The 144,179-nt window shown below is 43.1% G+C and overlaps 1 protein-coding gene across 1 annotated transcript; it reads right to left on the reverse strand.

Annotated features, from left to right (window-relative positions):
* Nucleotides 1-18,734: 18,734 nt before the first annotated feature.
* On the reverse strand, nt 18,735-116,678 carry epha8 (eph receptor A8). The gene is made up of 19 exons (XM_056436813.1): nt 116,591-116,678; nt 93,204-93,268; nt 76,988-77,041; nt 73,690-73,833; nt 72,535-72,684; nt 68,853-69,168; nt 43,097-43,252; nt 42,009-42,428; nt 36,286-36,378; nt 29,680-29,812; nt 28,106-28,173; nt 27,720-27,845; nt 27,014-27,199; nt 26,787-26,848; nt 25,890-26,099; nt 21,640-21,789; nt 21,361-21,551; nt 20,353-20,511; nt 18,735-19,204 (listed from the first exon to the last, which is right to left on the reverse strand). The coding sequence occupies exons 1-19, from the start codon at nt 116,676-116,678 to the stop codon at nt 19,090-19,092; spliced, it is 2,886 nt and encodes a 961-aa protein (XP_056292788.1). The 3' UTR covers nt 18,735-19,089.
* Nucleotides 116,679-144,179: the final 27,501 nt, after the last annotated feature.

The following is a 144,179-nucleotide window of genomic DNA, read 5'->3' on the forward strand; positions in this document are numbered from 1 at the left end:
CAACATTAAGCGGCTCAGGTGAACTTTCAGGGACCAAAGGGCTGTTTGAATGAAGGCCGGGAGGTTTGAAGGATATTGTGTAATTTAGCGACACAATGGTCACTCAAATATCTGATGAAAGATGATTTAAAAGATTTTTGAAGCTAATCTTTTTTATTAAAATGTTATGATTCTATAAGGCAAACATTTCCATAATTAAATTCACATGAAGGCCGTGATATGTGTAATAAAATACTTATTAAACTACAGCAAGTTTCGTCTTTTAAGCTTTTGGGGTATTCTCGAGACGTACAGTAATTATAATGCTGGGAACGACCAATTTGGAAATAAAGGGCTTATTACTAACACTGTCTGCCCATCTTAAATCGTTGCGAACCTTGTAGTCCAGAAGAGGTTTGTGTTAGTGGAATAAAGATGAGAGCTTTGATCAGCGTCAGATAATGTTGCGTTTTGGAGGTGTGTAACAGACCCAGAGCTCAAAAAGAAACCAAAAAAAACATCAACGATTTTGAAAGCACTTTCTTGCCACTTTTCGGTGCGTACGTCCGACCTGGTCTCATTGGAAGGACATTCTGCGCTCCATTATAACGAAAATATATTGTAGGCTTTTGGCGTGTCAATTTTCTTGGAAGTTTTTCCTGATCCGATGTGAGGTCCTGGGACAGGGACGTCGTATGTGTACATATTTTAAAGCCCTCTGTGGCAAATTTGTAATTTGTGATATTGGGCTATACAAAATAAACTGAATTGAATTGAATATTTCTGATTGCGGAAACTAAAATATGAATGCAAATGTCCGACAAGATGAATTTTCCTGTGAAATAGTCCATAGATTGTATTTAAGAAGTGGTGTAGACCATAAACTCATATTACAATGTTTACTGAGGTTATAAATCATAATTTTCTAATAGACTTTCATACAATACAACTTTTTTACAACTGGATAAGTCGCCCCCTGCTGGTCAGTACAGAGAATGCATGTTTTAACTTGCCGCCTTGTGATGTTGCGTGAACTCGCGACAAAGCGGGGAAACCAGTTGCCAGATACTGCGACACTTTATGTGACACTTCTGAGCTTTTCTTTAATTTGTGTGCATTCATGTTATGGTTATGTTTCTACCTACCCTGGCACACAGCTCCCCTCTTCCCTTCAGTTCTTGCCCCTCCCACTTCCTGTCATTTCCCCTGAACTTTTTCCTTTCGCTCCGTTTTCCGCGACTCGGCTCCTATCTCCTCGCCGCCAACCGCGTTCGTCATCACATCCCCTTTGGCTGCGTCGCCAGCGAGAAGACTCTATCATCATCGTTATCACCGCCTTCATTTCCAGAGCCTTATCTTCCTAAATAAAGTGTGTGTTTTTTGTCTCTTTGTGCTGACATCCTCAGGCTGCGCTTGAACGCGGCTTACTTCTATCTCGCTCCACTTTGCGTTAAAATGAACTGGAAATGTTTTGGGGGCGCAGGCGGGAAGGGGGGCGGGGGGAGCACTCGCGGAGCTTGCATCAGCTCGGTGCAAGCTAATAGGGGTATCAGCAGTTGCCTGCAACGGGGGAACATCAAAGCGAGCAATTCCCTCTGAACACAGAATCTGAGTGCACGCAGAGGGCAAAAAAAAAAAAAAAAAGACACACACACGCGCTCAGGCATGCACACTCATACACACAGACTCATGCACAGACGGGTGCATACAGCGGGCATGGGGGAAAGAGTAGCGTCTTGTTTTCACACAGTATTTCCATATATGTTAATAGCATTCTTGTTATTCTGCAGAAACAGCCGGTGGTGTAATGAAGTGATGAGCTGTCCTGGCCGCGGGGAAGAGGACAGACAGGGTTAGAAAACACCACAGTGTGTAAAGTTTTTCTAAATTTTTTTTTTTTCAGGCGATTTTGGATACAGAAATGTAAACACACACACACACACATTCGCGTGGGCGATTGATTTCCCGCCATTGTCCGCTTTGGCGTTGATATGATTACAACTTAACAGTGACGTGTTTGATGTGGCGCACGTTGAGGTGGATCATTGATGTTTCTGTCCAACACCACATGATTAGCCTACCCCGTGAACAGCTCCATTTGATGGAGGGAAGACAAAAAAAACAATAAGCTTTATGGGAACTGGGTCATGAAATATTGAGACATTCAAACAATCATACTCCAAAGCCAGATGAAAGTAGTTTTGATTTGGAACAAGCGCTGCTTTCGACCGGCTAAACTGACGCAAATCGGAGCAATCGCCGCTCCTTTATCTGCACTCCGCCGCGGCGAACGCATCGGGGCCCGATCAAAGCGCTGTAATCATATTTGGCGAAGGAGCCCTTTTTATTGTTTTTTTCCCCCCCCGTCTGTTGTCGTATAATTTCATTTGCTCGGCGAGTGGCCACGGACTGCTGCTCGTTATCGTCTGAATAATTCATAATGAATTGTGTGTCATTCCTGCTTGGTTATCATCAACTCTAATGCGGAACGTGTGTATTGAAAATATCCAGTTTAATGATGTTTTAAACACTTCTGCTCGTGGTGACCCAGTCTTATCTTTATTTGAACATAAAGAGTTTAACTCAGGGTTGTTCAAACACAGCCAAACCATTTAAGGCTGTTTTGATACATTTTCTTTGATACTGTAGCAGTGATTTTATATAACTGCAAATACCTCCTGCACAAGAGGCCAATATTTGATCTAAGGAGCCTCAGTCAGTAAAATGTGGTTATGAATCAACGGATCATCCCATTCCGGCTGCGCTGAATGTCTGATTTGGACATAGAATGCCTTCCAATAAATCCTGATAAATGACCTGTTCTTTATGAATAATACTGTTTACTAAAATAGCTTGCCGTGTAGACTAAGTTGCACTATCCACCACGGAGCAGCGCACAGGCCTCAGAAACCCAACAACATACGACTACCGTTTCAAAACCGAGGATTACATTTATTAATCAGAGCACTCGCATAAGAACGTATCGCTAAATACGTTTTGACAATATGAAGGGTTTTCATAATCAGCAACAGCTAAGTGACAGGAATCTTGATTGTTTTTACGATTGTAACTGACTACATTTAAAAGAAGAAACACATGATGTGATAATAAGTCGACTCTCGACACAAATATACCAATCAGATTTGACTGTAATACTCAATATAGAGGAGTTCAATGGTAAATGGAATGCACTTGTGTAGCCCCTTTTCTAGTCTTCGGACCACCCAAAGCGCTTTAACACTACATGTCATCATTCACCCATTCATACAGGTGCCACCTGCCCATCAGGACCATCTAACTATTCTTGACGAGTGTCCAGTCCCTAAGAGCCATTCAGTCTCCAGAATTATTAATTTGATTGTGCCATGGCGATCTATTGGACCAAGTTGGAGAAAGTCTTCTTCAGTCTACGTGAATTGTTGCTGACAGACGAGAAGGAGGCGCTGAAGGATTCTAAAGTTTCGTCTGGCGAAACTCTGCTTATGGTTCTCAACACATTTTTAAATTGTTTGCTACTATAGACTGTATAATCGACTGTGTGTGTGTGAGCGGAGACACGATGTATACAATTGCATTGTGCTGCTATTGTTTTCTTATTTTATGATTAACTGTAGCCAATCTGTTGTGCACCGACAGATATGCTAGAGAGGTTCAGGTCATTTATGTTCGCTTTCTCTCATTCCAGGCTTCCTGATTGTTTTCACCTGTCATCACACCTGTCTCCTATGCTCATCAGTGTCAGCCCCGCCCCTGATTGGTCCCACCTGTGTCTTGTTACCATGTGCTTAAATTCCCCTGTCTCCCAGTGTTCCTTGTCAGTTCGTCTGGTCTTTTGCCATGATCAGGTCGGGTTATGTTGTGCTCTTGAAAAGTTTTTGATCCCTCACTACGTGAGCGCTTTCATTTTGTTCACTGCAGAACCGAAAAATAAAGTACTTACAAATACTTTATCTCTGTCTCCCGGGTCGTGCAATTGGGTCCTACTTCCTAAGTGTCTGAGATCGTAACAGAACGAACTGACCACATTATGGACCCAGCCGACCCAAGAACGCTTCACGCCGCTCTGTCGGTACAGGGCGTGACGATTTTTCATCACGAGGAAAAACTGGACAAAGTCAGCCGGGAAATACAAGAGCTGAGAGGACGCCAGGCCGGGGTTCAGGAAGAATTATCTACACAGATGCAACAACTGGTTGCCCAAATGAATAATTTTTCACTCATCAACAGACTGCTCCTCCGGTGACGTCATCCACAGCTGAGAATTTGCCTGTCAATACTCCAGCTGACGACCCAGGTCAGGCTGTTTCCTCCCGTTACGGCTGGCTCTTCCGGAGAGATTTTCCGGAGACTCTTCGAATTGCAGAGCCTTTCTGGTACAGTGTGATCTGCATTTTCAACACAACCCAGCAGCTTTTTTATCTGAGCATGGTAAAGTGGCGTTTATTGTGTCTCATTTAACGGGAAGAGCTGCAGCCTGGGCTACTGCAGAATGGTCTAGAGACACCGAACTATGTTACTCATTGGCCGATTTCATAGAGACTATGAGGCGCATTTTGACCACTCATCGCCTGCTACGGAGGCCAGCAGAAGACTGTTTCAAATCGTCAGCTCAACCGTCAGGTGGTTGATTATGCCATCGAGTTTCGTACAGCAGCAGCGGACAGCGGATGGAATGTTCCGGCTCTTCGTGACGCCTTCATGACAGGACTTTCGGAACCGATAAAGGACCAGCTGGCTCCACTGGAGACACCCGGGATCTGGAATCCTCATCGCTGTGGCCATCCGGATCGATAACCGTCTTCGAAAGAGAGAGGGCGTCGTCGCAACCGAGATGTTATTCCCAGCTTCCAGAATTCGCCTCGGAGGGTCGCGCCGCCAGCGGAGGATTTCCAGCTCATGTTACCGGACCATCTGAGGACTACACTTCCGAATGACTCCGGTGAACCCATGCAGCTTGGAAGAACCAGGCTTTCTCTGGAGGAGAGGCAGCGCCGTCTACGGGAGGGTTGCTGTTTCTACTGCGGCCAGCCGGGTCATCAACTCGCTTCATGCCCGGGAAAAGATCGTGCTCACCAGTCAAAAGGAGGCGCTGGTGAGCAAGTTTCCAGACTTCCCTCCTCGACCTGTTACTCAGGTAGACATTTGTATTAACAATCAGACCATTGACCAGGGTGTGTTAATAGACTCAGGGGCTGACGAAAGCCTTATAGACTGGGGCCTAGTCAAACAGCTAAAAATAAAAACTGTCCGCTATCTCATCCTGTTAGTGCCAGTGCCTTAGACGGCCGCTTGTTGTTCACAGTTACCCATTGCACTGAGCCCATACAGATTACTATAAATAAGGACCATACCGAGAGCATGCAATTTCATATTTTTGAGTCGACTCAGCACCCGATTATTTTGGGGTTTCCTTGGTTGAAGATCCACAATCCTCACATAGACTGGCCTTCAGGAAAGTTAAGGAATGGGGAGAGGATTGTAAGGGCAGGTGTAAACTTTCGCAACCTGTTAATGCACCAACAGACTCTAGTAGGATCATTATAGATCACCCTGACTATCCTGATCTACACAAGGTACCTTCCTGTTACCATGATTTAAAGAAGCGTTTAACAAGTCTAAAGCCTTGTCGCTACCTCCTCACCGAGATTTTGACTGTCCCATTGATCTCTTACCGGAGCCCCCATTCCCAAGGGAGACTTTACTCGATTTCGAGACCTGAGAGAACAGCAATGGATGAATACATCTCCTCTTCACTCAAATCAGGGATTATCCGTCCTTCATCGTCTCCAGGCGGAGCGGATTCTTTGTGGGAAAGAAAGACGGGTCTCTGAGACCTTGCATAGACTACAGTCCACTAAATGACATTACGGTGAAGAACCGCTATCCTCTGCCACTCATGTCATCTGCTTTTGAACTGCTTCAACGGCCAAGATATTCACCAAGTTGGATTTAAGAAATGCATATCACTTGGTTAGAATAAAACAAGGGATGAGTGGAAGACTGGATTCAACACTCAGAATGGTCACTATGAGTACTTGGTAATGCCTTTTGGACTGTGCAATGCACCGCTGTTTTCAAGCTTTTGTGAATGAGGTTTTGGGAATTCTTGAATATTTCAGTGTTTGTGTATCTGGATGACATATTGATTTTCTCCCCAGACGCTAAATCTCATGTTAACCATGTCCGCCAAGTTTTGCAGAAACTACTGGATAATCAGCTATATGTCAAGGCAGAGAAGTGCGAGTTCCACACAGAAGAGGTGTCTTTCTTAGGATACATAGTCTCACCTAATCATATCCAAATGGATCCTGCGAAAGTCAGTGCAGTATCCCAGTGGCCCACACCAGACTCCAGGAAAAAGGTTCAGCAGTTCCTAGGATTTGCTAACTTCTATAGGAAGTTTATTAGGAATTTCAGTGCTGTTGCTGCTCCTCTGCATGTTCTGACTTCTCCTAAGGTTCCCTTCAAGTGGACCCCCCAGGCGGATCTTGCTTTCAAATTTCTCAGAGATAGATTCACATCAGCTCCCATACTCACCATTCCAGATCCCCAGCGCCAGTTTATGGTCGAGGTGGATGCTTCCAATGAGGGAATTGGAGGAGTACTGTCTCAACGTTCTGCAGAAGACAACAAGATGCATCCATGTGCTTACCTGTCGCGGAAGTTGACAACGGCAGAGCGGAATTATGACGTGGGAAACAAGGAATTGTTAGCTGTAAAAGCTGCCCTCGAGGAATGGAGACACTGGCTGGAGGGTGCAGAGCAACCGTCTTTAGTCTGGACAGATCACAAGAATCTAGAATATATAAGAAAGGCTAAGCGTCTCAACTCCCGTCAGGCCAGGTGGACACTTTTCTTTAGTAGATTCAACTTCACACTCTCTTTTGTCCCGGGTCTCAGAATCAAAAACCCGATGCTTTGTCTCGTCTTTACGATCCCGAACCACTTGCGGTAGAGCCCAAGACCATCCTTCCACTTAACCGGGTGATCGGAGCCTTTTCCTGGCAAGTGGAGTCAGACGTTAAAGAGGCAAATGTCATGAATCCAGCGCCTAGCGAGTGTCCCAACAATCTGCTGTTTGTTCCTGAGGCTCTTCACTCCAAGGTCATCCACTGGGCTCACTCATCTGTGCTTTCGTGCCATCCGGGAGTAGCAAGAACAATGTTCAGGATTCAACAACGTTTCTGGTGGCCATCCATGAAGAAAAATGTGGCCGAGTATGTAGCGGCTTGTCCGGTGTGTGCGTGTAATAAGACCTCATCTCAAGTTAAGATGGGCTTGCTCCAGCCGCTGCCGATTCCCCATCGTCCTTGGTCACACATTTCGATGGATTTTGTGACAGGATTTCCCTCATCCAGAGGCAAGACTACGGTTCTAACAGTGGTTGATCGATTTTCAATAATGGCTCACTTCATCCCATTGACCAAGCTTCCCTCTGCCAAAGTCACCGCAGAGGTCATGATGAATCACGTATTCAGGATCCATGGATTCCCTAATGACATTGTTTCCGACAGGGGTCCACAATTCATTTCCGCCTTCTGGAAAGAGTTTTGTCGACTCATAGGTGCCACCGTCAGCCTGTCATCAGGATATCACCCTCAGTCAAATGGACAGTCGGAGCGTCTGAACCAAGAACTAGAGACTACGCTACGTTGTCTCGTCTCCCGGAACCAGACCACCTGGCGTGACCACCTCACATGGGTCGAGGTTGCCCACAATACCCTTCCTACGGCCACAGGTCTCTCTCCATTCCATTGTGTCAATGGTTTCCAGCCTCCACTTTTCCCTAACAACGAGGAAGAGGTGATGTTTCCATCGGCACATGCCATGATCAGACGTTGTCGCAGAGTTTGGGCTGGTGCTCGCCAGTCTCTTCTCCAGTTCAGCTCGGATGAAGGCTGTTGCGGACGTTCATCGCAGGGTCGCTCCTCCTACAGTCCAGGCCAAAAGGTTTGGCTCTCTACCAAAGACTTACCACTCCATGTCGCCTCAAAGAAACTGGCTCCGAGATTTGTGGGTCCGTTTCCAGTGTCCAGAGTCATCAACCCGGCGTCGACGCTTGCAACTCCCAGGACCTTGAGAGTGCACCCAACGTTTCACGTTAGTAGAATCAAGCCGGTGTGTGAGAGCACACTTGTTCCCGCCCCCTCCACCGCCCCAGTTCTTTGAAGTGGGTGACGTTTACAAGGTCCGTAAGCTACTGGAGGTCTGTAATAGGGAGGGCAAGCAATTCCTGGTAGACTGGAAGGGTTACGGTCCTGAGGCTAGAAGCTGGATAGCTGCTTCATTTATCGTAGACAAGACTCTTATCCACGACTTTTACAATCAGCCTGGGCCATCAGGAGTTGGCCCTAGAGGGGGGGGTACTGTTGTGCACCGACAGATATGCTAGAGAGGTTCAGGTCATTTATGTTCGCTTTCTCTCATTCCAGGCTTCCTGATTGTTTTCACCTGTCATCACACCTGTCTCCTATGCTCATCAGTGTCAGCCCCGCCCCTGATTGGTCCCACCTGTGTCTTGTTACCATGTGCTTAAATTCCCCTGTCTCCCAGTGTTCCTTGTCAGTTCGTCTGGTCTTTTGCCATGATCAGGTCGGGTTATGTTGTGCTCTTGAAAAGTTTTTGATCCCTCACTACGTGAGCGCTTTCATTTTGTTCACTGCAGAACCGAAAAATAAAGTACTTACAAATACTTTATCTCTGTCTCCCGGGTCGTGCAATTGGGTCCTACTTCCTAAGTGTCTGAGATCGTAACACAATCTCACCTGCCGTCCACCTCATTCTGATGAAAATCTGTCTCTGAACAGCTTCCGGGCCCTTCCTGCACTCATCTCTCCATCCACCGTCTCATCCAAATATAGTTTTGTGCCATTGATTTCCCACGTTGCATTGTAAATTACTGTAATCATAGCCCACGGTTTTGTTCGCCAACTGTGTTTTCTCTGCATTTACTCAGTTTTTCATGTGCTCCTTTCTGGCTGCCAAGACTAAATGAGCTGTGAGTTTGAGAGAATTGTGTCAGGTTTATGGAGATTTCCATATTGCTAAAGTGTGTTACAAACTTTAAGGAATACTTCAACCCAAGTAATAGTAAAAAAGAACAGATGATGTCCACATTGGTGACAACAAGATTCTATATTAGGCTTTTTGCAGGTCATACTTGGGACCAAGTGTGGAACGCATAAGGTAACGAGGTAGGTCTTTTAAATACATATTTTGTATAATATCATTAATAACTTCTGGGGCCTCATTTCCTCACTCATGTCCTATCTAAACATAAGTTTTAAAGAAAGTAAAAATCTGATCTTCTTATTACAGTTGCAACTCCTATCCAATCTCAGACTTCCTATCGTATCTTAACTTAATAAATCATAACCAGAACTGTTAATTTAATTCTTCGGCACTCGTCCTGTCATGCATGTACCTATGTTTACAATGTAACGGGAGGTCACTTTGGATGGACAAGCCATAATAAGTTCCCCTTAGAAAAAAAATTGGTTTGTGTACGACCACTGGCAGAGCCCCATGCCTCCTTAGGCCTCTGCACAGCCGGACGTAGCACTTCCATAAATTAGGACGATTCAGTAATATCTACATTTCTATCCTAAGATAGACCGTAATGCTGAAACAGGTTTCTGTAACACCACAAATCCTAAATTACATCCTAAAGAGAGATAAGACAGGAGCTCAGACTGAGGAAGTTTCTGTAATGAGGCCCCAGGTGAATACAGTAACTGCGGCTCCGTCTGAGCTGATTTGGACGTATGTTCAAGATGTCACCCAGAGGTCCAGGTGAATTGAGAGGAGCCCTTCTGAACAAGCTGGCAGAATATTCCAGCCGACCTGGGAACGCCTCAGGATCCCACAGGAAGAGCTGGAGGCTGTGGGACGTCTGGACCACACTGATGAGGCTGCAGCCACCGCCAGCTGGAGGAAAGCATAGACGCACGGCTGAATAAGTGGAAGGGCGGCGGGATCGGTTGTTTACGCAGCCGTTAGCTCTGCTGTGGTCCACCTACTTGTGAGGGAAATGATCTGCAGGGCTCTCAAGTGTCACGCATTGAGCGTGAGACTCACGCATTTCGGTCTTAAGTCACGCACTCCCGCCACACATCGTATTTCTCACGCTGAAAAAAACTCTCGGCTATTTAATGTTTTAATGTGCCGCAGCGCGCAAACATGACCTGGCCGCGCTGCCCTCACCGTGGAGGAATCAAGCGCTCCCTGGAGTTCTGCTGTGAGGAGCCACTTATCACCCAATCAAAAAAAAAGAAATGGGCTACACAATAGCCAATCAGAAAAAAACCCGTATCTGTTGTATCTGGGTAAAATTTAATCCAGCAACCAATGAAAATAAAGCATCCTGGAATTGCACGCGACTGACTGATATCAGAAAATGTCGTTCTGCGTGGGGGGGGGGGGGGCTGCTGATGGAAATGTCACTCTTGCCTGTCTTCAACACTTGAGAGCCCTGGATCTGTTTGTGTTCACCAGCTAGTGGCTAACTTAGTCCATCAGGTGCTCAGCAGGTGGCACACAGTGGGTTAATCAGAGCTACTTTGGCTGAAAGCCACGAGACTGAACCGTAACAGCGAAGTTGAGTGGCGTAACAGCCAAAGCAATGTGGCTGAACGACACTTGGAGTTAGGCCCTGGAGCTATACTTGGTTATCTCTGCGAAGGCAGCGTCATGCTAATAAATCAATTAAATCTCCTCATCATTTGCAACATTTTTTAAATTGAAATGTTCAAATGAGTGCAGCTTTAATTTCTGCATCAATGTAGCTTCTAATAAGCGAGCAATTCCCTAAATCGCCAAACTCTGAGTACTCTTGCTAAAACTTATTTGATGAGTGCAGAGCACAGCTTCTCCTTTATGACTTGAGCGCAGCCCCAAACAACTCAACAGACTTCCTCTCCCCCTTTAAAAAAAAAAGTGTACTTATTTAGAAATGGGGCTCGTATCTCTGGGACTGTCAAGAGTTTACACCCGTGTTAGCGATTCGGTTTCTTCTGTTTTACTGATCATCCAAATTGACTGGGGTGCTTCAAAGCCCAATTTAGGCTGATATCGTTCAAGCAAAGCAAATACAGTGCATCAACAACATGATAACAGATGAATGGATGGACAGAAGTCAATACTTATATAATCTCTCAGGGACCAAGAAGGCATCATGGTTGTCATATTTAATGATCCACTAGGAGCTGACTGCAATAGGACACCCGTGTGGTGTTTATCCAGTGAGAGAAATACTGTCCGGCAGCAGAGTCGGATTAAAATCCTTATGCCAACATAATGACTTAATGCGACTCGTTCTGTACAAACACATGAATAATTGCACTTTAAATCTGTTACCATGCGACGAACATTTACACGGCGATTATTATTCATTCTTCGGCACACATGCGTTGTTTGGTAAACACATGCGCTGACACTTGGAGCTGCGAAAAGCCGGAGTGAAGAGCCAGCAGATTCTTTAATCTTCTGTGTTGACCTGAACCGCTGCCACCTGCCTGTGATACAGCAACACAGTCGAGTCTCAAGTTTACGTAGCTTCGGAATACATACATTTATATTTATTTTGTCAGATGTGTATACCTCATGAATTATGTATGACCTATTTACAGAGCAGCACCATTAAGTCATGAATATATGCTGAGTATAATAATGCAAAATTGTGCATCAAAAACATAGTTATATTCACTGTATGCTGCGACAGTCTCTCAGCTTCTCTTAATAGGTGGAATTCAATTACTATTATTATCATACTATCATTGTTGTCATTATTCTTGCTATTATTATCATCCTATCATTGTTATCATTAGTCTTGCTATTATTATCATACTATCATTGTTATCATTAGTCTTGCTATTATTATCATACTATCATTGTTGTCATTATTCTTACTATTCTTATCATATTACCATTATTGTCAGTATTTCTATTATTCTTATTATAATTTGTATCTTTGTAGTTATTATTCTTATTATTAAAATATGTATGTCTATTTTTCGACATACTGTGTGCACAATTCGGCTGCAATGTATACAGTATATATATACATATATAAACAACTATATATATGAAAAATTGCTGTTGAGTCCGCACAACTCGAGGATATTTAGATTTCAACTGAAGGATTTTAACTTTTTTGTGGGTTCATACATTTCTTCTTTGTGTTCAAATATTATGCAATAATAATGCATTGAATAATATAAAGCAACGGTTTTTAATTTTGAGAGACAGATTTCCTTAGACAGACACAACTTTTCAGGCTAGTATTCAAATTCCTCACCTTCCCCTGACCTTATTTTAAAAGAAAGAAAAGTGTGTGGCGCTCCATAATGAGAGCACACAGCTTTCCCCTCACAGCGTGAATGTGTCCGTCTTCTACAGACTGTCAAATGTTGAACTGCAAAACAGATTTATTTAGACTCACAGAGACTACTTAATGTCCGTTTAACATTTGGCTGCACTTAAATACTATATTTTCCTCCAAAAGCAACGTGTATGTATCACTAGAACGATGTTTCCTGTCATTGTTCCTACAAAAACCCGATGAGAAACCTGGTAATACACGACTAAGAAACACTTTCTCCTGGAGGGTTCTGGTTTTTCTCATCGACAGAAGGCCTCTATCTCTCTGAAGTGTACAGCTTCCATGTTACTGCTTGTTGTTGTTGAAAGTGCGAGTTGGCTTTAGGCTTATTCAAAAGTTTGATATTGCAGAAAAATGCAAAAATACTCGCCTGCAAATATTATACCTCAAGGGCTTGTATTTTGAAAGGTGAGTACAGAAAGCGTGGATCTGTTCAGCGCTGGTTTTGTCAAGGTTGAAAAGACTCATAGAGTTTGCTGTCGTGGTTCGGACTACGGAGTCTCCTCGTTGGCGCAACGCGACCTGTTCTCTTGGCTGATTGATCCCTTTAATTGCACCTTTTTTTTGCCACCTAGTATTCGTGTTCTGTCTTCACGACAAAAAAAGAAATATTGATTTACCCGAAAAAATGCCTTATTTTAATCAAATTACACTGATTAATTTGTAGGCCTTTTTCTAATTCTACAAAGTGTTTTTGGTGGAACAGCATAACATAACTAAAACCACCAACAGTTGCAGGCAGAGTGAGCAGTCAAGGCTCAGCTCCCACCGATTGTTTACCGGATGAAATATGCTGGTGGAAGTACAACCCTGCGAGCTCTGCACATGCACTCTTTCCAAGGTTGTTCACAAAGTCTCCATTATGGCCGTGCAAAGATTTACACAGATATGAAAGCTTGTTAATGATTTTTTATTGTTGCTACTTTCACGACTGAAGCGAACTTGACAATAAATGGCGGAGCGTTTTAAATCCATCTGCATTGTCTGGCCGCTCCCTCGTGACGCGGACCTGCTGCTGGGCGATAAGAAAAACGCCGAAGCCGCTCTTGTCGTGACGGCCTTTGTGTCTCCGTCCACGGAACATCCGGGGAAGGGAGGGGTGTTGTGTGTTGGGTGACACGCCACCGCTCTCAGAGAAGTCAATCGGGGGACAGCGAAGATGGTCGTTAGTGATGGGCGGGTCGTCACCGTGGGGACGGGGCCGCCGGCTGATAATTGGGCGTGGGACTCGGTGGCAACAAAGCAACGCGGCCTTCATAATGAGATTAATGATGTTGTGTTTGGTCTTGTTTCACCAAGGAGAGGATTATCTCTCAACAGCCCTCCTAAGGTGAAGGAAAGGACAATTACTCACTCCCACATTCATCAGGCCCATTCCCTATTCAGGCTGAGCTCCAAATGATGTTTCAGAGCTGGGTCAGGACTCATTCCCACAGAAGAAGAAAAAAAGAAGCAATTTACTCAACCTCAGCAATGAGCATTAAGGAAGTCAAAGTCAATTGTTTTCAACCCGAGCGTTGCAAAGTTCACATTAACTCCTGATCAAACACCTCAGGGTGAATATAAATATGCTTCTTGTATGTGACCGACCCGGTTAACGACGGTTCGCCGTTTGTCAGAGATGAGCTCCCGGATGAATTTTCTGGAGCTGATGTGCCCTCTGAGCACCCGGAAAATATTTATCACAAGTGCTCTTCGGGCCACGCGAGGTGATTGCTTAAATGGCGCCCGGATCTATCTGTCAGACGCATGCTTGTGTTTGTCAAGATGGATCCGTGAGAAAAATCCCACGCAAAGGGAGGCCGATGCAGTTAATTTGAGACTCTCATACGGACGTTTTTTATTCACAGCCAACTTCTGGGCATGGTTGCAGTTTCTAAGGCCCTGACACGGTTTGGGGCCGTCGGCGAGCGCCTGTTGCGCTAGTTTTTTGCGTCGTATTCCGCACCATTCAGTAACCACTAACTTACCCGATAGTCTTGTAGTCCCTCTCCTTTGTTCCGTTTTTAGAAAGTACCGAGCTCATAGAGACAAAAATTTGTCTTGCGTTTCTAAATCTCACTTGACGTTGATGGGCTAAAATCTTCCGCTCAAGTTGAAATGTTTATTCGCCTGCCTGGCACACATTTTCATGCATTTGCGACGAAACAATTAAAGAGAAGAAAGAAGAATTCAAGATTGCGACGCGAAAGCACTCAACAAGAGGTTCCATAACGGCAGTCCACAAACTAATTGGCGGCGTCCCGACGACTGCGTTTACTTGTTATATACAGTCTTCGGTCAGAACATACCGAAGACTTTCTGTACCAGCTTGTGGTAATCAGCTGCCTGCAGTGATAATTATAGCGTGTATTGCAGAACAGAAAAACAATGAGCGAGGTGAAACAGTAAATGTCTGCGTGCTGCTGTGGGGAACTTGAGCTGGATGTTAATTCTCAGTGGGTCTCTCAGGGTGAGCGACACCTTTCACATTACAATAATTTAAACCATTGTTGATGTCAAAATATGACAGTGCAGATTTTTAACATAAAACTAATATCATTTTTGTTTTCTGTCAACAACCACAGCTCTCATGAGGTTTAGAGTGTGCACATATAAATAAAAGCAAGCGGAGCTGAAATCAGCTCTCTGTTGTGTCAGAAATAGTCGTGAAATCACAGTTGCAGTCACACAAAGACAAACGTTCCTTTATTGTGTATTTATGGACAGTTTGCACATTTATGGTTTATCATTAGCAACAAGGATGATTCATCAACTGCAAGAAAACCTCTCAAGAGTTGCATTTTTTGGAAAAAACAAATGAGCATGAATAAATAATGACATGTGAATAAATCCAGTAGTTGATTTCTTCTCCCAGTGACTGAACTTGCTGTATACTTTATAAATCAATTCATCTAGCAAAAACATATCCTAACTTTATAAAATATTGGATTTCGGTTCAAGTCCAGCGTCTCCAAAAGCACCCGAAAGAAAAAAGTAAATCTTTTGAAACCAGTCGTGAAATGCCCCTTATAATACATGACCAAGAAACATCATGATGTTCTTCTCTCATAAAAACTGACATCAATCATCTAGAGGAAATCCTACGGAGGTGCACAAGAAAAATACATTCTCTTGATGGCACGGAGAGAGAGAGGGGGGGGGGGGGTATAAATCAGGGCTGATTATGTACTTTAGAGAGGTTTAGATACAAACATTCTACTTGCATGTTCTTCCTAACCTTTTCATCAACACTGAAGCATAACAGCGTGATCACATTTATTCAGAAGTAACACTTTATTTTACAGTCTGTGTAGCTTTTGTGTACTATATCCACCGCATTCATACAAAGAAAAATGTGTACTCTGGGGTAAAGAATGATTGCACTGAATGGTATTCGTGCTGACGTTGACAAATTTATGTCCCATTTAATTAATTTTAAATGCCAAGAGAACAAGAGGGCTTCCAGGTGTAGCACACCTACCCAGCAAAATATTTTTCCGGATAAGTTCAAACAACAACAACAACGCCTTAATGCGTGTCTAATTTTGGTCGAAAGCCAAAAAGATGTACATTATACCTATGTTGGGTTAATATTTAAGGAATTATTCATAATTAGTATTTAAGGGACATTTGAAGGACATATAAAAATGTTGCACACACTTTTGCAAGTTTGGCAACCATGAGCCACTTTAGAATACAGTTTGATACAAATTCATGAATTACTGTCGAATTGTACCGACCAAGCCAGTGCTTAGTGGCCGAGTTAGCAGGTTTAGCACTGAAACCAAATTCCGCTAACGGATATTTTGCCGAGCCTTCTTTTACTGATAACTCTTCCTCAAAACACATCTGACTGATTTTATATTTCAGCAGCGCCTAAGTAACATAAAAAAACATGCTAAGCTAATTAGCTTTTCTCCCTGTTGTACACCTAGCTTACACACTAGATAATGAAGTAGTTAGCTTGAGTTACCATCTAGTTTCCAGTTAGCATTAATACCACGGATGTATAAAGAGATACAAGAAGAGATACTTCCGTGTCTGTCATATTTTCCAGATATAATTACATTGGCAATGGAGGTCTGTACATTTTAACTTTCCAGTCCAAACACTATTAGCCCTTATTTAAATCATTAGGTCCTAAAATGTGTTAACTGTTCTGATCCACTGTTCTTTCCTTTGACATAATGAACTGCGCCCGACTGCTCATAGGACATATCAAATATATTTGCTGTAGTTTGTCACTTTTATTATCTTATAATACATCCATGGGTTGCAAGCCATAAAGCCTCTTCTGTGGATGTATTAACATCTCTCTTCCAAACAACCGGCTGTTGGCTAGTAGCTAATGGCACTGGGAGCACACCATGGACATCATTAAACGTAGTATTGCCGAAACGCGGGGCAAAGGCACAGGGCACAACCTCGTATCATACATATGGACACAATTTTTTGTTTGGTTTATTGTTCCTATCCTGATATGTTGTCATGCATGTGAGCGAGGTAGGGTCAAAAGTAGTGAGCTTAGCATTATGGGCTCCATGGATGCGGAAGATCCAGGTCATTTAATACCCGGATTTCATTTAATAATATATATTTAGTATGAACTTAATTTGTTCAACTGCAACTTTCTTAGGGATGAACGGGGTCCTGACTCCAACGCTGTAGCCTGTCTCTTTATACGTCCATGTTTAATACCAGCTACATTGGCTGAAAACAATAACATTAAATGGAATTGATGTTAACATTTACTATCAACATTTCAAGTACATTTTCAATATATACGGGATCTTCCAAATTCATTTAAAAAATGCCGTTAAGCTGCACGAAGACGGTGAGCAAATAAAGCATGTAGACTGACACCTTGAGAAGTACATTATATCATGTAATATATTATAGATTCATTTGAAATAGACTTTAGAACATTTGAAATAGATATATATATATATTTTTAGTAGTTTCAAATATATTTGAACTAGATCAACAATAGGATTGAAAGATTTTGACAAACTTATCTTAACTGAGGGTCCACCCACGAGCTGCTTCTGACTTCAGCCACATCTCCCGATCTTCACCAGCACACGGAAATATGTGTGTACTGGCCTCCATGTTTTTTGTGAAAAAATGGAGGCCAGTATGCTAAGTGATAGTAAGTGAACCTTTGGTTATAGGTTCTAAATTCAGAATTCAGAGCATATCTCACGCCACGGCTTAGCGGGCGGCTAGCAGCTAACAAATCCAACAGCGGCTACAGTGCTGACAGAGCTAGCGCCGTTAGCGTGATGGGGAAACAAAGGGTGGACGATACGCTTCCGCGGCAAAACCAGTGGAGCGCAGTGCAGCAAGACGACCATTGGATAGTCAGCGTGGCACAACAGAGAATCCCATGCACTTCAAAGGCACGTGGGCCGGTTATGTAAACAAAGCAAAGAAAAGTTTGGATTGCAATGCTCGCACACAGAAGGAGAGCGACTTAATCCTCTGCTCTGGTTTGCTGTTATATTAATGCTCTGAATCCCATATAGAGGACCTGTGTAAAGATTAATTTCTGAAACTATTATTTCCAAAGTCGAGAAAAAACTTTTAAAATGCACTATAAAAAAAAGAAAAACATTTGCTTTCAATTGAAATCTAATGTAAAATATATTTTCTATTTGGTTTCATTTTGAATTGAGAGGTATCAAAAACAAATCCCCAAATATACTGAAAATGCATCAGAAGTAGCATTATCATGAAATTGAAGTTATTTTAATTTAAATATATTTTCTCTTGTCAGTGAAGAAAGTTGGGAAATAAATCTCATGAACGAGCAACTTACTACACTGTTATATATATATATATATATCTTTTTCTTGGGATTTATAGTTTAGTAGTCATTATTATTATATTTATGTACTATTTCCAATTTGTACATCGTGGACTGAGAGGAGTTTTGTGACAACTGCAAAGCCTCCACAACACAGAGGGATTGTAGAATAAAGTGCACTGTAACTGAATCACACACATCATCCGAGTACAGCGAGTTGTGCGCCGCGCAGCTTCATACTGGCCAGAGGTGCTCTGGGGCTCCTTCTGGGGGTCATTCATCCAGGTTAGACGGCGGAGAAATGTGCCTCTTGTTGGTATTAATATCCTGGGGTGAAATAGGTCTTCTCCGAAGATGGAGACGATCTGGCAACTTCGGTGAGCGCTATCTCACTTCTCCACTTTTCCGCTCCTCGAGCCTCATTCTGGGCCTCAAAGCGCCTCATGCATGAACTGCAGGAGAGGCGGTGAGTGTGTCATCAGGATATTTGAACCCCCCCAACCCACCCAACCCACCCTCTACATCACTCCATGTACTATCATCTGGTTCAATAAATCATATTTCTCTGATAAATTCCGGACTGATAAATTATGCTCTCTCCGGTGGCGATACAATTTCAAATAATTTGTGGTGATTAAGGCAGTCTTTCCATTTGTAAGCGAGACGTTTAAACTCAGAAAATGGGTTTGGATAGGGAAAAAGAAAAAAAGAAAAAAATGAAAGGTCGGACTTGTCCCAAAGAAGTCATGTGTTTGACTCGCTCCACAGTTAAAACCTTTCACATTTTGTTCTTCACTCTCTTCGGGAGAAAAAGTCTTATAAAGTTCCCGCACATCTTCCTCTCCCGTTCATCGGATCATCTTGAATTCCACGGAGTCCTTCTAGACCTTGTAGCAGCCTGGGTTTCTAGATTTGAAGCAGAGAGAAACCTTGCCGTTGTGAGTTATACGTGCACGGACGGCACACTCTTGTTGAGGACCTGCCCCCTCATCAGCTGGACGTTGGTCATGATCTTCTTCTGGTGGCCCATCAGTGTCACGCCGAGCCGCTGGATATCCCTGCACGACACACACAAACACACAAATCTGAGTTGTAGTGATCCGTGGCGGCCAAGTGAATTGAACAGAGAACAAGAAGAAGAAAAAAGAATGATATGATATTATGTTAATGTTGCGATGCAGCTGCTCGAGCAACATCAACTTGAAGGAGCAGTGTGAAGGATTTACTGGAAGCTAGTGGTGAGTTTGCAGATTGCAACGAACTGAATATTCCATCCCCCCCAGTTCAGACTGCACCGAGTATTTACGGTAAAATGTTTTAAAATCCTCATCTCTAGGCCACCAGAAAGTGCCTGATGTCTCCGCCTCTTTGAGTGCACTCGCTATGCCAGGGGATGTAAATCCTCAGGTGCCTCAGAACACTGCGTGAGCGTCGTTGGCCGTCACCTAATCTGAATACTATGAAACAGGAACTGTTCTGACAGTAACTTGACACAGATAAATAAAAGTAGGATGCACTGAGAGACATTTCACCTTTTTCTCCTTTATTTTTCTAAACAGTTTTTCACTTGTTTGTGGCCAGCACACATTATCATTTAGTTTGATAAGACTCATTTCACTTGAACATTAAAGGAGGGATGAGGATAGTTGTGAAAGACAGATCTGTCACGACGGGATTAGGGTGGACCCAAATGCACGACTCAGGAGACAGATAATTCAAATAAAGATTCTTTAATGAAAGCGTCGTCAAGATCGGAACAGACAGAATAATCAAACTCTGGAACGCTCGTGGGTTTGGTCAGAAAAATACAAGACAATCTGGCAGAGGAGAAGTGGAAGTGAGGGAGCTAAATAGTGAGGGACTAATGAGGGGATGGGCTGCAGGTGAGAAGGGCGTGAGGACCAGGTGAAGGGAATGAGGGACTAACGAGGGAGTGATCAGAGGCAGGTGAGGGGAGTTGGATTGACGAGATGGGAAGCAGGATCTGGAATGACATGACAGTTAGTGACAGGATGAAAACAACTACGACAAAAAGGAAGGCGTGGAACTAAACTGTTACAAGATCTAAGGCTGATTGAAATAGAAACAAGTTTACAAATTAACCTGAGGGTTTATCTTGCTTGTGACTGGAGCTCAATGGAAGACGCTCGTGAGACGGAACCACGGAGGTTGTGCCTAATCGCCCTCCGTTACTCTCAGCACTCACCCTTGGTTCATGCTTATGACGTGTCCCAGTGTTTGGTAACCGCCTGCCTTAAAGTGGTCCTTGTAGCGGCTCATCTTTATGGTGTCCAGCCAGTCGTTTACTGAGTTACAGCTGCTGAAGTCGGAGATAGCTCTGTCCATCAGCGGAGGACTGTTTAAACTGCGGAACACAGAGAGGGATAGAGAGAGAGAGACGGATGGATATAGATGGAAGAGGAAGATTAATGGGAAGACAAACAGATTAGTTAGAGGGAGTGGGAAAATGAGAAAAATAAGCAAAAAGTGAGCAAGAGGCAGAGCGACCGCGAGGGAAAAGGAGAGGGGGTGCTTTCGAAATGCGCTCGTAGCTGAGGCAGAAAATCAATAGCGGTTAAAATGATAGAGAAGAGATGGTGGCTGCGGTTGCAGGATGGCTGCTTCGGGTAGATTTATTCAGAGAGGAATCCTGAACATTGCCCCGGCGCTTCCTTTTCCTGAAGCCGACGCACAGCGCCGCGCACCACTGGCTCCGTGTGGACCCTGGGGCCCGAACTGAGCAATTTATGCAGGTTTGTCTTTGGCCCTGGGTGTCCTCTCAAATGTGCTCCCCGATTTGCCGCCGGTCGATGTCAATATCAATATCACAGCCAGGCTATGAGGCACTGAGTCTAACAGGAACGAGCTTATTGGGAAGAATCTGCCCGGAGAACTTTTGGGCTGCAAATTCATCCCACCGCGCTCGCGTTCGAACACAGCGGAACGAGATTGAATTTGCCCCGGCTCCCACACCAGGACGGCTACTTAGCAGCCTAACAGCCCCGTCCACCAGACATCGTCCGGCGGATCATCTTCTCAGCTGCACGCAGTTGGCGTCCCGCTTTGACTTTTGCGGCTTAATCCGCTCAGCACGCAAATCAATATTTTAATAAATGTGGGTGAGAAACCGTCCGGCCAAATTGAATCAAAAATACTCCTCGGCATGTGACATGATGGGGGAAAAAAACATGGATCTATTCAGCGGCCCGCCCACCTGCAGAGCATGTTCATGGACTTCAGGTTCTCCGGGTTGCGGATTAGCTTGTCGAGAACGGTGACTATCTGGCAGAAGCGCGGCCTCTCGCTGCGGTCCTTCTGCCAGCAGTCCAGCATGAGCGTGTGCATGGGACCGGGGCAGCCCAAGGGAGCGGGCAGCCTGTAGCCCTCCTCCACGGATTTGATCACCTGCAGAAAAAGAAAGAAACATATGCACGAGGCTACAGTGGCTGCCGCGGCGATACGGTGAGCGGGCTAGTGAACAAACAGCGCTCACGTCTCTGTTGGTGAGGTTCCAGTACGGTCGCTCTCCGTAGGACATCACCTCCCACATGACCACGCCGTAGCTCCACACATCACTGGATGAGGAGAACTTCCTGTAGGTGATGGCCTCGGGGGCTGTCCAGCGGATTGGAATTTTCCCGCCCTGCTGGGAGAATAACGACGATTGACCATTGGTGTTTCAGGCCTTCTTTAGTTCATGTATCCACCTCATGATGGCAGAATAAAGGGGTTAGTTTGGCTGTGTTTGATATTATTTCTTCCCATTGTCAATATATCCCATAAAAATACCAAAGCCATCAAAGAATGTAGTATTTAGATCAAAGGGATTGATATTTTAGAATAAAGAAAAAAATATATATATAAAAAAATGTTAATGTTATTAACTGATTCCTCCATTATTGTCCAAAAACTATAAATAAAAATAATTAAATGAACAACAATGTTGCACTAGTTTATGTGCCATGTGTATTCATCCACATATGAAAATAGTACCTGGCCATTTTAAGTTATTTTTCAGTTTTGAGGGAAGTTACTAAAAACTACAGATCCTAGCGGTCAATAAAAATAACTGAGCCTTTAAAAGAAATTAAAAATGTAGGTCTAATGTCTACAAGGGGACTTGGAGCTTGTGTTGTTGATTTTGGTCTTGCACTGAGATTTGTTGACAGTAAGTAACATATGGATCAATGCTGGCCTTTAAATCAACATGGATGGTGAACAATACAATTCTTCAGCCTCAACATTTACCAGGGAGTGTAGACAACACATCTGTTCAAATACAGCTGGGGGGTGGTCAAAAACACATTACAGAAATGGGATATGTGTGTATACAATAGTCTCTGTTGAATCAAGTCAATACAGTGGATCCTAACTTGAAGGTCAGACTAATGTATATGTTCATATTAACAGTGGATCAAATGACTGTGTAATATGAACCCACGGAAAACTATCACTTCATAAGCTCATTATTTTTGGTTTAATAGACTGTTGTCCCTTTAAAAAAAATTGCTAAAAGGAAGACTTTCTAAAACTGCAAAAAAAGTATTAAAATGTAAGCAGCATTATCATCAATACCAAATATTTTCAGATTTTTAACCCTTAACATGTTTGTATTGTACTATACCACTGTTACCACACAAATGTAATTATTTTGTGTACATTTAATGTTGGAAGGATTTTTTTTTTACACAGTGAAGTTATTGGCATGATATTCCTGTGATTAGAAACAACAATAATGTTAATGTCTTGCATCAAACACTGCTAGTGTTCCTAAATACAGCAAATATGCTTCCAATAGTGGAAACCCAACCAGTAGTATGCATTTATGACGGGGCAAAAATGAGAAAATGGCTAAATATGCTCGGAAATAGTAATATTATAAGGCAGAGCTCTAGATTGGAAAGCCTAATATAATTGAACGCTCAATATTGTGCTGTCATGAACGTGGGATCAAACATAATTTTTTGTTTCTTTTGAGGTCGTCCTGTTACCACAATGTACCCGGTTTGTCGAAGTGTCCTTGAGCAAGACACTGAACCCTAGTTGCTCCCCGGGCGCTTCACTGCAGCCCACTGTTCCTTAATAACTAAGGATGGGTCAAATGCAGAGAAGAATTTCCCCACAGGCATAATTAAAAGTGTACATTTCTTTTTTTCTTTCTTTCATTGTGCTTTTAATAGGTTTCAATGGGGACATTGTTGTCCTGACTACACGGTTTATTATAGACCTATTATAGGAGCTTGGGCTTAATTTTTTTAATTAGAAAAAGGAAAACCCTTTTCAAAATGTATGCCACATGCACACCGCCAAAATGATTGTTCACAGAAAAAGCCAAGCATAACCCTATTGACACACGGGTTAAGTTAAAGTGGTACTACCACAGTCTTAACATGACCATTCACAAGTAAAGTTACATAAGTAGACATTATCGCTTTATTACTACTGCCTTAATCTGTAAACGGCATTTATATGTTACAGTTAGTGAAAACGGCTCATTTTAGCTCCTTTTTTTTTTAGCTACAAAGTACCTACAGCAGTCAACGACTGGACTAAATGATCCTCTGAAATGAGGTGACATTGGAGTAAAAGGTAGCATCAAATGAAAATTCGGAAGTTCGAGCTGAAATCTGAAGCTGAAGTTAAAAGAGGTGGTGAAATGATAAACAGGGCACGTGTTGCGGGGCCGAGACGAGAATAGAATCTGCAAATGTTAGCAAGTATGTGAACTACTTACACTATACTCTTGATATAAAAGTGACACTTAATTAGGTTGACGGATGGACGCGTCGCTTCTGAAACAAACAAAGCGCTCCCAGGTGGGTTATTTTAAACATCCGACGGTTGCTCTCAAAACGCAGCCCATTACACAAAGACACACACCTGACGTCCTGCTAAACCACAGAAACCCGCAACGCGACTGGAGTCCCGGAGCCTTCACTCGGGCTCTCGGCACTCGCAGCGTCTTCAAAGTGACTTTGCTGCCAGGTTACATACAATAGGCGGCTTTTCATTCACTTCCGGACGGTAACGAGAAGCGTGTTTATCAACAGCCATCATCAGCCATTAATTTTCCAGATAACACTATAGCGTCTGTAATATCATCATTAACAACCCTTTCCCCCCACAGCAGCATGTCTCTGAGTGATGCCGCATGTAATCACCTCGCGTCCTGTAATCTGATTGCCGTGCTTCAACAGACTGTAACAGACAAATGTGTCAAATGCTGATTTCCATCTGCTGAGAGCTGATAGCGTCAGACACTGGAAGGAGCTTGGCTTTATTTTATTTCACAGTTAAGACTTAATACACCTTGTGCTCACCGGGCTGGAGGGTTGTTATTGGACTGCTCTCTGCTGGAGCACTTACAGAGATGGTTTTACTTTTCTCTCAGTTTCATTGGACTTTGATTGTGTTTGTGTTCCTTTTGTCTCCAACTTTAACTCTCGTCTTGATGCTTCTTTCTTGGCCAGATTTGAGTGGTACTGCCCTCTTGAATATATATATTTTTTAAGAATGATAAATAAGATACAGTTAAAACTGCTAAAGTGCAGTTGGAACTCAATTTATACATAAAAGGCAGCACTGAGCACTAGTTGGTTGATTTCTTCTGTGGCTCTGAAGGAACTTTGGTAAATACCTGAGATGTACGGAAGCCCTGAGCAGTAAGTCAGAAAAAAAAGAAATCTAGTGATTCATTTTCTTATTTATTTATTTATAATTTTTTTCTCACCTCAGCTGAAACTGAACTGTGCTGAAAAGTTACCGTTTAGATTTCTTTTTTAAATACAGTTTATGTACCCTTTGTCATCAATGTTAATAAAGTAATTATGTTGTGGCTAACATAGGGAGGACTGACATGTCATGTTATTAAAAAACGGATGAAATCATTAGGGTTAAATGCTTTTTTTATTACTTTGGGTGACCAGAGCCCACTATAATAGAAGTGTTTCCACGGGCAGAGAAGTTCCAGTTTGTGTCCCTTTCAATTGGAGAACAGACTGCACAATACCAGACGGGTGTGGCAGAAATAACCTAAGTTTAGGTATCTTAATCAGGCGGCTAGCCTCGATTCTAAAAAGCGAGGCTAATGCGGAGGTGCCTTAAACTTGCATTCTCTCCTGTGACCAGCAGGGGTGACTGCTGTGGTTACAAAAAAAGTGGTTGTATGAAAGTCCATGAAAAAATGACTCAGTAAACATTGTGACTATGAGTTTATGGTCTCAGTCTCTAGTTTCAAATCTTCTTAGTATGATGATTATTTAGTAAATGATGGTCCATTTAGAGTCAAGTAGACCATAAAGCAGGCCACCACGTCCACTTATTATATATTTTATCTGGAGAGAAAAAAGTCAGATGGGTTTTCTATTGGTTGCTGTAGGTTGTATTAAGAGATATGTAGGATTCAAGTTTTTTGGAGATTTCACCCGTCTGGATATATCAGCCTCTGCTGCTTTACATTTTTTAAAACCCTTTTCAATGTCTCTTGGGAGTCCCCCAAAGAAAGTGCATTACTAAATCGCTGAAGCACCCGTGAAGAATCTGTAATAGTCTTCCTTGCTGCCTGGAACTCACTTATTATTTACATTTGCATAATACTTTAACTGTAATGTTGACATTTAACGTTAAAACGACCTAAGTGGAATAGTTTATGCATATTTTAAACTGTGGTTGCCGATTCCTTTACAGAGCTGTGTGAGTGTGTGTTTGCGCTGCATCAATGCTTGCCTCAATGTGAAAACTCACACTGGTGGTGTATGCAGCGTCGGGGTCGTCCTCCAACACCCGCGACAGGCCGAAGTCAGACACCTTACACACCAGGTTGCTATTGACCAAGATGTTGCGGGCAGCCAGGTCCCTGTGGATGTAGCCCAGGTCAGACAGGTAGGTCATGCCGGCCGCGATACCGCGCAGCAAACCGACCAGCTGGATGATGGTGAACTGGCCATCGTGCCTCTGCGGGTAGAGTGAAGGGAAAAAGAGAAAGATTGGGAGGGAGGAGGTAGGGAGACAGAGTTTTAATGTCAGATCACACAAAAAACATACCGGTAGAGCAGCAGAACAGATGAGGAGCGTGATGATAGAAGAGATTTTAATCAAGATAGAGAGGGGAGTACAGATAAGAGGAGAACACATGACAGGGATTTGCTTTTTAAGTTTTAATCCACGGTATCTTCATATGAGCATATTCTAGAGCTGTTTGACATTGTCGATTTAACACAATGTTAAATGAACTCGTATCTCGTTGATGAGAAAACTTTCACATTTGCTGTCCTAAACTAATGGCGCCTGGCAACAATGATTATCTGATAAATAGCAAGTGATGTGAAGTGAAGTGTCGTTGCTCTCCAGTGAAAACCATCTATTGCCGAATTCATTCTCCCTGGCGTGTTGAGAACAAAATTCACCAACACTTATAAAACATTTTGGAATTCCATTAGAAACAAATCCGCTAAGCTTGAATTAGAGCTTTATAAAGGTAGCGTAGAAGTCGTGATACATTGTTTTCACTAGACGCTGAACAGTTATAGCTTTCATAGCTGAACAGTGAAGGAAATGATTGCCACTTACTCAATAACAGAGAACTTTAGACTGGAGACAAAATGAAAAGCAAAACGGAACCTTTACTGCTTCAATACCGACCCTGAGGAAGGAATCCATAGAGCCGTTCTCCATGTACTCGGTGATGATCATCGCCGGTTTGCCTGAGGGAACAAATGGGAACCTTTAAGACTCCTTCCTATGTTCAACCAACCCGGTCTCATTCCCCCGGTCCTCAGTTACCGACACAGTCATAACTATCACATCATAGTCAATAATCCTAAAAAACACGATACTAACACTACTATATAGTTTTAGCTGTTGCATACTCTGGGTCACCACTCCCTCCAGGTGAATGACGTTGGGGTGGTCGAACTGGGCCATGATGGATGCCTCTGCCAGGAAGTCCCTCTTCTGCTTCTCCGTATATCCCGCCTTCAGGGTCTTCAGGGCCACTGGGATGTCTCGCTTCCCCGGGAGCCTCATGCGTCCATAGCACACCTCCCCAAACTCCCCTAAACACAAGAAAGTATTCCAGAAACAAAAACGATACCCATCCCTACATTTGACATTTAAGAAATAATTGTAAATGTGCCTTAAGTAAATTTGCTGTTAGATAAGAGAAATCCACGTCCATATGTTCAAAAGTAGACGTAGGCTAATCCTCCATCAGCCTTTCTCATTAATTCTTATCTCAGAAGAACCTATAAAGTGTGATTGCTTATTTGTCTTCTTCTAGTCTACACTTCTCTTCATGTCTGCAGGAGTTACATCCAGCAGCCCAGTGCAGTGTGGAGCCGACACAGAGTTAGTATTCCCTGCCCGTCTGAGGAGCTCTGATTGACAGCCCCACGCAACGCTCTGATTCCGCTCTGCCATTCTCCTCTCCGCTGCACACGGCAGCCTTTACACTGACCAATGATTTTAAGTTAGCCCCGGCCAATGATTCACACTCTGTGTGAGTGTGTGAGTTGTGTGTGTGTGTGTGTGTGTGTGCGTGCGCAAACACAGGTTTCACGTTTTTTATTCTTTTACCTGAGCCAATGATTTTCTCTATTTTGATCCTGGAAGCTTCAATTTCTCGGGCAAACTCGTGGACCGCCTGGCAGGGGTCCTCGTAAGTGTGCGGGTCGATGTAGAATCTTGCTTCGGGGAATGACACTAAAATAAACAACATTAGCATTCGGTCACATATCAGAGAACGAGAGTGTGCTGGTGTGTGTGTGCGAGGGAAGACTTGATGAAGGAGAAGAGCTGGCTCACAGAAAGAAGCAGGAGAGAGAGAGAGAGAATAAATAAATAAATAAAAAGCAGGTGATCCTGTGTTGAAAATGTTTTGCTTGAAGGATGAACTTGATTACATGCAGTCTAATCAATACGTGCGCTCAGTTGTTATAATTAGGGAGTTGGGCCACACATACCATGACCGTTCTGGTAGTGCATCTTCTCCTCATCAGAGTCCTGAAAGGCTTTACTGTAGCCACAGTGTCTATACAAACCACACAGACACAGACACACAGACAGACCGACACACACACACACACAAACATAGTGGGATGAATACAGGACAGTAATGAAACATTTGTACCATCAAACTTGGGATATAATGAATAAATCAATAGTTGTTCATAAATAATTATTAACTTCAACAGAGCTATTCATCACTTAGTGAAACTTATTAATGCATAAGGAGCAACCGGTCAACACGTTCTCCCTTAATTAAGGTGGAACCGAGCCTTCTAATCATTATCATCATGGGGGTTCCCTTTTCACAATAACAGACTGTTTCTGTGCGTACACTTCCATGTTTACAAGTTAAAATGATTAACATCAAATATTCATGCCACGAAGGAACAGCGGACAGATCTCAGGAGGGCGTTGAGGAGAATAAATGCCTCGTTCACACATATGGTTGGTGTTGAGGAAGCCGCAAGCTACAGAAATACAGTTTTTAACTTTGCGTTGCAAAAGAGTAAGTTACACTACAAGCCATTAAAAAAATAGCTTCATTGACATCAGGTATTTGCCATGAATTTGCTACATGTATACAAATGTATCCTATTTATATTTTTCTGAAGAAAATGTAAATGTTATCTATGTCGGAGGGAGACGTAATAACGTCTCTGTGCTTCAAATTCCAAGCACTGTTGGCCATGTCTTTGCTGTTGAGCTAACCGCTAATGGGCCAACATAGCTAACGGAGCTTACAGAACAAAATCCAGGCAGGACTTTCTTAAAAAGCTAAATTTATAATAATTACCCATGTGCTTCTGAAGGGATAGTGTGTATTTTTGGAGCTATGGGCCGTAATAAATTGTCCCTACTGGTTTCTGCCACACATAATTGAGCTCATTCATTAAAAATGTGCATTTTAAACATTAAACTACAGCATCAGTGACGCTTTCCTTTTCGGATCCTCCATCTTAGTTTCACTGAAAACTTTGGACTTTGCAGTCATGATTTTTGCCTGGATAACACATTTAAATCCTCTGACATATTCCTTCCCCTTTCAAACAGAATGGAAATTAAAAAACGTAACATAAGTAAAAATTAATTAAGGGCATTGGAATTAATTATGCAATGCAGCATTCCAGAGATGGAAGTTGAAAACATCAAAAAAGGGAGGATGGGTGGGGTTGACGGGATAAGTGGGAGCATTTGGCTTGCAAGTTACTGGACATGAATCAACATATTTATATACACTACAAGGTGGAAATTTCAATTTTGGAAATTAGATAAACAAGTCATTGAGAGGACAGGGAGGGTTGAGAGAAGGTAAAGCAAATTAACATGACAAGGGAGTGTTTTAGCATCTAAGACCTAGCCACAGGTTTAACGCAGATTACAACCTCACTGTAACTTTAACTTTGCAGCCAGTACTTCATGTGGAGGGAGCAGGGAGACACACAGTGAACACAGGGGGGATTTTTGATCACAAGCAAACATTTTACACAAAGAGATACGGTAGAGTAGTATAAGAAACTGTTCCACACACAGCAGCGATGGGTAGTGTGGTAAAGTGTAGCCTTGCCGTTTCCTGCAGATGATGATGGCCAGAAAAGTGACCAGGCCGGACACCAGGGCCATGCAGATCCAGGTGATGGTCATAGTGTTGTAGCGCAGAGGAGCTAGAAACACACACGCAGACACGCTCCGCGTTAGCTTAGTTTGCACCGACGCACACGGCGTCAAACACAGGCCGAGTGTTCGTGGTCAACTGCAGCTCCAAAGAGCTAAGTCTTCTCTAATTACCTCTTGTATGCATTGCCGTAACTTTCTACGTGGCACCAAGAGAATATTCAGCGAATGTTGTTCATCTATTTTGAAAGTGTTAATGTTGTCCCCGACTTGCAAGTGATTAAGCTTCTAATGCAAGTTATATACACGGGATTCAGAGCATCAATATGTCAGCAAATAAATCTGCCAACTAAAGATATAGTGGAGTAATTTTCAACCCGTGACGCCCACCGTCCGGTTCCCGTTGTTGCCGTAGTTAGCACAGTTAGCTGCTAGCATGCCGGATCAGCAAAAAGATATGCTCTGAACTCCTGGGTCAATGCCTTGCCCTAATCTATCGTCTCTGCCTCAACCAGCTACGCAGGTGGGTCTTGTCATGAAGAGCAGTGGGAGTTGTAACTACGCGGTGTGTCTGGATGAGAAGGCAGAGATCGCCAAAACAGCTCAGGTAAATTCTCGAGGAGTGTTCCGTCAAACTTTTACGCTTATCTTCCAAGCAGATACATTTTATGGGAAAAGTGAAAGATTTAGCCTGCTATTGGGGAGAGAGCAAACAAAAGAGGATTATGGAAAATCAGTAGGTTCCATCCTCCGGGGACCCTGAACAGCTGTACACAATTCCACAGCAATAAATGCAAGAGATATTTCATTCTGGATCATAGACTTTGCCATCCCTAGAGTCTTGAGATAAACATGGTTAAAGGGTCAACACAGGTAAGACTGAACTACATGGAACGGAGACCAGAATAATAATCTGGTTTTCATGAACTTTAGGACTTGATTGATGACTCAGCATGTGTGGTAGCCGGGGTGCGCGTACAGTCCTCTTGTTTTCAGAGTCAGTATCTAGAGGAGCAGAGTCTGGGTCCAGTGAGCAGCAGAATGAAGGGAGACTATTAGTCAGAGAAACAGCACTGGGACTCCAACCAGGCAGGAGGTTTAGCTTTGCAGACCTAGAGTCTGCTCCGCAGGTGCTCTGCCAAATCCCCTATTAGGAAAGAGATATGTTCACCAAAAAGTTCTCTCAATGAGTCCTAACTTTCAGTGTTGTACTGGCCTCAGGTGGACAGACTCATGAAGACTTGTGTACATCTGTGCTTCAAATTCCAAGCACTGTTGGCCATGTCTTTGCTGTTGAGCTAACCGCTAATGGGCCAACATAGTGTTGTGCACCGACAGATATGCTAGAGAGGTTCATGTCATTTATGTTCGCTTTCTCTCATTCCAGGCTTCCTGATTGTTTTCACCTGTCATCACACCTGTCTCCTATGCTCATCAGTGTCAGCCCCGCCCCTGATTGGTCCCACCTGTGTCTTGTTACCATGTGCTTAAATTCCCCTGTCTCCCAGTGTTCCTTGTCAGTTTTCTGGTCTTTTGCCATGATCAGGTCGGGTTATGTTGTGCTCTTGAAAGTTTTGATCCCTCACTACGTGAGCGCTTTCATTTTGTTCACTGCAGAACCGAAAAATAAAGTACTTACAAATACTTTATCTCTGTCTCCCGGTCGGCAATTGGGTCCTACTTCCTAAGTGTCTGAGATCGTAACAGAACGAACTGACCACATTATGGACCCAGCCGACCAAGAACGCTTCACGCCGCTCTGTCGGTACAGGGCGTGACGATTTTTCATCACGAGGAAAAACTGGACAAAGTCAGCCGGAAATACAAGAGCTGAGAGGACGCCAGGCCCGGTTCAGGAAGAATTATCTACACAGATGCAACAACTGGTTGCCCAAATGAATAATTTTTCACTCATCAACAGACTGCTCCTCCGGTGAGCGTCATCCACAGCTGAGAATTTGCCTGTCAATACTCCAGCTGACGACCCAGGTCAGGCTGTTTCCTCCCGATACGGCTGGCTCTTCCGGAGAGATTTTCCGGAGACTCTTCGAATTGCAGAGCCTTTCTGGTACAGTGTGATCTGCATTTTCAACACAACCAGCAGCTTTTTATCTGAGCATGGTAAACGGGTTTATTGTGTCTCATTTAACGGAAGAGCTGCAGCCTGGGCTACTGCAGAATGGTCTAGAGACACCGAACTATGTTACTCATTGGCCGATTTCATAGAGACTATGAGGCGATTTTGACCACTCATCGCCTGCTACGGAGGCCAGCAGAAGACTGTTTCAAATCGTCAGCTCAACCGCAGGTGGTTGATTATGCCATCGAGTTTCGTACAGCAGCAGCGGACAGCGGATGGAATGTTCCGCTCTTCGTGACGCCTTCATGACAGGACTTTCGAACCGATAAAGGACCAGCTGGCTCCACTGGAGACACCCGGGATCTGGAATCCTCATCGCTGTGGCCATCCGGATCGATAACCGTCTTCGAAAGAGAGAGGAGCGCCGACGCAACCGAGATGTTATTCCCAGCTTCCAGAATTCGCCTCGGAGGGTCGCGCCGCCAGCGGAGGATTTCCAGCTCATGTTACCGGACCATCAGAGGACTACACTTCCGAATGACTCCGGTGAACCCATGCAGCTTGGAAGAACCAGGCTTTCTGGAGGAGAGGCAGCGCCGTCTCACGGAGGGTTGCTGTTTCTACTGCGGCCAGCCGGGTCATCAACTCGCTTCATGCCCGGAAAGATCGTGCTCACCAGTCAAAAGGAGGCGCTGGTGAGCAAGTTTCCGCAGACTTCCTCCTCGACCTGTTACTCAGGTAGACATTTGTATTAACAATCAGACCATTGACCAGGGTGTGTTAATAGACTCAGGGCTGACGAAAGCCTTATAGACTGGGGCCTAGTCAAACAGCTAAAAATAAAACTGTCCCGCTATCTCATCCTGTTAGTGCCAGTGCCTTAGACGGCCGCTTGTTGTTCACAGTTACCCATTGCACTGAGCCCATACGGATTACTATAAATAAGGACCATACCGAGAGCATGCAATTTCATATTTTTGAGTCGACTCAGCACCCGATTATTTTGGGGTTTCCTTGGCTGAAGATCCACAATCCTCACATAGACTGGCCTTCAGGAAAGTTAAGGAATGGGGAGAGGATTGTAAGGGCAGGTGTAAACTTCGCAACCTGTTAATGCACCAACAGACTCTAGTAGGATCATTATAGATCACCCTGACTATCCTGATCTACACAAGGTACCTTCCTGTTACCATGATTTAAAAGAAGCGTTTAACAAGTCTAAAGCCTTGTCGCTACCTCCTCACCGAGATTTTGACTGTCCCATTGATCTCTTACCGGAGCCCCCATTCCCAAGGGGAGACTTTACTCGATTTCGAGACCTGAGAGAACAGCAATGGATGAATACATCTCCTCTTCACTCAAATCAGGGATTATCCGTCCTTCATCGACTCCAGCCGGAGCGGATTCTTTTGTGGGAAAGAAAGACGGGTCTCTGAGACCTTGCATAGACTACAGTCCACTAAATGACATTACGGTGAAGAACTGCTATCTCACATCATGTCATCTGCTTTTGAACTGCTTCAACTGCTGAAGATATTCACCAAGTTGATTTATGAAATGCATATCACTTGGTTAGAATAAAATGTAAGGGGATGAGGAAGACTGGATCACACTCAGAATGGTCACTATGAGTACTTGGTAATGCTTTTGACTGTGCAATGCACCGCTGTTTTTCAAGCTTTTTGTGAATGAGGTTTGCGGGAATTTTGTCATTTCAGTGTTTCAGTATCTGGATGATATACTCGATTTTCTCCCAGACGCAACTCATGTTAACTATGTCCACAAGTTTTGGTAGAACTACGGATAATCAGGCTATATGTCAAGGCAGAGAAGGCAGTTCCACACAGAAGAGGTGTCTTCTTAGGATACATGTCCTACCCAATCATATCCAAATGATCCTGCGAAAGTCAGCAGTATCCCAGTGGGCTCACACCAGACTCCAGGAAAAAGGTTCAGCAGTTCCTAGGATTTGCTAACTTCTATAGGAAGTTTATTAGGAATTTCAGTCTGTTGCTGCCCTCTGCATGTTCTGACTTCTCCTATGTCCCTTCAAGTGGACCTCCCAGGCGGATCTTGCTTTCAAACTTCTGAGATAGATTCACATCAGCTCCCATACTCACCATTCCAGATCCCCAGCGCCATTTATGGTCGAGGTGGATGCTTCCCAATGAGGGAATTGGAGGAGTACTCGTCTCAACGTTTCTGCAGAAGACAACAAGATGCATCCATGTGCTTACCCATCGCGGAAGTTGACAACGCAGAGCGAATTATGACGCGGGAAACAAGGAATTGTTAGCTGTAAAAGCGTCTTCGAGGAATGGAGACACTGGCGAGGCAGAGTAAACTGTTTTTAGTCTGGACAGATCACAAGAATCTAGAATATATAAGAAAGGCTAAGTTGCCTCAACTCCCCGCCAGCCAGGTGGACACTTTTCTTTAGTAGATTCAACTTCACTCTTTTCGCCCCGGTCTCAGAATCAAAACCCGATGCTTTGTCTGCTTTTACGATCCCGGAACCACTCTTAGAGCCCAAGACCATCCTTCCACTTAACCGGGTGATCGGAGCTCTTTCTGGCAAGTGAGTCAGACGCAAGAGGCAAATGTCAGAATCCAGCGCCTACAGTGTCCCAACAATCGCTGTTTAATCTGAGGCTCTTCACCTGCTGTCCACTGGCTCACCTATCTGTGCTTTCGTGCCATCCGGAGTAGTAAGAATAATGTTCAGGATTCAACAACGTTTGCACATCCAGAAGAAAAAATGTGGTCAGTATGTAGCGGTTACCCGGTGTGCATGTATGTAATCATCCAAGTTAAGATGGCTTGTTCAGCCAGCTGCCGATTCCCCATCGCCCTGGTCACACATTTCGATGGATTTGTGACAGGATTTCATCCAGAGGCAAGACTACGGTTCTATGAAAAGGATCGATTTCAAAGATGGCTCACTATCCCATTGACCAAGCTTCCTCTCAAAAGTCACCGCAGAGAGTGTCACATGATCACATTCAGATCCATGGATTCTATCGATATTGTTTCCGGAAGAACTGCACCATTTCGTCGGAAAGAGTTTTGTTTAATTACAGGTGCCACCGCCGTCGGTCATCAGATACCCCAGTCAAATGGATAAATGTTTTGCCTGAACCAAGAACTAGAGACTACGTTGTCTCGCCTCCGAACTGACCACCTGAGTGACCACCAAGGTCGGTGCGCCACAATACCCTTCCTACGGGCGCCGCAGGTCTCCATCCATTGTGTCAATGGTTTGCTTCCACTTTTTCCCTAACAACGAGGTAGGATAACCCAGATCGGCATGCCATGATCAGACGCTATCGCAGAGTTTGGGCTGGTGCTCGCCAACTTCTTCCGAAGTTCAGCCTGGCAGCTGCTGCGGACGCCCGAGGGTCGCCCTCTCACAGTCCGGTGGCCAAAAGGTTTGCCTTCACCAAAGACTTACTCACCCATGTCGCCTGCAAATCCGTCTTAGATTTGGTCCGCCTAGCATCCAGAGTCATCAACTCAAGGCCGCTTGCAACTCCTGTGACCTGAGAGGCACCCACGCTTCAATGCTAGTAAAATCAAGCCGTGTGTGAGAGCAATACTTGTTCCTCGCTTCTCCAAGCCCCTCCACTTCCCAGTTCTTGAAGGGGTGACGCGACAAGGTCCGTAGTTACTGGAGGTCCTGCACAGGGGAGGGCAAGCACCCTTGCAGACTGAAGGGTTACGGCCTGAGGTTAGAAGCTGGATAGCTGCTTTCCATTTATCGTGAGACAAGACTCTTTATTCATTGACTTTACATCAGCCTGGGCTATCAGGAGTTGGCCCTAGAGGGGTACTGTTGTGCACCGACAGATATGCTAGAGAGGTTCATGTCATTTATGTTCGCTTTCTCTCATTCCAGGCTTCCTGATTGTTTTCACCTGTCATCACACCTGTCTCCTATGCTCATCAGTGTCAGTCCCGCCCCTGATTGGTCCCACCTGTGTCTTGTTACCATGTGCCTAAATTCCCTGTCTCCCAGTGTTCCTTGTCAGTTCGTCTGGTCTTTTGCCATGATCAGGTCGGGTTATGTTGGGCTCTTGAAAAGTTTTTGATCCCTCACTACGTGAGCGCTTTCATTTTGTTCACTGCAGAACCGAAAAATAAAGTACTTACAAATACTTTATCTCTGTCTCCCGGGTCGTGCAATTGGGTCCTACTTCCTAAGTGTCTGAGATCGTAACACATAGCTAACGGAGCTTACAGAACAAAATCCAGGCAGGACTTTCTTAAAAAGCTAAATTTATAATAATTACCCATGTGCTTCTGAAGGGATAGTGTGTATTTTTGGAGCTATGGGCCGTAATAAATTGTCCCTACTGGTTTCTGCCACACATAATTGAGCTCATTCATTAAAAATGTGCATTTTAAACATTAAACTACAGGGTTTAGGTATTTGAAGATGTCAACCGGTCCCCTTTGGGCAGTCGGGTTCGTGCCACAGCAGCATCACGCTGTTCTGGCTGGTGTTCTCCTGCCGGATCGCCATCACTTCGGAGGGGGCTGCGCAAGAAACAGGAGAGATTACTGCTTTGTCAATTCAAGATGGGGTTTGTCGGTGACCATGTTTATAATGAGGCAATGACATTACCCTGCAGTTAAGCCATGTTTATATCATGTGATTGGCGTGTGGTTTTAGCCCGAGCAAATCCTTGAGGATAAATGATCAGCCCGTCCGACAAGTCACGAACATGAAATATACGACAATTCAATTCAGTTTATTTGTATAGCCCAATTTCACAAATTACTAATTTGTCTCGGAGTGCTTTACAATCTGTACACATAGACATCCCTGTCCCAAAACCTCACATCGGATCAGGAAAAACTCCCAAATAACCCTTCAGGGGGAAAAAAGGGAAGACACTTTCAGGAGAGCAACAGAGGAGGATCCCTCTCCAGGATGGACAGGTGCAATAGATGTAATGTGTACAGAAGGACAGATTTAGAGTTAAAATACATTCAATGAAGATGACAGAGTGTATGAATAGTTCATAGTAGGCATATTCCACGATGGAAACCTCCACGATCCATCAGGCAGATGGAGGTAAGTCTCAACAGTGGGCGGAGTCTCAACAGGGCAGTGGCATACTCCAGCAGTGTGAAAACACTGGTTGCAAGAGGGCCGGAAATAAATTGATCAACATTTTTCATCTTTCAAAAGTTGAACAAACGTCAATGCAGTGTGTCAAGCAAACCAAGGACCGGTTTTTTTGTGGCGATTACTGCAACATTAATCAAAAATCTAAAGTTGATGTAACTTTTTTGTGTTGCGCAGAAGTGTCAAGAGTTGGACATTAGTACCGTTTGCTGACAGTGGCAACTACTCCTGCTAGTCCTTACAGAAACAAAGTGTGTGTGCCCAAACCGTATTTTTCATTATCAGCATAAAAATGTCGTCGAGGCAGCACATTTCTTCCAAAGATTGTTATTTTGTCACTTCTGCTAAATTTGACATTAAGTGTGAGACGAGAGGCACGAGGAGAAGAGAAAATGTGTGATAAAAGGCCACGGCTGGATAAAAAATAAAAAAATGATGTGACTGCAACTGAGCAACCAACATGCCCCAAGGGCCATTTCTGTAATAGTTTAACATGAGACCTATTGAAAGGTGAATATGTGTATTAACAACGCCACGGAGTGGAAAAACAAACGGCCCTGTGACCATGGATACGCCCACTTCACCAGTATGAAACCCTGGGACGGCAACCTTCGACACAACCGAAGCAGCCCTGAAACATCCACTCATCTTGGCCGAGCTTCAGCTCTACTTGACCGTGAAGAAGTGTCCAGCAGACGGGCACGTGACAACTTTCCTCCGCAAAGACTTGGCTGAGTTGATCAAGGTCATGATTTATGTGGGTAGGTGACCTCATTGATGTGTAGACCATTTTAATGAGGAACATGTGAAGTCTTCAAGTTTTCCTTCTGCATTACAGTTACGAAAAAACACACTATATGATACATTTTGCGTTTAAGATTGTTTTGACAGAGTGTGCTTCGACTCTATCAAGAGAGAGGTCTTCCGAGACATCACGACACCACAGCTAACCACACCTGATGTCGAAGCATCTCCAACCCTAGGACGTTGACGTCGAGTCAAAGAAAATCTTTACTAAATGATGTCCAGGATGTTAGCAGCACAGCGAGAGTCTAGAGCAGCGAAAATGAAATATCGTCGGAAGAGTGCGGGAGAAGAGCCGCCCTCCAATATGCAACGGTGAGGCAGATGGCGGAATCCTTTTGTCATGTTCAAGACACCCAGACAGGTGCATGAGGTTAATTAAATGTCTTGTTCAGATGTTTCTGTGGAACAAACATCTGGCGGGAGGTGTTCCTGCTGGTAGGAATAACTGGAATAAGGCTTTACAAAAAAAGCAAGTCGTCCGTTGAGCGTCGTGCTTTAAGCAGTGTGTTGGTGTTCAGCAGTTAGTAACGAGCCAATCGCAGACATGAACTTTTCACATAATTAATTGTAGTGCTTTTTCTACAAGTTGCTCTGCTTTTTTAGTCGAGCTTTTTCTAATCCAAATCATATTTGTGAGAGTGGATCTTTGTCCCATTGAAATGGAAGAGCTTTTGAGAGTGCACACCATGATATGTAAGTTCACGGTACAAAAGGCTAAAAAAGGGATTCAAAGAAGATGTATTTCTGTTGTAGGAGTCCAATTATGGAATAATGTTGAAATGGATGTAAGAATGGTGAACTCCTTTTTGGTTTTCAAAGGAATTATTTATAAAACAATTCTTGAGTTATAAATGTAATTAAAAACGTATTAATATGGAAGATGTATGTGGTAGTATATATAAATATATTTTGTTTATTGTTGTTTTTGTTGTTTTATTTTCTTCTATTTTCTGATTTATTTTGATTTCAATTTAGGATAGGAATTTATAAGCATTTTTTTGCTTCTACCTATACATTTTCAGTCTTTCTCTTTTGTATATTATATAGGATAATATTGTATTGTATTTGATTTGATTGACTGAATAAAAAAATACAAACAAATACAAACAATATCCACTATATGTTGAAGTAATGATATATCAATATATTTTTCTTTTTCAAGGTTACGAAGTTACACACAAGGTTTTTAGACGTCATTGTGCGATAGTTAGTTATAGGCGATGTCATTCTCCAACAATTTGAGGCCCTTCCCTTCTGTGGGAGCAGAGTTCCTCCTTCCCTTCGATACAAATGAGGCTGGAAATCTTCTTGTGTGGTTACCTTTGTGCCGTTTTGTCCCGTGGACAGGCTTCTGTGGCGAGAGGCTTTTCTGGGAACAAGGATGTGGAGACTTGCCACATGCAGGAGGACACAGAGGCGTTTGTGTGATGTTTGTCATTCTACACCAGGGGGGGAGGTTACCAAAGTTCCTCTTCACAAAAGAGCTCCTGATTTATGCTCCAGCCACCATGTCCACCTCAAGAGAGGAAGAAGCTGGAGTCTGATGCCCAGTGCTGGAAGAGAGAGAGGCTACATGGGGATTTCCTAGAGGACTCATGCAAGAAAAAGGAAAGAAAGGTCTGTTTGGGGAAGAAGCCGAGGGCAAGGCTGGCGGTCGGATGGTAAAGCTCATAACAAAGTCCAGCACTCTGAGGGGCCGCAGTGAGGAGAAGTTAGCCCAGCTCAAGAAACATTGAGGAGGAGATTACGACCAAGGGAGAAGAACTCAGATTCATGTTTCTTAGTTCACACACACACACACAAAGTTCTCTGAAATCATCACGTTCATGTTGAATGTGAATAAATTTATTTACTTTGCACGTAAATCTGGGAGTCCTACTTTCGTTCACATCCTCGCCCGTAAAATACGTCTTACATTGCGTTAATAACGGTCTCGAAAAGGTCTTACTGTAAAACATTTTTTACTTTAACTTGCAGAAACCTGCAGAAACCCTGGATCAGATAGAACGGTTGGATGGAAGTTATTCGTGGAGAGACGTTTTCAATGATTCCCAATCATTTGTGGAGCTTTGGGAATTGCCATCAATGTTTGCAACGTTCTTTCTGAACGTTGACGTGCAGAAAGAACTGTGAAGAATAATAACTCAAAACCTACTGATTGTATACACTTGCTGTTTTTTTTTTAATGATTGTAACAGTAAATAAATACCTACCGACTTTTCAGGAACAGTGTTCTTCCTTAATATCATCGTCTTCTGCCTGATGTTTTCACTTTTACACTTTAGCTTCTATCTCTGTCTATTTTTTTGGAGGTGGGGGTGCTCAACAATTTGGTGGAGAACAAACTGCATGATGCACAGCAATTATTTGAAAGCATTTTTTTCAAATTACTAATCAATGTGGCTTGGTTGGGTTGGTGGAAGAAAATGTTCCCCATCTCAGAACATTACATGACTTTAGTAGCTATGCCCAGCTGCTCCAACAGCTGTAATCCTATTATCTTGAAAATACAATTGTTACGATAGCAGATCCTGTCTTTGGATTCCTTTTTCATTGAACAATGTGTTTGGCGTGCCTTGGACATCACAATACTTTTCGAGTTATTGGAAATGTTTGGCTCAAACAAGTACATACAATCAATACAATCCTAAGCACAATGGCTCCTTAATGCACGGGCTGGCAAGGAAAACATTGTTTTTGAAAGGCTAAACGCCAACAAATATGGATTGAAGCCAAATGTGTTGTTAGATACAAACATTGTGAATATCAATTTGCAACTGTGCAGAAATAGCTGGTTTTAGAGGCCCTTCCTTCCCTTCACAATATGTCACGGCTAGATGAATTCAGCACCGTCCATCAGTGGACAGCGACAAATAGTAAACAGAGTGCCCTCATGATCAGTAAACACAACATAAAAACACATCAATATCAGACAAAATGTCAGCAATAAGTCAAGACCAAGCTAAGTGATCACAATATGCAACAACAACATTAATTCAGCACCCCCTGGCAGTGGACAGCGACACATTTACTGATCGGGAGGACGCGCCGTTTACTATTTGTCGCTGTCCACTGACAGAGGGTGCTGGATTAATGTGACCGTGGCGTATTTGTGAAGGGGGGGAAGGGCCTCCAAGACGTCAGGGCCTGAAGTGATATTCTGGCTTTATTGTTGCATATTATGGAGCTGGATGTCGTTGTTTTGTCTTTGAAATGCCTGCGATAAACACAGTTTTTAAGTTGTGTAGCATGAACATAAACTACTGCGTGCGTGCTTGCCAACTGAGATGTAAGGTAGTAGAAGCAGGTGGGCGGTTCTTGTGTCTCCGATGGAATAGAATCCTGCCAAGGGCCACTGAATAACGTATGTACGCACTTGACAAGTGAAACACAACATTTAATAACTTTTGAAGTAGATAATGGCAAACTTATTTGCCATATGCTTTTTTTTTCTTTTTTAACACCCAGCAGTTATGGAGCACTATAATTAATCATTTGGAGTTTTGTTTCTGGCCACCTCGTGAATGTATAATATTCACTCTCTTTTTTTGGTTTCCACCAGCTCCTGAGGAAAATATAATGGCTCTTTAGCTGCTAAATGCTCCACATAATCACCAGCTGGCCTCTAAAATAAACCCTCTGAGGCTAATTCGTAATTTCTGATATTGGGCAATTTAAAATAAACTGAATTTAATCGAATAAATGTGGATGTCTTTTGTCTGGTGCTGAAAACTGCAGCGGCTGTATTTCCTGGAACAGCGGAAACAATAACATCACCGAGTTTCAGTGGCTACACACTTAACCCTCCTGTTGCCTTAGGGTCAATTTGACCCCATTACATTTTTAATCCTCCTGTTACCTTTATATTTCCTGACATATTTTACCCTTGGGGTTAATTTGACCCCAGCAATTAAAACCTCCAGAAAATTATTAGAATTAATATTGTTTTCCAAGTTTAAGTGTGAGGTACTTTATGTTTGTTTGTTGACTACCTAAATAGCCCTTTAAATATATAAAAAAGTTGATATTTCTTATATGTTTGACACAGTGAAAAACAGCCTGGGGTCAAATTGACCCGAAAGAACACCGACATTAAACATTGAATGGGGTCAAATTGACCATAAGGTAACAGGAGGGTTCGTGAAGCGTCGTTCGGTTCCATAGAGGCCGGTGTGTGCCATGAGCTCAAGCCTCCAAGATGAGAAACTGCCACTGTTCCGAACCCTACCTGCCTGGTTCGTTGTGATGTTGACCAAGGCGTAAGGCGACGGCTCGTTGCTCAGGTGCGTCACCGCGTTCATGGCCAGGAGACGGAAGGAGTAGTTGGTGTGAGCCACCAGGTTGAGCACCGTCACCCAGGGCTCCGTCAACCCCGTCTGGTGGGGAACAAATCGAACCGCTGCCGTGCCCAAGCGCTCCACCAGCCCTCCGATCCCGGCGCTCATCCCTCCGCCTGCCTTCCCGCCACCGACGGTACCCGGGGGGGACGCACAGTCCTGGCAGGGCCTCCCTTCCCCTAAGCATTTCTGACACAACACGCTGTACTTCAGGTCGCTGCGCCCTCCGGTATCCAGAGGGCGCTCCCACTCTAAATTCACTGACGTCCCATTGACAGAGGAGATGACGTTGACCGGAGCTGTTGGAGGGCCTGGAGAAAAGAAAGAGGGAAGGATGAGTTCATTCAAATGCTAAAAAATACATACACTACCGTTCAAAAGTTTGGGTTCACCCACCCAGACAATTTCGTGTTTAAAATGAAAACGTACACTTTTATTTATCAAGTGATTTGCAAAATGAATAGAAAATATAGTCAAGACATTGACAAGGTTAGAAATAATGATTTTTATTTGAAATATCAATTTTGTTCTTCAAACGTCAAGCTCAAAGGAAAGCTAGTTTTATAGCTTCTCTAACCAGCATAACTGTTTTCAGCTGTGCTAACTTAAAAAGGATTTTCAAGGATTTTCTAACCCTCCGTCTTCTAAGGCGATAACACAATGTACCATAAGAACACTGGAGACAGGCCTCCACACACCTATGTAGATATTTCATTAAAAACCAGACATTTCCACCTAGAATAGTCATTTACCACCATTAACAATGTATAGAGTGTATTTCTGATTCATTTAATGTTATCTTCATTGGATAAAATAGTGCTTTACTTTGACAAATAAGGACATTTCTTCGTGACCCCAAACTTTTGAACGGTAGTGTACGTTTGATTTTTAAAGCATTCAGTAGTAGCTGCGAGTGTGTGCGTTTTGGTCTTTGCCCGTGTGAACAGGTGGTCTCGTGCTCTGTGTGTTTTGTGCTTACGGGAGCAAGAAGCCGCCGCCGGGTCGTCTGCTGCTCGGTAGTAGTTGGAGTCGCAGGGGCACGAGAGGGCGGCCCGGGTCTCCGAGTGGCTGTGTTGAGGACATTTACCGCACAGGCCGTTGCCCGCCACCGGCTTATAGAATCCCACCTCACAGGCTGCAGAGAGAGAGAGAGAAAGAGAAAGAGAGAGAGAACAAATAGAGTAAATAGAGAGCTCTGCAAGGAAGGGCTTCGCACTCCCATAATCACTGTGTGGCAAGAAAGGCGCCAATCACAGGGCCCTGTCACAGGAAGCTGTGCTGAGCAACTTTTTCACAACTGTGTCATCTATTCCAAAGTTATCATTTTAAGGACACCCCCCTCTCCCCCCTCCCCCCCCTCGCCCAATCTATGTATAATTACAGGCCTTGTAACCGTAGAGACCGCGGAGCAGGGGAGATGAAAGTCGTTTTTTTCGTTCTGCTCAGATTTGGGCTGAAAAGGCTTTGCACTGTTGATACTCCCGGTGAGACCCCCCCCCCCCCCTTTCCAGACCGTGTTTCGACCTTATTCAGCTCCTCTGATACATATTCACTTTTAACTCTGCACTGATTAATAATGGAGGGGCCGCTCTGATAAATATATTCTCTTTCCAGGCGGTTAATAGGCTTCTGCCTTGGTAAATGGGGCAGCGGTAAAAGCTCGCACAGGCTCAGAAAGCAGCAGCAGCAGACGCCGGCAGCGCTCACGTTGGCGCTTCCTAATTTATGCTCCCCCAGAATGCTGAGTGTTAGTTTGCAGTGTCTTCCGAACCTTTCTCTTGTTAAAGTTCACAGAGGGACATTGTAGGTGCTTAGACTTCAAAAGGTGCTTGAAAGAACCATGAAATTGGATAACCAACATGAGTGAAATTATAACAAAGCGACTCGTTAAAAATTTATTCTGGGCTTCTGACGGGAGACATTTTTGCATGGATCCGTTTTAATAGGAACAAAACCGTTCTCGATGCTTGATGAGAAAACACATGGACAAATTCACCATGGCTGAGCGGAGAAAACACACACACACACACACACACACACACACACACACACACACACACTGGATGTGTTATACAACCATGTGATTAGATTTCTGATGATATCATGCGTTATGGTGTTTAATTATATCGGCCGAGTTTTTCACAGCCATTTAATTTGAAGCTAATTGTTCATAACATTTTTGGCTTTATAATCTCGGTGCAAAGAAAGCAACGACTACGGCCATTTGGACATCCGTTACGCGTATTTCACCGATGTTAGGGCCCCCAGGCGAGCGCGGTTTTGATTTACTTTTCAATATTTTTCGAAATGGGAATGTTGGTATCGGCAATGGCAGAAGAAGTACTAAAAAATATGTCTGAATTAAAACTATCAATGCAGGACTTTCTCCCAAGAAAGAGAGGTATTGTCAACACAATGTACTTTAATTTACTCAATGTCTGTTCAGCGTGGAGCTTTCACTTTAAATATGATGCTGGATAATTAAATAGAAAATGTATTCTATCTTAATTATCTGAAACATAACCAGTGACATTTCTTTGTCAGGTACATTTATTTTCTTCTGAAATTGAAGTCACAGTTCTTAGTAGGTGAGTCGCATATGTGTTAAGTAATACGGGGGTCATTTGTAAATGAGTTAGAATTGTAACATCATTTAATCATTTTTATATCCTAATAGTTGGTTAAGTTTGTCCCTGGTGGGTTCTCATACAAAAAGTTATCTGCATGCTGTAACACCGAGCCTGCATGCTGCCCTCTCCGAGCTCTCTTTATGCAGAATGAAGATTTGACAGACATATATATTGAAATGGAAAAGAAAAGGGAGAAAAATAAAACAATGTGGATGAATAAAACCGACAATTGTTTGCCTCCAAAAATGTAAATAAACCCAGCAAACAAGACTTTCTTTTTTATGAGATGCTGTGGGTGGGGCGGGGGGGGGGGGGGGAATAGCCTTCTGTGCAAACTGAGGCAAGCCAAATTCATAATAGTGACCCTGAAATGTAATTTTTTCAATATTTCTTTTCTTTTACAGAAAGACAAGTGAGCGCTGGACCGCCATCACTATTCTTACGTGGACAGGGTCGCCATGGAAAAGCTCAATGTCTCAGCACGATCCTAATTAATTAAGACAGAAAAAAACATCCCAAGCGGCAGCTTTCTCTGTGCTTCACGCCTCTCCTGACTTCCTGTGGTCAAAGAGCCCTGCAGCAGCTTTTGTTTGTGACAAATAGGAGTCAAAACAAGCTGACAGATATAAAACCGCATTGATGGGCTGAGACCGTGTGTGAAGATTCTGTTCCCTCTTTCATCAGCTACTGCGTTCAACTGCTCTGCAAACGCCATTTTATACACAACAATATTCAGTATATATTGACATGACCCCATCATGGTTCAGGTTCCATGTAAATAATTATTTTACCCATTTAGAAATGTGTTTTTTTCTTCTTAAGTAAGCTCTTTATTTTATATGGGTCGATCCTTAAAGGCTGTTTACATATTCGGCTGTTGATGTTCAAAAACATTTAATTTTGACTTTTCATCTGAGATCACATGCTCTGTTGTTTCAGACGAATGATTATTTATTTTTTTATATTTCAATGAGAGAACAAAGTCCCTCCGTATCCTGATTATATGTTCATAACATCTGACGTAGTATAAAGACTGAGGACAACCGTTAGAAAGAGAGGATGGAGAACGCTTTTTCTGTTTCCCGTGTGAAACAACATTAACTTCCTTTTTTGTTGTTGTTATTTCACGTAAGACACATACAAAAAAAACGAAATCTTTGATTGAGCCTAACCAAGTACTTTTGTAAACTTAACCAAGCAAACCTAAAAGTTAAATGTATGTGTGTTTCCTGGAAATACAGAAGACACAAAAAGACACTGTCCTGCTTGCAGAACATTATTTACCAGTTTACAGTTTAATTCTGAGCTCAGGTAGAAAAACAAAAAAACTCTGGAGTTTATTCATAAACATCATGTTGACATGTTTACGAACCAAAAGGGACCTGCGGCGTTTGTAGTCACATTTGAGCTACGACACTTCAAATTCATTCTAAAAAAAGGTAGATTCAGAGGCCTGACAGCGCTAGATGTTTATCCTGGGACGTCAACAGCAAGTCGACATGCTGAATGCAAGTAGCCACGGTCTTAATGGAAAGCTCCCTCCATGCAATACAACCCCTGATGCACTGTTGACAGCGTTAGCTCTCGTGTCGGCACAATAAACAGAAAGAAATATAACGTGTTCCTTTTTCTGATATTTTTCTGACATCAACATTAACCCCATTGCTAGCCTCGTATCACGCAAATATATTATCTTTAATGTATCACATACAGTATTTATAGAAGCTTGTTTGCAGGTAAAGTCATATATGAATACACAGTGTGTGTGTGTGTAACTTTTTAAAAGCTGAATAACATGTATTTTGTGTAACCGTGGTTTCTTATTTTTCGACAATGTAGAAATTGTCAAAATATCAAACATGGAATTATTATGATGAGGCTAAAGTAAATTTCCCTTCCCCGCTTAATTATTCATCATCACTGTCTTCAAAACTTCATCGGGACTTTGACACGTTATCCGAAAGGTGGCGGAGAAAATGGAAAACCTTGTGTGGCAGCTGTCTCCAATTTGGCCTCGGCTGCTGGTGATTGGCAATCAGTCAGCAGCCGAGGCCGCCCTCATAAAAGCTCTCAGGTGAGAGTGGAGCAGGGGAGTGAGCAGAGGTTTTGCGGGCTGCTGTGTGTTGTGTGGTACAAATAAAATATGATACCGAACGGAACCTCGTCGTTGTGGTCTGGTAATCCTTGGTGCTTTTGGGGGAAACCCACGGGTGATGGCCCGAGAGCCGTCACACCTTGCAAAACAAATATGACCCCAAATCAGAGCTGCAGATTGATACCAGGGGTGCTCAGTACGTCGATCGCGATCTACCAATCGATCGCGATAGATCATTTTGACTTGGTCATTTTATAAGTAGCTCGCATGCTGAAAAAGTGTGAGCACCCCTGCTATAGACTGCATATAAGAAGTGGGCGTCGTCATCGACTCGTCAATCACTGGTTTTTACCGTCGCAATCTTGGATTACGGCCATCGTCATGACGTTTTTTTACGAGCGTTAAACGGAGGTTAGCATATTTAGAATACGGAGGAGTGACGTAGAGACGGCGTATATGTCTCTGGTAGCTGCTAGTCAGACTGCTGTCAATCACAGTAATCCCGCCTTAAAGCATACTCTGCTGTATAGTCTATTTGAAACTAAAGGGACCATCATTTACTCAAATGAACATCATGCTGTATTGAAGAAGACTTGACACTAGAGATTGAGACAATAAACTCATGTTTATGACTGCGGGACAGTGGTGAGCAGGATCGGCATTTCGATCCCCGTCTCCACTAGATCATGTCGATGAGTCCTTGGGCAAGACACTTAACCCCAAATTTGCTCCCGTCGTTGTGCCTATGGTGTTTGAATGTTAGTTACAGCCGATGTGCAGGTGGAACCGTCGCCCCTCCCATCAGTGTGTGAATGTGAAAACGCTTTGAGAGGTCGGAAGACGAGAAAAGCGCTTTACAAGTACAGGTTAATTTACAATGTTTACTGAGGGATGAATCAAGAGAGAATAGTCAATAGTTGCCCCCTGATGGTCAGTAGAGAGAATACAAGCTTTAAGACACTTCCGCATTGCAAATTTCCAATCCGTCCATCCATTATCCATACCGCTTATCCTCATTAGGGTTGCGGAGCGCTGGAGCCGTACCCATCTGACATTGGGCGAAGGCAGGGGACACCCTGTACAGGTCGCCAGTGCAAATTTCCAATATTAAGCATCTTTGAGAACTATGAAAAGTGCTATAGAAATTGTATGTATTATTAAGTACATTTTACTTCCTTTTTAAGTTTATGTGTTTGACAAAATATTGCAAGTAATTTGCAGTATTTGACAAATCTATACAAGGCAGATCTGCACAGGATTGGGGATTAAGATCACAGACAACCTCAGCAATTATGTCAAATTATTAGAGGTCCTGAGTTAATACTAATCCTGTGTGAATAGGCAGGCAGCAAAACGTCAACCACATAATGAAGATGTTAAAAAAAGGACCCAGACTGGTATTTGCAGAGAGAGACTAATTTAGGGGGAGTGAGAACATGTGATCAGGAGGTCGGGTCGACTGCAGGGTTAATGAGGGTGAAACTAATCAGTATTTGGGCAAGCTATCAAAAGTGCCGACAAAAAGACATGAAGGCAGGAATTGAAGTGATATAAAACAAGAGGAGAGGTGAGTAACAAAATAAAACCGGAAACAATGACAGGAGAACCAAAGAATAACGGCAGTTTCTATTTCTATTCCAAATTGTACTTCTAGATGTTTTCAGATTCTGGGAAACCCTGTTTTCTAATCCAGTGACGGCTGAACATGATTTGAATGAAATTGATTTCTACTTTTAAATTCGACAGTCTTTGTACAAAATCAATTAGGTTTTTTCTTTTGGCTTCCATAAATGATTATAAATGAGTGCAACAGAAAATCTCAGTGGTGCAGTGGGGGAGATATTTTCCTATTTTTCATTTCCACTTGAAGATTGTTTAATCCCAATGAGAACATTATTAATTGAAAACCTGCAATTGGGGAAAAAAATAATTTGATGCCGATTATTTTCACATGTCTGGATGGCATCTTAAAATGGCCCTTTTTATTATTCTTTTCTTTATAATGCCAGATGATTATTTAGTATTGTATCTGCAGCTCCTCGTGCTAAATCTTTTGGCATCTACTACTGCCAACCAATTGTGAAATAAGTGTAAATGTGAGCGACATTAAGTAGCAGGAATATTGAGCCTTTAATTGATTTGCGTGACCTTCCACTGGCGCGCTCTCCTGTCACTGTCTGGGCCCCAACTAACAGGAGACATAAACTATTTTATGTTGGCAATATTTACCCCGGACTGTTTTCTCTCTCCCACCCTCTTTATCCCGTTAATCCCTCCATCCCTGGATGCTTTTTTTCTTTTCCTTTTGTGAAGTCCTGGCGTTGAGACGCCGGTCACGATAAACATCGGAGCGGCTCGTTCATCAAGGGGAGAGGCAGACGGAGCGATTTGGAAGCCCCTGACAGATTCACCGGGAGTTCTACACACACATGCAACGGGTTATGATGATGCACACGCCGCGTGTGTGAAGCAGTAACCGCATGCACACAACATGAATTTATCAGCACGCAGGTGAATCCTCAAAGGCAAGGGGGGAAGGCGGTCTGTGTCGAGACCAGCGGTGATAACCTTTCACTTCACTTCTGATGCTCGCTCGGTGCTCTGGATGGAGGGAAATATTAAGATGTGATTTAAAATGCATCATCACCATCATCGTCAGTGGAAGATGAGTAAAGAGGCCGACCCCTGCAAGAAGCAAAGTGATCAATGGGAACAGGGCAGCTAATGGCTCCTGGGCGGTTACCTAACAAGTTAAACTGTCGACGAAGAACTGTCTTCATGTTACATATTTTATAATATGTCCTCAAAAGCAATGTCTGTAGCATTGAATGTCAATACAACGCATCATTATTGGAGACATTTAGAAAAATTAAAGGACAGATGATCAGGATCTATACTTTCATCCACGAGAGGGAAGCTGTCTTCTTGCTTTAAGGCACAAAACAGGAAGTGAGCGCTTTCCTTCCAGCACAAACTAAACCGAAGCTTTGAAAGTGCTCGGATTACCGCATTGGCTCTGTTAGGCCCTACAGTACAGTAACCTTGTCATGATCTTCTGGGAGGGAGTAGAAAGAGAGCTTGTAAACTCGCATTATCTCCATCCCGACCGGCAGGGGGCGACTCGTCCGGTGGCAAAAATAAGTCAGATTGTATAGATGTGAAAATGACTCGCTTGATTTATTCCCTTAGTAAACATTGCAAACACGAGTTCATGGTCTCAAGCTTTAGTTTCAAGTCTTCTTTAATACAGCATGATGTTCATTTAGTATATATATATTATTATTATTATATTCTTGTGTGTTTGGTTTATTGGTGCTGCTACTGTTTCGACAAATTTCCCCTTGGGGATTAATAAAGTATATATCTATCTATCATTAAGTTTTAGGTTTTGGCTTCAGCAGGGATATTGCTTTTTAAGTCTGGAAAATATGCATGTGGTGTGTTCTCAGCAATTGAGTGCTATTAATTAATTTTTAAACCACTTTTTTTGAGACCTTGAGTTGCTGTGTCTACAAAACCCCTGCATCTCTGTGTCACTAATATTAACACGGTAAGGTCCTTGGACCGTGACAAAACTTGTTTCCTAATATTAGAGATGGACTTCTCTGCATGAGTCTACCTCAGTCTCCCCTCCTCTTCTCAGCTCTTTATTTTTCCATCCCACTGTCCATCTTTTTACTCTTTTTACTGGCTATACTAGCCCATTGCACAGACTGTACTATTTATATCACTTTGCACACTGTAATATCTGTATACACCCTACTCCCTGTGAACATGTTCTCCCTATGTGTATTGTTTTTCTACTGTGATTCTACTGTGATTTGTGTATGTATGCTTGTGAGTTAAGTTAAGTGTATAAGCTACTGGATGACCTAAATTTCCCTCGGGATTAATAAAGTATCCATCTATCTATCTATTATGAATCATACTTTAGTGTAGGTGTTTGATTTTACTGTACGATAATGTTCATGAAACTGGTGAGCAGAGGACTTTTCAGACAAGTGATGTAGAAAAAGAGAAAGTCGCACCGGTTGAGGGAAAGTGTTTGCAGAATCTGTAAGTTGGTAAACGAGCGTGTTTTCCCGTGTGTGTTCACGTGTGCCGTTTGCATGTTGCCCCGGCGTGTCAGCACCTGTCAATGTCGTGCGCTCGCTACAGGAGAATTTGCATTACAATGAATCTTAATAGTGGCGTGCTGCGTTGTGTGCTGACCTTGATTTATTCCCTGTATAAGTGGGTAAATAAATACGTTGGAGAATAATATTTAAAAAAGAGGGCCAGGGGGTCACATCATAGTCCCAGGCATGCGGAGACTGAGGGGTGGTGGGGGCGGGTCTTCGGTGCAACCTGGGTTTGGCTGGTGGAAGCAGTGCTAGCTCTGAGCACACTCTGCTTCAAGACAATCTAGAAATCCCCAATGAAAAGGAAAACTGTGAATACATTTCTTCATTAAAATAAATCAAATAATAATGAAACTCTTTAATGGGGTTGTGGTTGTTGAAAAGTTCCCGTTCTTCGTGGATTCAAGGCAACACGCGGTGAGTAATTAAATAAAAATACACATTGTTCTATGTTACATTTCATATGTATGCATTTCCTCACCAGCTGCCATTAGCTTGTGTCAGCGATGATAAGCCCCACCCATGGGTCCGTCCCAATCTGTGACTGGACAGTGGACTTTTTTTCATGTTGGCGTTGACGATGCTGCTCTATTTTATAAACGAAAACAAACTGATGACCGGTTTTCTAAAGTTTATGAAAGGATTGTGGTCACAGTCAATAAAACAACGTTGGTGCAATGAGGTGCAGATGAGTCCAGGGGGGACATAAATCCTGAGGATAGTGGCTCTGTAATAATTATGCAAAACAGTGCATGTGATATTTTGTATTTTAATTTTGTCTGTGTGGAACCGGAAAAAAGAATAGGTGAGACCAGTGGCAAAGTACGAGATAATAGAATTATATCTTGAGACAGGACTCAAGATTAGACTTGAGAACCACAAACCTGCATGTCAAACACAACAGAGACACTATCTGAAGTTCTTTGTCTGTCCATGGTGGCTATTTCAGCTGCAGTATGTCACCAATTCTTCCTGGAAAAACAACTAAACTGGGATATTAGGACAGCAAGTGACACAAATGTTTTCTTTAAACATATCCGTCAACGAGAGCAGATTTAAAAGTTCTGTGTGCTTCGGGAACACATCAAGTCCCGATGTCCCAGACCTCGCAAAGAATCGAGCGCGCTCCGAAAGCCGGCAGCAAAGCGAGCCGACGCCTCCTATTCCGGTTCCCCGGGGAGTGCCGTGAAGCCACTAACGAGCCGCCTAAGCTGTCTGAGTGATGGATGAACGTGTCGGCAAGATCAACTGTGGAAGTGGGACACTCGCCATCCACATCGTCTCCAACGCTACATCGCAAAATCCAGATACTAACAGCTGGATTGCCTGCACTGCCTCAGCCCACTTTACACTCTCGACAAACGTGTGGCTTTTTAATTGTGGTGATCAATGACCGTGGGGGTAGAATGGATGGGACTTGTTAAGGATCCTATAAGGAGGATAAGCTGATAGATGATTGCAGTGACTTTCTATGTTGTCCTCTGAGCCCAACAAAAATAAGCTCAAAGCTCATTTTTTATGTTCTTTCTATATAAATAAACAAAACGTATCAGCAGAGAATATGACACATTTATTAAATGGTAAAGTGGGAACAAGACCAACCACTGAAATAAAAGCCACAGTAGGCTGCCTCACGGCAAAGAACAAACTGAAACTGAAAGAAAATCTACTGGGGAAAAATGGCAAATTTTAAACCGTTAGAATGAAAGAGCATTTGTTTGTTTCCACAGTCAACCTGGGTTTCCCCTGGCAATATAATCACAGCACATTTTAAAACCATCTGACCTTACTGAGAGATTCTGTTGCCTTCTCAGTATTTCTCTACATAAAGTCCAACTGCCTATAGTAAAATATATGTGTTAAAGTTAAGCCTAATTGTCAATAAAGGGGCACCGAGGTGTAAAGTTAAATAAATGTTGCTTACGTTTACAAGTCAATGACAGACAGCGTTTCTGATCAAGCATGTTGAAGAATAAGCACTGCAGCATTTGAAAGGATTAACAATGTTGAGGTTTGCAGGGACTTTTTAAACCGTTCATTGTGCTAATGTTACGGCTTACTAGCTACTATGCGAACAGGCACAATTCCATTAGCTGGTCACTTTCAATTCAGTTAAAAGTCTGAGACTATTTGTGTTGCGTCACTAATAGAATGGTGGCATTACCTACAGCTACACTCATCTCTTTTTGTTTTTACATTGACAATGGATTCATTAGTCTAACAGGCCACGTACCACACTCCTTCAAGGTGGCTGTTATTAAGAATAAGAATATACACTTTTATTAATCCCCAAGGGGAAATTAGTTCTCTGCATTTAACCCATCCTTAGTTATTAAGAAGAAGCCCACTCTGGATCCAGAGGTGTTGGCTAACTACAGACCGATCTCTAACCTCCCCTTCCTCTCCAAGATCCTTGAGAAAGTGGTCGCAAATCAGTTGTGCGACTTTCTACATCATAATAGTTTATTTGAGAAATTTCAATCAGGATTTAGAAAACACCACAGCACCGAGACGGCACTGGTGAAAATTACAAATGACCTAATGGCAGCAGATAAAGGACTCCTCTCTGTACTGGTCTTGTTAGACCTTAGTGCTGCATTCGACACCATTGACCATGACATCCTATTACAGAGACTGGAGCAGTCGATTGGCATTTCAGGCACGGCACTAATTTGGTTTAAATCCTATTTATCAGATCGATCTCAATTTGTATTTGTAAACGATGACGCCTCGATAACCACCAACGTTAATCACGGAGTTCCACAAGGTTCTGTGCTTGGACCAATTTTATTTACCTTATACATGCTTCCTTTGGGCAATATTATCAGGAAACACTCCATAAACTTTCATTGTTATGCAGATGATACTCAACTATATTTATCGATAAAACCAGAGGAGAGCAACCAACTCTGTAAAATTCAAGCATGTCTTAAAGACATAAAACATGGATGACCTGCAACTTCTTGATGTTAAACTCAGACAAAACCGAAGTAATTTTAATCGGCCCTGAGCACCTCAGAGATCAATTATCTGGTGATGTGGATTCTGTAGATGGCATTGCCCTGGCATCCAACACCACTGTAAAGAATCTTGGCGTTATCTTTGATCGGGACTTGTCCTTTAACTCCCACGTAAAGCAAATCTCAAGGACTGCATTCTTTCATCTACGTAATATTTCAAAAATCAGGCACATCTTGTCTCAAAAAGATGCAGAAAGATTGGTTCACGTTCGTTACTTCGAGACTGGATTACTGAAACTCCTTATTATCAGGCTGCTCTAATAAATCTCTTAGGTCCCTCCAGTTGATCCAGAATGCTGCAGCTCGTGTTCTCACTAAAACTAAGAAAAGAGATCACATCACTCCTGCACTAGCTGCTCTGCACTGGCTCCCAGTAAAATCAAGAATCACTTTTAAAATTCTTCTCTTAACCTACAAAGTCTTGATTGGTGATGCTCCATCATATCTTAAGGAGCTTGTAGTACCATATTGCCCCACTAGAGAGCTACGCTCACTAAATGCGGGACTACTTGTAGTTCCTAGAGTCTTAAAAAGTAGAATGGGAGCCAGAGCCTTTAGTTATCAAGCTCCTCTTTATGTAACCAGCTTCCAATTTCAGTCCGGGAGGCAGTCACAGTCACGTCGTATAAGAGTAGACTTAACACCTTCCTCTTAGACAGAGCTTATAGTTATGGCTGAATCAGGTTTGCCCTGGTCCAGCCCCTTGATATGCTGCTATAGGCTTATAGCTGCCGGGGACGTTTTAGGATGCACTGAGTACCTATCTCCTCTTTTTCTCTCCTTAAGGATGAATTTTCATCTCTCAATCACACGTTACTAACTCTGCTTTCTCCCCGGAGTCCTTTTGACTTCACGTCTCATGGGGTCATCGGACCCTATGAGACGACATAGATCCTATCTGCCTGATGGATCGTCTGGGTCGTGGAATTCCTGCTCATGACTACGCCACTGTCCTGTTGAGACTCCGCCCACTGTTGAGACTCCGCCTCCTCCTCCCCACCGCCATCTGCCTGATGGATCGTGGAGGTCTCCATCGTGGAATATGCCTACTATGAACTATTCATACACTGTCATATTCATTGAATGTATTTTAACTCTAAATCTGTCCTTCTGTACACATTACATCTATTGCATCTGTCCATCCTGGAGAGGGATCCTCCTCTGTTGCTCTCCTCCAGGTTTCTTCCCTTTTTTCCCCCCTGAAGGGTTATTTGGGAGTTTTTCCTGGTCCGATGTGAGGTTTTGGGGCAGGGATGTCTATGTGTACAGATTGTAAAGCACTCCGAGACAAATTTGTAATTTGTGAAATTGGGCTATACAAATAAACTGAATTGAATTGAATTGAAATTAGCACACCATGTGCATCCCGCAGCTCTATGAGACACGTTAGCACCTTTTAGCGAATCGCCTTGGTTTTACTGCCAGGAATGGTATCCTCTTATGTTTATTTTCACCTATTAGCAGCAAAACGCTGTTGTCGCAGAAAGCCAAGCTCACTCTATTTTCCCTGCCCAGCACCAAAGCCTGGGCAAAGCTAACGGCTAGCTAGCTACAATTATGTCAGGAGTTGTTTGAGAGCAAAACTAAACTAAATAGGGGAGTTAATGTGTGACTAATATTTATCAGGTGGACAGACGCACAACTCAAAGTAAAAGTAAATTGTATGTCTGCTCGAAGTCTATATAAGCCTGTGTTTGCTATCACGTTCGCTAAATCAACTAAGATGAAGTCAATGGCGTGTTTATCAGAATCAGAATTGTATTTATTGCCAAGTAGGTTTACACCTACCTGGAATTTGTTCTGGTGTATAGGTGCATACAGTGAACATAAAACATACAAACACAATAAGTACTACAATACAAAAAGCAGGGCAGGAGTGCAAAAGTGCATGTGCAATGTTCAGTGTGCAAAGTAGTGTGTGCATAACACAGGCTTGAGGTGTGGGGGCGGGATAAGTGACCACGTCATGTGGGGGTCCGGGCCTTGTTCATGAGGCCAACGGCAGCCGGGAAGAAGCTGGTTTTGTGGCGTGAGGTTTTGGTCCTGATGGACCGCAGCCTCCTGCCGGAGGGAAGGACCTCAAAGAGTTTGTGACCCGGGTGGGAGGGATCGGCCACAATCTTACCCGCCCGCCTCAGGGTCCTAGAGGCGAACAGGTCCTGTAGAGATGGCAGATTGCAGCCAATCACCTTCTCGGCAGAACGGATGACACGCTGCAGTCTGCCTTTGTCACTGGCAGTGGCAGCAGCGTACCAGATGGTGATGCAGGAGGAGAGGATGGACTCCATGATGCTGGTGTAGAAGTGCACCATCATTGTCTTTGGCAGGTTGAACTTCTTCAGCTGCCGCAGAAAGTACATCCTCTGTTGAGCTCTTTTGGTGAGGGAGCTGATGTTCAGCTCCCACTCGAGGTCCTGGGAGATGATGGTGCCCAGGAAGCGGAAGGACTCTGCAGTGTCGACTGGGGAGTCCCTCAGGGTGATGGGGGTGGGTGGGGCTGGGTTCCTTCTGAAGTCTACGACCATCTCCACTGTCTTCAGAGCATTTAGCTCCAGGTTGTTCTGCCCACACCAGGTCACCCGATGATCAATCTCCCACCTGTAAGCGGACTCGTCCCCCCCAGAGATGAGCCCAATGAGGGTGGTGTCGTCCGCGTATGTTTTGCACTGCCCCCAAGTGGCTTACAACTATCAATGAATGCAGTTTTAATGCATATGAGTGTAAAATGTGATGCTTTAAAATGAATATGTGTACAACGAAAAGAGAAAAAGTCCAACAAATATAATGTTCAACCATTTTGCTTATTTATGCTTTGAAAATTAATTAGTTCACATCTGTATGCTGTGTAGAAAAAACATGCAATTCGAGCTGGACTTTAACAGTTGTGGAATATACTTTTTTTATGCACAGTACATGTGAACGAGTTTTCTTTTCATTTGTGCGTAACTCGGAGGAATCTGTACCATGAATTCATTATAACTGATTTGTCTCTAGCTGTCAGTTTTCTGAAGAACGCTGACAGAGAGACAAAGACAAATAGCACGTATGGCGTCAGTATCTCCAGTCCATATGCATTCCTTGCCTCTCCTTTCCTCCATGTTGGCCTCCCTGCTGGGTTCAAATCAATTCCATCAATGAAGCCGTCACAAAGGAAACATTACTGCAGTGTTTTCCCTGTGAAAAACGCCTGGTAATTACAAATCAAACGAGACAAATACATCCCGGGTAATGAGCGTTAAACGGATGTTAATTATCCGATTGAACGGCTGTCACCATTAAACTGTGTCTGATGGAGGCAGCGGATGGGGTCTGGGGCGTGGGATGGCGGGGGGTCGAGGGGAAGGGTAGCTATAAAAAAAAAACCGGCGGGCACACTGAAAGGCGCATTAGCGGCGGATTGTGGAGATCAGAGTGAAGCGCGTGTGTCGGAAATGGAAGCGAGAGGGGAAAGGCGTGGGGAGAGGCAGCGGGGGTGGGGGAGGCTGAACTTTATCCTTTTTTTCGCCAACATTAGTGATTGCTGCGGTGCATCGGAGGGGAAATTAATCAACTGTTTTTTTCAGGATCTTTAGATTATATATACATTTGAAAAGGACAAAGTGTGCAGGGGGGCGGTTCCTCAGAGGCAGGAGTCCCGTTGTGCTAATATGGTCACAGCCGGGGTCTCCAGTCACAACATATCTGTCTCAGAAGGATGGGGAAAAAACAAGAAAAGAAAAGAAGAAGAAGAAACGGCACTTAACATTCACAACAAGGTGCAAGTCATCTCGGATTCATCAAGCAGCTCGCATAACGAGGTGGGAGTCCACATTCGGATTAGGGAAGGACAGACGGAACAACTTTGAAACTCCGATCCAGAAGAAAAGAGAAAAAAAAGAAGCTCAATCTGAGCTTTTCAACAACACCCTCAATGTTCTGATTAACCTGTGATATCTGTAATTGAGAAGGTTTTTCACTGCTCTGGGTCTTTTGTTTGTTTGTTGAGGTCAGAAGGAGGAATGACTTCTGCAACACCCGAAACTACTGTGGTGATTTTACTCAATCTTTTCATTTCTAACCCCCATGCCAGCTCAGAGACAAACTCTGTGTCCCGGAATAAGACGTCATCGCTGCGATGTGAATAATGCAGTAATAAACTCCATGTTTCGCTTTCCAATAGCTATTGACAGATTGCAGGAAGAAATGTTCAGAAGAGGAATTCATAGTTTGATAAAAAAAAGAAAGTGCTACAATTCCCTCAAAACCTAAACATGTGTGAATAGTATAGTACAGTGAAACAAAAAAAAAGTTTTTTTCAAGTGTCCTTCCAACATTGGATTAATGGATGACCAACTGTGCCAAGTGGAAACGAAAGAAAGAAATGCATTAACTGCAATGATGAGGGGAGGATACAGCAGCAACAAACCCCTATTATTCCAGTTGATGTTATTCTTTAAGGGCAAGTGGGGTCTATTAATGGCATATATTATTAGTGTATAATTACTCGTGTATGATCATCTGAAAGTAAGAATCTTTGACTTTTCGTTACCTAAGATCAAGCTTTTTGGCAAGTATTGTCAATGGAACCTGATAAATGTTCCTCACACAGCTCCAGTCGAAGAAACCTGTTAAAAACAAGTTGTTCCATTCATTAGGATGAACACACACAGTCCCACATACATCGCTCTGCTGCTGTAAATACTCCCCAGAGCACCAAATGTGCAAATGAATACACGTCTGAGAATACTGCCAAACGAATACGCCACTTGTTAAAGTGCACTCTTGTTAAAGTGATGTTAGAGATGAAGCGGTGGTTTAGACGGCACTCTGCTTTATGGTCTACGTGACTCTAAATGGACCATAATGTACTCAATCAACATCATGCTGTATTGAAGAAGACTTGAAACTAGATATTAAGACCATACACTCTCATGTTTACAATGTTTACTGAGGTAATAAATCAAGAGAGGTTACATAGACTTCTATACAATCAGACTTATTTATGTAACCAGAGGAGTCGCCCCTGCTGGCCAGTAGAGAGAATGCACGTCGTAGAACACGGTCGAGTCACACTGGTTGGCTCCGATAACCTGCGTCTATCGTTTCCAAGATGAAGCATTTAATTTGATACAACTGACATCTTACCACATTGCATTAGAGCCCACTCTAGTCAAATGACATCAAACAAACTTTCAGTATTTCTATAGTCTCAGTTTGATTTATCCAAGGAATCGTCTGACGTTGACGGAAGAGGGAATTTCAGTCCCCCTGCTGACGATGTCGCCACTTGTTCCCCCCTATTTTTAAATGCTAACATCATTGCAATTCATCACACACACACACACACACGCATATACATTCAAGCATCCATACAAACTGCTTTCCCTTCAGTGGAGGCCTGGAGGAGGGAGAAGTAAATGACAGCGCCCCGTGCACACATCACTTTAACTCGACAAGAAGTCGGGGCAGGAAATCATTTGAAGAAGTCCCGCAGTCCCCTCAGACGGAGGCTGCCAGCCTCCCAGTGATCCGCTATCATGTTGCCTGTCTCTTTACTGTCAGCGCTAATAGCTCCTAGACACCGGACTGGGACACGGGTGGCTACCGCGGGGCCAAGGGTGGCACATACTCAATCAAGAGTTTGCCCGGCGGCTCTCTCGGGCCGCCGCCCATGTGCATGTTTTTTTTTTTTTACTCCTAAATTAAGCATTCGTATGAGGCTGAACATAAGAGGATTTGTGTGTCTTTGCGCGGCTGGTGACGTGGGCGTGCATGTACGCGTGCGTGTCGGCAAAGTTGCTTTGTGTACCGACGTGTAGCCCGTTGCACCTGCTGTGGAGATAGGGCCTCGGCCAATCACAACAAAGATTGGGGGGAGGTTTGAGTGACACAACAGTGCTCTGTCTGCCTGAGATATGATTCATTCTCTTATCGCTCGCTCTCGCTCTCCCTTGCGCTCACACACACACACACACACACACACACACACACTCCCTTCACGGTCTCCTCTCCTCTGCACCTCTCTTTGCTTCCCTTCCTCCCTCTCCTTTCTTCTCACCTCCCTTCCGCCTTTCTTATTCTCACCTCCTTTCCGCCTCTCTTTTCCTCTCCCCTTTCCTCCTCTCCTCTCCTCTGCACACTGACCAATCAAAACCCCTCGGCCGTCCACCAATGAGGACCGTCCGGACACACAGAAAGACTAATTAGTCTTGGCACAGCAACAACAAAATGCCACCGCACACACTCTTAACAAACAGATGTACACCGCTTATACATTTAACGACACTCGCGCATTTAGACACACACACACACATTTCCGCATTAACACGCATGTTTTCCGACGCACAGCTTGAGGCCGTCGTACTTTTGGAACGTTCGGATCCCCGCATCCGATGATGAGATCAACGTCGCTCCGTGGATGATAACCGCTCGTGTGTGTGTGTTTGTGTCCGCGCAGAGTTAACTGCAGCAAAGTGGAATATCCTAATTAGGCTTATTGAGACGTTTCCATTACCAATTAGTCGGGCCCTGCAGCTGACTGCGCTGTGTCCCGCGTGATGCGTGAAAAGAAATAATCATTCCAGCTCATTTAAAGACTCGTGGGTGGTGTTTTTCTCCATGGTCTTGGCCGTCGCTTGTGTCGCTTATGATTACATTGTTTTGATTGCTGAGATCTGGGAACACGGCAGTCGAACGCAGCCAGACACGGAAAAAACTCCCTTTGGAGAAATGACTCGATTGGAGACTTCTTACTGACCGTGTTTACATGCATTCGAATAACTGGCTTAGTCGGACTGAAATCGAATTATCCGTTTCATGTAAACACCTTTGTTCGACTGTGCGGTCCAACTACGATCCGATTAACACCTCCGGATAACTCGATCCGATCCGGTTGATAATTCGACTATCGCGGCATGTAACGGTGAATTGGATTAGGAACTGGACTTTGCGTCTTTGCGCATGCTTGAGATCCCGCCGCCCTCCTCCCCCCTCCCTCCCATGTCGTGACCCGGAAGTCGAAAGAGACGATAAGTTGTCACTGCCGGGAGCCTGGCCGGCAGAAAACAAACAAACAACGCCAATAGCGCCATTTGCATTCGCTGTACTCCTATTAACATCATGCAAGAATAGCAGAGGGATGTAGCTTCGCCTTGCTCTCTGTTCGCCATCTTTCTCGAAATGTTGTTGTTGTTGTTGGTTGTTGTTGGTAGTGGTGAAGAGGTCAAGCGGAAATGGCTGTATCACCACGAGTTGTAATGAAAACAGCGCCGCCTATCGTATCGGATATGACATGCTTTCGGCCAATGATTCGAATTACTCACTGCCATGTATATTGGGATAACAGCAGATCCCCCAAAAGATAGCATAGTCCGACTAAAGCAAGATTCGAATTATACCATCATGTAAACGCTAAGTCAGCAGTTGAGTAGAACCTGACTTTTCTTTTCACCATTCTTCTATTTCTTTTTTTTTAGCTCGCTATTAGCAGGGAGATTTTAACTTTTTATGTTTTCCCAACAAAGCTCTGACTGGTCAAATGTCTCTCCAATCGAAGTAGCCGGCCGGGGCACAAATCCACACTTGAGCCCGGGATCTCATTCCCAGGACGTCAAACGGCAACGTTTTTGTCGCCGTCTGTGTCCTGACGGGTCAAACCAACACAGGACTTTCACCCAGTGTCGACTACGCATTTGAAGCTATTTAACAAATGTAGTTATGTGAAACTTAACCACACACCATGTCAGTTAACTTCCTAAACCTAAGTCACACGGAGGGGTGGGTTTACTCAGTCCCTTTAAAAAGTTAAAATTAGAAAAAATTTGACCTATAAAAGGTATTTAATAATTATTACATAATACATGCTAATCCTATTAATGGCTCCAGTTCCTGGCCTGTTGGTTTGTGAGTACTCAGTTTGCTTTTATATTATTTCCCCAAAATATTTAGTCTAAAAAAAAAAAAAGAAGAAGCATATTCAAAATGTCTGTCTATTAGACTGCGTGTGCTTTAATTCCCATCCAGATTGCTCTCCAGCGAGGTACAGCAATCCCAGATGTTCAGAGTTATAAACAACAACAAATATGGTGACCAAAAACAAAACTAGAAAAAAAACCATTTCCCTTCAGAGAAAATAAAACACCACCTCCCTGACAGTTAAAATGACGTAGCTACAAATGGTTGTGTGTGAGTGTGTTTGAATGTGTGTGTGTGTGTGTGCCAAGCAGCTTCCCGCCCGGAGGCCTCGTGAGCGTGGGTGTGTTTCTGGAGCCTCCGTGTCATTTGCCTCCAAACAGTAACAATGTTGTTGATCAGCAGTTGTTGACAAACTGCGAGGAGGACGGAACTAATTTGATCACATTCCCCCATCTCCCACCCCCGGGAGACCGCCTCAATCTGAGCTCCTTAAATACGTTCTCGATAGCAGGCCCCGCCACAAGTTGATTCTGACAGCAATTATGAATATCGTGTTCCTCTCAAGTGGCTCTGAGCTGGGGAATAATGAAGTTCTCACCATCATCTGTTCCCCCAAATCACTTAACTGCGTCTTCATTAGGAACTTTGCAGCCTTGAGGAAGTCGGAGTGGGTTTTCGGATGAAAGACGGCATCAGCACACGCCGGAGAATCACATTTATTAGCTTAATTTCCACCCTGAACTCCGTAACTGAGATTACTTGTGTTCTAAAAACAGCTGTCTGAACATGTCGCTTTACATCGTGTTGACTGATGGTGGACGTGCCATGGGCTCGTTTACGGTTCTACTCCCAGTGTTTACATGCAATCTGACAATTCAACAGCTTCCAGGGTTTTTACTCTCAGCTCGATGACGTCCAAAATTATTTTCACGCTTACATCGACAGTTCTCCTGCTTTCAGCTGCTACTGCGCACCTGTAAGTGGAACTACTTTAAAGTATTGACATACAAACTGACAATTAAACTGCCTATTGGGGTTTTAACTTGAAAGTGGGCTACGAGCTCCGACTCCCCTTTCACCTCAAGTCCTTTTAACGCTAACACTTAAACTGACACTTCAAATGCTCCTTCAGTGCTCCGAACTTAATCGACAAGTGCTTCCATTTTGTTAGTCATCACTACAATTCCAAATGTTTCAGATGGTCACATTGGGAAAGTGAAACAGGCAGTGTATAAAAAACGTCCCTACAACTAGTTTAGGTTCAGGCACAAAGAACACAATCCTTTGTTTAGGTTGAGGTGGTTAAAATATGTATACGTGTGTGATGTTACTTAAGTTTAGTCTGCTACGTAGCTTACATTTTGTCCAGCTGTTTTGATACATACGGAGCATTTTTAGCTGTTTCCAAGTGTTCAAAAGTAATTTATTTATATTAAAGGCATTGTACTGGTGAGACCTCGTTTTCCCACAGCTGACTGTCAGCAGTTTTCACCTGTGTAGACCTTAGGGACCCCCGGGCCAATGAGGATTCTTCACCTTGTCACACATGGCCATCACAGCTCTGTCTCTGGAGTTTAAATGACCTGTGTGTGTGTGTGTGTGTGTGTGTGTGTGTGTACATCATCATATACTTGAAGTAGTAAAATACCAAAATTGAGAAGCAATGACAGCAGAGAGGAGTTGCTGACAGAAGATTGAAAGGACAAAGCCCTCAGCTCCTCTGTGTGTGTGTGTGTGTGGTGAAATATAAATATATAAAAGAAGAATATTAAATCCTCCTTGTCGCCTGCTGCCGTCTTCCTCTGATATTTCTCCAAGGTGCCACGTTGACAGATAACGATCACATTATGTGTCGGGAGTGTCGCACCTTCTTCTCGTCCCCCCGCCCCCCCCCCCCCTCCCATCCCTCGTTGGACTTTCGTTTCATAATCTCTGTCTCTTTGATTTTTATTCCTTTAGTTTCTCTCCTTTACTCGTGCTGCTTTTCTTTCCATTTCTTCCTCCTCCATCTCTTTCCTGCACCTGTTTTTGCCTCCCTCTGGGAGGAGAGTTTGACAGTTTAACATTTCTTAAAATATTAAAAACAGTCCAAAAGCAAGAAATAGAATACAGGAGATTCAAAGAGGACTCTGAGGTTTAAAAAAAAAAAAAAAAAAAGTTCCAACAAAATTAGCGGGAATTAAAAACAGCCTCTCTTTGGGTACTTTCAACACTACGTAACACGTGTTAAGTCATTGTTTACTTTGGGTTTCACACAGGTAATAAACAGGTCTCCTGGGTGAAGGTCTTGTTGTTGTTTTTCAACACAACAGTTCACACCATGGCACATTCATTAGATTATTTTCAGATTTTTACCCATCTATGCCATTTCATGATTCAATCTATATCCATCATGGAAAAATATTCGTACTAATGTTTTGACCACTTTAGCTATATTGTCCAGACCTAACTCATTGCTATTTAAAAGTGTTATAAATTAGTATGGTGCTTACAATAATCCCTTGACATTCAAATGTTATCAAAGACTGAAATAAGCTTTCTATTGTGCTATTGGCTCTTACTGATGTACCAATTTCCCAAATGTCATTGTTTGCACCGGTGATGATTTTATCTTTACAAAAGAGATAAAACAAATCCAAAAGCCCAAATAATCTATGATGATAAACATGTGGAACTGTCAAACAAGAGCAGTAAGAGATAGGGGGAAAAAAAAAAATCCTGCATAGTAAGCTGAATTAAACTAGTTTAATATAAATCAGCCTTTCAAATGGACTTTTATCAGCTCCACATGATAATGCACAGTCAATGATTGAATTAGTTTGACCCGATACCTTTTTGGTTTTCTAGAGTCTGGAAAACTGGACAATTTTCTGGTTCAAACATTTTATAATATTTGAGCTGAAACAGGCCAAACAAATAATAATTTCATGCACTAGTCAGTTTGTAAATGTACGTATGTATTTTGCTTCAATAACATGCCAAATACACATCTGTGTTTATTTTACTTTGTCTATTTGCATATAATTATCCGAAATTCCACAAAAGCTACCAATACATAAGGCCACATTTTCAGAATTAAACTGAAAACTTATAATACCAAAAATAATTGTCTTAATGTAAGTTTCATGTTGATATCTATTATTTAAAATGTAATGTTACAAAACAATTCTTTAAAGCCCAGTTTTCTCTCAATTAGTATTTTGCTCAGCCAGAAATCTCTTTACACTCAATTTTTTTATTTTACCGAGGGGTTTGTTCAGATATCACTCAAAGAGCGGGAAGACATCAAAATCATCTTGGGTTTGAATATTTTACTCTGCATCATAAAAATTCAGTAAAGATGTGATCCAGAATATATAAGTGATACTATAGGACTTCAAGGGGAACATAAAAGGGGGGAGACTGTTCTTATTTTAGACGGAAGACTTCCAGGAAGCGCTTCTCTTTCCCAGTAGCTGGATTGTTTGATTTCCTACCAACTTAACCATAAACCATGAAAGTAGCAGGAGGCCCGGTGCAGTTAGACAGGCTGTGGTCCATTGACCGGGCAGAGGAGTGAACCAACCCACATGTGTGAGTAGTACGCAGAGTGTGTGTGTGTGTGTGTGTGTCAGGGTCGGGTGGGCCCGTCTAAGCTGAGTAGATGTGACCAGACTAAGTGTGTGTGTCTCATATCAGTGTGTCCTCGATCGCTCTCACTGTATGGGGCACTTTAGCCCATTCTTTGCTGGCACAGGGAGGCACACACACACACACACACACACACACACACACACACAGACTACAGTACGCACTTGCACACATGTATGAACAACACACACAGACTCACACGCAATGTTTTGACGTAGATCCAAGTGGACGAGGGGGTCCAGTCAACCGCTCTCCCTCCCTTCTTTCCTCTCTTTTTTCGTCTTCTTCTTTTCTTTCATCGCCTCCCTCGCTGTGACATTTTCATCGGCATGTCACGCAACCCCACACACGCAACCCCTCGCACAAGCACGCACACACACACGGACACCATGTCGTGCTCTCAGCCGGATTCCTGCACCTTTGTCAGGGGAGAACCACTTAAGCACGCTCGCATACACACACATATTCACGCACGTTTATGAAAACTCTCTCTCTCTCTCTCTCGATGTGCTCACATACTTTGCCACTTAAGCCGCCTTCCTTTCACCATCTCGTGCCCCCTGCCCCACCCCTTTCCTCCACGGCGTCTCGTCTGGTCTCGTGTGTGCGTGACTGCGGCTGGCTTTGGCGAGAGAGGGTGGGGGGGGGGCGTCGAATTAGCACGGCGACCCAGTTTTGGCGCCAGAGGGAGACGAGACGTCAGCGCAGGAGATATAGAGGAGCTCCTTCCTCTCTCTCTCTCTCGCTCTCGCTCCGGCTGCCGTGGTGTTACGGCGAATGGAGTACCGGGCTGAGGATCACTCGATAACGCCAGTGAATTCTATTTGCAGACGCCTTTATGCTTTACACACTTACAGTTAAAAAAGAACAGCGGATAGTGTGTTGCATTCATATCCTCGTTGATAAAATCTGTTATATACAAAACGTGACCTCAGGTGCTTTTCTTTTTGTACCTTCCAACCTTTCTCTTTTCTCGGCTTTCTTTAAGAGATGTGTTTTGCATTTTCTGTGCCGATGATAATTGCCCGCAACTAATTATAGAACGTCTGTAAGTGGCTCTCTGAACTGGACGTGCACACACACAGACACACACACACACACGCAATACTTCCCACGCTATTAAACACATTTAGACAAGGAGCTCTCGCTGTATCAAATAAAGAGGCCGCTGGCCTCACATTGGTTTAGAAGGCACAACAGCAGTTTGTGTGTGTGTGTGTGTAGGTAGAGGGGAGAGGGGACGCGAGCTAACCGGGTTGCGTGTCTCGTTTGGCTGACAAACTGCTTTTAGCGTTTAATTATCCACCACTCTGTGATTAATAGGTTTTAATCACTGTAACCCGTGGCAACCTGAAAATAGTGCAGGTCTTCCAAAGGAGGTCAACCGATCAACCCCCCCCCCCTCCCGCGGAAGATAATAATAAATAAAAAAACACCAAAAAAACATGCGAAAAAAATAATCAAGAATCTTTGCGTCTGAAGCGTCTCGCTTTTCATTCCTCGCCGGCGTCTGAACGAGAGCAGAAACCTTCAACTCAGACGGACTCTTGGCCGTTTTCTCAGTATTTACCTGCTCGACCTCGGGAAAAAAAGCTTTTGACCAGACCGTGAACCTTTCACAGGATCCACAGCCAGGACTTCAAACAGACTTTTAGATTCACCGGAAGAAGAAAAGAAAAAAAAAGGTTATAACCTTTTGAAACTCATGTGTCTCTTTCTTCTTTTTGTTTTACATTCTAGAGACTTTTTCTCAATGCTTACGGAATTTCTTCCAGGCAGTTTTTTTTTTTCTAAATAGAAGATTTGAAAGGAATTCATCAAACGAGCCAAAAGGAAGTCTTTTATTTTTCATCAGAAAATCTAAATCCATGAATTTGATGCCTTGGGTCGAAGGAAAAGTCGGATTCAGTGTTGCTCTTTGCTTGGTAAGTGTTCACAGGTGTAAATATGAAGCTATATGGACCGGCGGGTACCTCCCTCACCGGACAGCTTTTTAGTGCGACTCCGTTTTAAGTGTAAAGAATAAAACTCATTATTAGGAGAAGCACAGCTCTCTGACCAGGTACGGGGACATAAACACACAACAGTAATGGGCCCCATGAGCCGTTATGGCCTGTTTTAGTGTTCTCGTTTTCTATCATAGACACTTAGCCTCCTCACATTACTACATTACATTTCATTTAGCTGACGCTTTTATCCAAAGCGACTTATATTCATACACCGTAGACACGGCTACAGGGAGCAATTCAGGGTTAAGTGACTTGCTCAAGGACACATCGACTATAGGGCTGGGATTGAACCGCCAACCCCCTGATTGAAAGACCACTGACCCACAGTCGGCCCATATTATAAATATATCAAATCCTGTTATATGCAAGTATACTATATAAAACTCAGATTTCTGATTTGGTTGGGAAAGCTGGGACTAAGTTCGGAAGGATCTCTCGGAGTCTGGTTCTGTTGACCGGAGGTTTTACATGGTTACTGTCACTACGTTACATTTCAGTTGGGAACTTCCAAAATACACGGACTATACACCTCACACCTGTTTTTAAGACCTTTTCACTTTTGATAGATGAGGAAAAAAAATCCCCTCATTATGATTATTGTTATATAATTCATTCATCACGTCGTTGATAGTTTTTCACAAGCAGCACGTGGTTTAGCTTTTGAATTCAAGCTTAAATCACGTGTTCTTTAACACCATCCTGCCTTTTCAAGTCTTTTGTGCATTTCTTTCACACAAAAAACACACCAGCGGTGATTCATTTTGACATAGCGTTATAAATATGTCTACCCCTAACCCGAGCGAGTGCCGCAGTTTTGGAACTGAGTCTGATTTTTTTTTAAACTAAACTAATTTAAATTGCCCCCCCAAAAAAATTATTTCTTTATTTTAATTTGTTTAAATATATATATTTTAGCAGCATAACTTTATTGATAATTTTATACAGGGACTAAATGTTTAGTTTCAATTTTAGAACTACAGTTTTTGCGGCTCATATATCCCACGACATTTGCTGCGGTGGAAATGTAAAAAAATTAGACGAGAATGACTCGGGTTTGGCAAATATTCATGATGAGTGCACGGATAAAATCGTTTGGGGTAACACAAAACTAATAATAGTTTCTCTTAATCAATGTTCAACACAGCCCAACAACTATACTATAACTATAACACATTATTCATGACACAGACTAAAAGGTTTACATACATTCAAAAAAAAATAAAAACACAGGCAAATTAAATGACCTAACCAAAATGACAACCCAGATCCCCAACGTGTTTGGGTTTGGGCCCCAACTGGGTTCAAGTCAGAAAATCAAGCCCCAGGAGTTAACTCACCCACGCAGGAGTCTCTGTGTTCCTCGAATCCGGCGCAGCACACGCATCTCCCGATGGGCACCAGCCACTCTCCCTCCGCGCTGCAGTACATCTTGGGCGTGTCCCTCTCCTCCGCGTGGTCCACGCACTGACCCCTGACCTCCACCAGGGAGGACGAGTCAGCACCCGTCACCGCATCGGCGAACACCGCCAGGTTGCGGCTCACGCCCGCGCAGCGCTTGTAGTACACGCGCACGGAGGTGAGGGCAATGCAGGCGCCGATGTCCTGGAAGGCCAGGTAGAAGCCCCGTCGGCTGAGGGGGCCCACGCCTCGCACCTGGGGAGGGGAGGAGCAGGGCTTGAGACGGCCGGTCACCATGAGAGGGTTAACGATCTGTTTTTTACATCGACGGCACATACAAAATAGGATATATAGTTAACAAAAGTGCTCGTGTCTGGCCTAGTTTAGGGGGTTACTGTGGCTGAAAACAGCATCAGGAAGGATGTGTTCAAATAATAATAACACAGAACAGTCTTTTTATTGACGAGAATAAAAGAAGGCAGTACAACCACATTGTCAATTTATGTTTTGAGGGGAACGTATTCCACGATTACAGTGACTTGACGTATAACAAAAACACCTCTAAACCCAGAACGAGATTAGTATTATTATATATAATAGAGATTATTCATTTTATAATTATCATTATTCTGAGGTCAGAGTGGATGGACGGGTCGAACAAACATGAGGCAGACATTCGTGTCCCGCGGGAAATTGTCGTTAAATAATTGCCGCCATGTATTTAGCTTAAGTGACAGAATACTTATTTCAAAATGGGGAAATGTGAGAAATGTGAGAAAAGAAAGACAAACATTTCCTGTGAATTAACCAAACGTGCTTTTAATAATTTTATATATTTTTTTATTTAATTTGTTTAATTTTGTAAGAGCTCACAATGCACTACGAGAAGACAAGACTTCCTTTTGAGGAGTTGTCATGCAAAAAGTGGTGGTGTAACGGACCGCTGTTGATCCGGGATCAGTACGGATCTCCCCTCGCGGTTCGGCACGCATGTATACCGTGGATTAATTACAGTTCACGTTAATCATCACAGTGTAAAATATAGTTTTATTGATGATCGTTCTCTGCCAATTTTCAGTATAATTGGAGACCAGAACATCATTAATGCTTCCTAGTCCTCGATTTCTGGTAGTGTTCCAAAATAAAAAACAATCTGTGATTAAATTGACAGAAGAGCGAGGCTACATTATTATTATTATTACGATGTGTTCCGATTCTGTTCAGTGAACATTAAAAAAAGGTACATTCTAACATTATCATGATGTTTTCAAATGTAATCTCGTAAAATGTAGTGTTGGTGATGAAGTTGAATAAATCAAGTTGTTTGAAGGAGGTGTTTTCACAGCAACATAAATAGATTTTACATTGATATTATTATTACAACCTATGTTCAATAACTCTGAGCTGCTTAGAATACTGCATAAGAACTACTAATGACAAGATTTGTTTTAATCATTAAAAATACAATCTTTAATTTCCTTATCATTTAAGTAATGTTTCTTTATGAAGGAAAAACACTATAAATTACTACAAATTAATAGGACGACTTTCTTAATGTTTGATGTATTACAGATTTCAGAGTGGTTGAAATTATTTTCGAAAAATCTGGAGCCCTGGCGACCAGCCGCCATAATCAAACAACAGTATGGATTATCAATGATCGTCTTTTGAGCTGATACATGATCAGATTAGAAACAGTGAGTTTTGATCCATAAGCAAAGAGCGTTCCACTACCCTAAAGCACAAGGCAATATCGCTTAAGAATTTGTGCCGTATAACTAAATCTACTCTGAGTTCTATACACAGGATACATATGAAACCTCGGTGTAATTTTGCCTCACTTACTCGACAAACTTAGTTTGGAAAGTTCTCCCTGGAAGGTTTCATCCTAAGAGCTCAAACAGTGGTTTCTGCAGTGGTTTCCCGACAGAAAAGGGTGGAAGCAGTGTGAGCGCAGCCCTAATTCAATCTCTGGCCTGGTGTTTGGTGTTGTGCCTTGGCAGCAGTCATTAATCATCTGCTTCGCCTTGCAACAGGAATCTGGAAACCATGGATGTTTTTACATTTTTATTCGCTTGTTTTTCCATCTCATATCACAGTTGATTATCTTGTTAACTCCCGGGAAGTGATTCAAAATATTGTTTCAAAAGTTTGTTGTGAAAGCCTATGAAAATGTAAGGACTTTTTTTTTTTAAGCAGTAGAACTAGTCTTGTTGTTTCTAATGAACTTTTAAAAACTCTCTTTCACTCTTTATTTTCCCTCCACTGTTCTGTTCCCCCCCCCACCCAGGCTTTTGGTTCACCACTGTACACCATGGTGTTTAGGGGAAATTAAGCTCTCTGAGCTAACGAGCTCGCTAATGGTCATTAGCTCTTCAGCTTAGCTTGGTTTAATCAAAAAGACATATTGCTACCATGGTCTCCTGTCTCACCATTCCTTATTTGGGAAGCAGTTATTACTTCAACTGAGGAGGGAATGGTGTAAAAAAGCTATTAAGCTACGTCAGCGTCCTCCATTTTGATCTTTCCGCTTCACGGTCCCATCGCGGGTCAGATCGGTCTGAATTGTATGCTGTTCATCAAGAACACAAATGTGCTTGTTCACCAAAATTGGAAATTTTTCTTGATACAACAATAATGTTCGTCCTATTACTCCAAAATGTCAATGAGCTGCTTTGTTTGAGGAATCGAAATGATTTTTTTTACCGTGAAGCTTGATTTCCCGAGGTCCCGAAACATCAACACTGTGTGCTAATTAAACAGCTAATTATGAGTTTTGCCGATCTTTCTGTGCCACTATGGTTTTTTGTGTTGCTTTTCATATTGTGAACAATAGGGATTCAATATATGTTGTATCACCACAATCAACCGTTCGGAGGGAAAGAAAAATAAAAAAGAATGAAAGATCAATTTAAATATTGAATGTCAGACAAGCTAAATGTCAGCGAAACTACATGAGAAATTATATAGAATGTAAAATAACTGTTCAAAATCAACAACCCTTCAGAAGGAACCAATTAGCCTGGGCTTGAGTACCACAGCTAGAACAGACTGCGTGTTGTTTTTGGTCTTTTCCTGAGGTCTGTTGACTTTTATATTTGTTCTACAGTTAGGTTCAGGAATCATAAAAGATTAAAAAGTCAATGGCAACGCCCCTGTACCAACAAACCCCCAACATAATTGTAGTATTTGTGTTTCCACTCGCTAACTCAGGATAAATGTGTTGCAAATGTAAAGTCGGTGTTCGATGAATTATTCCACGTCTTTCAGATCCTCATGTTTGCAACAATGTAAGGTGCCAATAAAAGAGTAAAGCTCCCCTGTTTGGTTTCGAATTTGTAGCTTTTATCAATATCAAAGTATTTCCCACGATACCAAGCTGAGCCCTGCTGTTTGTTTTCTTTTTAGACATCCTAAGAACGGAGCACAACACAGCCTGAGTGATGAGACTGGAAGAGGTTGTCCAGGTCTGTGGATGTTCCCAGCTGGTCTTGTATCCTAGCAAGGTGTGTGTTAGAATTTGGAATAAACGTATGATCCAGAAAGTGAGATGTATGGTTCACAAAGCCTTGACCGGCATGTACCGGTTGTATCGATCGATATCCGTGTTGTTGCTCATACCTCGGTGTTGAGTTTGAGTCTGCGGACCCCCAGGTCCACCCCGGTGAAGCTCTCGTCAGCAGCGATGGTGTCAATCTTAATGAACTGGTTCTCCCGTACGGCCGAGCCCACAGCTCTGTCGGACTCATAGTAGTACAGGTTGAAGGTTTCCTGTTGAATAAATAAGGTAGTAACACAATGAGTAATACATTAATACTCATTACATTATAAAGACAAGTGTAGATACAACCAAGAAGCTTTAGATGGACTGAAAACAACTATTGTAAAGGTGGAAACAATGTTTCCATTCGCAAAAAGGTCTGTCAGGTCTATATTTGGGAATTAAAATGAGTTCAAAACTAGAGTTGGTCCCATACCAATATAAGTATCAGGAATGGCCTCTGAACTGTTATATAATGTTATATTGTAAACAATTAATCCGTGTTGAAATCGGCAGGAGTGCTAACGTTAGCTAAATTACAAATGGGGGAAAGTAAATGACATTATCATAATGTGTCCAATTGATCTTTTAAAATGTAGTTATTTGGCGGGAAGCTTGAACCGCAGTTGTTGGATGCTTGAACCGACACAAACAGAACTTTGTCCCGCGTTGCATTTTTTATTTTTTTATTTGTTCAGTTTATTTACACCAAAAATAATGACTGAATCAAATGTTTAAAAATATTTTCTGGATATTTCTGGGGACGGCTCCAGGTTTCAAAAGCCTCCTTGGTTTTGGTACCACTGAGCTCTGGCAACCAAAAGCAGTTGTTGGATGTTGATGTTTTTACAGCAATTTAAAATAGATATTATGTCCTGTTTAACACTAGCTCTAGCAGCTTATAATTCATCATTAAACTACTGATGCCAAGATTTGTTTAATTCATAGCAAATATTTAGATAAAAATACAATAACTTATTAGTTTTCATTTTTTATTTTTATGCAAAAAAGACATTTACAATTTTTGACTGTTTACACTGAATTGAAAAAGAAAAAGAATAAATAATAACATTATTGTCAGTTTTTTACTCGCCATTAATTGAAATTAAAATGGGGGAGCTACAACTATGGGGATACTATCTACCAGACACAGACATTGATTATTTGGAACCATTGCTATTTTCACATTTAAGCAAAATGTCAATAGTCCTAATAGTGCCCCATCTGAGTGTTACCTTGCAAGTTCCCAGTACTCCAGGCATGCTGTTGCAGTCTCTGAGGGTGAACTTGACCTCGATGTAGATCCTTCTGGCTCCGTCTCGGGGAAGCCAGCCCGTCCTCAGCCAGTTATTCTGGCTCGGGCTCATCACGTTACAGACCTGATTCGGAAGAAAGTGTTGTAATCAGCATCTTCAGCAGCAGTATACACAGATAATACAAAAGAGCATTATAGTCTTTAAATGGTTTTGTGTTTCTTCATTATTGTTGGGATTATGAAAGATGTAATTTGTCCACACTCCTGTGTGGTGCTGTATTTGTTTGGGAGAGCAGAGCACAGCCCAGCTCTTCACAAAGCCCAGTTGCCAATGAAAAATGTTGGGATTGTATATTTTATATATTTTTTGCCAACCACGTATAGTGAATGTGGACGTTTATGTAGGACGATTAATGGATGGGTCAAACAAACACAGGACTTTTCCTTGTTTAGGTCTAAATACATTTTTGTATGCTTTTTTTCATTCTGAAGATTTGATTTCCAAGAAATTCACGAGCACATATCTGGATAACACAATATTTAAAGTGGCATTTTCGTGATAGAATAGACTAATTAATGGGTGACAATGGAATTAATCTACTGTGGACAGCCCTAACTTTCACCCAGGAGGCCGCTGTTACTGTAAAACCAATCGTAAATGTTGAATTTACGCTTGTTATTCAACGTTGTTACACTCTTTAAATAACGCCAAGTTACCTTTTTATGGTTGTTAGGGTTCATATGTTACATTGTTGTGTCATTAGAATTATCGTGTTAATTTAACACAAACCATTATTTTTTTTCTAACTCTGACCAAATATATAATTAAAATATATACTTGTTTTAAAGTATCTGTTTGTGATATTAGTGCACCGTGTTTATTGTTCGGATTATATTTTTATTTTATGTCTATGCATTTTTTAATGTATTTTGTCAGTGGTTCTCAAACTGTGGGGCTCGCCCCTCTAGTGGGGCGCCAGGATAAATGTAGATTTTTTTTATTCCAAGACATTTATTGAGAACTTCATATATTACAAAGGACACGGACATAAAACTAAGTCATTAATAATTAAAGAGTGAAATGCTTGTACTTTAGTGTAAATGTTTAAGTTAAGGTGTTAATAGGTCACGCATGACGGATAAATTCCAGGGATGCCAAGAATCTCGTGAGTTTGGCTTTCCTGCTGTTGCCCTTCAAAACAAGAGCTCAACATTGAGCATTAATTTGACAGTGGCTGCATCAAGCCTGCAACCCTGCTTTAAAAATAGGTGTAGAGAAAATCTAATTGCAGCGTTTGATAATGATAAAACGTGATGACTCGCGCATATCTGCACTCATTTTGTTTTGCAAAGGTTGAACATTATTGTTTTGCATTGTCTTCAGTGCAAAACAGGTTAATTGCAACCAAAATAAGCTATTTTTGTCAAATATTAGTTATTTTTTGCACATATAGAACTGTATTTGTTTTCTAATAAAGAGATTAAAAACATGTTAGTCTGATGGAGCAATCTGGTTTAATGGAAAGTGATTGCAAAATATTAGGAGTCACAAAAAGTTGTTATTTCAATACAAATTCAGCATGGACCATTTTGTTACAATTGTGTGCGCATATTTCTTCCTCTGAGTGGGGCGCGACAGAAAAAGTTTGAGAACTGCTGCCTTAACGTAAGCAATTGTTTAACAAGTCATCCACGTGGCATTGTGCGTTTTTGCAACACTGACACAAGGCTGATATGAAAAATATCTTTTCTTTGCAGAAATGTACAATGCCAACATTTTTTCTGCCTACTGGGTTTCTTCACAAGGGCTAATATATATTCAGGTGAGGGCGCCTGAGCTGACATGAAGATGTACCTCCACTCCGAGTGGTAGACTGGTAGAAAAGTGTTACTCTCAAACCCTAAAGTGCTTACATCATTTTTTTTTCTTTGTGTGTGACTCAACCAACTTTTAAATACACTTCTTATTCATCACACAATATTGTGTCTCCCCCAGAGCTTTATTGGAGAACACTTTGAAATTACATTTAGATCCTCATGTCGGGAAATACAAATTGTAGACTCAGGCTGCGAGAAAATATTATTTTCATTATCAATTGATTTGCGGAATAATAACCCAGTTGATCATTTGGTCTATACACCGCGGTCATAATGCACAGGCTCATGGGGGCTGAGGCCGGGGGATATAATAGGGCCCTCGAGGCTCAGGGGAAAAGTATCAAATTAACCGGGAGAGACATTGTGCTCTAGGCCCGACCGTACCAACCTAATTCAAGACTTTACTGATTGACCCGTGACTAATATTCATATTTTTGCAACACTTGTGGGTGGACAGAAGGATGCATGCAGCTGTTTTGGGAAAAAATGGTGTGCTCCCTTTAATTGAAGCCGTTAAGACTAATTTGCACTTCAACTTATTATTATCGGCCTACAGGGAGGTGGCCCGTAGGCTACCTTTGCCTATAATGTTGATACAAGTTATATTTGATGCATTAGTGTGTGCTGTTGTTCGTTCAGGTCGGACCGGCAACAGTGGAGTTGTGCTTTGGGGAACAAGGGAGGGCTTTGAAAAAGTCGTAGCTCCGGGGGCCCATGGTACTTTAATGAGGCCTTGGTTTATATGTCAGAATAGATTTTAAAGTCAAATAAATGTCCATTACAATTTCTAAGAGCTCAAGGTGAAGTCTTTAAATTACTTATGATGTTCAGTCAACAGTCCAACTGTCAAAGGCATTACATTTACTACTCTGCGAAAATCAGCAAACCTTTGAAAGGCTAAAACTACAGAATTGTATCAAAAGAATCTTGCTATCATCTAAAAACCAATAAGACAATATAAGTTAACACAAAGCTCTGAATAAGCAATTGTCAGAGACTATTATTTGTATCCAGTCAAAATGTCCTCGGATTTAGTTTGAGGACTTGGACTCGTGCCCTGGCCACCATATGTGATATCATATTAATGAGTTGAGGATTGTTCTGTGTGTGCAAACCAACCCACCTTCTCAAAGCAAGCAAACGTCAGACATACCGATATACGACCTTCAAAAATGACTAATTTATCTTAACCTTTGTTCACCAGCAAGAATTGTTGCATAATCTTTATTTTGTATAATTTAATGAAAAGTATTACCATATAATCCAACAAATATAAAAGAATAACCGGAGATTAATTATCCAGTTTGTGTTTTTAAATAATTCATGTTGAGAAAAAAAAAAACTGTTCCTAAAGATCAAAGTGATGTATTCCACTTCCCCTAATAATGAACGGTACACACCTGGTACGTGTGGATGGGGGTGAAGAACTCGTCCATCTCGTTAATGGCGTCCCACTGTGCAGAGAGGAAACAAAAGAAAACATTCTTGGGGGTCAGTCACATGTTCAGCTCCACGTTTCTATTTTTTTTTACAGATTCATATGCAGGAAATCACTCGTCTGCCGGCTATATTTCCCACGTGACTCCATCCCCAACCGCCTCGGAAGATTATTAGCTTTAACATCAAATTAAACATGTGACGACTCCCCGTCTCACGGGCGGCAGCCGTTGTACGGTGCGCTACGTTCTCCTCTCTCGGCAGACGGGACGGTTTCTTTGTCCTCGGTCGCGACGCACACTTTGACGGTTAATAGTTAACTCGTGCAATCGCGTGTTCTACATTCCGATGTGTTGGAATTCACCTCGTGCAATTCCATCGGGACACATTTTCCTTTAATGAGATGCCCCTTATGTATGTGATTAGATTTACATTGTTTGCTGAGTGCCGCCAGCGGGCCAATAATAGCGCTACGAGGAGGAACGGTAAGTGAAATGTGTTGGTACTCCGAAATGTGTTAATGTGCGTTTCACTTCCCTGCACCTCCTCGCGCAGAGCCGGCACCCGGAGGAAACTCAATCACAGGAAGTGAAGTGTGTTCCGCCCCCTTCCCCCCTCCGAGTATATTGTAGTGAGTTATAAGCTTCACTCCTAAAGACTTCCATCTACAGATGGGGAGCTCTGGAAAAGATTTCAGTTTTTAGCCATGCCAGCTGTTTGGATGTGGGGATGGCAATTTATCAGAATAAAAAACGGGTAAATACAGTGTAGTCTAATTTCCATTTAAGCGCAATTAAAGTTACCTGCTGTACTCCTCGACAACTTACTGCAAGCACATTACACAACGCTTTACACCTTCTATTTATGGTGTTCATTGTCAGTGCAAATCCAGTTGCACGGTTACATGGTGCATTCGGATCTCAGGTGGGTTACTTCCTGTTTTGGAAGTAACCCACCACAGCTCAGTCAAAGAAGAAATAAGAAAGTTCGGTCAACTGGATTTATTCACCGTACATATGGACTCAATTGCAGGGTGTCAAAAGTTCATGCACACAGCTCCAAACTCCAGGAGAATGAGAGCAGCATTATTATGATTTTCCTACGACTCGAGAAAAACATAGGATATTTGCTTGTGTCAAAGAGTGTAGAGGTCATCCAAAAGGTTAGAGATTTATTTAATATAAGGGTTTTACCATGACACTGACCCCCATTAAAAATAAGGCTGCATTGGGGGAATGTACTTTGTTAGCAGTGGTGGACTACGGACGTAAACAGGAGGAAACCCTTTTTCTGGGGGCCCCTACTTTGTACCATTATTCCGGAAGGCGTATTGGTCCATGAATTAAAACTATAGAAGCAATAAATATAAGTGCATCGCTAATTGTTCTGCAGAATGATGTCCCCGAAACATCCAGGTCTCCATATTATTTTTCCCTCCTATGGCAAAGGCATCACCCGCCCTACTCTGCGTCTGATTGGCTTACCCCGATATTCTTACCATAAACCCAAACTACTCTCATTCCCCATGAACTAAACCTTACCAACCCAACCAAAGAAGCCAAGGAGGGAAACAAATGAGGACGGTCCAATGGTGTCGTTCTGCATGATAGTCATCCATTAATTAGCCTATGTGTATTTTTGGAGCAATGGGGGCCGTCGGATGCATCGGCATTTGGAACAATCGACATCTGTTTTGGTATAACGGACTGTCAGACACACAGGCATCCGGACCAATAGGCATCCAGTTTGGTGTAACGAGCTGTCGGATTTAATTGGCTTGCTCAAAAGTGGCCGTGGAGCCGCAGACGACGACGACAGGACAACTGGCCCTCGCCTACACCACCAATGATGAGGAAAATCGAGAGAGGCGGAGGATGATAGAGAAATAAATGAAGTAAAACACATCCATTCTCTTTTGGAAATGTAAACAACATTAATGCCAACTGATTCTGAAAACAAACAAACCAGTATGGCTCTGCTTAGTTTTAAAACACACATATTATTGGTCAACTCTCTCTGATAAGAATACTCAGTGTTGCAAAACCATTAGCTTTTACTTATGAAATGTAATAAATGGTAACATCACCTTGCAATATGAGGCATGAACCTAAAATTATAATCAATAACGCTATCATTTTAGATTTTCTTCTCTTCTTAGACAAATTAAAAAGTTTTTCTCGTCTCACCTAATATTCTCACTGTGTGCCACCTCACCTCATTTCAACATGAAAGACATTAAAAGGCACACTTCAAGCAAGATTCCCTCGATTTACTCATCTTAATATGTATAATGTCTTCTGTGGCTCTGGAGGAGATCAAATAACATCAGCTTGTGTTAAAGACTATTTTTATTTTTACAGATCATGGAAACCAGTTGGGGCAACTATTTCTGAAAATAAATATGTCATTTAATAGTGTCGAAAAGATATGGCGTGGGGGGACCATCTATTTATCCCAGGGGCCTCCAAAAACACTAAGACCAGCCCTGTGTGTTAATGTAAAGCCGGCCGGTGCAGGAAAAGAGAACGGTCCTCGTTTCCAGAATTAAAAAAGAACAATGACTCAAAACAATAAATACAAATAAACAGAACCAGTGACTACCAGCTCTACCAATCTCCCAATAAATGTAGTTTTTCCACAATATGCCGCATTGATTATTTCATCTCAATGTAAACATAGCCAATTTGTGCGCATGTATAAATAGCAGGACATGCATTTGTGTTACCCATGAGCCTTCAGGGTTTGTGAGATCGGCGGCGTAATTGAAAGGGAAAACGTCGACCCCGGGAAGCTTTTGGGGCCGCGCCCGGCTGAACTCGGCCGCGGATAAGACGACTGAGCTTTGTATGGAAGCCCTCCAAGTCCTCTCCTCAGCCTCAACTCCTGCCACCCCCCCTCCTGATCCCCTGACACACACACACACACACACACTCCTCGAAGCACCGCCATCCAGAAACCACTGGGATAATTAAGATGTAGGAAGTCTCACCCTTCCCTCCCTTCCTCATCCTCTCATCTTTATCTGCTAAATTGAAACCGTCCTTGAACTTGTGAAGACCTCGGCTAATTAGTGGGGTGTATAACCTCTCTATCACCCTCATTATTCCCGTCTTGCCATCGCTGCACTATCCACCTTTTTTTCCCTTTTTTTGGAGGGTTGGGGGGGGAGGTCTTACAATTTCTTCTTGTATGTCATTTTTTCACGGAGAAGTTGGAGGGATTCAGCGGGGCGGTTTTTTATCTTGTGAGAGCGCGATAAAAGAGTTCTCTATCGCGGCCACAACAGGAACGCAGTGCTTCACGGTGCGGCCCACTGGCAGTGTGGGTGTGTGCCGATATACATGTCAGAGAGAGCGAGAGAGAGAGGCACAGAGACAGAGAGATAGACAGAGATTAATTAGCTGTAAACTGAACATCTGTTTCCTTGCCTGTCAAGTCATCGGATCTCTCGTCACGAAAATTAATCAAAGGCGGTGACAAAACACACCCAGTATCATAACACCTGATGCAAATGTTTCGTAAACGCAAAAGTACTGCATGTACACACAAGTACAAGAATAGGTGTATATATAGTGGATGTTTCGATCATCTCCAAACTGTCCGCACAAACATATTAAATAAAAAGCTGAGCTGTACAAATTGGTTTCAGGTTTGATTTAATTTTTTCAAAAGACAGCACTGAATGTTGGCCGGAGACCAAAAAAAGTGATTGTCTCTACTTTTTTCTGCGATTTTTGTTAAAACAGATGGTACTGACATATTTCTAAATTGAATCGACACCATCCCCGAGTCTGGCCCCCGTGTGCTTCAGTGTAATGCTGCGTTTGCCAGTTGATAGCGCATTACGCATGACGCAGGTCTTTTGTGCATAGTTGGACAGTGCTGTCCAATAAGGGCATTATGTTGAGACATTATTGCTATGTTTTATTACTCAAATTAAATGTTTCTGTCTTTGATTGCCGTTTTATGACATTCTGAAAGGCCATTGTGCACCTGTGTTTTCACTTCACTGCCTGATTAAACCACTAGTTGGTTGCAAATAAACTATGCACCAGAAATGATGGTAAGGGGGTCCCGCCCCCTCCAAGCTGCAACACAGCTAATGGGGTGAGGGAGATGTCAATCAAGCAGAGACTGTACATGCCCACATGGTTCTGAGAAGAGGTTTACCAGGCGCAGTGTAACTGCAGGTGTACTCTGGGTAGATTTTTACGATGCGTCAATAGGTCGAACAAACACAGGACTTTCACCCAGGAGGCCAATGTTTGTGTCCAAAATTCAAATTTGAGTTATTTAAGCCAAGTTACGTAGAAGATCACAGAGGGAATGTCACGCGAACTTGCTTTAACCTAAACGATTATCTTTTTCTTGATCTGAAACAATATATTCTGTTTCACAACATTATATAGAACAGTTGTATACGTCGTTTTTAGAATAATTGGCAAACTACCTTTTTTGTCGGTTAGTTATGTGAAGGTGTTGTTCCCAAATTGAACTGATATTATTACTGATATCGTCCCTATCTTCATTACATAAAATACAAACAAAGACAGATGATGATGGGTGATAGTTTTATCGCTAATTGCGTTTCTGATCGTGAAGTTCTGGGGTCAAGAAGTCAAGCTGCTGCTCAGCCTCCTCCGACTCTTTGGCAATTAACGCACCACGTCTTCTCCGCGTTTCTCAATTTCTACCATGCTCCACGCAGCCCGTCTCTCTTTAATCTCAATCCCTTTTGTTTTATTCAGCCCGTTTAGTGTTTCCATTTACGACAACATAAGTTGCTATCTGAGTTGCCTGAAGATCAGAGAAAGCTGTTGTTGAGCAGAATGAAAGTGTTTTTTGTTGTTGTAAATCTCGGGGTCTACTCGTACGAGAGCCGAGGCCCTGACGCATGAAATCAATTTCTGTCTATTCATAACATATGATATGAAAGCGAGTGGGGTGCCAAAGCAGATGAAAGGGAGACTGAGAGACTGATTAACAAATACAGAGAGTAACCTTTTTGAACAAAGATGATTACGTGCTGATGATGTGATTGGACAACAGGAAGTATTTAAGGCTTTATTCATCCCTGTTGTTTCTGAGGAAGATGAAGGTATCTGCGGGTTGAGACGTTACAGATTCTGGTCTGGTGTGCTGATGATAAATATTTCCTGCTCAACTTTCAAACTTGCAAGATTTGCCCGTTATTGCATTTACCAACTTTTCAATAAAAAAAATAAAACCAACAGGCTGACAAAGGTTACACTCAGTTAGTTGGTATGAATGACCTTCGCTGTACTTACTTGTCCTATATTTCTCATGCTAGAAAAGACTCAATAATATTTACAATTGAAATATCTGATGTTGCAAACACTGGAATTGAATTAAACCAGTCAGATTTAATCATGTGTGGGTGACAGCCCCGGGGTGATGATTTAACACTATGTGACAGGTGTTCTACATTTATGTGCAGAAAATCTTCTCGTCAGAGTATTTGGATCTTTACCATCAAATGAATTTTTGATATAGAGCATATGGACCTGACTAATTGGTTCTTGGCTTGTTTATTAAAAACGACTAATAAATAGTAATACATGAAAATAAAACAATAGGTCTCTTAAGCTGCAAGATACTTTTAGAAAAGCTTTTTCATAAAATGAATCATTTTATGAAATAACTTTTAAAAAATCCCCAAATTCACCATTAGTTCCCCCAAATCTAATTTTGACAAATGAAATGAGTAAGCTGCCTGAAAAATGAAACCAAGTGCACTTTAAAGGCACAGTTATACACAGCGCTGTCGCTGGCCCTATCTTTTTGATTTGTGTCTAGCATAAAACCATGCTGGAGTTAGCATGCTCATGTTAGCTAGCTCATAAACTCCATGTTATACTTTGAGTATGAATTCTTACTTATTGTAAATTGCTTTGGATGAAAGCGTCTGTTAAATGACAAGGAATGTCATGTAACACAATTCTAAAAATAAAAAAAGTGTCATTGAAATGTTATCCGTTTAAACCAAAAACTCATTTGGCTAATGTTAGCTAGCTAACTAACGAGCTGCTGAATGAGTCAAATGTGGCCTCACAATCATTCATTCACTAAGATTCCCCAGTTTTATTGATGCGCTTCATTTCCAGTCTACAGAGAGCAGAAGAGGCTCGTGCTGTGCTGTGATTGTGACACAGAATACATTGCCTCGGCATTGGCCTTGCAAGTTTAGGGCCGATTTAACAATAGATATCTTGTTGAACTATTTTCAAATGATGAAATGTAGAATCTTGGTAAGAATTTGATAAGAATTTGGGAAGAAATGTCAATATAAACACATCAGCCTTGACGTTTTTCCTTACTTTGCAGTCACAGCACACATCATTTAGTTTGGTAAAAGATCAGGTCCAAACTGTGACTGTTAACTTCAACCAATGTGGACGCAAAGTCCTTAAAGCGCTGTGAATTGATCCAATTCAGCTATGAGCTCACTCATCAATAGCGCCATCTCCGTGACAAAAAGAGCAAACGGTTGATATTGTTTTGTCAAACTGCTAAAGAGATAACTCTGTTTATATGGGAATGTATGATTACTTTACCTCAGAGAAGATGATCCATATTCACTAATAATATCGGGAGGGTCAAAAGTCCTCCTAATCCATTTTTATGTGTAATCCAATAAGCGATCAATCCAATACCTAATGTAATAGCTGTCAGGCTTCAGATTATGGGATAATACAATCTCTGGTAATCCATGACTACTTCTCTCTTTTGCTGTCTTTGTCCATACGCTGCATTATACACATGTTTTAGGAGGAGAGGACTGGTGTCCTATTTGAGAGTTCTCATTTCAGATTAGTATGTTCGACGGAGGTTTTCTTTAGAACTCAGAGACCTAGAGAGAGAGGATGATGAAGATAGAAATGGTGGGGTTTGATAGCTGCGAAGCACACGTGGCGTGTGTGTGTGTGTGTGTGTTCACTGGTGGCATTTCCAGGATTCGCGCTGTGCTCCGTCTGAAGTAACAGGTCAGCATATTAACTGTGTAGGAAATACCAGGCTTTGCCCAACACCTTTCTGCCTCTTATGGTATCAGCCACACAACCAGAACAGACTAAATAACGTTGCTTCTCCGTGTGTGTGTGTGTGTGTGTTTCTTTGTGCAGACGTGTGCTGTCTGTTGGCTCTTTTGACAGCAATAACCTTTTTGGAATAGGAGTGTTAATTGCACAGGTTTGAGATCAGTGCGGGAGACGGTGTAATGTCTATTCTGAGATTCAATTTCTTACTGTGTGTGTGTGTGTGTGTGTGTGTGTGTAAGGGGGTCGGGGGGGATAGAGAGGCAAGGTACTGCACATTCACGTAGGACCTGATTGTGGAAAATACGCTTGGTGAACAGCGAGGCACAGATAATGTTGTGATCTCGTTTAAATCGTGCCATGAGGTGCGCATATGACGCCCATACGTAGTGACATTTGGTGTTGTGAAACCGCTCTGTGGACTACATCCCCCGACACTCACGATGTATATCACATGCTACGAGCTCACAGAACAGTATCTGGAAGCGGGCACGGTACGCCGACGCAGTACGCGGGCGATGTTGGTGGATGTGGATGAATTTTGTTAACTTTACTCGTTTTTTGTTGTTGCTACAAGGCAACCTCGTTAGCGCTGGAGCGAGTGCAACAGCCCGCAGGAATCTACGAGCCTCGAAGGCGCTACACATTTTAAATCATCTCATTCCGAGCCTGAACAACCCGGCTGCGCCTGTTCTCCTGGGGCGACTGAACCGGGATCATGCTGGCTTTGGCTGGGCTTTTTAAGACGACCCAACTCTTTTTACCAATCCACCTGTGAACACACGCACACACACACACTCACACACACTCACTCCTCTGCCGGTCTTGCAGACGCCACATCCAACCTACTCCGGTGATCCAGCGGCCGCAGCACATCTTTGCCTTCACCTGGGGGGGGGGGGGGGGGGGGTTATTAAGTGAGATGGTTCCGCCATAGAGGTGCATCAGCAGCAGCCGCCGCCCCGTGGGAGCGTGCACGGCCAATTACGCCACAGCGGACGGTCATCGGGCGAGCAGCAGAGGCTCAAGGACTAGCAGAAGGTGTGTTACGGAAGGGTTCATTCAGATCTGCTGAGAGCGGCAGAAAGAAACGTAAAACAAAACAACAGTTTTTCTGAGAACTGATTTTGACACAAGTCAGTTTTGAAAGGTTTAAGAATTCCCAAACTGTTATTATTATTCTGTTTATTAAGATAAATGAGCTGCTCAATGACTGATCAATTAGTTTTAGGAGTTTTTTCTTTTCTTTCTTTCACAGCAGTCAAAGACACTGTTCGGTTTCATTGCTTTCTGTCACTTTGCGTCCTCTTGCTATTTCAAGACGGTTTATTTTCCCCCGTACACTTGGAGAAAACACATCTGGACCGCCTCGTTTGTCATAAACTGACAAGATAATTGCAACGATAAAAACATATACAAAAATGGGGTATGCTAGTGTGAACAGAGACAGATTAAAGTGGTTTTAGGCCCCTGGGCTTGTACTACCTATTCAAAAATTAATTCAGGGACATGGTTTGTTGCTTGAGCAGGTGAGGTTGAGGGCAGGTGAAGGGAATCAACAATCAGGAAAAGGGAAGACAATCACAGGGACAGGAAGTGCAGGGAAACAGAGGACACAAGAGACAGGACTTCAAAATAAAACAGGAAGCACATCTTTGACATCTTTAAGAGTTGTTCAAATTTAACTATTCTATTTTTTCCTCATTTGGAGGGTAAAAGTTGACGGAGCGTTGTTCACCTATGCACAGACACAAACGTGTCAGTTGAGTTCAGGATTTAATTCTGAACCCCCATATTTGAATTTTTTCATTAAGTATGTTCCCTTATTTTATTTGATATTTGCTGTATTTGTTTTATTAATTTACTTACAGTTTTGCCCATATGCTATCTATAAAAGCAAGCGCCGGCCTGTAGCAAAATGCTGATATTATTTTTAATGTGAAAATAATTAACTAAATGTCTTTATCAAAGAAAATGTGCCACAGTCGTTGAGTCTAAAGATGCTCAAACTTCTGTTTCACTGTGACTTTAAGAACCAGCAGTGGAGGACAGCGTCAGGTGTTACAGCAAAAAATATGCAAAGAAAAGGATAGGTGTGTGTGTGTGTGTGTGTGTCAGAAAGTCAGAGGAGGTAACGGGGCTGGAGAAATAGTTAGTAATGGCAACAGACTGTGTGCTTTTGACACTTCAGCTCATCCACATCATGGCTTCCACTGCCCACGTTAATCATCACATGCACGCACGCACACCCACACACACAGACACACACAGACACACTACCTGTACTGTCAGCCGTATCGATTGCTCGGTGGCCGGGGGATGAACCTGTCATGGCCAACATAGATCGGACTGGAGGATAATGAAGTCTTCTTGCCCTAGCTGACAAGCTCCGAGAGAAAGTGAGAGGGAAAGTGTGTGTTCGCGTGTGTGTGTGTGTGAGAGAGGGAAAAAACAGGAAAGATGGTCCCAGGACAGCCCACAGGCGTTCTAACCATTGCCTGAATAAATTGGATGGAAAGAAGGCCCCTTGTGAGTGGAAGACATGATCTGTCATGTCGTCCAAAAGAAACTCGTATGAAGGGTGAGGTCAGGATGCTAATAAAGACCTAACCCCCCCTCCCACACACACACACACACACACCACTGATTGAACAGCTGAAATGTCTTCAACTATTTTCCTGGAAACATTTTAATCACACTGTAACATTGCACACAAAAAATCTCTCTCTCTCTAACACACCATCTATCTCAGTTAAGTGATTGTTCCTTCATTTTCGTTCAGGTTTTTGAATCCCGGTGATGATATGCTTTGTAGAATTAAAAGGCTCAACATTGTGCATCTTACAGAAGATACATAAATCCATCTTTCATGAGCACAAGCTCACAGCCTGGTGATGTCTCTGTCTCTTTCTCCCCCAGTTCCGTGTTGTAAAGCGAGTAAAAACTTCTGCTGTTATTCTCTATTCATCATATTGCCAGGGGAAAATAACTATCATACGTAAATGCCAAAACCACCGCCGAGTTTCCATGCCGTCTGCCCTGTCTGTGGCTCTCATTTAAAAAAACTTCTCAGCCTACGTAGTTTAAAGAGGCTTAACGATTTCCCAAAACACATCTGGCGACTATACTAATTGATCCACAGTTGATGTTCCATTGAGTATCACATATTTGATATAAAACAGCGGCAAAAAGGCAAACATGCTACATCCGTTACGCCTTCAGTGTCGCTCTTTGCTCTTCTTTCAATAAAGACATGCTCTCAAGCACAGGTAGAGCCGATGCTGATGCAGCATCTCCGCTAACCTCTTCAAGAGGAGCCGACACTGCTGTTTAGAATGCACAGTGGCCTCCATTTCCGTGTGAGCCGAGATATCTTGATTGTAAAGTAGGCTCTGTGGCAAATAAACGTTTTGTTCAGCAAAATATTCCTCACAGGCCAATTCCACTTTCATGATTTTTAAGACGTAAATGTTAAGAAATCAAACGCTGCAGCGAGGCAATAAACAAACCTCTGTCTCCTGACTCCTGGCCTCGGCTTCCTGCATCCAGCCCCGGGGCCTGGACCTGACTTCCCCCAATGCCTCCTGCCTCCGTGTACCTGCTTCCTGTCATGGCCCTGCTGATTTTTTATTTGTGATGTGTGGCTGTCCAAAATAAACTGAATTGAATTGATTTGAATGATTTCACGTCACTTCCACCCAAATTATCATTATGAATTTAAACAACAAATACGGCTTGAACTTTGATTTCATTTCTTGATTGCTGTTTGTGTGGGGCACACGATAATGTTGGACACAATAATAGGAAATGGACAAGGACATCCACCACATTCCCATCTATGTATTAATACTGTGAGATTAACGGACTATCAGGAATGCAAATATGAGTGCATATCTAAATTTTGCGGGTTGAATGTAACAAATGTTTCGCGGGTCATTTAATTTAATTTATTGTAATTTATTTAACCAGGAAAATCTCCTTTACAAGAGTGTCCAGGCCAAGACTGCAGCAGTAGCACATTACACAAAGTTTCAGACATACAACATAAAACAGTGACAGAAAATATAGAAAAAGAAATAATTTTTTAGATCACAGCATGAATAAAACCCAAACTAAGAATCAAGTCATCATAACCCAGTTCACACAGGTGCACATATACCTCAGTCGAAGAAAACATCTACAACCAGATGAACCTTCCTCCAACTCTTTCAATCTATTTTTAAAACACCTAAAGAGACCGGTTCCCGTAGACCCAGATCAGTCTGCAGCAAATTCCAAGCCGCAGGAGCAGCACACCTAAAACTTATTTTTCCCATTTCTAGACGGACGTTAGGAACAGATAGCAAGAGGAGGCCTTGTGCACATGTCACAGAGCGAAGACGGTAGCTTCCAGGATTTTTCTGATGAATTAACGTACAAAGATAAGATGGAAGCACGTTAAGAATTGCCTTATAAATAAGGAGATACCAATGATTTAGTCTACAGATGGACAGAGCAGTCCAACCAACCCTAGCATACAGGGAGCAATGGTGAGTAAGAGCCTTAAGAATAGTTATGCTCCATGGTACATTATCTAAGGAGTGAAGACATTGAAAAGATGCATGCATATATAAAACATCACCATAATCAATCACAGGTATAAAAGTAGCAGCAACACGTCTCTTTTTAGAAAGAACAGAAAAGCAAGACTTATTTCTGAAATAGAAACCCAGCCTCAGCTTCAATTTCTTGCTGAATTTGAGGTTCAAAAGAGAGAGAAATCAATTAAGAATCCCAGGTATTTATATGATGATACAGACTCAATCACATTGCCCTGAAATGTAATTATAGCTGGAAGGTTCAGTGGCTTTTTCTTTGAGTTTGTTCACATCATTTTTATTTTTTTAATGGTTTATTTAATAAGGGACAGTGCACATTGATAAAAACATTTCAGTAAATGTGCCAGAGTTAGCCAAGAGGCTATTTTTCATCTGTAGTCCCAATCATCAACTCATAAACAGTGTGTTGAACAGTATCAAAGGCTTTTTGCAACTGAAAGAGAGCCTGATACTGTGTAGGATCAGAACTGTAAATAACAGTCTCATCTGCATAAAAGTGAACATTTTCATTTGGCACATTTTGACCGATATTGTTGATATAAATTGTGAATAAAAGTGGTCCTAGGTCATAGTGCATCACCTAGCTAGCACCCTGCTAACAAGAAACCCAGTATAGTGTGAGAATGAGGGGTGTGGGACTGTGCAGAATAAAGTTGTTTGAGTATTAGAAGCAGACATGTTCTATATATATGTGGATAAGAGAGGAGAGTGTTTATTATTCAGGAGACCAAACCAGCCTCCAGCATGCGGTTGCATGTGTTTCTGTGATGTAAAGACGTTCTTTGAAACTCGTGAACGCCTGGATGTCCTTTGTGTACCGGTGTGCAACATTGGGACGCAAAGAGAATTTCAACAATAAAATGTCTCTAAAAATACATTACCCATCCCAGCATTATTATATATATATATATATTGAGTCACTGCAGCTTTGAAGACACTATGTATATTGATGTATGCCTAAATGCAACGGGGGATTCATCCGACGAGGAGTACAAGGAAGAAATAAAAGTTGCCTGAGCTGCAGAAGACCCCTGTACCCCACAGCATGAAAATGACTTCCCATTCAGGAAACTTCCCGCTGACAATTTTAATCCATCTTCCTCTAGCGGGGACTTGACACTTATTCCTTTTGTATTCCCCGTGGACAACCTCTCCATCTATTTCCTCCTCCTCTCTCGCGCTCACCTTTGCCCTAACACTGCAGGATAACAGCAGGGCCAGGAATGATGTATCTATAGCAACAATAGATTGTGCGTGATGTTGCAGAATCCAGACTTCTCGCCCGCTTTTTTGGGGATCAAATGTAGCACACAGGCAAGCACCAAACCACAACAGCTTTCAGCGACATAATCACGGAGCGACGGGAATCTTTTCCTTCCACTGCAGCTGCATTGTCTCGACCTAAGACCATCAAAGAAGCCGCCGCCCACAGGACAGCTGACGAAGTGATGCTGCTAGTATGGCACATTCCTAACGCCTTAAACTGTCAGAATGGCAACAAACACACAGTATATGTGGACTGTATGTGTGTGTGTGTGTGTGTGTGTGTGTATGTGTGTGTGTGTAAGACTGAGAGTGTGAGAGAGTTAGAAGCTGTCACAACATCCATTTATCAAAGAGCCCATGAGGTCTCAGAGATGTGTTTCCCTCTTGTTCTCGCACTCGCACACACACACACACACACACGCACGCACGCACACACACACACAGGCGTATCGCTCACATCCACTACATTTCCATGCACAAAAGTTTCAGGTTTTTTCCCCCCTCATTTACAAAAAGCAAGACATTAGTCCCACTAAGAGGTTGACATGGCTAATAAAGACCAATCATACACAATATCGGCATTTCTGGATCTCAATTGGAATATTATATATTCTGGATAATAGTGGGATATGAGTATGATTTTGAACTTGGTTATTGCAAATTGTGTTAAATTTTCTTTTGTCCATCTCAACTCAATACGCACATGCCATATGGATTCAAATCTATATTTGTTGAAGTTTATCTGACCAATGGATCAGTGATCACCCAGCTCTGCAGTTGCCCATTGTTGTATTGAAATCAAAATCCACACCTATTGCTGAATATTTTTTGCATCGCCGTAGCAAACACAACTTAAGTTGTCTATGCTATCCTAAGCTATGGCTTGAGCCCGGCACGTGCGCAGACATTTTTGGGGGGCAGGTGCTCAAACCCCCAAAAAAGGGCACCCATCGGCAAAATGATTTTGCTATTGATCACTCGTGAGCGCCGCGGAGCAGGTCGAGGCGGAATTCTCACAATAACTCAAATAAATGCCCCGACAGATATCCAAACACATTTGGGGGGACTTGACAGAGAGAGAGTAACTTTTATTCTTAAATACTGATAATGAAGAAAAAATGTGGCTCCAGCAGAAAGGGCACTTTTCTCATCCAGGGCAAAAGGGCTGGTGCTTGAGCACCACTGGGGCTCTATCTGCCTTGAGCTGAATGGAGCAGTAAAACGTTGTCTTTAGCAGTGCAGAAAGATACTCCTCTGGTTTTTCTGAAGAGTCCTTTTGAAAGCCTCGTTACGGAGCTGCAAACACAGCCGGGCTACGCTGCCGCTCGCCGCTCGGAGTGAACGGACCCTCCCACACGGAGGAGAGCAGTTCCTCCGGCGAAGCGACTTACTCACACTTCCATACACCGTGTAGCCAGATGAACGGCTGTCAAGAACACACAGCGACGCCGTCAGTGGTCTCCCACGCCAGCCATCTAAATTCTGTGTCTGAGCAGGAATGTGTTGCCAGGAGGTGCACAGTCATCTGTGTGCACGGCAGACTGATCTCAGGCCAGCTCGCACACACAAGGAGTCTGAGGCATCTGGCCAGTTGCTCGCTTTTTTTCAAACGATCCAAGAACAATTAGTGTTCCTCTCACCGTTTGACTTTTAAAGTTATCAATTGAATATAACCTGTGAATAACTCCTGCCATGGAGCCCTGCTGCCAACTGTGTGCCCGAGAGAAGATGCACAGTGTGAAGAACGAGACGTATCTATGTCTTTTTATCTTCCTTTATCTTCCTAAATTCTGTGACTATTTAATGGCTACTTTGATGGTATATAAAGTTAAAGAGGGTGGCTGCCCGGGACAGTAAAAGGAGTGCCATGTTTTTTCTTTTAAATTTAAAGGTTTAATAATTATTGATGTGGTCAGAATTTAGGTTCAAAACTTTAAAGTAAACTAAAAAGAACCATGTGACAAAGTTAAGCTGCTGTTCCAGATTAATGAATGTATCGTGCCGTCAACTGAAATGAGTCCCGTCTTGTCGTGTTACATTTCTAATGAAATGAGATTGTGTGGACCGAGCAGATGTGAAATGCTGCGCCCCATTTCTTTAAATCGTGTGGCTCGACATCGCACATCACACCTTGAGGAGTGATTCTGGACACATCCTCAGCAACTATAGGTAGTTACATGAATCTTCACCTTCAAAGATAAGTGTAGCCATCATTTCTCCCCGTAGACTCAGTTCAACAAATAAAAGCTGTCTGGTTCAGCCTCCTCTCAGAATCTCGCCATTCGGCACGAGCCGCACGCTTTATGTAACCCGGACCACAACGCCACGGAGTCCGAGCCCATTCAGTGGATCGTTTGAGGAGCTCAGCGTGAACAATGTGTCTCCCATCGAGTCAGGAGGGACTCTTTCTGGTGTGTTGAACCAATAAAACCAGACTTTATGTAATCAGAATCTCTCGCCTCAGAAGGAGTCCTTTCGCTCAAAACTCGGAACGACGATTCTTCCAGCACTTTCTCCCAGGACTTGAAACACCACCCATCTGCTCCTGCTGGCCAACGCTCAATCGCACTGCCTTCTGTCGTGCGGAAAGCCCGTGAGGTGAGTTAAACGCTTCCACCGCTTCACCGACCGCCGCGAGGGAGGGGGGGAGGGGGGAGGGGTATCAGTCGGGGGCTGCGTGGCATCTCGCTGGCTGCGAAGATAGTGACCGGAGTCCTAATTCATCACCCCGGGGAATCATCGCGTGACATTACGATATGCTAATGTGGCGACGTCGCGCCCTCGCTCTCTCTTTTTCATCTTCTCCCCCCCCCCCCCACCACCACCACCACACTGCTCCTCTGTGATTTGCACCTTGCCGCCAATATGGTGAGGGGGGGGGGGGGGGGGGATGAAAGCGGTGTCGGAGCCGATGTTGGGATTGTCACGCCGTTGTACCGCTGCGAAAGACGAACGCGTAAATTAGCCCGACGTTGCAGTTGGATCCCATTTAGCAAGCACCGGTGGAAAATCACCGCCTCGCATGCCTTCAGATGGGATACAAATAGCTTTGCTACAGGTGTCGCTTTGTGGTGGAAAGGCGTGCAGTCGGGGATTTCCCAGAGATGAAGTTCAATAAGGATTACCCGGCTAACGTGCTGCTGGCTGGACGTTTATTCGACATCTGCAGTCCTTTTGGCATACATTTTTTAAAGTTGTTTGAATGTGTATTTTCTTTGTGCTGTTGTTCCGTGAACACGTTGAGGAGGTTTCTCTCTTACCCCATGTGACGGGTATGTTAGCCAGCCCCAGTCTCCTGTGATCGTCGTCGTGTCCAGTAGGTTCACTGCAGAGAAAGAAGAACAAAACAACGACGGATGAACTTCAAATGATTTGTCTTCACCCTCCTCTCTCACATCCATCCTGTCCTTCCTATCCATCCATCCTCTGTGCGCACCGGCACCCGGCCAAGTCGCGCACATGCACCTGTCTGACAGGTGTGACTGATGAGTCGGGACGGTCGGCGCGGCAACTACCGGGCCGTGGTGTCGCAGCGCGTGACGTCACCTTGACCCGGCTCACCGTTTGGAGCTGGGACCTCAGTGGTCCGAGCTCAGAATAGAACAGGAGGCAAAATGTTTACTGTCAAATGTGCCGAGGTAAACGGTGCAGTGTCTAAATGCTGAAAGTCACTGCAAAATATCCAATAAACTGCTCTAAAGTTTAAATATGAATATGTGAAGATCCGACTGCTGTTGAGCTCAATAGCAACCAACAACAACATAATATATTTTATATATATAATTGATATAGCATATATATATAGCAACCCACAACAACATTATATAATATATATTATATATATATATATTATTTATATATATAATATATATGGAGCGGACCTGCGTGCGCAACTAACCGTTAATTTTGGGTTCAAGATATTTATAAAAAGAAAGGAAAGAGTATGGCGAATACCACCATCTATTCCGTGAATTGTATCTCGATGGCGAGCGCTTTCAGTTGCACTTCCGACCGAGCAGGAGTCAGTTTAGATTTAGAATTATAAAGCTCTTCGTTATTAAATACCGCTAATATGAGTGTCTCGTCAGGAAAACAGGAAGGAAAGCCCGCCTCCTGCTTGATCCGATTGGCTGCCTTGGCCGAGTGTGACATTGATGAGCGGCGCGGCTCCGCGCCTCGCGCTTGAAGTTCAGAATATTTTAACTTTTAACCGCGCCTGATAAACGCTAGAAAAACTCGCCACGCGGCATTTAAAAGGCGCGTCTGAAAGGCCGTACCATAGGGAATCAAAGATTTTGCCAGCGAAGCGTTTTTGAGAGGCGCGTCTAGTGTGACCGTGCCCTAATGTATGTGCACAGGTAAGTGAGTTTTTCACGACATGTTCACCTCATGCAGCCCAGACACACATTCACCTCTATTTGCACGTCTGGAGCGAGTTTGCGCCCGCTCCCGTCTTTCAATTGACTTTGTCTACCGTCTTACTGCATCTTACATTCACTTCACATTCTGTCTGAGCACACCTTTGGATCCGGGTGGCAGGACATTAGAAGTAAAAGGGATGGACAGATGGGGGAGGGGAAATGAATGGAGAACCTAATAAATCACTAACGCTACCCACTGACAGCGTCCATTTCGTCTGCTCTAACAGGTGTGTGTGTTTGTGTGTGTGTATGTGTTTGTGTGTGTGTGTCTCCCCTTCAACACATCCAGCTAATATGATCTCTGGCCCGGGGGCTGCTTGTCAAGCAGCCGAGCGATGTTTCTCACATTACAATGAGTTTAACAAAAAAAACGCTTCACACTTCTTCGCGCTCCGTCTCCCGTCCCTCATCTTCCCGTCTGCCCGTTAAAACTGCAACATGCCACGTTTTCTGCCTCGACGCGAGCTTAAAGTTCACGTCCCGAAATACTTTGTTTTCCTAGTCCAGAAAGAATGTTATGTCACGTATCCTTCTTTTCTTTTGTACTCAAACTATCAAAGAGAAGAGCAGAGGGACTTTAGCACCTGCACAGAAAGGCAAACCACTGGCGCACTTTGACTGACGAGTGGCTCCTCCAAGCGTCTGCACAGCCGTGTGCACCTGCAGAGGTGTCGTTACCTCCGCCTGATTAGACGTCTCCTCTGACTGTGATTGACTGACGTGTGAGACTTTCAGGGGCCCTTTTCACAGCAGTCACTTACGTGTAAACACAGGTGTGATAATATAATTAGTTATGGCCCCATTCCATTTGGTGTGTCGCAGCCATTCCGGCGAGACAGCAGGCGCAATACCACCGAAATAGAACAGGGGCCACAATTAATGTTTTTGATTACGCCCGTGTTATTTGTAAAAGGGTTTATTGCACCTGTTAGGATAAGACGACAAACTCCCGTATGCTGCTTATCATATCTGTAAGAGGAAATGCACAACGGCTGCAGCTTTAACTTTTATCCTTGGCGTCCTTTAAGAAAAAACAACCAATCAGAGCCGAGGAGTCTCAAACGCAGCTGTCAATCACTGCTCGTCAAACTAGGCAGCGCGAACAAAATATAAATCAGGATTATGTTACTGCATTGCCCATGTCTGGTTTAAAAAGGTTTTAGAAACATATGTTAGTTGGCTGGTGGGCGGGGCTTAGTTTTGGCCACAGTGCAACATGGCGGCCGGCTCAGAAACATTCTCATTCAGCAGCTGATCGTTTCGTAACAGAATCTTGATTCATACTTGATCAACGCCGCCTTGTTTGTAATCCACATGTTCCACAAGCTGTGATTGACTCACCTCTCATTGGTTGTTTTCTTTCGGGCCAATGGAACCTTCCAAATACCACCAGGAGCACGAAAACAGGAGGCAGAGGAGCCGATTTCACAGATTATCCGTCTCATGTTCTTTTAGCAGAATGTATTGCAAGTCTGGGCAAATGTGATAAAGCTTTATTTTCTGTAAAATGTACCCAATTTGTCACTTCCTGTGGGTCAAGAAGCATCCACACCCATAATGCTTTGAGGCAAATTAGAGGCAGTAATTGGAATGGAGCACCCTCGTCCGCCACAGCTCCACTTCGTGCTTTCGGCTAATAAGACGGGAGTATTTATCCATAAAAATCACGACAAGTGGAGCCCCTTGTAATTTATATGTGCAAAGAACGTCGCTTCAACGACACACACACACACACACACACAAACACAAACACACACGTGTCGCAATTAGCAAGTTTGTCGCCCCTCCTAATCTGGGCACCGGGCTGCGGAGAAGGGCAGTGGGTCAGAACACATAGACAGATGGCAGTACCACCGTCCTCCCATCGCTCCATCCATCCCTCCCCCCCCCCCCTCCCCCATCCGCGAAGCCTTCTCTCTACTTCACCCCACCCCTTAGGTTGCCGACATCCCACCGTCTCGTATTGGTGACCCCCCCCCCCCCCTCCCCGCTCTCTAGCCAAGGTCACAAATGGATGCCGCCAATGACACAATGCTCTTCATCGGCCCACCAAAGTGACATAATGAAAGCAGCGTGTTGGCACGAGTGGATTTAATCAGTCTTCCGTGCGCCGGGGGAATTCTGCTCTGCTATACTGTTATTATTGTTAATACAAAAAAAGAAAAAAGTGACGCGTATGTCCGGAAAAAGAACACGCGAGGCGGTGCGTTATCGGCCACAGCAGGCTGTGTGAAGATTCGCCAGCCGGTCCCAGTGGTATTAATTTAATTTCCACTCATATGAGAAATCCCACCGTCTTTGAAAGTGGCGGAAGTCATTTATCTCATTTGCTCGAGCTGTCTGAGTTATGACTCGTACACGAGCGATCGGGGTTCAGTGGCGTGTTTGCGGCTTCGCTTTAATGTGACGGGGGGGGGGGGGGGGGAATAACACGGGACAGGCAACAATTTGCTCATTATTTTGTTTTCTCCCCCCCTCGCGCTCCTTTACATCCTTTTATGAGGGAAAACAAGAAGTGCAGCCCAAAAACTCTGGCTCTCTCACACTCTCACATCCCACCTCCGCCTCTTTTTCATGGACAGGTTTCGTCACAGCGTGCCACAAGTGAAGTCACGAGGCCGATGGGGCTGAAACGGGCCTTTGTTTTTCGCACTGGCTGCCGAGAATGAACGATTCCGCAAGCGGTGAAGAGGTCAACGCCTTTTCCTTTGGCGGTGGAGGAGGGGCCGAGTGCTTCACCTCGAGGACACTGGGCTTGAAATTGAGTTTCTTCCCGTTTTCACAGCAACACAAACCAGCAACCCCATCCCGGCCCCTCCGCCAATTTCTCACTCACCCTCTCAGCTCCCTGTACTGGTTTTCTTTCTTCGCTCTGAGACACAACACATATTTCCCAGGGCGGTGGTCAACTTTCCCACCCGTCCCATTACTCCCCCCAAACCCCTCCCTCTATCCATTGCCCCCGCGACTCACGACTGGCCTGCAGGGAGAGGGGGCGCGTGTGGACGGCCCGCGGTCTGGCACTCGGGTCCCGGGCATGTATCAAATCAGCCAGAGCCTGCTGACGGAAATGATGCCTGCTTGCTCTCTTTCACTCACTCACTCACACACACACACACACGCATGCACACGCACACACTCCATCCGTCCCTGGCAGTGGTCACGGGCAGGCTGAAAGAGTATGTGTCTGAAGTCAACATGGAAGAATTATGGGCTGTCTTGGAGGAAGTGGAGTTTGCCCGCAGCGCCATACAGCCGACAACAACAATGATGCCTTTTAAAACACACGCACACGCGCACACAGCCCCTCACACACACTCACACATACACACACACACACACACACAGAGGAGGGAATAAATAGCAGAACAGAGCAGATGCTCAAAAACTCATTTCCACCCCAAAAGACACGGCCATACATTTTAAAAGAGGGAAAAGTGCAGCCATTATTCTACGCCTACACACACACACAAGGAAATATGTGCATTGTACCGTTTTCGAGGAGAAAGTGAAACACACAAACACACGTGGACAGCTGACACGTATATGTACACAGAGAGAGAGAGAGACATTGATGACCCAGCTCTGGGGCCAAACAGGGACTATGACAGCTGTGTAATTATCTCTTCAACACCTCGCGTTCTCTAACAAGCTTCGTCTTCTCTTCTCGCTCTACTCGGCGTCCGCGTAGCTCCTCGTCAGCGCCTCGACCGAAGGAGACGATAAAAGCCTTCGCCGCAGAGATGATGGGAGCTCCACCGAAAAACACCAACCCCCCCCCCCCACACACGCACACGCACACTCTCTCTCTCTCTCTCTCTCTCTCTCTCTCTAATAACACACACAGCCATCTTCCATCCCTTCTAGTTTTGTTTTGCATTTGCTCCGCAGTCTCAACGCCGATTCCCCACTCTCCCATTACGAGAACAAGTCCATATAAAAGACTAACTCTCAAAAAAGAATATGAAGAAAAAAGCACTCTCAGCCTTTGTTCATTGAAGGCAACACAAACCAACACAAAATTATCCACAATAATTGTTATTAATCACCAGTCCTCTTCGTGATATTTTTCTAAGACGTGTGCCAAACTAAATTAGACGTGTGAGATGAGAGGTGGAATAGAATTAAAGGTGCTCAATGGCTCCTTTGATTTGCAAATTGTTCATTATGAGCAAAAAGAAGGAGAAAGGCCTCCGGAGGGATAGTGGATCCAGCTGTTGCTGCACACACAAGGACACTCAAGTTCACGGCGGGTGCCGAAAGCAAGTCGCTTCGAGCGTTTTTTAGAGCTAAACCGTAAAGTAAGACAGGCCACACCACGATTCCTCAGGCGTGACTGTGCTGCACGACCTACATTGGAAAAAGTGTCATTTTTGATTTTTGGGGGAGGAATGATGTCACTCACTCAAAGATGCCAGGCATGTGGAGAAAAATACATATTCCTGAGGGTTTGGGGGTATTTAAGAAGCAGTTGACTGAAAGAAAAGCTCTTTTTGTTACGGGATACGTTGACTGTCGACGTATCCGAAACAAAGATACGTTTTATTTATACTTATCTTCATTTGTATCAGCCACGAATCATGCTTGCAGAAACGTGCACAAGTTGTTGAAGCTATAAAAAGAACATCATGGTTTGTGTTAATACAATAAACATAATAACGTCACTAGCGAAAATTAACCACAAATGCCCAATTAGCTCTTTCCTACGTGACATCATCTACACCATGTTTACTTTTGCTACTAGGCGGTTATGTTTTGAACTAAATGCTAACGTCAGCATGACGATCGACAACATGTGTGAATGCATGTTTTGCAGGTGTAATATTTCACCGTCTTAGTTTATGCTAACATTTGCTAATTAGCCTTAAACACAACGTAGAGCTGAGGCGGATGACAACGTCTTTAGGTATTTGGTCAGAAACAAAAGCAAGAGGCAAATTCAGACTTTTGATCTGATAATGACGCCAGAGAAAAACGTTAGAGGACAACAAAGCCACAAGAGCCCATCCTCTGGGGATCATCAATGTCCGCATCAAATTCCATGCCAATCCAATCAAAAGATATTGAGATATTTCATTCCAGCAAAAAGTAGTGGACCAACTAACCAGCTAACCAGCAGACCAACGTTGCCATTACAACAACCATGCTGCTAACGCAGCAACAACAAAGAATCCAATCTTGTAATATTTTGTCAAAAATCAGTCAGTTCTTTAAAACACAAGATGCATAACATGTATGTACTTGAAGGACGTAATCTCCTCCTTGTGCCATAGATACAACATCAATGAGTGGTAGTTTAGAACATATAGTTGGGACATTTCTTTCATGAAATAACAATACATTACCCCAATTTGATAAATTTTACAATATTATTCCAAATAGAAATAACACATATTGTCATACACATAATCACAGTGCCACATAAAGGATTTATTTTGGAATACATTGAGATACACGGCTAGTTTGCACTGTATATTTTTCCCTCAGTCATTTGGACTAAAAGCACCGTAAACATCGCAGCAGTAATAAACAGTCTCTAAACCTACTTTTTAAAAGTTTACTCGGCCGATAATAGCTTTTATTATTTTACAGAGTAGGGAACAGGATTGTGTGGCCCTCTGGATGACAAGTGTGCTATAAATAAACCACGGCACATGGGACCCAAACTCCAAGCTGCGATCACACCCAATCCACAACATATGTGTTGCTGCAACTGCTTTCCCCCAACCCGACATATGTCGACACACGTTATGACAGCTTTTCTTCTGCTGATTTGTCCTCCTTTCCACCTTTCTTCTTTCCCTCCACATTTTGTTATGTGTTATATACAGTATGTATGCATGTATGTGTTATTTATGTGTTTTTTGTGTCCTGTTGTTTTTCACGTAAACCCTACACACTGATAGAAATGTTCTCCTGAGGGACAACTGGTAACACTTTATTTCAAACCTCGTATCTAGCATATTTAAACAAATAATACACATTTAATAATGATTCATAACACATTAGAATATAGTTGTAAGCAGGTATAAGGACCATTGTAACTGGTAATTAATTATTGTATCAATGTTTATAGCTTGTAATTAGTGTATGAAGAGATAAGGTACAGTTTTCACAATATAATAAAACACATTGGAATATGTTGTACGGATATGACGGATATGTCGTAGAAAGTATGAACAAACTTTCTCCAGAATCGCTGACTCCACATTTTAGTCTGAAAGTTAACTTCAACTGTTGCTCTCCTCCGTCACAGATCACTACCTTCTCATCAGTGAGGAGCATTCACAGGGAGCGGCCCTGAGACCACGACCCACCTACGACTCATCACTAATCTCAGTGGGACAAAACAGCGCCAAAGTCCAACTTTAATAATAACATTCAGGAAGAGACGATCGATAAGAGCAGCGATGCACGTTGCACTGAAGATTTTCTTTGAGCTGTCTAACAACAGAAATATTATTGTGAAGCGAAATGGCCGATCAGCGACAACACAACGTGGTAAGAAGACACGGAGTCCATCGCACTAGAGAGTTAGACCGTAAGATGAAGACCACGAAGGTTCAACCAACATTAGGCTCTGTGGAAAAAAAGGAATTACAAATCAGGAATTACAAAAATGTTGTCGATCTACATGTTATGTAGAACTACTTGTGTTTTTTCCTCCCCTAATTCTCCACTCCCAATTCATTGGTTCTCACCAAACATGGACGTACATAGTTTTACTTTTCAAAGGCTCAGTATTTTCCTTAAACATCTGTTTATTGTCGTTTTTGTTTTTTTAATTGTTACTCAAACAGGAGGAATAACTGTATCTGTTGGGGACTACTTTCAGATGCGTAATAACGTACATTTGGTGTTCCAGTGAGGATATGAGGAAGCAGGATGGTGAATGTGGGATTGAGGAATCATGATAATAATAATGATGCAGAATAAGCAACACATTTGTTTCCCCCCAACTCATCAAATACCAACTGTTGCTCAGTGCCCTTCGACTTCTGATATTAACTTACCGATGAATACTAGACACACTCGGCTTTCAATCAACTCCTACCTCAAACCCATCCACGTCATTACTCTATGATTAGAGCAACACACACACACACACACGCGTAGGACGGGTCAAACCAATACAGGACTTTCACCCAGGAAAACCACTGTTATTGTCCAGTGTGAAACCAAGTCAGCATTGACTTATTACCTTCGCATTGAAAATGCGGAAGGTTATGTTTTGATCGCCGCGTATTTATTTGTATGGGTGATATTCGCCTAACTCAAAAAGTATTAAACCGAATCGCATGACATTTGGTGGGATGATTGGTTATTATCCGGGGACCATTTGATTAGATTTTGGGATCGATCGGGTCAAAGGTCAAGGTCATGAAAAGGTCAACATCTTCTTGAATCGCATGGAATTTGGTGGGATGATTGGTTATTATCCGGGGACCATTTGATTAGATTTTGGGATCGATCGGGTCAAAGGTCATGGTCATGGAAAGGTCCAAATCTTCTTTTTACCATAGCACGGTCAATTTGTATCCAATTGGCATGCAACTAATGCCAAAATGTTCATAATGCAATGCCCAATCTTGTGATATGCGAAGGTATGCGCTCTACCGAGTGCCCGTTCTAGTTTAACCTTAGTTTACTTACAAAACGTCTGTTAGATTGAGCCATTACAAGCGTACTTGATTCGACTTGTATGTAATGAGCATAAACCCAGAGCGTCATAGTTTGAAGCGCAATAAATTGTACTTGAATGAATATTTGATGAGCTGGGATTGAGAATGTGTTGGAATATATTTGAGTAGGGAGTAGGACCGCGCTGATCCCGCCAGCCTTATTAAACACATGGGGCATAGGCCAGATATCAATGATCCAAATTTAATACATCTTCCCAGGATGCACGGGGCAAAGATCAAGGTGACACACACACACACACACACACACACTTGTCATGTTGAGTGTCTGGTATACAATCCAGATTAGACACACCGATTAAAACACTTCCATCTACATTCCACCAAATAAACGAGCCGCCGTTTCCGAGATCAGCGTTCATGCCATCAGCGTCGTCCCTCCCCCAGTCCAGAAGGACATGAAGCACCTGAAGCTGCCACAGGAACTTTATTGACAACGGTTCAACCGACGCTAGCTAACGACGTGATCCAATCGATCAGGACACCCGCTTCTTTGCGTCTAAATAAGAAGGTCGAGCGGACACTGTGGTTCGGTCGGGGGTGTTGCATTTTAATGGTCACATCTTGTCGATGTTGACTCTCTTTCTGTCTGGCTTTATTCTCTTAGTATTTGTTGCAGCAGTGGCCCATTTTCCCCACAGGGATCATTAAAACTTCATCTCGTTACCTCTACACCTACACTCACCTTCTTCACTCCGCCTCCTCCTCCCCGTCTCATCTTTCTCCAAACTCTCCCTGAAGTTTTTCTCCCCAGAGGCCCTTCTCTTCTTTTCTCCCCGTGTCTCCATTGTGGTGTAAGCATTTTGTTCTCGGTGCCGAGGAAGCAGTGCAGACAGATGGATGGAGAAGACTGCTGAGAGACTTATTATGACACTGATGCAGACGCCCCCACCTCACATAAAAAAAGGGCATTTTTTTGTTCTCATCTTTTCCTTATGAACTCTCCTCTGTTTGTATGGTGAGTGCATCAAATGAGATTTCAGAAGTGGTAAACAGAAACCAGCCAGGATCTCTCTCTCTCTCTCTCTCTCTCACACACACACAGACACACACACTTTAGCATATCCAAGGTAATACCATGTATCTCAGTTAAGTAATTGTTCCTTCGTTTTCATTCAGGTGTTTGAATCACAGTGCTGATATGCTATGTAGGATTAAAAGGCATTAACATTGTGCATCTTACAGACGATACATACATGTGCAGAAACTTGTAATTTTCTTCTTTTTTTTTAAGCCAACGCAGACAACTGCCACCATGGCTTCATTTAAACAACTATTTTGAGGCATAACTAAGTCATATAATGCCTTTTTTTTTAAATGGCCAAATGTTATACAACTTTGTGTATCAGAGTTTTGTCTTATCTCCTTTTACTCCTGTATTACTTATCTGGGGACTACTGGACTAAACTAAAAACAGCTTCACCTCAACCAGTAAAATGCTATTCAGGTATCAATGCAGCACCATTACCAATCTAATAGTGCATTACATAAATACATATCATCCACAGGGGACCTCCTACTGCAGAACCATTGCTGCTACTGTTAGTACATGTTGCTGTTAATACCTCATGTAGGAGCTTGACTGCACATGTTAACATTGCTGCATTGGAACTGCGACTGAGAGAACTTCTTCTATCGCTTGTTTTATAGCAGTCATATACCCGGGAAATTGGAAATGGACGAATGTCACAGTGTCCAGTTGCTTCATGTATATAATTCTCGAAAAAATATTGAAAAAATGCCTGATCAAACATGAATAAGTGGACAGAAACCCCGGAGGACTCTCCAGGCCACATGATGACATCGTCCAACCCAACAGGGCCCAGCAGGGCCCAGCAGGGTCCAGCAGGGCCCAGCAGGGTCCTGTAGGGCCCATACTTGGTTTGTTAGGTGCCTTGAAATGTTTCTAGCATCCTCCCAGAGTAATAAGACTTTGTCCCATGCTTTGATTAAACCGTTAGCCGACTAAACACTTCTGATTTGTTGACTTCGTTGAGCTCTGCGCAGAATTCTGATACATTTGAGTTTCCAACACGGGAGTCATTATCCTGGTTTGTGTTTAACTAAGAATCAAACTAGGAAACATGAGTTGCAGAGTTTGGGGATTTTAGTGTGTTTGTGGATGTGTTTGTGCAGTGCCTCTTATGTATTTACATCTTTTTCATCACAGTTCTAAGGCAGGGACTCCCATCTATTCCACCACATCACCAATGCTGTAAATGGCTTGACACTGCAACACGCATACGTGGATTCGCTGTCTCTGTGACCGTAGTACTGTTTTACACTGCAGATGCAACCGCACGCATCGTTGTCACTGCTGGAGCATCCGGAATTGTTCTGGGAATGAGGCACCGAAGGGCACAACCGGCGCAACTTTACCCCCCCTCCCCCATTAGGTCAGCACTACAATGCACTAGAGACTGCTCTTTTTATAAAAAAACTAAATGTGTCATTACAAAGCCCAAGTTCACGCCTTTGAAAAAAACAATGACAGAGAGTGGGCGGCTGCTGAAACGATTCGGTTCACGCTGACCTGGGTATCATAATTTAGCAGGTGCCCCCCGGCTTGGAGCACGGGACCCCCGCCTTGCATTTCCCTGCAAGGCACATAGTGTTTGCTGCATGATGGAGGGTGGAGGACGCTCAGGGCCAGGAGAGGCTCATCCTTACCCAGGTGGGGTGAATGTGGGTGTGGGGGGGGGGGGGGAGAGTGAATAGCAGGATGCTGATGCCCAGGCTTGCCTTGCCTCCCCGGGGGAAAACCTCCAGAGGGACGTAGACGTAGCGGGGGGAAAGTGTGCAGAGCTATTTATAGGGGCAGGTAAAGGAGAAGAGGTGAGGTGAGAAAGAGAGGACTGGGTGTGGCGAGAGAGAAGAGGGGAAACGAGAGAGTCTGGGTTGCCGCGGAGATCCGGCTCGTTGTCGTCCTTAACCCCCGCCGAACTGGACAGAGCCCTCCCATGACCTTCGGCACTGGTCCGCCGGTGCAACAGCCAAAGACGAAATACGCCTCGACTTATTGATTCATGGCAGAGGGAGTTCACGCGGAGGTCGGCAGCGCTGGCACGGAGAGGCAACGAGAGCAGAGAGAATAGTTGAGTCGAGACTCCAGTGATACTTCATCGATACGGACTCGCCTCGCAGTCCACAGATCTCTGAGGGTTTTATACGAGCGCGGCTCTCGCTCTACCTTCCTCCTCAATAAGTAAAAATGGCTTTTTATTCATTATTTATCTCCACACACACACACTCTGCACTGCTCTCCCCTCTCAGTCGGCTCAGCCCACGTGCGGCATGTATGTCTCTATTTCACGCCGACGCCCCTTTAATCATTTCCACGGCGGTACATACAGAGCCCTCATCATCTCCAGCGTGCGCTTCATGACGAATGGCGATCGTTAGATCGTCAGTCAGTGGTCGTCACGTCAGTGTTTCTGCTCTGAAGTGTGCATACTTAAAGAGCAAGGTCATTCACGGGATGACATCATAAAGTGGGCCACATGAGAAACGGCATACCATGAGTAGGACACCAGTTGTGTCAATTAAAGCAGCGGGCCCCTCCAGGCCGCGCTTAATACAGTTATATGGGTTTACAACCCGGGGGCAGTAACTCAAGATTCAAATTAGAAATGAGTGAAGTCATTTGAAACTGGAAGTTTTTCATCCACATTAATATTACGAATAATTCAAACATTGCACTCTGGCAATTTCTCGGACATCAATATCTTAAAATAAATCAAATCCAGAGACAGAGACAAGACCTATAGACCTCTGGAAAGGAGCACGACAACACAGGCCGGAGGCGCCAAGCCAGTAATCCCTAAAAGACAGTAGATAATGATTTTGTGATTGAGTTGTTCTCTCGTTACCGAAGGTCATACATCTTTTAAGTGTTCGCATGCATGTGACTTTTCTCTTCTTCTGTCTGTGGTCCTGATGCTGTGCGCTTGAATGAACGCCGTCACGCAGCCAACGGACACCAGCAACATGAACTCGGGTGCACGGTGCCGTTCTAAAGCGTAACTCCTTCCATTCCACACATTGATGGATTACCAAACGGTCCCAGAGTGTCAGGGGGCCCCGTGGCCTCCACCTACTAACTGTCCCAGAGACATTGGGCCAACCAGGAAGCGACTCAGAATGAGAGACAAAGCAACTACGAATAGGGGCAAAAGAGACGCACAACCAATACAAAGACACATAAAACTAGAATGGGCACTCGGTAGAGCGCATACCTTCGCATATCACAAGATTGGGCATTGAGTTATGAACATTTTGGCATTATTTGCATGCCAATTGGATACAAATTGACCGCGCTATGGTAAAAAGAAGATCTTGACCTATCCATGACCTTGACCTTTGACCCAATTGATCCCAAAATCTAATCAAATGGTCCCCGGATAATAACCAATCATCCCACCAAATTGCATGCGATTCAAGAAGATGTTGACCTTTTCATGACCTTGACCTTGACCTTTGACCCGGTCGATCCCAAAATCTAATCAACTGGTCCCCGGATAATAACCAATCATCCCTCCAAATTTCATGCGATTCGGTTTTAAACTTTTTTTGTTATGCGAATAACACGCATACAAATAAATAAATAAATACACGGCGATCAAAACATAACCTAACCTCACTTTTCGATTGAAGAAAAAAGTATGTTTTTTGTTGTTGAATTGTGTGGAAGCACCTCGCCCGCCCCCTTCACTTTATTGGAACTGGCACCAATGTCTCCACATTGGAGTGCTGTCATGACGACGTAATACACCTCCCTGCTTTGGTACATTATTTGCACTGCAGCAGGAAATAAACAGAGACACATTTGCACAACTGTAACATGGTCCATGAGGAGCGGTATCGTGAGACCCCTAAGCGTGTCAGTGCCCAGGGGTCCGTTGCCATATAATCCGCCTCTACCACTGCATTAAAGTGTTTGTTTCCCCCACAGGAGGACGTGTCAGACTGGGGGAAGTGGGAAGTTGCAGCGCGGAGCCAACCCAAACTTCTCCTCCCTATATCATCACAGTCTCCGGTGCTGCAGGGATACACAGGCGGTGTTGTTAATCTAGTTTGAGTGTCAGTCGATGAATGAATAGCAGTATGGACAGAATACAGAGGCGGACGGAGGAGAATAAAGACTTTGGACTCCTTTGCTTTTGGCTCTGTTTGTGTGTTAGCCGCTGCTAAATCATCCCAATAAACACTGGAAAGATTGTCTGGGAGAATTGTGCCTTCATTTCAATTGTCAGGTTTCACAATTGCTTTTTTTTCTTCTTTAATTGTAAGTCAATATCAGGCAACTTTCCAGATACTGCCAGGATGCCATTTATCTTTTAATTTGCTGCCCCGAATAGCGTTAAAGGTATAACATTTAAATAAAGTAAATAAATGTGGCAGAATGGCTCGGCAGCCACCGAACCGTACGGATTCAAATGATCCAACTTTTTCGAACCTTTTGCGAATCGTTTCGACCGGAAGACATTACATCACCGAGGAGTCTCGAAATACTCTCCTCCCGTTTCGCCCTGTGCTCTGGATGTGTCTGAGGCTAATGATGAATTTGCTGTAAAACGGTGATGGTAACCCCCCCCCCCCCCCCCCCCCCCCGTGGAGGTCAGGAGGTCAGGTCAGGCAAAGGTTCTTTTACGGCTTCATTTACCACACAAACGGTCCTGTCCTCCAAACAAGGGGAGGGCGTTTTTGACACCACACACACACACACACACACACGCACACACACACTTCTTTTCACACTCATGGCTGCGGTTACTACAGCTGGAGGCCCTGATGCAAGACATTGAAACAGACTTTTACAACCATTTTTTGCCACTTCCCTTCCGGGTGTACGAGCTTAAGGCAGTTTAAACACAACCGTCCCTTTAAGACTCACGTGCACTCTAATATCGTCCACACGGAGGTGGGCGTTGTGAGCGAGCGCGTGGATTCGTCCGTGCGAGCCTCTGTTTAGATTGTGTGCACACGCGTGTCAGGATTTTTCATTAGATGAGAAATGAGCTACCTGCCCCCCCCCCCCCCCCCCCCCCCCACACACACACACGCCCGCTCCCACACCACATATTAATTACATCAGATCCGTGATATATGGACAGATTACAGGGTGTAAAATGCATTATTTCCTTATGGAAACAGGCCCCAGGTGCCATCCATCAGTCTGCATCACGGTAGGTTCGGCGCTCTCTACATCACATGATGCGTGCTGCTCACCTGCCGCAGCCGGAGGAATCTATCCTCCTGCAAGCGCTCTGTTCATTCTAGACCTGTGGTTCTCAACTGGTCTGGCTCTGGGACCCACCATCTTCCCCTTAATGACAAGCCGCGACCCAAATCGCGGAACATTCTCAACTTCTCAAATTTATTTCATGAAAATATGGTGCCGTTTGAGCCTGCGAGATAGTATGGAGACAGAATACGTATACGCCAACACAAAAATAAGATTAATGATAACTCAAAACGACCAGCTGGTGGCGATGCTAGAGAGGGAACTATTTCTATAAAAGCTGCATTTAAATTTTTTTTTTAAAGTGCATCGTCAGGACACGAGGTTATACATCATAGATGACAATTAAGAATATTCAGCCATTTTTAAACAAACTCAACAGCTTTCATGCACAAACAAAAAAGTCCAACAACAAAGTGAGCCGAGCACAAACTCTTGAGTTTGACCTTATTAGTCAGATGCTTCTTCGTAGCTTCAGCTGTTGGAACAGGTTGGCAGGTTTATCAAGAGCGTATCAGACCTGAGCAGGGCTTCTATTAAACTTAATGAACATTTAAATCCTTTAATGGATTGAAGGGAATTGAGAGCGAGCGAATTATCAGCTCGACGCCCTCGCCGCTCCGGCGTTGATAAAGACGCCCGAATCGAAGAGATTCATTTGAGACGACCCCCCCCTCCCCCCCGCTCGGTCTCACTTTGTTCCCTCCCTCGCGACCGTCTCGCAGTCTCCTTGTTTCTCCCCTTCGATCCTTCTCTCGTTCTCTCTCTCCATCACGCAGCATCTCTTTTGTTTCCCCTCCCACGCTGTGTTCCCCTATACCAGAGGAGAGGAGGAAGGCGGCTGCTGCTGCTGCTGCAGAGCCCAGATCTCCGTCATTCATCAGTCCCACGTGATGAAGAACATCGCAGAGATCTCCCTCCAGGAGGGATGCGCTAACACATCCGCAACAACCAGCCCGTTACACGGCTGTCAGCCGTTGCCCACCTCTGTCATCTCTATCCCTTCTTCTTCACCCACACAACAGTGGAGTATCCTCCGCCCCCCACCATGCTAGCAGAGCGAGTAAACACGAATTACCCAACGAGGCAGACACAATCACAGGGCATAGCGGAGGCGGGCCCAGAGGCCGCTGAACTCTGGCCAGTTCAGCGTCAGGTCCTGCTAATAGGTGGGAAAGGGGGTCAAGTGAGGGCCTCCTGCTCTTCAGAGGCCTGGCGAGCTGCCGGAGGACTGGCGGTCGCGGCCGTATTGATCTGCTTGCTCCTATATTCCTGTCGACAGCTGGCTAACAAGGCTGATGTCTCGATGAAGGCCGGTGCCTTGGGGAAGAGGGAGGTGGGGGGGGGCTGGTGGCCGGCCGACAAAAACCTGTGTTGAGGCGAACCGGCAGACAGCGGGTGGGAGCGGCTCACGCCCCCTCTGGGTCTTCTAATGCGCTCCCGCGGCGCCGCTCATACAGGCCCTCCCTCGACGGCAACCTCCGGTTCTGTCGCGGGAAGTCTCTGCCGGTGTGTCCTAAAACCTGCATTCTCTCTTCTGACCAACAGGGGGCAACAAAAGAGTCAGATTGTATAGAAGTCTATGAGATAATGACGACTCACTTGATTTATTGCCTCAGTAAACATTGTGAATGATTACGTTACGGTCCCATTTAGAGTCGACTAGACCGTAAAGACCAGTATGCTTTGAGGCGGGCTTACTATGATTGACAGGTTGCCGTCGCTACCAGAGCTGAACACAGCGCCTCTACTTCACTCCTCCGCATTCCAAATATGGTAACTTCCGTTCATCGGATTGCAAAAAAACAACATGGCGACGGCCGTAATCTAAAATGGCGACGACTCGATGCATCATGACAGCGGGTGATGTCAGCATGACGACGTCCACTTCTCAGATGCAATCTATTGCCCGACCGCCTCAGCCACGACTTTGCTTTGATTGTTTTTTTTTACGGTGATACAAAGAAGTAAATTCGCGGCTGCGTTCCTCTACGGCACACGTGATCTGGAGCGGCGCTGAGCAATAACACAATGCACAGCCGACTGCGGGGCAGGTCGATTTGTTTGCCTCTTTAATTTCATTAGATTAGGACTTTATTTCGTTACTTTTTTTTCCTCAAAGTATTACGACAACACAGAGTAGGACTAATGAATCGATTGACTTGGCCGGGTGCCATATGCACATTTAAAGAGGATACCTCAGGAGAGGAGGGGAAGAGGGAATCACGCCTTTCATTAAATATCTCAGTCGAACATATGTTTGAAAGAGATACAGATACAAAGTCTTACCGAGTTAAATTAAATTGTTGTTATATTTCTACCATTAAGTGGTGCGTGAAAATTCAGCATAAAGCAGCACACACACACACACCTCTTAATGCTCTCCTATCTATTATGGGCAAGGAACAGAGCTACAAAAACAGGTGTGGGTGCGTGTGTGTGTGTGTGTGTGTGTAAAAGAAACACTGACAGACTGACTGATGAGGCTGTTGGTCTATTTTTGACGAGACTTCAGGATATAGTTTAGTTAATTTGATTGTGTATGGGCATTACAATCCTATCATTATGCATCAGGATCAGATACACTGTGTCTAGTGTTTACAATGAAACGCTAGTTTAATTCAAACATCTGTCCACCGATTAAAAAGGTTAATGCATCCAGATAAACATCCACAAATACATCTAAAAATACATCAAGATATACATGCACGTAGAAATCTAGAAATACATCCATATATACTGTAAGTCCACAAATACATCAAGATTTATATCAAAAAATAAATCCAGATATACATCCACAAATACTTCCGCATATACATTTACAAATACATCAATAAATACGTCCACAAATACATCCACTGAAACAGTCACAAACAGTTCAGAGAGAGAGGCAGCTCTACAAGTCACCAAAAAGTGTACAGAGATCAAATGTGAGACCTGGGAAAGGAAATATCTTCCTGCTGAAGTGTCCTTGAGCAAGACTGTGAGGCGCACACTCTTCAGCAAATTTGTCACTTATCGCAAGAGCTTAAATGCTTTTTTAACTCAATCGTTTGCAGAGAGGTTTCCTCTCCAAGCAACCAGTTCTTACGTATTTTTCCTCTCATGTGATGTTTCTAAGCATGCGGCAGATATACTCGACTCACTGAGGACAGATCAATACACACAGCAGCATCTGCCGGAGCAGCGCTCAAAATCAAAACACTTTTTTTTTCACAGGCATGAATTCTGTCTGTTTTTTATTGCACAAAGAGTAGAAATATGCAGCTCCCAGCAGCGCTGCTTTTTGTTTTTTACTTTTTACCCTCTAAATTCCATTTTTCCTGCGATGTTGTTGCTTCTAAATAACATGTGAAAATCTTAAAATCTGAAAAGAATATATATTTTTTTAAAGATTTGTTGTTCCGTGCCTGTGTTCCCGCTCCGTCCTCCCACTGCAGAGATATATGGGAATAATCATCCGCCGACGGTTTTTGCTCGTTAGCAGCGCGTTGTGCTCTCTGCATGTGTCTTTTCATGTTCCTCGTGCTAACCTCAACCTGAAGGAATGCTCTGTCCACATGGGGGAAATTCAGGAGATTAACTGGGGACAGTGACCCGGCAGATCGGAGGGGAAGGACACCGTCTCCATACGGGGAAATTATTTACACACTCACAACCAGAGCGTTAAAGTAGGGCGGCAACGATATAGTACCATTTTTTTATTTTTATAAATCAGGTTGGCAGTTTCACATGAGAGTAAATTTTTTTCATCGATGCCAACCGTGGAATTTACTGGGAGTTACTGCACACGAGAAGTAAACGAGACGTGATCGATCCACGCCGACTCCGTCGGCTGGAAACTAACTGAAGAAGAACAACAGTAACTTCTCCGTGTCCAACCTATAACGAGTGGGGGGGATTTTGAGGGATTGAAACAGTTGCAGTTTAGGCTTCACATAACGTGTATGTGTGTGTGTGTGGGTGTGTGTGTGTGTGTGTGTATTTAAAACCGGGGTTGGTTTATTATAATTAAACGGTATCAGAATCTGAATCAGAGCCAGAAACCTTTATTTGCTACGTGTGTTAGACACACGAAGAATTTGACTTGGCGGCTGGTGTGTACATTAGACAGACAAACAAAACAACAACAATCAACATAGTGCAAGAATTTAATACGATAGCAGTGCTATAGACAGGGCTATAGACAAGGTACTGTAAGTGTGTGTGTTTAAGTGTAATATGTGAAATTAGATGTTAAATATTAAGGATAAAATAGTATGAAATGTTATTGAAAGTCTTTTGTTTATTTTACTCGAGCTTTAATTCAAAGTTACTTTTTTTTCCCTAATAAACATTTTATTTTGTCACAAATTCTGACAACCAGACCCTGGCCCGGACCCCCGCCCCCCAACTGTGACAATACATTTAATAAAAATGAAAGTGTAGCTTTTCTGTGAAATGCGCGAGTAACAGCTGTAATTTGAATGTTGTGGAATGGCCGTTAGGGTTCCCCACATCCCCTCTTCCATTTCCAGATTATTAGAACAAATATTGTAAACTCCACACATTACAGTTGGGCTTCATGTCATGCTCCCGTTCGTTAATTAGGCCTTCGTGGATTTATCAGAATGTTTCAAACTTATTCAGAATACATACTGATACAGAATTATGTGCCGACATCCTAAATGTGGTGTTTTTGGTCCCTCAATATACGACGGATTCAATGTTTCCCCTCTGAATTTCTTCCTTGAAAAATATAATTTTTGCACTTTTTAAGGATTTTTTTACCGCAGTGGTGATGTGTTCAGAGCTTCCTCGCAACTTCTACTTCCTTTTTTTTCTCAGGGAATTAAGTTAGGAAAGTATAATCCTAAAATCTGCCCTTGTTTCGAAGGAAAATACATGAACCTCTGTTTAAAAAAAAAAAACTTTCACGAAAAAGGGAAAAATCGGGAAAGAGACAGATGGATGTTGTGGGTTGAACTCGGCGAGATTAAAGTTAAATTGATAACTTTTCACAATATTGTCCCCGTCCAATGAAAATCATGAATCTCCAATTTTATTTTATTTCATTATTAGAGATAAACTAAAGGATTAAGCTTTCCCTTAAGGACTGAAAATTAAATTGAATATAAAAAAAACACTTTGGATTACAGGTGAAAACTATTTTTACGAGCTCATGACAGCTTTTGGAGACGCGTGACAAAATGCATCGGAAAGCGCTTTAAAAAAGAAATATTCATTCAATAAAAGAAGTTTGAACTCTATCACTACAGTGTAAGAATGCTACACAACGTCCATGCTAATTTGGTGTCAGCCGTAGCTCATGCGGACCACAAGGTACCCAGATCGAGCCCCGCTCTCCCCATAGTTGCATGTTGAAGTGCCCTTGAGCAAGACACTGAACCCCCATTTGCTCCCCGGGATCTTCACTGCAGCCCTCTGCTCTTTCATAACTAAGGATGGGTCAAATGCAGGGAATGATTTCCCAACGGGAATAAATAAAGGATATATTATTATTATTATTATTATTATTATCAAATGAAACACGCTGGTAAATTGAGCATTAGCAATCTCCTGCTGGTCTCGCTGATCCCCGCCGCTTATCCTTTTTTTTCTGTTTCTGGATTAGAACAACTTTAATATTTACTGTGTCTCTATTGTAAGGAAAACTCATTTCTGAAAAGTACAAATATTATAGGTCGTCCATCAAGCTGTCCCTCCACCTTACCATACATACAGTATATAACATGCACACACACTGCACTCTGCTAACAAATGAGTGACAGATGCTTGAGTGACGATGATGACAATAAAATACGCACCATACATATTTATGTCTAGATATATATAAACACTCACATTTCTAAGCCTCCTTGAGTCAGTGAGGAGAAGTGGCTGAGTGCAGCTTTTTAGGAAACCCGCCTGGTTCATGTGTGTTTGCGTCCCCCACAAGATGAACAAAAACAAAATGGCCGGCCACGCCTTCTGCTCCTACGTCCAACATATACAAACACAGCATCTGTCTGTGTGTGTGTGTGTGTCTGTGTGTGTGTGTGTGTGTGTGTATTGTCGGGTGGAGCTCTTCATGGATGTGCGAGCAGTTGCCTGTTTTAACACCTATTTAATTTTGAGCTCGTTCCAAAGGTCGCCCCATCTACAAACATGTAATATTCGTCAATGCCCTGGAGTCACACGGCAGCCGGACCCAAAGCGAAGAGGCAAAATGAAATTATCGCCTCTATCATCTTTAAAAAACACATTCGTTCTCATTTAGACATTAACTAATTATTTGGCCCTGTAACAATTTATGTCCCCCTTCCCCTCCTAATCAGCGATTTTTGCAGGATCTTGAGATCATTGGATTTGTTTTTCATTTCGATAAATTAGCGCGCGTGATGAGAGCAAAACATCGTTGTTAAATTCACAATTCTCTGATGACTTTTCTCCGTAGAGTGCGAGTGAGTTTCCGAGGGTAAATAGAAATCAATCAATTCAGTCGGACACACATTATATTGTGTTGTTCTGTAAAAAGTTCATGTTATCAGAAGGAAAACAAGAAACATTTAAATGGTTTGGGGTTTTAGTGACAACAGTCTAATGGTTGTTTAAAGGGGGATCTACAACCCCCTATCAGTTTTTGTAAAGCATTTTGGCCCAAAATGGAGCTGCAGGAGCATCGTGGTATGACGTACCGCGTCGTTTGATTCCAGCCGAGCAACCTCACATCCCTCTCCGGTCTGTCTCTCGCTGCACTGTCATAATTAAAAAGGTCAAAATGTCAAAGAAAAATCTGCGTGAAATAAACCCTCCAAATATAGCAGCTTCAATGGATTAGCTTTTTAAAAATGCGCCCCACAATGTGGATTAAACGCATTTGATTAAGTACTTGTATACTCATACGGGACATGCTGACAAATATCCTTTTTAATTCTAGCAAATATTGAGAGATGAAACTGACAAAAGATTTTGTTGTTGCGATTTAGTTTAGAGTAGCAGCTTATGTTTCCGTGACACAGCGATCCCTCCGGCAGTTCAATGCGGCGGAAACACGCTCAGACCTGCAGGCGCGTGACGGGACCGTAAAACGCATTAAACAAGGAACTCTTTTTTTTTCTTCTACACATCTGGAAACAGATGCTCAGATCGCTTTATATTCAATCCTGAGGGGAAAAAAGCAAATATTTAAACTCGGTAAGCGGAGAACAGGCGGCTGGGCGGGTTGCGTGGTATTTCCTCAATCACATGGAAATCGCGTAATCTCCACAATATGCGACGATCCATCACGGGGGGGGGATCGGACGAATTGGAACGAGGGAGCGGAAGATTAGGACGCTCGGCGCCGGGGAAGTCAGCGAGCGCATTAGAAAACAGGAGCAGCGGCCGATGAAGGAAGGAAACAAAGGGCGGCGATGTCGTGCGGGGTCGTCGGGCTGCCCGTCTCGCCTCCTGCTCCGTCCGACCCGAGGCGGCCCGACTCTCCCGTCTCGACTTCGCTCAGCTTCAACACAGGTTGAGCGCTGACCCTCACCTCTCCACTGATGAGGCAATCCCACCCGATCTCCCTCTCTATTCTTTCTTTCCTCTTCATCTTCCGCTGCTTTTTTCTCCCCCCACCCCCCACTTGCGAAGAAGGCCCAAACAGGTCGAATCGCTGCCGTCCCTCAACCAGACTTATGTCACACACACACACACACACAAAGAAAGGCACTGGAGGACTTTGTGGTGTGTGTGTGTGTGTGTGTGTGTCATTAGTTGAACAAGTGACAACAACAGTATCCCGTCTCGTGGTGGGAAGATAAAGGACAAGAGGAGGGACGTAAACAAACCCAGGCCGGGTTTAATAAGGGAGCAAATTGTGCAGCAAGAGCACCGACACACTCCCACGCCAAAACACGTCAGAAAAGGAGCTCGAAAGAAGACGTTCGCCCCGGATCGGGGACGGCAGAGAGCGTTCACGTTTGGCGTCGCCGTCTAACAGACACATGCGGCGTCCGCTGCGGCCCGACACGCAACCCCCGGGCAAATATGAGCGATGTCAAAACGAGTTCTCACGCAAACACACACACACACACACGTCACCCAGGTTTCCTTGAGTTGCTTTGCGAAGCCAACTTTGATGTCGTTCCCCCCCCCCACCCTCTCTCTGGATTGCCGCACGCGAACACACCATCTAAGTCCGTCTGTTTGTGCCACGCGTTGGGCTTTTCCAGGAGCTCCACATGTATGAAGTTAATCCCCTTTGCTGTCAAAGTCAGAGATGATGTATTTTTTCAAACACACACACACACACACACACTTACCTTCGTTGCTGTGAGTTCCTGCAGTGCCCAGAGCCTGTAGTGATATAGTCCATAGCAGCATCGCGGCCAGACCCGGATCTGAAGCCATGGTGTTCTCCCTTGCACCCCGCCAGTCTCCCTCTGCCTCTCTCCTCTCTTACTCCCTTCGCCCTCTCTGCCACTCGCTGCCTCTCTCTCTCTCTCTCTCTCTCTCTCCTCTCCCTCTCCTCCGTCTCCTACCAAGTCCCAGTGTTTGGAGCGAGAGCCGGCGGCAGAGAGGCAAGCGTGTGTGTGTGTGTGAGGGCTGCAAGCTCATTGGGTTGGAGTTAGAGCCTGCCTCTGTGGCTCGCTTCAGTCTGCCGGGCTCCCTCGCACACACACACACACACACTTTCGGCAGTCGGCCGGTGGAAGGGGGAGGAAACAAGTGCGTCTGTCAAAGTCTCATCAGCCAATTAGAGCGCTGGATTGGCCGGTGCTGCACGCAAAGTGCTCTCTCCGTTGCCACACCCTCCCGCCCTACACCTGCCTGGCCAACTCTCACTCTCTGTTTGTCTCTGTGGGTCATGAGTCTCTCTCTCTCTCTCTCTCTCTTTACTCCCATTTGTTATCATTGCCTTGCTTCCCCCTCCAAACACACACACACACACACTCACGCACAGACACATACACACTCACTCTCTAACCTACCCAGTGGCAAATATCTGACTGATGGGATGAACATCGGCGAGGCTCAAGGACAATGACCGCTTATCGATCCTGTGTATTGTATTCATAAAGCTATTATGTCCAGGTGCAGGAGTGTGTCCTCACATGGTGCTGTGTGTGTGTGTGTGTTTGTGTGTGTCATTCAAGGACTGTGATCATTTATTGATTTGTGTGATAGTGGGGAACTTTGCAAATGTGCCAGATCGCAGCACCTGTCCAGATCAATTGTTTTCTTTCTCTCTGGTTATGCTGCAACACACACACACACACACACAGTCGTGTTTCCATCACTTTAGAGGACATTGCATTAACTTACATTCATTTTCTGGAGACTTACAATAACCTAAACCCTAAACCTAACCTAAATTTAAGTTAAAGCAAGCATTCAGAGCTAAATGTAATATTTTACATTGTGCGGATGTGCGTTTTGTTCCCGAAAGGAAGACGAGTCCCCACAATGTCAGTGTACACACAGGACCCCACAACACCATTTATTACCACTAACACACACACACACACACTTTCCTTCACACTGCTGCAAATTGACCGGTGTTGATGTAAAATCATGACCGGTAGTGCAAAAAGCTGATAGAAGATTCGTACTTTTTAAAACTGATCCTGTAAACGGTCTCACCTCAAGGTCGACGTGGTGGCTGAATGTGTTCTCTTCATGGAAATCATGTGATACGATCGAAAGCTCCAGGACAACTATTAAATGGAAGAGATGGGGAGGTGAGGAGTTTTTGTCAGTTTCCATTTCTAATGTCAACAATGAACTCTGAAACAAAATATTCGTTTACACTTACTCTTTAGAAGTAATACAACTTCTGCAGGCAGTTTGTATTACTGCTACCACTACAGCTACTAATAGTATAATTGTAATCAATTGTATTTTAAGGCGAAAAAACATAGTGCGGCAACAAATAATTTTGATAGATAGAAAGTTGCACAATTTTCAGAAAATGCTATTTCACATTCTCCACTCAGGTGATAATGCGCCTGTTCTCCTCGACCTGCTGTTGTACAGCTCAATATACTGTTTATTTGTGCTGTTGCTTTGGATAACTTTATGTTTGCTCTGCCAATGTTAGTGCTGTTTAGTAATCCTTCCAAAAAGACACTGCCTTGGTCTTGATCACAAACGCTCGACACCAAGCTCAGAGGTCTAGGCCTGCACTCTACCATGTGCAGCTGGATACTGGACTTCCTGTCGGGCCGCCCCCGGTGTGTGAGGGATGGTACCACCCCCAGCCGCTGACCCCTCAACACGGGAGCCTCAGGGATGTTGTTGAGCTCTCTCTCTCCTCTCCCACCCCCCACGACTACGATAGCAGCACCATCATCACCATCATCATCATCACTGTTGATTACACAGTTTGCTGTTGGGCACAATGACCCGAGGACAGCCCACAGGAGGACAGAGAGGGGGGAGGAGGGAGGGGCCAGGGGGAACAGCAGAACAGCCTCAACAGCAAGTCGCAGAAAGGGGAGCATCGTGGATGCACAGCGGAAGCGGAGAGAGAGGCACCCATCCATCTCCGGTCATAGACTCAAGAGAGAGTCAGAGCAGTTCAACCTCATTCCTTCACATCTCACAGACCTCACATGGACACACGGCACCCACCACGCAGGAAAAGTTAGGCAACAACGCCTGTATTGGCGGGCCCCTCGCAGGAAATTCAACATGGCCATCCCTCAGAACATTCTACACACCACCAGTGTTCAGTAGTCGCCTGGTATGTTCTGGGGGAACCTTACACCGACTGCGGGAACTGGAGCGTAGGGCACTACCAGAGGTGGGTAAGAGGGAGGGCGGCCATCCATACAGTACATCCATCCATACACATAATATAACAGCGCGTGAAAGACAACAAAACGGATGCTGAAAAAGCCAAACCACCTTCCGCAACCAATCCTTCCATACCGCAGGTCAGGCAGCTTTCAGCAGACTGGCAGTAGCAGAGACAGTCAGAGTTGGACTGACAGGAGTCTGGACTGTCAGCCGCTGAACAAACACTGAATATTCATTAACACCATACACCTATAATATGGTGTATATATCTTATTATATATATTATATATATATATATATTGTATATATATTGTATATATATATTATATGTATATATATATATATATATATAAATATATAATATTTTATTACATATTTTTATAATATATTGTCATGATGTATATTCTATTACACTGTTTTATATATATATTGTTAATACTTTCTTCTTTTTGTGTGTATATATATTGTATTGTTCTTTCTTTTCTTTTGTGTGTTTTTTTTCTGTTTTATTCTTTTTGTGTTTTTTTTGCACAGAAGTTTAATTAACTCATTTTTAATAAGGCAAAGATACTAGAAACAAGACGATGGCTTCTCTGACAAGCTAGCAGTTGACTTTTTTTTCTCACACTCCGCTCCACCACTAAACCTTGAATATGAATATTGTTACCAGTGCTTTGTTTACTTCTGCCAATTAGGCGGAAATGACAAATTGCAGCGAGGCGGGGCAACAGACAATCTGCCCACTTGGCATCACATGTGTGCCATCCACATCCATTGCCAAAGGCTTTGCATGTGTACTGTTGCTATCCACGCATAGCGCCATCTCCAGCCAAGCACAATTATAACAGTTTGAATCCAATGAATCCATCCAGACACCGACCGTGAATTAAAGCCTAATACAACTTGTAGGAGCAACCGTGTCATGAATTCATCCAAATAATAAATACCATTATATTTCTTTCTAAATTACTCAGTAATCACACAAAAAGTATTTTTATCTGCTGTAAGCAGATGGCAGGCTTTGCCCCAGTTGCCCCAAATAAATCCACGATAATAATACACATACTAATAGGATAAAATATGTGTATAATAGTGAGTCGTTTTACGTCTCACAACCACTGCTACTACCATTATGTTGCCAATGATTCATGACGATAACAATTTCTTAGTTTATACTACTCATACTACTAAGACATAAAAGTGTTATTTGTATATATTTGGCACTGCTACTACAAGCTCTACTGCTATCACTACCTGCTAATATTACTACACATTATGATAAGACATTACAATTTCAATTGATGTTAATAATTCCATTATAATGTAATACTAACAAAATGTAAACACGAAATATGTATGTTATTTTAACTTTGAGTAACTGCTCCCAAAAATATTACTACGGAAGCAACTTTCAAATAAATATGTTTTTTATAGCCAAGAATCACAAATTTACCTCAAGAGGGCTTTGAGCAACTATTCCAATGATAAAAATATAGATGCTACTACGAGTAATACTATTACAACTACTCAAAATCTAGATTTCAGGATTAATTGCAAATATGTGTGCTGTCACGACCACAAATACTGATATTAATAACAATTAATATTGATATACTGATACAAATTATAAAGATGTTTTATCAACTAAAATATTATTAATAATACTGTGCTTCATTCACTATAATACAAGTAAATCATAAAAATGATTATGAATATATGTTTTATCAATACTAATTCACATATGATACTAGTGTAGTTTAATGTTAATACTAGCAGTAATAAATAAAATTGCAAAAAAATAATGATCATGTTTCATCAATTCTAATACAAATACTATTCATAATATTGTATTGAGCGTTATTTTTTTACGAACTAATAATAATTATATAATAAATAATGAAAATATTAATATCATAAAAAGAACACTACTTGGACTTTTATGGTTATAAAATAATATTTAGAATTGTTTAAGACATTTAATAATTAGCATGGTGAATACAAATGTATTCGTGATGGTGAGAGTTCTTCTCCTGTGTACCGTGGCCAGCCGCTCTCACTAGTTGTAGCTGTGGGTCAAATGTTTGCAGGAAGTGTGTGGGTGTGTGTGTGTGTGTGTCACGGCTATTGCTCAGGTCTGCCAACACTGCTGCCGTGCCGAGTTTCCAAACCCCTGGACACGGCAGCCCACACTGTCGCCGCTCGGCTGCCATCACGACAAACGCCCTTCGACACCACCGCTGAAGCGTAATTGAGGGGAGCGCTTGATTTTCCTCGCACGCACGCACGCACAATCCGACAAAAAGATATCTAAGACTATAAACGAGGAATGTCCCTGAATATCGAGTGTGAGCATACATGCAGCTGGCCCCCCCAGCTTAGTGAGGGAGACGGAGAGTTAGTTGAGATGAGTGTCCAAGCCAAATGGAGGCACCGCTGCTTCTGCCAAAAAAACACCCCCCCCCCCTTCCCCCTCTCTCAGGCCCGGAGACACAGGGGTTTCTGTGTGAGTTCAGAATGCTTCCTCCACAGCATGTATAGGGGAGCCTTGTGCCTACGTGCAGTGTCCCTGTAAGTGCGGAGGGTCACGCATCATATTCGGCCAGACGTCGCCGCTCCCTGCAGATGTCTCGTCCCGGATCCGCGGCGCGTGAGGCTCCGCCGCTTTGCCACTAGGCTGCACTGTCAGTCTGCCCGTCTAATAGGCTGCGCCTGTCATCTTTACCCCCCCCCCCCCCTCCCCTCCCACCCCCCACCGGTCTTCCACAATAGAACGCTCCCTGAACCCTTAAACGCAACACAGATGCAAAATCAGTAATTTATGTCAATGTCTCTCTGATGTAAACACACGACGAGAGGGGATCTTTTTTTCAGAATACGACAAAAAAAAGAGAGCGAGAGAGCCGGCTGACAAAAGCGGCTTTAAAAGCAGAGGAATTAAATCTATATTCTTTCCATTAATAGCATAGCATGAAGGATATCGGGGGGGGGGGGGATAGAACGATTTTGTTGTTGGAATGACTTTCCATTCGGCCTGCAGCGGCTACAGAATGTTCTGTTTTTGCTCCCAAACATAACGCTTTAATTATATTGCATGGAACCAGAATCAAAAGCCCTTCAAATGTCCAGAATCTGCCGTCTCGGTTACCTTTTTGCACCTCTAGTAATTGATTTCCAACGCAGAGGCGAATCTGTGTCACATCTCAGCTATGGGCAGCGCTGTAAAGTCTTTCTCTCCTGTTCTCTGGCAAAGAATGCCCTCATGCAACGTAAAAAACGTGGATATTACTCAGAGAACGGGAAGCGTGAATATAAATGTGAACATAAAAAGGAGTGATGCTAATATTGTCGGGTCATTTTGTCCTTTTACCGTAATCGAAGCAGCGTGAGGGAAAGTAATGTGTGATAGATGTGTTATTATAAACACTGACTGAACCTCCACACACTCACGAACACACACACACACACAAAGGCAAGCTCATTAAAATGGCTCCCCATAGCTTCCTGCTCTCACATCCAGTCTTTGAGATGCCTTGTTGTGTGTGTATGCATACAGTACATACATCCACCATAATGAGGAAATTTACTACTAACAAATTGATCGCTGTGGCGACGATGTGGGGAGTACCCTGCATATGTGTGTGTTTACCTGGGGGGGTTCATGGGCAGCAGTTGGCATTAAATCCTAAAAGGTGTGTGAGAGTGTGTGTGTTTGTGTGTGTGTGTGTGTGAGCAAGCAGATGGTGGGGTCAGTGTGTGCCTGGTGTTGTGGGCCTCGTCGGTGCGTGTTGGCTAAATATAGCGCGCTAGTGACGGAGCTGCTCGGAGCATGCTTGCCGACTTAAATTTTTTGATCAGTGTCAGGGTGACAGAGCGGGTAAAATAATTTCAGCTGTAATCACAGAAGTGTCATTTTACCTAATAACTGTGATCATCGCTAATTCTAATCATATATAAGAGAAAAGCATTTCTCCTTTTCTTCCTTTATCGTATTAGCAGTGTCAGGGTCCCTTTATTTACTTCAACTGCACCACCGGCCATCAGGAGTACCAGGAGATATAGACCACCAGAATAAATATATAACTTTTCCAGATGCCCCAATTATTTCTTTTATTGCTGATTGCCAATGAGTCATACTGGTTTATGTTGTTCTGCTTGTGTTCCAGCAGCTGGTATCCAAGGCTCCAGACAGTTTTATTTTTAGAAAAATAAACTCAATCGCCCCCGAAGTGTAAACTATCAGAAATATTCTGTTATTGTCATCTATTGTGGTGATTGGCCTAAAAACCACACAATTAAAATGATGAAAACTACTCGCAGAAACCAAAACATGATGGAGTATCTATTTCATATTACTGTGAAAACATCTCCTTCAGATAAACTCTACTTCTGTTTTCTCACCAAGAAATACATTTTGCAAGGATACATTTGAACACATCATGATACTGTTGTAAAGTTGGAAATCAATTTAGTCTAATACTTGTTTTTACCAAATAAAGAATGAAGGCGTCATAATGTAAGTCAATGGAACCTCCGTACGGTAGTAGTTACCTCCGATGCTGCCGACGTTATTGGCTCTCCTCTTGCCGATTTCCAGACAATGAACCAACGAATTACAGCCTGGATGGGGCGGAACATAAAAAAAAAGGTTTGATGTTCCAATTGGTCTCTCCAGCTAAATATTAAAATATGGAACTGATTATTAACTAAACCATACAATTATACATGTTGGTTGTGTATTTACTAAATGACTGTTCTTTTAAATTGGATAATAGTGGTACAATGTCCAATACTATCCTGGTATATAATATTATTTATTAATATTCTAACATTATATAACTACAGTAATATATACATTTTTATACATATTTTTTTTAAGTATTTAATGCATTAATATTAAACTAATATAATTATCAAAAAGTCCAGGGCTTTTCATTCCTAGTTTGTCTTGCGAGAAAACAAAGCTTTCATTTAATATCAAATATCATACATTACATATCTGAAATATACCTCTGTGTAATGAGTATATTTTATTATACTTGAGACGTCTTTTTTTCTGGTTTGCTGGTGTGGGTTTACTGTTGATTCTTTTTATTGTTGGTGCAAACTCAATTCTTTGTCCTTGTTAACTGTTTTATATATACTGTATATACACATATTATATATATACACATATATATATATACATATAAATACAAATATATATATACACATATATATATACAAATATATATATATACATATGTCCACAGTATTGTTATGGATTGTTGTCATACTCACCACTCTGCTGCGTTTCTTCTTTTTCACTGAAATACTTTTCACTCGCAAATTAATTCAAGTCTTAGTTGTGTTTTTCATTTGCTGTGAATTAAAAAGCAACTATTCGGCAACGATGTCCTTAGACAAAAAAAGTCTGTCGACAGAATCAGTAGTTCCAGGGCTTTTCATTATTCCCTGATCTTCACCATGTGGCTAATAACCACGACAACAAAGGTCTCCTAACCTTAAGGGGACACTTCCCCCAAAAAGTTGAACAGGAAAACTCTATCAACACAGGCAGTTCAAATTAAAATCTCACACAACTCAGGCAGTAAAGTCTCATTTACCCAGTTGTATGCTTTGGCCAACATCGTAATATATAAAACACTCCTTGCTCAGATGCATCACATTAAAAACCTTTCCATGGCTCGGCGGACAAAATCCATCCGTTCTCTGATGAGTTTTTAATGTGAAGTGTTGAGTTAAAGCTGTAAAAGCTAATTATAGTTGTATCTGTGCGTAATGTCCATGTCCTTATCTTGTTAAGTTACCTTGTTTCATTATTTTTTTGCATTATGTCGTTATGTCACATTATTGCGTTTGGTCATCATGTTATAATGTTCCGTTATAATGTTCCGTTATATTGTTACATTATAAGCTTATATTGGAGAAAAAAAACAATGATATTTTTCTAGTTTTGTTACCTAAATAATACCAATTGTTTCACATTGTGCAAAAATTCCACGAAGCGCGTGCTTTGCCGAAATGTACAATGCCAACATATTTTCTGGCAGCTGGATTGGAATGAAGAAATGTGTTTCATGCACAGCTAAAGGAGTCATACCTTATTTCCCAGAAAGACTGAGAAACCAAGTTGAGATGGATCCTCTCTCTGCTAGATCCCCACATGGAGGTAACTACCTGGTGTTCGCTATCACAAAGTCAGCCAGCCGCATCAGCCGAAACTCTCGTCTCATCTAATGTTCTTATCATCTGTATGGCTTGTTCGGTCTGACTCTGCTACCGCATCGTCCACTCCAATGTCCTGGCGCATTCAGATAATTATTTCCAACCTTCTTCCTCTCCACTCTCTGGCTAAAGCAGAGAGAAATCCAGAGAATCTGAAACTATATAAATCTCCTGCAAATAGTTTTTTTTTTTTTTTTTACTTCTCTTCATCTGTTTTGCTTGTCATCGCCCAATTTTCTGCTCCCCCTACCCCCGCCCTTACAACAAGGAGGTCAGTGAACTCTCATCAGGCCGCAGCAGCTTACACAGCCTGGGGTCAGAGGGGCTGCACTCAACAGGTAGCCCCGCAGAGGCGTGTTGAATCATAACAGTCTGCAAAAATGAGGGTTAAATATACAGCCACTGAGGGCTTCATGCAAAAACTATTATATTGGGTAGCACATGGCAGAATATAATAAATGTCTACAGATACAATCAGTAATATTGTGGACAAAATCCACAGTTGCAGTTCCTTTAGACAATTGGCACCTTTCACCTGCCTGCTAATACAACTGTTTGAATGCAGCTAAAGTAAGACTCAGCTGTGATATACCATTTAGTAACACTATTCTCATAGTGAGTCAGGCCCCTTCTGGGGGACCATCTGGAGACCACTTTTTGGAATGAAATATGCACTATAGTTCATGGCTACCTTTTTGATCCCCTTTTAATTGTACCATGAATTACACATAATGTTTTCAAGAAAATTGCATTTGGACCTAAAGCTGTTAAAGTATACAACTGTGAAACTATGTGATTAGAAAGACAAAACACCCAAGTGTATACTCACTCCAACAACGGGTCTTGCTTGTTCTTTTCGTATTCCGGCTGAAATTAAGAGGATAAATACATCTGTTAAGACAATGTTACATTGACACGAGGAACATAGGTAAATTAGTTTGCCAGCTAGCAAGCCAACGTATGGTAGGTTACTACGTCCAACCTACAACAATGTACAACTTTCTGGATGTGCAAGATTATTCTTTTAATGGACAAACATCGTAATTCATGTCAAAATGTAAATTGATTTGCCTTTTTGCCGCAATCTGTCGTGCATTATTTTTTTCAAAATTAGGGTCCAGTGGCATCAACCAGGAGCGGGCAGGACTTTGGCTTTCTGTAGAGGAAGAGAAAGTAAAAATACATGAAAGAGTAAGTTGTTGAAATAAACCATTACACAGTAAGTTTTACTTTGTTTAAATTCTGATTGAAAAGTGAAACTTGCAGTTATGGTTGGTCAATCTTCAATAATTATACAAAATATTGACATTGCGTTGGTCCAATGATAATTTAGAAAATGTCATCTTCAATTTACCCCTGTATGTTCTATGTTTGACCAACTGCCGCTAAAGACATGGAAAGAATCATACTTTAGCATTATCGCAAAGAAAATATTGCATTAAAATTGCAAACTGAACAGAATTGAAAAACTTTTTTTCCACTCCCAGATTTTCGTTTCGGTTTTGAATCGAGCTGTAGCTTGCTTCTTGTGTTTGCCAACGTAACAGTTAGCTTGTTGCAGCAGCCCTAAGGAACTATTAAGCTAGCAGCGAGAAAATCTTTGGACTGGGGGCGCGGAAACGACAGGATGCCACTGGGCAGCAGATGGAGCTCCGCTCTTCTGGCGAAGCCTCGGGCCTCGTTGCCTCAGCTGTTATAAGACAATGTACTGCATAATGTTTTGTTGAACATAAGACCGAAGGGTTCAGTAGACAACTAGTGTAAAAAAACATCAATCCGTGGGTTGGTTTTCCTTCTGTTCGACCCAATTTATCACCATCCACCAATACTGTTATTCCAACAGATCTCGAGCAGGCCGCTGGTGAAGTGCAAATAAATCAAAGTGTATAAATGAAACACGCTGGTCTAGTGTATTTATTTTGTCAGTTCATATCATTTTTTGTTCTCTCTTGATCTTGGGGTGGGTCAGTAGCTCAATCAATGAAAGGGCAAACCGGTTTGCCTCATCATGGTCTCTCTTTAGAGAGGAGCTGGGCTCTGTTAGGATGGATAAAGGGCTCATAGATAGATTGAGGTTAGCTGTGATGTTGCAGATTTAGTTGTATTGAAATATTCATGTTTTGTTACTAAATTCTGCTTTTTTTGGCACTACTGCTTATTGAAAATCCCGTCTCTGGACTGTGACACAATTCTTCTTATTTTCCTCTTTACACAGATTTGAAATTATGCTGTCAATATCTGGTTGAAGTTCAGACTTTCAACTTTAAATAAATGGATAAAACAAAACTATCGCCATTTTTAAATGGTACCCCATACCCCACATTTTCAGAGGCTCAAAAGTAATTGGAAAATTGTCTTACCAATTGTTTTGTAAGGCCCTCCTCTGTGTCTCCTTGATTGTTTCATTCCCTTCACCTGCCCTCAGCCACTCGTCTAGTTACTGTCTCATGTTGTACACCTGTTTCCCCCCCTATATATTCTGCCTTTCTCTTGTTTGTTGCTGGATTGTTGTATTTTGTCCCGAGTCCTGTAGTTCGTGTTGCTAGTATGTATTCCTGACTTGCCTACCCTGACCCCCGATTCTCTGCCTGCTCCTGTTTGGACCTTGTTTTTTTTGTAACCTTTTTGGCCTCAGTAAAGTGTTTTTTTGTGATCCACACTGAGTCCAGTCCAGTTCCTTTGCGCATGAGCTCTTGAACCTCGCTACCCGTGACAGGTTTGATGGCCAGGTGTGGCTTGTTCCCCTCAAAAAGGTTGAGTTTGCATTTGGCATGAGAACCAAAGAGGTGTCAATGCAAGTGAAGGGGGCCATTAAAAAGGCTGACAAACTAAAAGAAACATCTCATCTGTTTAGCATGGTGCAGGAGGTGCTATGGTTGGGCTGCTATGGCTGCCCATAATGAACTGGGTCACTGGTGTTCATTGAAAATTGAAAGTAGCAGGATGAGTTTTATTAAGGGACTGTGCCAGGTGTCCAGAGCCCTGTGAGTCTATGTTAATGTGGCGGTGTGTATGTTTGCATATTAAAATTGTATTTCTCAATGACAGGCACACGGTAACCTAAACTGCTCTCCCAGCAGGCTTCAGAGACCGTATAGAGACACTGAGCGGTCTGGTCCAACCAAGCGCCCTTTTTTCTGTTCAGAAGGCCTTACGCCAGCTCTAGGGAACGTTAATGCTGATCGTGATGTCCACTGAAGAAATTAAAACATTTCTTCAAAGTCCGATTCCTTCGAGTGAATCTTCTTTACGGGAAACCACTTCAACCTGACCATGTAACCCCTTGGGACATCTCGAAGTGCATTATAGTCCACTGGATCTAATGTGCCTCTGTTTTAGCTGAAACCATTGCAGCTAATCTGTGACGCTTCCTTTGAACGCTGCCACGACCAAACAGAAACCCAATTATAAACTGTCAAGAACCACGCGTAGAGCCAATCTTGATTCACAGCTAAAATACATTTACTCAAATCGGTGTAATCTGCGGTAAAATCAGAACTCTCAGGCGAGACTACAGATGACTCAATGTCTGATTGGTATCCTTTGCATAATGAGTGTTGATTATTCTGTCCAATTTACCTGCATATGCTACTGATTGCTGCCTCAAGAATGTTTTTTTTTCCTACTGTGCGTTCTGGTCTACAACAGAGTTAAAGAGTTCAGAGTCTCGGCTGCTGCTGTACATTTAAAAAGAAGTGTGCTGCTCTTTCATGGCGGGTTTGGTCACGAAAGGTACCTCGTAGCACTGTGGGTCAATGCTTCTACAAGTGGTTACCCAGTTTTTTTGTAATGTGCATATAATATGCCTCATTCTGGGGCTAAAATTCAGCTTTGGACTTTGAAATGAGAGAGGCCTGAGGCACAAATTACAGAAAAAAGGAAATCTGATAATGATGAGGACCTTGAAGACATTTAAAGATGTCTTGTTACATTACATTACATGTCATTTAGCTGACTCTTATCCAAAGCATCTTGCATTCATGGTACATTAATACACGGTAGTCACAGCTACAGTGTTAAGTGTCTTGCTCAAGGAGACATCAAATAGGGCAGGGATTGAACAGACAACCCCCTGATTGAAAGACGGACCTAATTAATAAGACGGACCTGCTAACCACTGACCCAGTCGGCCTTGGTGACACCTGCCTCCTCAGTTGTAATTGCACACGACCAACAAGACCGGCCAGACTCGTCGAGGTAAGCAGGAACACGAGTCAAAGATTGGCACGTTCACATTGAAGAATGACTGAGCCAATCTCAACAGAAACGAGGATGAGTCGATAATTTGGAGGTGCCGCTTGTATCCCTCCCTCCCCAATATTAAAAGTATTTAATTAGACCTGTCTGACAGATTTTCCACGGTCAAGGACCATGCAGTAACTACTGACACTAGAAAATTAAAGATAAAACCTCTATGATCACCGTCTGGTTGATTCTGGTTGACACTGGTTGACCCTGGAGTGGATCAGCCTTTTCGGGAGTATTCCTGAACTTCCTGATGTCCAGTCCACACCTGGCTTCATTTCCATTGCTTGGTTTAGCTTGACTCAACTCACTTTTGGTCCCTTTTCTCTCTTCTTTTTCCACTTCAGATAGTAAATAGGTAATATACCTGCATTTGTATAGTGCCTAGCTAGCCTTCCGACCACCCAAAGCGGGCTACCATGCAAGGTGCCCATCAGGACTAGACTAACTCACGTTCACATCGCCGATATACCTCTGAAACACAGCCAGCCTCTCAGTATAGGCGGCCATCTCACCCGATCGCCGTAGCAACACCGTACAAAGGTGTCCTGACATAAACGTGGTGTATGCGGTAGTTTTGTGGTTATCGCTAGAAAAAATAGTTTTCTCCTATTATTGGCTCATTTTGACCTCAACTGAGGTGGCACCAAAACAAAGTACCTGGTACTGTCCAGATCCTTAGCTAATGGAAAACCAAAGTAGAGTTTCGTAGAGCTGTGCCACAGCATGCAGTGTAATTGCAGTAAAGGACTCGTAGACGTCCGCAACTTGATATTTGATACTGCTGCTTGATTTTGATCAACAGTTGGTGTCAATAACAAGCAAAGAGACCAAGCAATGTGCCAACACAGAAAGTGAAGAAGAAGACTGCTAGCAAGCAAACGTGGATGCAAAACAATACAGAATTCAAAATGATTTGACCACCAGTTTTATTGTCCTGGTAGTGGCTCGTGGTGATTCTGATACCCATCTTGAAATCATTAACACAATATACCATACCAATCAATACACAGTTCCAACAATAATATGCTGAAGATGGTGTATAATTACTCAGGTTCTCAAACTAAAAATAGAAGAAGAACCTTTTTTTGGTTCTATAGACAAACCTCGAGCAGCAGGGACCGTGAGAGGGTCTTAACCAAGAACAACATCAATAATGAGGTCACGCATGCGTGCATGTGTTGTCATGTTTGTACTTGAGAAACTGTATTTGTGAGAAAAGCCAGAAAGCATGTGTGCAAGAGAGGGAGAGAGAGGAGGCTTCGAGGGGTCAGTGTTGTTGTTGTGCTAATACGCTTCAGTTCTAATGAGCAAGCTGCCTCTAAGCCTCAAGTGTCCTCTCATAATACACACCATTTCCACACAATCAATTTTCATGAAACAAGAGTCAGCCCTGAAACTAAAACACGATGACCCAAAGTCCTTTGTTGTGTGTGTTTTTATATTGAAGAACATGACATTTCAGCACAATACTCACATCCCAAAAGACGGGTAGCCAAAAGTGATGAGTTGTCTTGTATCTTGTGTCTCCAGGAGAGTTCGTCTTGAATTGTTTGGAAACCCCAAGAGTTGACGGACTGACAGAGTCTGCTCCGCCGAGACCTTGTCGGACACAGTGTGTCTGCCTTTCTGTCCTATGTGTGCTAGCGATGGCCTATGTGACACCCAGCTTGTTGTATCTTCAATCAGAAAAAAATGTCAAATGACGTGAGAGAGAATGGGATTAAAGCCATCGAGAATTTTTTTCAGATTTGTCTCAGTGAAAAGCTGTGCGATGACAAGGCATGTTGGGTGGAAGTTGTCGTTCCAATCCGAATTTCAATTTACACAGTAGATATAAATGCATTTTTTGCATCAGAATTTGGAAATTTGAAAGTGGGGTTCGATGAAGTGTTACACTTTGTTGTCAGGCAGCCCTTTCTAACCGGAACATAATCTGTGATTAGTAATTTAAGTGGGTGAAAATAAGTGCAAGTACTCATTATTCATGTTGTCAAAGGAGTGAATAAAACACACTGGGTTTGGGGGCCCTCCACTGAAAATATATTTTTTTAAAGCGGATCATCTTGGATATATAATGCAACAAAAGAAAACTTGCAATAGTTCAATACTTATTATGTACACAAATCCTAGCCTTTGTCTGAATATTTAATTATTGTGGAAATGTTTGCCCTGTAAAATCACATTCTGTAATTTAGAAGAAAATATTGTTTCATTAATTATATTTGTTCTCAAATTTAAAACATGCATCGGTATGAAGGCTTCAGCTCTCTTTTATTTTAACACACTCATTCTCGCATTATGCCAGACTTTCCCGCTGTTACCCTCCGACTCCCTGCTTTTACTTCTTTGCTACACCTCTGCCCTGCATTGCCATGGCCTTCTGTCCCTGACCACGAGAATAGGCTCTGCTTTCTCTGCTTTCTTTTGCTTTCTCAGTTGACGTTCCACCGAGTGATTTTCGTCACGTGAGAATAGCCGAGACTGTTTGTCTGTTGTGTGTCTGCTGCCTGGAATAAAGCTTTGTGTAACTATTCTGTGTGTCCGTCGTACTGTTTCTGGGTCCTTACCGCCTGTTACAAGATCAAAATGTGCCCACGAGCAATTATAAAGCTCAATAGTTGGCATGGAGCTCATCTCATTTGTTTCATAGCAGCAAAAATATAAAACCATTGTTTGCCAGGTAACCCCCTATACAAACTTCCTCGATCATCGACTCGCTCGGAACGCCATAAAACATCCCGACAAATAACCCCTGCGAATTGATGTCTTTACACTTCATATTCATGATGACGTATCAATCTCACTCATCGACTGACTGTCATGCCAGAGAGCGAACACAACACCGTTCTCTACTATGTTCCACTTTTGCTTCGTGTTTTGGTGACACCCGCACCGTAGCCTTCTCCCTCATCGCTGTGCATCTGTGCTGTTTGTTTTTAGGGCGTGACTCACCTGTCCAGCACACCTGTCCTCCATCACCTTCACCTCGTCAGCCTGGTGAGTCGCTGCCTGCCTTTTTTTTATTTACTTAAAACGTAAAAAATAAATACAAAAATGAACAGTGAATGTAGCAAATTGTCAATGAAAAAACTCATTAAAAAAGACCTATAGAGCGTATTCACTCACGTGACCACAACAACCTTTGGCGGCCATGTTGGGGTCCATGCACGGCATTGTGTTGCTTTATTTTATGCCGCTCTTCTTTAGAAATGACCATTATATCCTGAAGGAGACACAATTTCAGTTCAAAACGGTGTGCCTTGTGATTATGGTCCTGTGCCTCATTGTTGGATGTGGGACTAATGATTCAGAATATGGGTTTATCAGCTCAACAAGACAGGCTATTACTTCAACTTGTCATGCATCTACTTCGGCTTCACTCGGCGTATGAGCGTTAGGACTGTTCTCATGTGTTTCTGTTTACACATCGGGTTGTGGGCACGTTTCCATTGACACACTCTCGTCAATAATCTCTTTTTGCTTTTTTCGCCGAGCGAAAATCAATGTCTTTCACTTGCGCAAAAGGAACTGTGGATGGAAACTTGGGAGGAAGCCATGAACATGGCAACTCCGTCGGGCGATGTCTGCCTTTACTCTGATTCATTTCAAGGTAAAATAAAACACTGGCTACATGGGAACAGCACTCAGCACGGCCAGCCAAACAGTCACTGCTGGTTCTGAACGAGCGCTGGAAGCGGCTTCATCCAGACACTCGTCCTGGAGGCGGAGCTGTGCGACTGGATCATAGTATGAACCCAGACACGGGGCGCTTGATGTTCCGACATTTGTGGTATTTCCACAACAAGTATAACGCAGAAATAGTTGTTAATGTCCCATGGTCGATAGCGGAAATGAAAACTGTTTTACAGGAATGTGACCGGGCTATGTGCTGGTAACTAGCGAATTAACCACAAAGTGTTAAGCGAGTAAAATCAGGTAAAAAAGCGTTGCAAATATTCAATTCCAACCGCTGAAATCTTTCTTTAGTCATGTAGAAGGACATGAGGTTGCTGGGCTCTCGCATAATCAAACAGCGGACACGATAGCCAGGTCAGCTTCTTCTGACATTTAATAAGTGGACCCCAAGATGGCGCGATTGAGATTCTGACGTCACGTGAATACGCTCTATAGTAAATTATTAAACTGTTAGAAAGCTAAATTTAAACAAACGTTCGAATCTACGTCATTGCAAAAAAAGGAAACATTGATATATCATAGATATTCCACATGAGAAAATCGTCAGTTTCTACTGAGGCTGTGTTAATAGTGTGACGGCAGCAGGAAGGAAGGAGCTTCGGTTTCTCTCCAACAGAATATAAACGGCATGCTGTAGTACAATAGATTTCATGGGGTCATGTTTTTCGGTGCCCTTTTTGTAATCCAGTGTTGTAATTTCGCCACAGCAGATTTTTTGGATTATCTGAGCTCCACGGTTGTCTTTTCCCAACTCCTTGTGAATTCTCCTTCATATCTTTCCTAGACCTAATGACGTTTGCATTCGAAGTCAAGGAAAAGTGGTGAGGAAATGAGGAAAAGACGTAAGGAGGTAACCTTTTGACCACAGCCCAAGTCAGCTTCCATTGCACTGTGCTTTTAACTATAAACCATCTTTATCGCTGCACCCCCCCCCCCCCCCCCCCCCCCAGGAAATATTACCACCTGACCACCTGTGTTTAGCTCACCTCAGGAAGTAAATGTGACAAGGGCTGTGTCTACTACCGCACACTTTACGAAGTACACTGCAATACAGTGCACTACAATTCAGTGCACTGTATTGCAGTGCACTGCGTCGCTGATAAGTGCTGTCTCAAATGGAACACTTACGTTAACCACTTGGCGGAAGTGACGGACGCAAATCTGTTCACGGCACCCGCGAAATTAAGCCGGGAGTGACGTATGCAAATCTGCTTGCGATCCCGTAACCCTTAAAGTGACAAAATGAATGCACTTCTTGCCCTCTTTTTGTCCCTTGTTTACCCCTTTCTCCACCCCATGTGGAGACTGCGATACCTCCACAATCGCGGCAGGAGCCTCCGCCTTCTGGCTGAAGTCGAGATGGTATATGTAAATTTAATTGTGATTTTTGCCTTACCTTCACAGCATAGCTTCATGTAGTAGTTGCAATTAAATTCTCCTAGCTAGGTATGCTAAATTCTCAATTATCTTTGTCAGAAGTAGCCTTCTTCTTTGCAATCCACATACACACCATATGGAAATAAAACATGACAAATTTGTACATGTTTGTCCCTAGATTCCAATTAGTTTTAAGAATTATCCACTGAAATGATAGGCATCATCTGCTTGAATTCACACAGTAATAGGCCTACTTTGACTGACTGTACTTTTATACACATCTCTGTTGTAGTGAAGTTTACCCTGATACAGGAATCAATGAGCAAGTGAACACACAGGCATATTAATTATTGTTACAAACACGCATCAATTCTAATATAAATCAGAAAACACAATAAAAGACTACAAAAACTCAATGACAACATTTTATTGATAAAATTACGCATATTAATATAATCTTCCCTTCCCCTCCCCTCCCCACACACTCTACAGCAGCCACCCAGTCCCAGGTGGCGCTGCCGTATCAATGTTGCAATGCCACTGCTGGCATTGTATTTTGATGGCCACAGTGACATGAGGGTGGACTTCAGGCTCACCCGAGTCATTCAACGCCCTCATGGCTGTGCTGGGCACTGACTGTGACCACGGTTGGGGCCCCGAGATCTCCTGTCTAGTTTTTATTTTTTGGCTTGCCAGCGCCACCTCCTATCGGGTGGTGGCCAGGGCCTTCGACAGGCCCCGGGCCACCGTTCACCGGCTGGTGCACAGGATGAGTGGGCAGATCGCTGCGCTCCTGTACACCGTTGTCCGCCACCCTACAGGAGAGGAACTCCCACGCCTAGGTGCCCGCTTCGCCCGTCTAGCTGGGTCGGCAGCCTTCAGCAGAGTGGTGGGGGCTATTGATGGCTGCCACGTCAGAGTGAAGCCCCCAGCGGAGGATGCTGCCTGCTATTTTAACAGGAAGCTTTTTCATTCCATCCAGCTGCAGGCCATCTGTGATGATAAGTGCAAATTCATAGATGTGTGTGTGGGCTACCCAGGCTCAGTGCATGATGCCAGGGTCCTGAATAACAGCCCCATCTTCTATGAGCAGTCATACCCTCCACCAGGATACTGTATCCTTGGGGATGGTGGCTATCCCTGCCTGTCCCAACCCATCTGCCTCAGGACCCCCTTCAGGCAGCCTGTCCACAACCACCTCCAAGCACGCTACAACTGCTGCCTGTCAAAGGTGTGTTGTGGAGAGGTCCTTCGGGATACTGAAGACGCGATGGCGGTCCATCTTCTTAAAGGCCCTGGAGGTGGATGTGAGGTGCCAGAGGTCATTGGAGCCAGATGCAGATGTCGGGAGGGCAGCAGAGGACCAGCACCAGCACCTCCAGGAAACGTCTCTGGGGCAGGAAACAGAAATAGGATAGCCATTCAGTGCTATGTCCCAGACCACGATTACATTTAAATTAATACATACATACACAACATTAAAAAAACACACAACGATGATTGAAAGCTACAATTATTTCTAGAAGGACAAGCTTAGATAGCTATCGTAATGGTATTAATTATCGGGCGGCGTGTGGGCAAACGTTTGCGGTGTCATGTTAACCCGTTATTAAACTGATCATATCCATTGTTAATCCAAAATTAAAATTGCTATTTCGATTGGTAAACAGAACAGCCGTTGTTTAACACTGTCCGATGACTGACATAGCTATCTGTCGTCGGACTTGCCGCTGGAGCAAGCGCCTGGAGCCGACCTGCCCCCGCTCGTCAAGCGAAAAGTGTCCGATAAAAGTGCACCTTCGTCGGACTGGCAAGAGGACCGGGTGGTGGATTACCCAGCTAGTTTATCATAACTGCCATGCAGATCCAATGGCATCTAATGCTACCTAGGTATGCTAACTGTCGGTATATATCATATACATCGTTAACTCCACCAAATACTCATGTCTTTAATACCAGTACAATGTGTAATTACCGCTGATACTTACATTTACGGTCTGTAGCTTCGTGGTCTACCGCTTGTGCTGTCCGCCATTGTTTTTGAAATAAAATGAAAAGCTGGCGAAATGGCTCCTCCTCTTCCGCTACGTAGCCAAGATGGCGGCCGTTTAGGGCGAGTAGTGTCCATTGTTTTACACTACATTTTTTGCCCGTTTGCAGTGCACCATCCGGGTACTTTCAGTGCACTGAATTCTGCTGGTTTTTTCAGTGGCGCACTTCGAACACTGAAAGTCAGTGCTTGAAGTGCTCAAGTGTGCGGTAGTAGACACAGCCAAGGTGACACAGGACTATCAGTGAGCCCTTGCGCTCTGTAAATCCCATGTGATGAATGTTAGTTTAGAATACCTCTATAAATAATTGACCCCACACAGTACAAAGATATACGGTCACAGTGTGAATAAATTGGGAAGAACATATTTTGACAGGAGATTATGCTTAAACTGCATGAAAATATTAATGTTGAAAAAGAAGCCGGCATAATGCCCTTGTATTGCAGTTAGAGAAAGTCTATAAGTCACAGACGGGATCCATTAACCCCGATACTGACTCATGTAAACATGAAGAAGCTCCGTCTAAATGCGTCTGGGGTCTGTGCAGAATGAGCCTCCGACAGCCTGGTTCCTCGCCAGAGAATGAGGACGGCTGAAGGAGGGTAATGTCTACCTGACAGAATGATAACATTTGGGAAGGAAAAAAAGGAGAAAAAAGCTCTTTAACCCCACATCCCCATCTCATCAACACAGAAAGTGCTACTGTGGAAACAGGTTGGAAACAGTCTGTCTGGTGCAGTGGTTCTCAAACTCTGTCACTCCCCACTTTGGAGGAAGAAAAATGTCAATGCCTCTTTTTGTGACTCCTTCATATTTGCTTCTTCAAATATTAGAATACATAAAATTGTAATCACTTTCAAGTAAACCAGATTGTTCCATCAGACAAAAATAAAATGTGCATTATTCACTTTGGTAGAATAATGCAAATAAAGAGTTATGTGCAAAAAAAACACTAATAGTTGGCAACATTGCTTATTGGAGCTGCAAGTAACCGGCTAGATATATTTTCAAGATAATAACAATAAAGTGTAACCTGTGAAAAACATAACAAAACAAGTTACTACCTCACTAGCGTCCCACCAGTTAGTCTAAGCGGGGCTCACTGAAAGCAAGCCATAGTAGCAATCTAGCTGTTCGGATGCGCGTCGTTAGCAAACCACTCAATTAGCAGGAGCGAGAGCGCTCTGCCAACCGTGGGATCTGCTGTCGAAGAAAACGATGTTAGTCGATCTCACCAGTTGATGTTTCGCTTTATAAGGATGGCCAACCTAGTGAAGATCGAAGATAGGTGCGTCTTCCGGTCCGACTCGATGGTCCGAACCTAGAAATAACGCAACGTTCCCCCCTAAGAGGGAGAGCTTGCCTAAGAGGCCCGCAACTCTGATCAGTGGCCACATGAGATTCAGATTTCTTTCTCTGTACAACTTCAGCTTGAACTGATGTGAACATAGTAGTTAGCCTGCATAGAGAGAAGATGAAAAAGGACTGATCTCAGTCAGTATTATGACTCGACGGAATACGGAAGATATCCAGTGCTAAGCAGAAAGGATTAAAAAGAAACAGAGCCACATGTTCAATGTGACCGAGGCAACAGTTGTCCGTGAGGATCACCGTAATGTTTGGTAGAACTTTTTTCCTGACTGTAACGCATGGTGTGTGTGCGAGTATGGGCATCCCGATGTGAGGACGATTAGTGGTTTAGTGTCTCCGCAACCCTTGAGGCTATTTTTTACAAGCTGAGAACCGTTATGTCAATTCAATGCGTGGCATTTTTGGATTCTCCATGCACCCATTTTCAAACTTGACAGCTGATAAACTGACGGCCCCGCTGTGTTTGAAATACAGATGCACACACTCCTATGCTTGAGTGAAGGAGGACAAAAATAGATCTCCAGGTATTGTAAGACTGCACGTACAACCAGGTCGTCCTCTCGCAGCCTGGCTAACTTTAGGTTTATTTTTTTTAATCTGTGACAGACTCTGAGCATTTTTTTAAACAATAAGCAAAAAATAGGGAGAGGATGAGGAGGAAGAAGAAGAGTAAAAGGAGGTTAAACAAGAACTGTCACCAAACAGCTCACATGGCTCTCAAGTTTTGAAGATAGGCAAGAGTGACATTTTCATCAGCACGCCCCCCCCCCCCCCCCCCCAGAACGAAATTTTCTGATTTCAGTCAATTCCAGGATGCATTATTTTCATTGGTTGCTGGATTAAATCTTACCCAGATACAACAGATACAGGGTTTTTTCTGATTGGCTATTGTGTAGCCCATTTCTTTTTTTTGATTGGCTGATAAGTAGCTCCTCACAGCAGAACTCCAGGGGAGCGCTTGATTCCTCCACGGTGAGGGCAGCGCGGCCAGCTCATGTTGGCGTGCTGCGGCACATTAAAACATAAAATAGCCGAGAGTTTTTTTCAGCGTGAGAAATACGATGTGTGGCGGGAGTGAGTGAATTAAGACCGAAATGCGTGAGTGTCATTGAGAGCCCTGCAGCTCATGAGCTCTTTATCACTTTGAGGAAAGAGAGCAACCGGATCCAACTGAGAGAGGACGGATGTTTGTGTCAGCAGCTCTGCAATAAGTGTGTGTGTGTGAGAGAGAGAATGTATCTGAGATTTAAAAGCATGTTTGTAATTGTGGGAGGTTACTAGGGGTGTTGCATTATGGGAGGTAGGGTCAAATAAAGTTCAACACAGAGAGTTGGCCCATGATAACACACACACACACACTGGATAATGTCTGATCCAAATTGTAGCATCTTGGGGGCATAATGCCCATGGTGCCTTAAAGCATCGTCTAAAGCCTTTAAGCACACACACACGCACACACTCAAACAAACATACTCAAACATCCGCTACACACATACAGTTGATGAGCTTATCTCGTCTGAATGTGGGCTATTCACTTGTTTGCCAAGAGTGGAGATAAAGCAGCGGGAACAAAAAAACACCCACCACTGTAAATCCATTTATGTGTGAGAGAAAGTGTGTGTGTGTGTGTGCGTGTGTGTGTGCTCGAGCTTATGTGTGTTCTCGGTTACGGCGCAGTAGCAACCGACTCGGCTCTAGTGGATTCACACAAGGGCTCCTCACTCTTCAATGTCAGTCCTTTAGCTGGATGATACACATGAAGCTGGTCGGCATTTGTATTAAGCAGGCCTCTCGTCGTGCTAATTTGGAATCATCGAGCACCGGTTCATGCAGATTTGTGAGGCAAACTAAATCAGGACTCTTGTTCTTATAAGTGTAATAAAAGCCAAATCCCAATTGCAAAAGCAATTCTTATTTCACAAGTGGCTTCGCATTTCATCGTTTGCTAAAGCGGCAATAGACTCTGTTTGTTTTTTGCTTCCATTATGGAGTAAAATGTTGATTGCACAAAGTAACGAATAATGACACCATCAGTGTTGAGATGGGTTCCTTTTAAGCCTCACTCTCACGATGCGATCATGTCTGCCACCTAGTCTGATAAAACGCTCCATTTACAGCACAAAATAAGTCCGCCCTGTTCCCGGGTGTCCCCCTGTTACGCCCCCCCCCCTCCCCCTATTACTGTTTTGCACAGTAACGGGTTAGACATTACCAACGCATGCTGGAAACACTATTCATAGCCCTCTTAGCGTCTATCCTCTTGCTGTGTGTCCCGTATTTTATCCTGTGCCTCCCTGTTACCGTCAACCCTGTTACTGTGTGTTGGAAGTTACCAACAAATGCTGGAGACATTCATCTAGCCCCCTTTTTAGCGTCCACCATGTAACTCTGTGACCCCTGTTACTGTGCGTCCCCCCTGAATGATACGATACATCACAGCACATTATATGTAAAAGTGACACGGTTGACGGGAACAGAGGGGTGCTGCAAAATGTAATCGGTAACCGAAACAGGGGGAATTAGGGTGTTTTTATTCCGCCTTTATCAATGCAACGAGATTGTTGTTAAAAAGGTTGTCTTTGCCAATTAAATTAAATGTATGGGCTAATGGATGCAGAAGAACGGGTTACATTATTTCAGCGCCATGTTAAGCAATTCAGGTTTTCCCCGCCACTGAGCAACTTTCATTCGAATAAACGGGCCCCGCCTCCAACGGTGGATCCAGTTATCTTAATGCATCCAAAACATGGAATGACCACATGTCAACAAACTACCATCCTTAATGTAACACGCTATTCTGCTTATTGTTTGCTTGTTATTAAGAGTACTGTACCATTAGGACACTAATAATAGGCACACAGGTCAACAAAATGTATGAAATGTCAAGAAAAAATTCTTATGATAAATAAGGGCGTCTGTTATTTTAACTAACGGACTGTACAATAAACCCATGTTCACTTTACAATGACGATTTCATTGTCTTTCTCCATGTTATTTTTTAGCCGCGTGTGAGAAATACAAATGTTGTCTCTATTGAGCTGCTGGCTCACAGAGAGAGCGAAGGACGGCACTTAATTCGACTTCATTTCAATGTGGCAGCCAGCAGCCATACTTGAATTAAACTTGCTGCATGGAGAATTGTCTTGTTAAAATAGGCTTTACTTTCATTAAGCTTTAACAGACAAAGCCACAACAACCATCGGTACGGAGCGTGTGGCTGTATCCACAAGCACTCCTCAAAGTGTGTGTGGCTTTGGAAGATGGTTTGGCGTATCAGGTGAGAAATTCTAAATTGCATATTTAATGACTCTTCAAAAGGTCAAGTTATGCGAAACCACGATAATACACACTCATAAGTAATGGCCATTTTACATGGTCATTATCCACAGTTTTTTTACCAATTGTTTTGGTGAGAGAAAATAGCAATAAAGGCCAGAAACATCCTCCTGTAATTCAAATTATTCTTACAGACCTCTGTTTACTTCATAATCTCATAATGACACACGGATCAGATGGAGCAGTGTTTTATTCAGTGTGACCACAAAAAAAATAGGCATTGTAGAAACACAATAATGTTTTTCTCGGGAGTTTGTCCTCATCTTTGTCTCTCGAACCCACCACTATAACACTGAATACACTTAGTTTGTGTTGAGTTAGCAAATCACATACTATCAATTGATAATGGATTTTTAAATTGAATGGAGAGATTTTTAATTTGCATGGAGAGATTGGAAGTGAGAGTGAAGATATTCTGCCGCCTAATTTGTCCTATCTTTTTTTAACACTCAGAACATCACAGTGATGCTTAGCTCCTTCATTACTGAGTCCTTTACCTCCAATGCACACCTGGCCAATATAACTGTGATGTGGACATGCTCGTCCCATCATTGGTTTTGGAATGTTAAATGTTAAAGTATCAGTTGTTCGTGTGACGTAAGTTGTTAGTTTATGAAAAGAGCGTGGTCGACTTGACTGAGTGGTTTTGCTGCAAAAATCTAAACTTCCTTTCGGGACACTGACTCGTTTGCAAAGTCACATGGGACTCCCGTCATTGAATACTTTCTACATGCATGAAAAATTCCATTTTTCACCCTTATTCTGAGAAAATTCTGAAGTCACTGTACACATGTCCAAAAAATATACAAATATCTTAATTATAAAATGTTCCATTCAGAATAAGGTCTAATTCTGAATATCCAAATTGAATATGCTGTTAACATGAACCGTATCAAATTCCGAATATTGCCAGAATAGTATTGGAATTTTAGTGTACATGTGAGCCGTTACACTTCATCATGAATCTCGAAACCCTTGTTTTGTTTTTACCTATTTGATACTCAGTTGTAACAAAGTGTGGGTTTGATCATGGCCAGCATGGTCCTACATGATCACACATGGACCTGCAATTGTGGTGTGTTGCATATTTGTGTGTGTGTGTGTGTGTGTGACGGTAGAGCTATGGTACCCAGTGCACCACTGCTTAGTGACAACAAAAGGCCTGTCGCTGTGATTAATGACAAGGGAAGTGTCCCAGTGTGCTTCCTGTGTGCAACTCTGAAAAGAGCCTCGTGCACGAGCAGGCGGGCGTGCACGTACGCGTACTGTTGGTCTCTGTCTCATTCCACAAGTTAATAGCTCCACTTATCTGTGACCTTGCACACGTTTACTGGCTTTTCTTCCCCTGCAGAGCTTGCCCGCCGAGCCTGATGGTTTTTTTGTGCTAAGGAAGGGGGAAGAAGTGGAGAAGCTAAAGGAAGGAAGACTTGGCATCGTGACAGGAGAAAAAGACAAAGGTGACATATTCACTAAGAGGCTTCAAAGACTATCTCAAAGGGCTCTGACTTCCTGCTGCAAAGTTGTTCTCGCGCCTACCTCCTCGTCGGGGAGGGCCGACCGCTCTTTTGTTTGCTTGTTTTTTTTCAACGGGAGGAGTTCGAGAGGGGGAGAGCCTATTGATTCAAGCTTCTGATTCTCCCAGGAAGCGAGCTCCGTACCCCGCTGGAGTAAAATCACATCAGCCATGGGTGCTAAATTGCCGGCTCAACACTATGGAAAAGTCCAGCTATGGGGATGCACCACGCAGCAGTGGACCACATGAAGCTAAGAAGAATCCCCAGAGTAGAGAGCTCCTCACACTTCTGCTTTGGATTTATCTGTTCAACTGTCAAGTCAGATGTTCTTACGTGTACACACATCAGTTTTTATGGACCAGGCGTTTTATTTGTTACAAATTGGGTTTCACTAGCGGTTGGTTGGAACAAAAGGATAATGAATTATTATCACAATCGCACCGTGCGTGGGCTGTAAACTTGAAATAATACGGACTGAGAGGTCAGTTGTCTGTTGGACAGTTTTATCATGTTGCGTTTTACCGTGCCTCGTGTGTTTCGATTTTCTCGAATGTCACAAAAAGCTCACGTACTAACATTTGACTCAGTATTGTTACTGCAGCTGGATCGGATCTAGTTTTTCATAAATAATAAGATAGCTAGAAAAAGGACAATTAGGTTTATTGTACCGTCCATGTTGCAGACAAGAAGTTACTGTTGAATCATTGCAGTTGGATCCTATCAGTGGTATAGTATATTCTTGTAGGTTATTGACTTGTTTCGTGTTCTACATTTAAGTCGAAGCAATGTTTTAATGCTGTGCTTGATGGAGATCATACTCATTACTCCTTTTTTTGTTTGGTGGTTTAATTAATGATAATACATCATATCATATGATGTCCGCATAGCTCACATCTCCTTCAACTTTCCGTATTTTTTCTTCTTCTTGCTGGAAGGCCAATCTACACCATTTACCTGGTTTCCACTTGCATTGCCGCTGTATTATGGAGCACTGAGAATGAATGCATATTTGGTATTCAGGACTGACGTTGGTTAAAACAGTAGCTCAGTACAAACCTGCAAACTTGTCGCTTATTGGCGAAATTCGACATTTTTAAATAAAAATGTGTCATCCACGTGAATCGTGTAGATCAGAAGAGTTTATATTTTGGGGGGAGGGGGCTCAACTGGCCGGCCAGCGTTTCTTAAGGGTTGAAGTTAGACAAGGCGAAACGGTGATGATGTGATGTTTGCTATAAAACATCTTTGATGTGACGTGTCGAGTCTTTTCCAATCAGCGTTAAGATGTCTAC

Source organism: Pseudoliparis swirei, chromosome 18 (genome assembly GCF_029220125.1).
Source record: "Pseudoliparis swirei isolate HS2019 ecotype Mariana Trench chromosome 18, NWPU_hadal_v1, whole genome shotgun sequence".
In the NCBI taxonomy this organism is placed as follows: Eukaryota; Metazoa; Chordata; class Actinopteri; order Perciformes; family Liparidae; genus Pseudoliparis; species Pseudoliparis swirei.

What these genes read in the sequence shown, in the direction of transcription:
- epha8 (XM_056436813.1), bottom strand. Translation starts at nt 116,678, where the DNA reads ATGGCTTCAGATCCGGGTCTGGCCGCGATGCTGCTATGGACTATATCA. An exon ending in GCACTACCAGAACGGTCATG is followed by an intron (nt 27,846 to 28,105) that starts GTATGTGTGGCC and finishes TGTTTATTTTAG; the next exon opens with TGTCATTCCCCGAAGCAAGA. An exon ending in TCCATGAACATGCTCTGCAG is followed by an intron (nt 20,512 to 21,360) that starts GTGGGCGGGCCG and finishes TGTGTTCCGCAG; the next exon opens with TTTAAACAGTCCTCCGCTGA.